Here is a 144179-nt window from a genome sequence, read left to right on the forward strand (position 1 = left end):
TAAATGAAATGAATCAATTCTCAAAGAGCATGTGCAGTCCAGCCAAAAGCAGGGGCAAGAATCCGCATTGTGCTCCTGCATTGAAGGTGAATAATGTTAAAAAATGGCGAATGTGCTTTAGTAAGCATCCCTGCAATATGAATTTGTAATGTAGAAAGAATTGTCAATGAAGCTTACCACGAGCACAGATGCACTTGCAAATTATGTCACAATTGAAAATAATGAGCACAGTGTAAACCTATGTGCCCTTTCCACTCTTAGTATGCTTTAGTGCACGATGCTTATTTACACCCCTGTATACCGGTGTAGCAAGCTACAAAAGAAACGTTGCATAATTAGGCTTTTTACGATTATATTTCTCGCAATACAGTAATATTTCGCGGTGAAGCATTCTAAAAGTGAAGAGGGGCCACTGTCACTGGACATAATAAGAGTTCTTTAAGTATACACTCGCGCACCCGCCGCCTCTCAGGTTGCCTAGGTGGACATACTATGCTGGCTGATAGCGGCCCCCTCCCACTTTAGTATGCTTCGCCGCGTAACTAAAATGTACTGCGGCGAAGAAGCCGTACATTTGTATTGAGTGAATGAACAAATGGTTTTTCAACAGTACAGAAATAAACGCGCACCATGCATCAGTCTACCACACGGAAGAGCGTCGCAACATACGGTAGCTGATTCACACAGGCCGTGTAGCCCGCTTATCAGTCGTAAAGGGTATTATGGGTAATTCAAAATTTCAGACAGACATGTGTTTCTGTTTACGTTCGCACTCCTTGCGTAACAAGACTCCCAGAACTTCCACAATAGCAAGTAACTTACAAAACACAAACGCAAAGAACACAGACATACGTCTCGTTTTCAACTCGGCCGTCATGCAAATGACATATAGCGCGGACTAGGCAAGGAGCTAGCACACCACAATCCCGCGACAGCCGCTAATGAGACCAAAAGACGGGAGCACATGTCCGTGAACGCGCAAACGGAGCCCCTAAGCCACTCTGCGCCTCCGCCACCCCCGCTGCACGGCTGCACCATTCGTTTCAAGCACAGCACACCAAACACACATTCAGCGCTGAATAGTGGGCGGTCGACGCAGTTGCATTTCATGACTTGCAGCGAGCAGCACATCCCTCGATGTCCGTTAAGCAAAGTCAGACACGGCGACGCCACATCGCGGTTCGCAGAACTTCGCTGCCGAGGCGCTAGGCCACTTCGATATATCAATTATCACCACTGCCGGGGTCTCAAGAAAGCACGGGTCACACAACGCAGATTCTGTACTGCCAGAGCTCACCGAGGCCAAAGCCGTACTGCCGCACCGCCTCTACTCACGGCTTTCCGCTAAGTAACACAGAACCTACAACCAACACACAAGCAACGCACGTACAATCACATGAGCAATTTTGAACAACGCGCGGTCGAGAGAACGATCACGCCGAGGTCGAACACGCCAAGGCGTCGCTCGGCGCCAGCATCGCGCCTTCTCAAAAATTCCTAAACGATGCTGTCCCTAGGCACCTAGGATCAGGTCACGTGAGGGATTTTTGTACGACAAATAGACGCACGCGATCACAGACGTGCGCCATTCCGAAGCGGAGTAGGCGGTGTTTGGAAGCACGTAGTTTCCGTGTCATTGCACGCATAGAGTTTCCTTATGAATTGCACGCACTAGGGTTGTTGTATAATCCGGGGGCAATACAAGAAAGAAACCTCCCCAATCACGTGACACACTAGGTATTCGGTGGCCCAACAGGGACAGTTGGAAATTAACTTAGGGAACCAACATCCGGGAACGCAGGGTCACGTGGATGCTGCGTTCTATTGTTCACCGGCCTCAGCCGGCCTGCGGAGAGTCGCATGTGGTTTCTGTAGTGCCGCGTTTCTCGTGTTGACGACGTGCAAGTTGCCGCATTTGGCTGGTGCGTAAAATTGTTCTTTTAAGTCACAGTCACCGTGAAATACTGTTGGCCTTCTATTACTTAACCATTGTCGCTGTTTCGCGTTAAGTGCTCCAAATAAGCCCGCGTGTAGCTGGTACGTTATCGCTCGTTCAGCCTGGTGGCGTAGTGTTGTGATGCCGTTTGTTTCTAGTGCAGTTTTGTACGGCGCCGCCAGCCTATCTCTACCGCGCACTGACGCGTTTAGCCTGGAGAATGTTGACTAAACTCAGTACAGCTTAATTCGGTGGTGGAATTTATCTGCGAGTTTGAAGACGCAGCAACGTCTGCTTGCAACTGTTATAGCCACGCACCTGTCATGATGAGCGTAGCAGTAGCCATGCTGTTTTTGACAAGACCGTGATATCATTTATTAAGGTGTCATCACACTTCAACTATTCCCTTTCAGAGCTTGTTGCCGAGAATGTCAGGTACGCGGGCGTATGCCATCGGTCAGGACGAGCTACAGAGGCGCCTGAAGAAGCTTCACCATGAAAAAGAGTTGATCGTGAACGTGCTAGATCACATGCTAAAAAGGGTAAGTGCAATTTTATCCATACTGTGTCGCACTGCAATATGCGTTTATGCAACGTGTAATGTCTTTCATTGAGCTTACTTGGGGAAGTCGGCCCACATCATGGCCCATTTTATGAGGACAACTGAAATAATCGGTGTAAACGATTGTTAGTGACATCTTCAGTTGCAGTGTTGGTGGTATACCGGCAAAGTTGTGTGTCAGTATCACGTTGTAGTTGTGTTGACATATTTCTACACTGTTGACACTTAAGCTATGGGTTAATTATGCAAAAAAAAGAGGTGAGGCGTGCAGACAGGACACGAGAGTAGAAAAGTGGAGAACACGAACGCTGGTTCGTGTTGTCCACTTCTCTACTCTCGTGTCCTGTCTGCACGCCACACCTCTTTTTTTGCATAATGAATCCTTACCAACTAGCTCAGCTTTCTGTCGTTTTAAGCTATGGGGTCATTTGTTTTGCAGATGGATCTGATGGTGGCTCACGTGAGCAGCCTGACAAACATGAACCAGTTCCTTTGCTATTTTATGGATGCCAGTAGCACAATGGAGCACATGTATATGAAACTCTTCAAGATTCATGTCCTGCTCACCGAGGATACTTATGTTGATGCTGAACAACAGAGAGTTCCTCATATGGCTATAACATACTCATTCCATGCAAGCAGTGATCAAAGCAGCAACTCCCAGCTTGCTGTACTTGAAGCAAAGGATAGGCTGAACTGCCTGTCATCTAGTGTAAGTATGTTCCAGAACATATGTTTTCTTTTACAGCTTAATTACTATCACGGGCAATTGAAACACGAACAGTGCAGCGCATGCTTGAAGCATAACTAAAGGTACAGAGCATGTCATTGGCCAGTTATCTTTGCCAGCATGTATGTGCATATGGTTTTCACGCAGAGTGCCAGGCTGCTCGACCTACTGTAATAAGTGCCTTACCGAAGTAAGTCAAGTGAGCAAACAAGCATCAGAGTCTAGTCAGTATAGGAGAGTGTGTTGGGAGGCTAGTTGGTAAGACATACTTTTTGTGAACTTAAACTGCGCTAGGGATGACACACCGAGATAGAAGACTATTCAGAAACTACGAAAAAAGCCAAGGCTAAACTTGCGTTCGTTCTGTCTTCTTCTACCTCTGTATCTCGTCCCTAACGCAGTTTAAGTTTGCAAAAAATAGTTAGTATGCATGGCATTGTCGCAATAGGATGAGCAGCCCCACACACTGTGCGAAAAGAATATATACATGCATGTGGACATCGATGACTGGCTGATGGCGCACACTGTACCTTCAGTTATGCTTCAGGCAAGCTGTGCTCCACTGTTTGCGTTTCAGTTGTCCATGGTATTATATGAGTTATACTTAAGGAAGTGTGGTACTTTATCAGTTGTGTGATGTCTTATCTTTCCACCATACTGCCTGGAAGATAAAGCTGTTTGATCTGCCTCATGGCAGCTATTGTCATGTGTACAAAAAAAGACGAAAATGTGTGCTCTTGTGGAGTCTTCATCGTGGCTAGATTTATAGATGCTACAAAAAAAATAACTGATTTGAATTACTTCAATAAAAATGTTTAATTGATTACAGAGAGTAATTATGCCATACAAAAGTAACTGAGCATTTACTAAAAAGTAATGGACTACTCTTACTTCACTTTGCTCCAAGCATTCATTAACATTGCACACACTAAATAAAAAGAGCCGCCTGGCTCTTTCAGTGTGTCCTCTGCAGCCCTTCATAGGTTATTTCCACTGACAATCTCTTTCCAAAATTTACGTATGTATTTGCCCTCATTTTCTTTTAATGACATCAACAGCAACACTGAAAATTTGCTAGAAGTGAATGCTGGGGGAAGGGTGATGTAACTTACAGATATCAGAAAGGGAAACAAAGGTCAGGAACTATTCAGTGTCTATAAAAAAGCCAAGGCTAAACTTGCAGAACATGCGGGCACTCATGCTGCATAGAAAAGTGTAACTATACTGTTACAAGAGTCATTATTCTTTTACATTGTATGTGAAACCGTTGCAAGATGCAGAATGCAGGACCGACCACAATAAAGACCATACGACCTGCCATTAAGATGAGAACAAATACAGAGCACCCAGGTTTGGCTGTCCGAAGATGTGCATCCAGGTGGCAGCAGCATGGCACCAAATGTAGACATTCTACTGCACTTCCTAAAATATTCAAATGCTGAAAGCAGCAACACCTGTTACAGCTTGTCTCGTCATTATAAAGTTACTGGTTACATGTAATTAAGAAGAAAGTAATTCAGCTGCAGTGAGTGTTACCAAGTGACTAAAGTAGTTTGTTCAATTACAAAACTACCAAAGAATGTATTTGAATACAAATACTTAATTACATGTTATTCATTATCGGCAAGTCTGTTTGCGTCCCGCAGGGATGTCTGCGTCAGCAGACATTTGGTGTGTTGAAACACCACAGGCCCGAACACATGGGGGTTGGACCTGCCCATGTTAAATCATGTGTGGCTTAGCCATGTCTGGGGAAATGGAGATCCTGGGGGTTGAGCTGATGCTGAGTGTTTGGATCTTTAAGGCCACTCAACGGAGGCAACACACACCTTTGGCCTCAGCTTCACGTAGGGAGCACCCCCCAGACTGACCTATCCGGGGGAAATGAGTAGTTGCCTTTTCCTATGCTGTTCTTCAATCTTTCTTTATCACTTTCTACCTTTTCTCTATTATACTCACTTTGTATTGCATCTGATCATCCTGGCAATGAGGGTTAACTTTGTGTGAAATAGGCAAGCTAGGTTATATCATGTTAGGTTACAGTGACTGTGTACTGCTGGCTCTGGCGTGCTTTATACATACAAAATCATGTCGTGTTCTCTTATTGGGCTTCGTGGTGGGTGGCTGGCAGAGCTGTCGAAATTACATTCATTTTATGACTTCAAGTGCATTCTGCAAGCTGCCTGACCGCCTTCTTTTGTAAAGGGGGCTCACTTATGAATCTTTCACATTTTTTGTCAAAAACATTCATTCTTTATTCAAGATAATTTATACAAATTGTCTTGAGAGGCATAGCAAAAGGCTCGGAAAGTGCCTGACTAGGCTGTCACCCTGACAACAGCCACAGCAGTGCGATCCTTTTCATATTGTTGCACATCATACAATCATAATGAGGTACATACATCAATGCAGATACAACTATTCTTTTCTGCTCTTGAGAAGAATAAATGGAGGACAAACAGACTGTTACATATGTACCATAATTTTGACAATAAACACATATCTTACACCAAAATGAACTCTGTAATACAACCCATGGCACAAACCTTGCCCTCAGAAAGTAATATTGCGTTAACTTGCTTTTTAAGTTGTATTGGGGAGATTCTCTTCTGCAAAAACTTAAATATATGGGATATTCGTTCAAGAGTTCAGATATTACTGATGTTAATTTCTGTAAGCCATAATTTGTACATGATTTCAACTTAACTATTACACTTTTTTGTAGTTTGTATGGTGTCTGCATAACCAGATTTTTTCCTTCAAACAGTGTTCTACTAGTTCTGTGTTGGCGCATGATTTCCAGAAACAAAAATCTTTCCATGTGACCCATACTGAAACCCTCGAAAAGACTGTATGAACACTACCACCTTCTGTTGTCGCAAGGTGCTTCACCGACACTATAGGCCCTGGATACAAAGTTACGAAAGTGGGCAGTGGTGTCGTTCTCCTAGAAATTTGTGACAAAGTCTAACATGGCAAACTGACATATCTCATTTCATTGGGTGACACCCCTAATTCAGTAAAGTGCTTTAGTTTGGTGTTATTACGCTCCGCTCTGCAGCTGTGTGGAAGCGCGAATTCGCATGCGCCCTCCGCTTAGCCACAAGCGGGTTAGCAGAGCAAGAAACGCTGTCCATTTGCAAGCTGCCTAAGTGGAACATTGGTGCCGACTTTCGCTAGCGAAGATAATCAAGGCGCACACCCTCTCTCGTGCTTGCATCGAGGCACCTAGCTCTATTTAAGGTGGTTGCCTCCAGTGAGATGTTCTCAACCATGCTGTCCACTTCAACCACACCTATGTCTGTCTGCACAGCGCAAGCCACATAAGCGATTTTGCATTGACAAAGATTTATGTTTCTTTGTTTGCTGAAAGAAGTTGCAAGTGCTGACCCGTTTGTAAACCACACAGCAAGGGAGGATGAGCTATGAAATGTAGTGGGCACTGTGCAGCGCATTGGTGTAAGAAAGAATTGGATTGGTTGTGGAATGCAAGCTCGCCGGCTATTAATTCCAACAAAACACCTCATTCTCACGGTTTGTACAAGCATACTCTCCAAACGCATCAAAACAGGCTACATCAAAATTTATGTTGCACCATACATTCCAAATCTACGATGCAGCTTTAAGTGCCAAATATTCGGTCATGGCTCTCCAAGCTGCCGAGGCCATGCCACCTGTACAAAGTGCGCGTCGCATGACCACCTCATGGACAACTGCAACCACCCACCCCACTGTGAAAACTGCATGTTTTCCCTCCTGTCCTCGGAAGAAGAAAAAAAATCATCACCCTCAAAGTCAGAGAAAACATTTACTTCAAAGAAGCGTGCAAGCACTTCTCATTTGTACAGGGACCTTAATTCTCTGAAGTGGCACGGGAGGGGGCAGTGCTGCACTGGTTCTTGGCAGCCGTTCAGACCACACATAGTGGACCAGCAGTAGAACCGCCTGCCTCCTCAACAGAAGCAGCAAGCGCTCTTTCGCCGCCCAGCAAGATGAGCCAGCAGTCCTCTGTGCCTGCATGCTCTAGAATGTCTAGGGTTTTTGCTTGGCCAGAGAAGCTCAAAACACCCGTGAGCCTGCACTGCGAGTGGGCAACCAGCACCTCAGGGGAGGCAAAAATTGTCAAGTACATCAGCGTCCCAGACGCTGAAGGATCGGCGGAGCTCCTTGAAGGGTGCCAAAAAGACAAACCCTGTATCACGTGGCTTGGAAGGGGCGCTGTTGGCTAACGTGATCTTCTCCTAAACGCACAGCACAAAACTGTTTTACTATGGATCCACAAATATTACATAGGAATTTCAAGGGTCTTTACAATCTCTATGACACTAAAAAAACTCCTACATAAACATTATCCAAAGTTGCCGTGCGTTCAAGAAACATCTGAATATCACACACACATTCTTCAGAAGTACACCATCTTTTAAAAAGACCATCATGAGGCGTTACTCGTCACAGTCTTAAACATCAGCCTTAAACAGTCTGACAGCCGCTCACATGCATGCCTAGCCAGCTTTGTAGCTTGCAGTGCTAGGTAAAAGCACATAGTATGGTGCACATCATCAATTTTCATTAACCAAAGCATTCTTTTTCATATTGCATCTGGCAACATGCAGTGTTGCTAACCAGTTCTTTTATATGTCCTTGCACAGTGGTTGAAAGAAAACCTCCCTGACTTCACATGCTCCTTGATCCTACACACCATATCTAAAAGGACTGAAGATCTACAAAAAGTCAGATTAAACAGAAAAATATGTGCAAGATGTTTGGCTTGCAATCCCGGCTCTGAGAAAGTGGATGTCCAGCGAAGCTGTTGAAAACCATCACTACAACTGCTGAGTGGGATACGCAATGCTTTATCACTCAATTCCTCCTCTGGTGCATTATTCAGCCACAGAAGAATGTGGACATATAGACTTCCCCTGTGCTTGAATTCCACAGCAATACGACCAGTGGCAGCACGCTGCTGCTGGTCGTATTGCCATTTCTTTGCCGCTCCTCATATTCACGCTGCTCCTTGGGAGTCCTAACTGAGTTGCCTACCCATAGCAGTGCTGCAACAATGAACTCAGTTGTTAGGCTTGTTATTTTATATATGGAAGGTTAGTCGGGTCACTCCCAGCATCACAAGCTGCCGTCACTGTGGCAGCTTATGGTTAGTGCTATGTGCTTCACATGGTTTGCAGGAGTGCCTTATCAATTAAGTGGTTTCGATGCTTGTTTTGTGCTTGTTCTTTGTTGAAAGGAATGCTGTGCTGTATGTTGTACGCATGATACCAAAGAACATATGCACTTTTCGCTTCAATCACTGAAGTTTCTTTTTTTTTTTTCTTTGAGGGCATCGCCGTGAAAAATCTCAACCAACTGGAGGCTAACAGCTTCACTGTAATACGTAAAATTTGGTGCTTGGTTTATTAGAATTGGGACAGTGTAGTACTTTTTGTACCGATAAACGGTTAACTAAGCCCAAGCAGACAATATAAAAATTTGTGCCACAGTAAGCTTGTGCAGGGAACTTAGGGTGATGTTGCCACCCATATTTCATTCTTGCATCCTTTTTTTTTTTTAACTTGCCAGTACTCTCTCACTGTATGTAATAGGGGCCATTTTGCTATTTGAGAAGTCTAATTTATTTATACAGCTTTGCTTAATTTATTCATTTTGTGTTTCTTCAAGTCTATACATGTAATACATGAGCTATTCTGGCATAAAAAGTGGGTAAAATTATATTGAGAAGACTAGAAATTGTCTGAGTGCGTAGAAATAAAACGGGCAGTTTCGTCAATTGCAGTGCATTCAGTTGTATATTATGCTGCAGGAATTCTAAATGACGTTGCCAAACATGCTTTAATAATGTAAATTTGTACTTTTGAAACCAGTCAGTCTACAATCACTACTGTAATTTAAAAATATGAGTGATTCTGTTGTGGCATAATGTTAGCAAAATGTGTCAAAGCATCATTTTAGAATAAATATTTGCAATTAAAATTTATGGAATAGCAGTTCTGACTCATGATTCGGTCATTAACTTGCATGACATTTGTGCAAAAATGGCCAGAGTACAAAAACATCCTTGACTTTGTATACTCGCATAGATTTTCCTGTCCATTTTATTGATGTGGTGGTCTTGACGTGCTCATTTCATGATATAATACTAGTAGCACAAAACCAAACACAGGCAAAGCATGCAAAAACAGCTCTTCTTTTTTGTTCATATTCAAGTCTGTACTTGACTGTGCATAATAATAGCATTTGGTCTTTTTATTGTCAAACTATTCAACTTCCCTTGTATTGCCATTGTACCTGCTCATGTATATAATGCGTGAAAAGAATAAGTGGAACTGATTTTTTTTGTTAGTCACAGTCGTACAATGTGACAATTAAGTCAGAGAAAGAATAAGGGAAGTTTATTATGTTTAATTAAAATGTAGAAGTAAATTAAAGAGAAATTAAAGGGAATAGAAAGATCATTTGCCGCAAGTGATAACCGAACCCACATCCTCTGCATTACTTGTGCGGTGCTTTACAAATTAAGCTACAACAACCCTATCCATCTGGCCACTTTCTTGGGCATTTGTGTACGAGACTAGCCTTGGGAGTATTAGCCAGCGCCACACATGGCCAAGGCTGGGCTTGCACATGTGTGTGTGTTGTGGTTGTCATTTGAGTCGCTAATATTTGCTTGGAAAAGGTTTGTCTTATGGCGTTTTTTTTTATCTCTTGCAAGTTGTTCTGGGAGGATGATTATTCAGTAAGCTCTTCCTGCTTGCCACTCACTAACCAGTCACTGTTGCTCAGTTCATGATAGCAAGGTAATACACAAACCAGTCATCATCTATCATTCCTTTTGTCTTTTGGCTGTATTGTCTCCCTTCTGCACAAAATGTACACTGTTGCATTTTCTTGCTCATGCATTACATGCCTGCTAGCCTAGATTTTACTCCCACATATCTTTGCTGATAAATTCAAGGAAGTTCCACATTCACATCATTGTCAAACAAGTGAGGCCCAACCGTTAGAAGGGTACTTAGCCTAAGACAGTTGGGTGGTCTCTTCCTGGCATGCAGACCATGCCAGCGATGAACATTCAGGTTAACTTGAGCCGCTGTGTACCTCTAGTCTGTGCAAAGACCTATAATAAGTTTAACCCAACTTTTGCAGTCGCAGCATGCTTCCTCTGCATTGCCACATCTGTCCATCTGTGATGAGGTGCTGGGACGTCAAACATCGGCTGCAAGTTTTGCACTTCCACAGGAAACTGCTGCTGCGATTTCATCACTCACTGCAGCATATGCAAGACTCGCAAGCGGGTCATCGCTAACAGCACCAACTTGTGACAGCTCCGGAAGGCCCCCTGCCATGGCAGCAAACTGTAATGCAACTCCGGGCAGTGAAATGTATGTTACTGCTATGCCTGCTGCTACTGTGCCTACTGCTACTGTGCCTACTGCTACTGTGCCTGTTGCTACTGTGCCTGTTGCTACTGTGCCTGTTGCTACTGTTCCTGTTGCTACTGTTCCTGTTGCTACTGTGCATGCTCCGGCTGTACCTGCTCCAGTTGTACTTGCTCCGGCTGTACCTGCTCCGGCTGTACCTGCTCCAGTTGTACCTGCTCCAGTTGTACCTGCTCCAGCTGTATCTGCACCTGTTGTACTTCCGATTGGCTTGACACCAAACTGTAGCACAACTCTTTGCAGCGAAGCTTATGCTACTGTGCATACTGCTGTTGCACCTGCTGCTGTTGCACATAGTTCTGCTATGCCTCCACCTAGCTTGGCACCTTATTTTGGCACAACTCTATACAGCAACGCATACACTGCTGCTATGCCTGCCCATACTGTGCTTGTGCCAGGTGCTGCTATGTCTGGCTCTGTTATACCCAGCCCTGCTACACCCGGCCCTGCTGTACCCGGCCCAGCTACACCTGGTCATGTTGCGCCTGACCCTACTATCCCTGTGACATTTACAACGCCACTGGCATCTACACAGGCACCTACAGTTGCGCCACCTGTACACCAGCCTTCTGCTGAAGCTGCTGGTGCTGTTTGTGGGGAAAGTGTTGGTCCTGTAAGCTTTGATCAAGGTGATGCATACTCCTATGAGGAAGAAGGTGACCAGAACAAATGGTCCAAGCTTGGACCATGTGTGTCAGTGCGAAACATTCCCCCGACCCCTGTGCTTCCTGCACAAAGCCAAGGTAGCCCAAATTGGGTGGCCAGTGATAATGCAGCTGCAATGCGCAACTTCACGCAACAGAAACCACCAGAGAGTGCTTCAAGGCCGTGCACAAGTGCTGCTGCACAACTGCCCAGTAAACCGAAGCCTCCTGGAATTCCTTCACCTAATGCAGGTGTTGTTGGGACCACACAAGACATAGTTCTTTCATTCTACAAGACACCTTCTGAGTTTTGGATTCAGCTGACTACTTCTGCAAACATATTGGAAACCCTTCTAAAGAGGTTGCAGTAAGTTTATTAGTTTTTGCACTTCTCTGCTATGTTTACTGTTGTCCTGTTGAGAAACAGATGCCTGTGCCTATAGTGACTCCACGACCAAAGTGTGCCATACTTGGTGATCTTGAGGCTTTAAGGCTGATGCCTTGTGAATGAAGCTTTGTTTAGGGTCGTGGTGGAGTTAAGAGCTTAGCACATAGTAAAGAACAACAAGTTGCCAGGATCCATCATAATCGTGCCACCTTAAAGCTCATGACGTTACTTTTGAATGCAAGATGGAGCATTTTGGTGGCATCTTCATTAGAAAGAGACTTGCATAATTGCGCAGGTGATAAGCCTGTTGGTAAGGAGTGCTGAAGAGGTGTTTTCAAGGGATTGTAGGTGTGGCTTGCACAGGAGTGACGTGAGGTGATATCACAGTATGAGCCTTTTGGGTTTCTCAAATGCTAGAGGAAGAGGGTGGCTCAAACATGAAGAAGGTTGACTTGGGACAGCCAGCAGTTGCATACAAGCCCAGGGTACCTGGTGTGCAATGTTAAAAAGTTGGGCAATAGTGGCAGAAATGATTAACTCATCATCATATTTAGTACTACCACTCTTTAGGCTTAATTTTTGCAGCAGTTGCTTCTGTATGCCATGGAAGGTGAGTGAGCAAAACGAGAACAAGGTGAAAGCAGGAACCAATTTTTCAACAAGTGGACTTCTCTTTCAAGGCCTTGAAAGAGACAAGTCTCCTTATCGAAACATTGGTTCCTGCTTTCACCTTGTTCTCGGTTTGTTCATAGTCTTGAATTTCCATCTCCCGCATTCCTCATGTTTTCTAATGAGAGGTGAGTGTCGCTTCTGGAGGCCACAGAAGCTGTTGTATAAGGCCAGCTGTTTCAGCATCATCTTACGGTATTGCAAGCTACCTAGCATTTCATTTTTTACTTGTAAAAAAGTTACAGCAATGTTCTAAAGATCTGCAGCGTATGTATGGACATTTGGCAATTTCTTTCTCTCAATTTTTTTTAAATTTTGACCTCAAGTCTGGATTTTCAATCACTTCATGATATTTGACGTAATAGTTCTGCGGAAGCCCACAAGGTGGAGGGAAGTAAGGAGGGTAGTAAAGCCTACCAGTTACTTAAACGCAGCTGCACTCTTACATAGACATAGAGTTGATGCACTGTGCCTGAAAAGCAATTTGGATAGCTGCCTTATTTTATTCTTAAACAAACTTTGTGGCTTCACGCTGTAGGATTGGTTGCAGATTCTTGCAACACCAAAAGGCTAATTCTGAAAATAGATAAATTTCGTAAAATTTTGTGAAATAATGAGTGAACAGGACACTGGCTGACACAGGTTTTGATAAAATTGTATTGTGTGTTATACCCATAGTGAGCACTACAGCAGCAGCGCTCGACGGCGAGAGTTTACTCTCAGAGCAGGCATGTACTGTGCAGCATACTATGCAGAAGATGGTCACTGGTATCGCGCTAGGATCCTGCAAGTTACGCCAGGTGAGTACTTATTTCAGCCTTCACTGTTATCTTATTGTTGTACAGTGTGCTTGTTCATGAATAACTTCGCCTTATGTTTACGATATAATTTGCTTATTTTTTTTGTCATTCCACAATCCAGGCATTTGTGTGCCAAAGGGTGCTTGTGTGCCAGGTTAAGCAAATCCACACCCTCAGCACAGTTTTGTATTCAAAGCATATTAAGTTAGGCAGAGGTAGAATTTGAGTAATCTTCGTGAGATGCAGGTTAACGTGAATATAGTTGAACCACGGTATAACATGCATGTATAAATGAATTACTGCAGACAGAGAAGAAATTCTGAAATTGGGTTGCTCATTCTTTATTTCATTGAACATTCTACTGCTATAAGTAAACTGAAAATACAAGATCGGAGACAGTATCAGTTACAGCAAAGCATGTTTGTTTGCTCACAGCTTAAGGTGTGTATTGTAGTAAAAAAAATATTGTGCAGAAACCATCGATGATGATTGTCAGAATAAACGAATAGGCCGAACGAACAAGCAAGCGGGTGGACACATGAATGAACAAACAAGCTCACGTGTGACAGTCCCCCCCCCCCCCCCCCATCCTTCCCGCAACTTGGTTGTGTGAGAGCACATGCCCTATCTCTTGTCACCTTTCTGTCGCAAGTTCGATCACAGACCATAAACCGCCACCAACCGCTGACTGCTGCCAACAACGAAAACGAGTGAAAGTGTCAAGAAAGCTGTTCACTTTAAAATGTCACATAGTCAGCAAAAGCATCATGAGCACATGTGCCATTAGGCCTTCAGCTTAGCTTGGCTGGCCCGCAGACTACAAGCCAGTGCATTGATCCTGTGTGGTCACACCATTCACATGGTTGCATGTTAAAGGGGCCCTGAAGCACTTTTTAAACATAATAAAGAACTGTTGCCAATGTGTTAACGAGGCTCCTGTGACCATAAGCGAAAAATTATTGCCCTTCATGCAGCAGGGAATTAACAATCTCGTGTCAAAAGCAGTGAACAGTCGCTTGCTCTAGCATCCACAATATCGTCATCGAAAGCACTTGACTGATCAGCACTATTGGCTGATTTTGTGATTGCGAGAACATTCTCAGTAATAATTGCTAATTTTGAGTTAAATAAATGAAAAATTAGGTGTCCACAGTCTCAAAAAGACAGAAAAATTATTTCATCTTCGCACTGCGCGTAGCTGCGTCTGCTGCTTATGGCCTCCGAGACGTCAGCGGCATACTGCATAGCATAGTCTACCGCGGCCGCGATGGAGTACTGCAACACGCCCTTTCACCGCCGCAACGCTGAACTTTTGGCTGGGTCTTTGCCCCTCTTGGCTTCTCTGCTGTGTAGCTTCCAGCATGCTAGCAGAGATGCAAAGAGAGAGAAAGCCAGGTATAGATGTGATAACTCCACTTATAGTTGAAGGATTCAAAAAAATTTTGTGGCATGAGATTCGTGAAACTTTTATGTACTTTAATAGTGAGGCCATTCCTTATCGATCACATGTCATGTACTGGCATGACAGGCCACTGAGGGGTGATCAAAATCAATTGGAGACCCTTTGCTGGCCCCTAGGAGGTATCGCACATGCGTTTTTCGTATAGACCCAATTGTAGTTTTCGTTTGCTGATATTGACATGGGACCATGCTTATAATAAAAAAACAAAGGTATAACAATACTTTATTGTTGAATACATGGATGAACTAGTGAAATAATTTTTTTTTCAAATGTAATAAAATTTACACAACTTAATTTTATGTTTTAAATAGTTTTGACACAAATAGGGCCCACATTTTGTATCATTTAACTTCATTTTCCATTTTTGTCATGTGTTGTGCCGGCGGTGCTATCCCAGCAAAGGCAACTGTGTGGCAACCTCTGAGCCACATTCAAGCCACTGACAAAAGGCCATAAAAATGGAAAATAGATTGTAGGGTTAAAGAATCCAGTCTCAGTGATGTGCACCAGTCAGAGCAATGAAGCGAGAAATTTTCAGTAGTTAATTATTTGATCGCTAGACAAGGTTGTACAAGTTTTTGCACATTTTGCAAAAGGAGATGGTGTCGCTCGTTCGCAAGTGCCCACCTTTAGAGAAAGTAATCGCACACCTGCAGCACAGTCATGCAGGTAAGCATCTCGCAGTAATTCGTCAACTGATAAAGGAGACGGCAATCCGTTTTCCCCAACACCCATAGCTTGAAATGAATGGAAATATGCATGAAAATGCCAAATATAAAGTGTGCAAGCATGCAGCAGTAAAGTAGGTAAAGTGCAAGTACTCCTACACTACCATGGTGGCAGCCACCATAGAGGGAAGCAAAAGATCAGTTGTGGTGGCAGCCATGGAATGGTAGCACAATAAGAATTTTTTTAGAAGTCTCAGAAGATTGCTGCACCTTTGGAGCAATGCTAGTCTACACTTCATTCTGAAAAAGTGAATTTTTTTCTAAACATTCGGTCGCCATCGTACGTGTGCATTCATGATCACTTGGGACTTGTTTGGTGACCCTCAAAGGGTTAAACATAGAGATGAAGATGTAACATCACAGGTAGGTTGGCACATTGATGCTGCATCCTGAATTTTCATGTCAACTCACTGAACTTGAATGGCACATCATGGGTGCTTTTTGTTGTTTGTGGTGACACAATTTACACCAAATTGGTAGAATTTACAAAAAAGCTGCCGGCATTTATCTGCCTAAACCAAAGCCATACCATTCCACATTCGTCTGATTTTCGGATTAATAGTTTTGATTCAAAGCAATGTACCCATTTGGGTACTATTGGACGAAGGAGAAACCTCCTCAGTAATCTAATCTTGGTCGGCAGTGCTTCACAGAGCTTAGAAAGCACACCACAAGCTCATGTTAGATTGGCACATACACATCGCATATGAGCACCCTAGTATAAATGCTTAGTAAAAATTATTGCTAGTGTTTCAACCTCACTTACAAGAAAGAGCTAATTTTCCAGCTACAAGATACAAATGATAAAATGCATGGCTAATAGAGTTTTTAAAAAGCCTGACTAGAACCGATATTGTTTTTGTAATGTGTATTTATTCCTAGTGAATCTGCTATACTCCACACAGGCTTATTTTGAAGTGTTGTGTTTGTTACGTCAGAGGGCTCATAACATTGTATGCTTTAACAAATATGCTTGAATCATTGATGTAAACAATAAACTGCTGCAGCTGGATAGGCTGCAGAATTATTGTCTGCAGTGCTGTCCATGTTGTGGATGCACCGTTACAGACCGTCATTTAGGCACAGATGCTTCATGTGGATGCAGTCAAGAAAAGGCATCGGAGTATGGAACTGTAGTTGGTTTTTATTTATTGAAACTCTTTTTTTCTTTTGATGCATTTTTGACAGCTGCAGTACTGTTTTGCTCTTCCAGATCATGCCAAGGTTTTTTATGTGGACTTTGGCAACATTGACAGGGTGGACATTGACTGTGTATCCTTCCTTGAAGAGGAGTTTGCATCACTTCCAGCACAGGGTTTTTGCTGCAGCATTAAGGGTGTATGTATGGTACATTATTTAATATCTAAAGCTATAAAGTCTTGTTATGTCGATATTCATTAGTACTCTTACCTGTCATGATACCCTAATTGGCACAAACTTGTCTCGGGCGAAGTATTCAGGGAAATAGAATATGGCTGCTAATTACCGTATTTGCATGATTCTAATGTGGACTTGTTTTTTAATAAAAGGTTCATATTGGCATGCACATTACAATCGTAACTAATTCTACTCAAACTAAAAAATGAAACCGATTCTTACTGGGGGAAAAAAAAGCTGCGTGTAAGGTAGCTAGCCATACTCCCATCCAACGGGTGGTCTTAAGAAAGCGACGCTCAGAGACATCGCAAGGTGGGTCAGTGGTTCGGGGAATTCTCTCCCCCAGACGATGATTGTGCGAGCCTCCCGAAATGTGACCTTTCTAGTGCATTGAACTGAAGAGGACTTTCTGTGGTTGGTAGACGGTGAAAAGGAGGTGTCGTCGGATTCCGATAGCCACCAGCTGCTAAGATTCTGCTGTGTGCATGTCTCTGTGCCTTTGTATGTTCCATAATATTGTTTCAACATGGTACGCATCAACTTGGGTTTCATTACTTGATGTGCATGGTAGAATCGGCACCAAGTTATTTCTGGGGGTATTTGGGTGGTAATATAACTGCGAGTTACAATTGGTGGTGCGGTAGAATCATGCAAATACGGTAACTCCATGCAAGAATGACCCTCATGTGCCCATTAAGTAACTGCAGCTTGTTTAATACATAAAGCTATGCACATGGAGGAAGTACATTCTCCATGTAGTTGTTCCCTTGCTGCATGAAACAGCATGTCAGAATGGTATTGTTAGACCCAGTTGGTTTTGCATTATTCAACATGATTAAAGCTTATATACATACCTGGGATGAAAGAAGGAACTTGTATGAGCAGTACAATGCACTGCTTGCAACTTTGCAGTATTATGCCCACAACAGCAAGTAAGCCTTAGTTTCTGTAATCATTGGTTACAAGTTTTTATTTGGGCATCATGTTGTTTGATGTACGCATTGGTATGTGTGAGAGTATGTTGTGATTTAAGAAACTGCACTGTTTTGTAGGTGAGGTCTCCATGTGGCCCCGGCATGTGGACTATCGCTGCTGTGCGTACATTTCGAAACATGATCTCTCGACAAGGCACAAAGCTGCAAGCCTACTTTCACTCGCAAGATATTGTCACTGGCCGCTTCATTGTGGACATTCTTTCTGATAACGAAGACCATATTCCGAAAAACTTGTCTCAAGAATTTCTCAGTCTCTGTTCAGCAGAAAGAGCCCCACTACCCAAAGTAAGGCTTTAATCTTAGTTGTGTGACTTGTTGCTTTTTTTTTGCTGTACCTAATATTTACTTAGTAAGTACTATAAGAAACTCTGAGATGAAGGATCATTGGTTCCTTAACTCTCTCCTTACCTGGCCTATAGAAATTTATCAATTTGATCGACAGTATTTCTACATGTTGTTTAAATTGTTGTTTAAATTGCTTAAAGTTGTTCTACTAGCAATGCTATGCACCATCTGAAATGATGATTGAACTTCAACTACAGCTCCGATTTGACAATTCTTGGCAAATTAGGGAGTCTGGAAAAAAATAAAAACTTCGACTCGAGATATTGCCGAACTGGCCTCTTGTACTCTTAGGACTTCCTCAATAAAAAGACCCAAAATTTGCTCTTTGGTCGACTCGGCAACCTCATTTTTAAATGACAGAAGGAGTGAAGTCATAGAAGCTTCTGTCGGGTTGTTTAATTCTTCGATACGACATCTAGGCTGTTTTAATGATTTCTCAAACAACAGTAGATGCTGATGAGTGCGTGTTAGTTTGATAACCGTATTCGACTAATATCAAAGGTAGGTTTATTTTTCCCACCGTAGGGTGCTTTTATCCATCAGCATTTTGACAGTGTATGTACAAATAATTACAAGCAATCGTTCCTGTTGTGTAGGGTTTTGACTTACATAAGAGCACATAGTGTATTTCGGACCAACGTTCGACCGAACCTTGATCTAATCTCTTATAGTTTGAACACCACCTATGCAAGTGCCCTTATTTGTCACTATACAATATTGTGCAACACTCCACATTGCTGTACAGTACTGTACTTGAACTGAACAAAGAATGTGTAGACCCTAACGCCAGTTTGAATGCACACTAAGTCATCTTGCTTGATCTTGAAAGTAATCTGTGATGTGAACAAAGTGCGTGCCTGCTCGGGCCTCATCTTCAAAGGGACCTGCGATGCGGACAAAGTGCGCCCAGTGCCGGTAGCTTCATATGAGCTGTGCTTTCGACGTTCGCGTTGAAGCGAGAGACAGCACAAAGGTCAATTCGCTCACTATTGCTGCTGCCATGTTTATCTTAATTTGCTATCGCAATCGATGCTTCGCCTTTCGGGTGAAACTGTGACTTTTTTTGTTTGTTTTTTACTTTGTACATTCGTCATTTACTATTTGCAATAAAGCTGTTAGACGAAAGCTCCGGAAGTGAGGCGTCTCGGATATTACAGACGTCTGATAAAATGGACGTTTCTTGTCTGATTATCAGGGTCCGTTTTAACGAGAGTCGACTGTATTGCTATCTGCGAATGCTAGCTCTAGCTTGGCTTAAACAAATTATCTAGATGGGCAGATGAAAACGGGTTTAAACTGAATGTGCAGGAAAGTACTTGCATGCTTTTCTCCAAGAAAAGAGGCACAACACCAATCCCCATTATTTTTATCAATGGACATGAACTCGCTGTCAGCGGTGAACATAAATTCTTCGGTATTATCTTGGATTGGAAACTAACGTTTATACCCCATATGAAGTATCTCGGGACAAAAGGCACGATAACAATGAACCTCCTTAAACTTCTGTCGCACACTACATGGGGTAGTGACAGGAAGTGCCTGTTGGATCTATACAAAAGCCTTATGCGTACATGTTAAGACTATGGTGCCATGGTGTACCAATCTGCCACACTGTGCACGTTGAGGATGCTGGATCCAATTCACCATTTGTGTATCCGCCTGGTCACAGGTGTTACGACTTTGCACCGGTGCCACCACTGTTACGACCTTGAGGTGGTCCCGTAGTGCTCGTCACCCGTTTCGTGACAGAGCGTTGGTAGCGAAGACTCCGAGTCAGGCGTTGGTGAGAATAACAAAAGGGACTTTATACACTATATACAGGTCATTATACAGGACATGAAGGGATCGGCACTGGGGCCGAGAGCTCACAGCAAACGCGACTGTTCCCGCACGGCGACGTCCGGCGAAAACGCGTGACACATTTCACTCCAGTCGAGAGCGGCACTGGCTCCCGGTGGGTCGGCGGATCCGGTTTTCGAGGCGGCCGGCTCGCGGCTTTATAGTCCCCGAGAACCATTGTCACTCAAACGGCCCAATACAAAGCCAGCACTCGACGGTCGTCCGAGAGGTCCAACCAGCGACCGCGCTGGCCACCCGGTTCAAAGTTCGCGCGCGCGGTGACCTCCAGGAAAAGGGAGGTGCGGCGCCGGGCTGTCTGGCACTTGGTGACATGCTCGAACATGTTGCTCGCCGATGCTTCTTCCGCAGGACACCGCTGCCTGACGGCTCAGCATCTTGACTTTTCAAGGGAGAATTTGGGCGCTCGCAGGATAAATTCTGCATCTTGCAGATTCGGAATTCGGGCTGGTGGTAATCGCACAACACAGGTACATTCTGGACAAGTCCAGTGCAAAACCTCTACACAGAATCGAACAAGTGGTCACTTAACTTGCAAAGGTCATACTCTAGCTTTACCTATTTTCTGAAGGTACACACAAACCCTGAACATCCGTATTACGCTACTATAAATGATATGCACCACACTGTTTCGCAACCGACCCACTGCAAAGGAGTCTTTCTCACTGCGTGTGAGGAAGTTCAGTGATGGAATGTGTGTACCACATTTAGAACCTCGTCTAAAGGCCCTGGCAAAGCTCTTTGTGCCGTGGTAATGGCAGTTTATTAAGTGTGACATGTCGTTTTTTTTTTTTTTTTTTTTTTTTTTTTTTTTTTTTTTTTCATGTTACAAAGCACGCGCTAGAGGAACACATCCAAATGCACTTTCTAGAACTCCAGTTAAAGTACTCATGCCTCGAATTTTATACTGACACACCAATGTCCCACGCTGGCGTGTCTTTTGCAGTGGCTGGTCCATCATTCTCAGAATCTGATGTTTTGCACCCGGAAACAAAGTGTCTTTTCTGCTGAGGCATACGCAGTAATGTTGGCTGTTAAATGTATCAGGAAAACCAACCTGCCCAGCTCCATCATATTCACTGACCCTGAGTGTAGTAAGATCCTTAATGTCATTCCGCAAAAACAAAAATCCTGTACTCAACTAGTTTTATTCACTTTTGTGCACTGCGTACATGTCAAACCAGCTTGTTGTGATCTGCTGGGTGCCCGACCACAGAGGCATTAAGGGGAATGTGCTGGCAGACCAGATGGCTACATCTGTTACAGTGAAAGTGAGCAACACTTTCATACCTGTCCCTGTAGCAGACTTGAAGTCTTTTCTCTACAGAAAAATCAGGACATAAGGGCAGCAAATTTGGGACACTGACACGTCGATTAAGCTTAATTTAATTATGCCTCAGTTGGCTAATTGGGGGCCAACAACAAAAACATTGCGAACTGAAGCAATTCTTTGTCAACTTAGGATAGGCCATACCTACAGGACCCACTCTTACTAGGCTGTCTGGTGGTGACCTTCCCGTGTGCGCTAATTGTGGAGAGACACTGACTGTGCTACATATCCTGGTGGAGTGCCAGGAATCAGAAGCTGAAAGAAAAAAAAAAACTTTCCTCTAGCTTACAAGCAGAATATTCCTCTTCATCCAGCAATGTTCCTTCATGTGAACGCATTTTTGAGCAGCAAATCACTTTTAAAATATTTAAATGATGTTCATTGATTACAAATTCTATGACCGATGAATTCGTAGCATGACTGCTTAACAGAGGCTGCTGCTGCAATTGTAGCATCTGTATGGCACATGCCTCCAAAGCCTTGCATCCAAGGTTTCTGATGAGGCTGCAGTGCCATTGGCACGCACATGTCTTAAAAGACCATTCTTTCAAAACATCTTTTACATTCACTGAACACTTTAAAACCGTTGTCATAATTTTAATATATTTATGTTTTATGCACTGCACAGCGACTCTATTTTTAGGCCCATATACAGCCGTGTTCCATCAGTACTTTCCACTTCATTGTGCCATCAAATACTCATATGCACTTGTATAGTGCTCTTTGGCCAGACCTGGCCCTTTTGCCATTAAACATCACATATCATCATCATCTGCCTTTGTTAGCTTCATTTCTAGTACAATGGACCCTTTTACTTTGTCCTTTCATCTCTCAGTCCTTGTCCTACATGCTGTATTTCGTTTCTTCCCGTATTCTGTTGGAAAACACCTCCAGTCATTTCACCAGCACTTAGTAAAAACATAGTATTAAAGATGCCTTTAGGCTTCTTTTCAACACTGCTTTATTGCTGTAGAATGCAAGATTTACTGACTGGTTAGCCCTCTTAATTATATTATTGCTCTAAATATGCATGCTCCAGACTGCTCCAATAAGATATACGGGGTGATCATCGTTAAACTTTCTGGAACTTAATAAAGTTTCCTTTGGCATATCACATAATTCTTCTCCTTGAGGTGGATTATTCTAAAAGGTGGACATTACTAAATACTAGAAATAGAAACACATATTCAACTAATTAACAAGAATTCAATAATTAAATTAATTACTTTATGGCACATATCTAAATTCAGGAATTGTAGCCTGTGAGTTTGCAAGCTATAACCGCTTGAATCTTCAAGATGACCCCGGTTTCAAGATATTCACGAAAATATGGGATGAAATACATTGGCATTCCAGTTACTTTTGTGCTTCAATGCATAAAAGAGCATTTTGTTAAAAGCTCCAACATTGCATTTTTATGGCGAGTCTGATGGTGTATATCTACAAACCGGTGTCATTCTGTAAATTCATTCCAAGTGGACATGCTTTGCAAACTCACCAGCTACAATTCATAAATTGGATTTGACTCTTGACCAACATGATGTGAATTGGAATCCAACTTCGATATATGTTCCTCGGGGTGGGCAGCACAACCCTGACAAAAGGAAGTGGACAGTATGAGCGCAGTCCACTTACTTTTGTCCTTCGTCCGTGTTGCGCTGCCCACCCCTTAGTAATATGTTCAATCACCAACTCGCCCAGCTAGGTGCATTAAAGGGACACTAAAGGCAAATCCAAGTCAAGCTAAAGTGATAGATTAGTGCCCGAGAATCTCTAAAGCGTCAATATTATCGCGAACAGAGCCTTAATAATTGAGAAATTCAGGTAAATACAGGACGTGACTAGATTCCCCCGGGACATTCAATCACTTGACTGATGACGAAAGCACTCTTCAGTTATATTCTGTCACTAGTACTCAACTACTCGTTGCAAAAAACATCCTTGTATTATAAGATTAAATCAAATGCTACTTGTTCGGTTCTATTTCATTTTTAGAAAAAAGAACTCATTGAAATTACTCTCCACAGCGATGTGGCCGGTCCAAAGTTTTTGTTTACACTCGAATCTGCTCCCCCCCACCCTCTTGCTTTTTAGTAGTTTTGTTATTGCGTAGTGCTGCGCTGGTTCTGCTGGCTAGTGAAACTCGCACCAACTGCAAGTAGCAGAGAATTCAACTTCCAAGTGAGGTCGTGGGATACCCACATGGTCTACGCCACTTGACCGAAAAGCAGTTGCAGCGGCGAGCCCATCGTTCTGTCTTGGCTCGGTACTGCCGTCTGTCAGGCGCCATTTTACTCACCGACGGCAGCAAAGGGTGGTGATGACATGTGCAGTCACCACTCCCCAGTTGGGTGGCAGGACATTCAAATTTCGAAACAGGTATTCGGAGCCTTCAGATGCCATTTTCTCTTAAACTAATACTTTTCTTGGCACGAAACAAGCATTGCGAGGTTTCTGGAATGGTATTCAAACAGTTCACGTCAACTTAGTATTTCCCTTTAGTGTACCTTTAATTTGGATATATAGCTGGTTTGCCTATGTCTCCAAGTTGGTTCGCTTGAACTTTGGTGCCATTACGCCGGACAGTGGATTTTTCGACCCATGAGCCATCTAAGGCTTTCGCCTTAATAGAGAGATGTAAAGAAGACTGACATAGTGTTAATCACCGGGCGGTGGGTGTAGGTGGGGGAGTAGTCGTGGCTGGTGGAGAACCCCTCTGGAAATAAATCCCCGCCTGTGCCTCTGTTTTCTACGTTACTGCTGCAGGATTATGCACTTGTACAGTAAACTGTTTGTTTTCTATATTCACGCTGTGGGATTGGTCGCACTGGACAGTAACCTTTCCATTGCACTGAAGTACAGTATATAGCCAACGGATTTTGCTGACTCCAAAAATTCAGGCTTGATGGATATTCTGTAGTTCATAAATGCAACTTCAGGGTTCCCATAGAGCTAATACATTTTCATGACTGATGTATTGGACGAATTTAGGCCCCAAATTTTTATTTTCCAGACTAAATCGCTCATTCTGAGCCACGCTACCCAATGTTGAAGGCCGTCATACCGGATTTTTAGCTGGCTTGGCTAGGATGGCTTCCAGTGGCCCGCTATATTGCCTCCAAGATTCGGAGGCTCACGCGATATATAGTTTCTCTATGGCTCACTCTATCAATAGAAAGCACGCGCCATCTTCTGTTCTCAGAGGCCATGCCCGCTCTTTCTTAGCTAACAAAGTGCTCCGGAGGATGGCACTTTTTCTTTCTTTCTTTCTCTGGTCAGCACTATCATCGTAATCAGTTAATGCACGATGAGCTTTCTCTCTCTGTCTTTTTAAGGTTATGTTGCTATTTTGTGCATCGTGTGTCGACAGAACGCCTATAATGTCCACAGAGCAGGTATGTCTCGGAGACATTGTCGCATTTTTATGCATATTTGTGCAGCTTCACATTTGTGTGATCACTGCCACCTCTAGTGCTTTCACAAGAGCCAAGTGATGCAATGTAACGTGGCTCATTTCTTTGATCTTCATGGCGATCTCCGCCAACAGAGGTCACAAACGCGGTGACGCTCTTGTCTTCTGTATGCGGAGACAACGTCACTCTTGTGCAAATCTAAGCCAATCTGATTGCCTCCAAGCTTACTATTAGAAATCTTTTATAGCCGCTCTAAGTCTAATAAATTTTATTGTTTTGGGATGAACAAGTTTTTCTGACTATTCAATTTTTCTGATTCTTTTTCGGTCCCCATGAGATCTCGAAAATCTGACGGCAGCATGGGCACCATATGAATAGTTTCTAAGTCTCTCTACACGTTGTGCATGGTTATGTTTCTTCTAGATATTGTTGCCTATTGGGCTTTGTTGGTGAAAGTTGCATTTCTGGATTTCAGAACCAGCAAGGCATGAACTTTACCACCAAGCGGCACGAGACTCGTCCTGTAGTCACTATGTCACAAGCCACTTCATCTCCAGTCACAACCGCTGCAGCTGTGACATCTTCAACTGCCATGCCTTTGGTTGGCACCCCCGCTGCTACCACAACTTCGGTTTACATGCCTCTGCCGGGCATGCATACTGGGCCTGCACTTTCAACATCTGTGCCCCCTCCTGGCATGTTCCCGGCTGGCATGCCTGCTGTTAACATAGCTTCAGCCAGCACATTGCCATGTCATACACCTCCTACCAGCAAAGCTCAAGTTTCCGTGCCACATCGCGGAATGCCACTGGCTGGTACACCTTCCGATGGCATGGCTCCACCATCTGCGGGCATGTCTCCACCTCCCGCTGACATGGCTCCCCAACCTTCTGCTGGCATGGCTCCACCACCCGCGGGCATGTCTCCACCTCCCGCTGACATGGCTTCCCCACTTTCTGCGGACATGGCTACCCCTCCCACCAGCAAGGCTACCCCACCTACTGGCATGACTCCACCTCCTGCTGGCATGGTTCCCCTACCCACTGGCATGGCTCCACCTTCTGATGTGGCTCCACGTCCCACTGGTATGGGTCCCGCACCTTCTGGCACAGCTCCATCTCCTGCTGGCACGGCTCCCCCACCTGCTGGCCTGGCTCAATATTCCACCGGCACTGCTCCCGCCCCCACTGTGAAAGCTCTACGCCCCACTAGTGCAGCGCCAGCTCCCGCTGGTATGGTTCCACCTCGCAAGCCTGTTGCCACTGTGCCTCCTGCCACAATAACACCCAATGCCATGACACCTGCAGCCACTTCGATGGCCCCCACAGCAATGGCTCCTGCTGCCATGGCTCCTGCAGCTGCACTTCCTGGTGGCATGGAATCACATGGCATGCATCCAGCTACATTGCCTCCAGACAATCTGAGACAAGCTGGGACGGCTCCACCAGCTCTGCCACCAGCTCTGCCACCAGTTACTGTACCTCCAGCTGTCCTTCCTGAAGGCGACACTTTTTGCGTATGCATCTCAGTGGTGTTCAACCCATCGGACTTCTATGGCCAGATAGTGGAAAAAGCAAACACTACAGCCAAGGTCAGAAGCTTACTGGCTTTATGTTCTCACTTTCTTTTACTGCATAACACTATGCATGACATTATGGACATGTGATGCTGTAGCAATAAAAGGGCATGTTCAGCTTTATTATAAAGATATTTTTCTGGTTCCAAATTTGTAGTGTAGGGCTTCGCTAGTCTTGGTTGCACTTCTTAAGGCCAAGGTATTCAATATTGACAGCAAAACAATGCCATTGACTGTGGACCTACTGCACATTATGGCTTAGTTGGGATGCGGTGGTGCCACCGAATAAGGATGCCTGACGTCTGTTATGTAGGCTTCCTCCAGGCCATTACTAGTGCATCTGCTAAGCAAGAACTTGATTTGCAAATAAATTTTATAATTATACAGTGCAGCTGATTATGATGTGCACACTTGATTAACAACCTCCTAGTCACTTTAGTGTGCATAAGAAATTCGGATTGGTAGAAAACATGTATGTTGAAGCGAACTAAAAAGAGCCCAAAAGCTTCTTCTGAAAGATGAGAAATGGGTGGTGTCTTTCAAAAAATGGAATAGTGATGGACTTTTTTTAAATAGGCATAATACGAACATAGAAATTAGGAGTTAAATAAATTCTTCCACCCCTTTCAACTCATCTCTTCTCAGCGGTGAGGTGCCATTCACAATGCCCAGCCTATCACACTCCACCGTTTCTTTTTTATTTTTGCGGCAAGCTGATGGCAACTTTTTGAGGTATGCCTCTGACAGAGTTCCCCAAGGGCAACAAGGGACTAGTGACAAGAAACTTGACATAGGCTAACAACTATCCTTTTCTCGTTTCTCAAGTATCTTTGGCAGATCTAGAAGGGTATGTATGTGCGTGAGCTTCTGCTTGCAAGTAATTTGTGGTCAAAAATGATTGCTCGATTACTAATGCTTATGGGCTGCCACCACCTGACTTGAGCTGGCAACCAGCCAGCAGTTTAAAAAATGGTGAGGAGGAGCCCTCTGTTCCCAAAGAAAGGAAGGTGTTGTTACCTGCCACTTGTTTGCAGCTTCATCCTTTCCCCATGGACTGTGTCGCTCTCCAAGCTGAAGAGGTGGTTTAAGGCACCTAAGTATGAAGCCAAGTTCAAAAAAATATCATTTTTAGCAGAAAAGGAAGAATACAGATTATAGTCTACCTTATAGAACACATAATTCTACTTCACAAGGGTTTTGGGGTGTGAAAAATAATTTTTTTATTTATAGAATTGTTAACAAATTCATCTCTCATGCCAGCACTTGTAACTTTAATGGTCACAGGTGAGGCTTTGATCTGTGTACTAAACCAAAATGGAAGAGGCCAGAAGGTTCTTGAGAGCTTAATGATGAAATAATTTTAGGAAATGCGCTCTTACTGTAGGATTGCTTTGCTATAATGGGGAACTACATGTGAAGTAGTTGTACAAGTTTATTTGTAGTGGTCCATGGCACACCCAAATATGTGTGAAATAAGTGTGGAACGTTTCCCTAAAAATCCTAATTGGAAAATGAGTTATGCTTGTTGGTGTACAAAATTTTAGGTTTACTGTTTGATTTCTGAACCAAACTAGGTTACTGCTGAATTGACGGCCGCTGAGTGCCATAGGAACAAAGTAGTCACTAATAGGTTCGTAATTATATGGAATTGAAATTTATACTGTCCATGGAAGAAGAGTACACATTGGCACATTTCGACAAAAGACGCACAGCGGATTTCAGCAACAAACGCAGCCGGGAACCATCAGCCTAGGCAGTGGAGAAACATGACACAGCACAACCACCGACCGCAGCAACTCGCCCTTCAGATGCCATAAAGGTCTTACACGACGGCAGGTGCATCTCAGAAAGGTAATTGGCATTCAGTTACAAACTGGACCCATAACTCGGTTGCGTGAGATCAAGTGCCCTTAGCAGAGAAGGTCCAAGTACAAAAACTGGGAAAAGGCCAATGTGAGTTGCTTGAAAACAGGAGAAATAGTAAAGAAAATCAATTTGTTTATCAAAGGAATGATGCATTTGATGGCATATATTTGTTGCAGGGGGGATATTTAGGCACCATTCATTCAGTACATCTGATGGATGAGAAATTTACATTCCTCGCCCTTGGCTGAAGTTTCTATGCCCCCTCCTCTGGCCCCCTCCCCTTAAAGGTGTTTTTTTCGGACGATTTCTGTCAGACCACTTCCACATGCTGCTGTTGCTAGCACCTACACTAACTGTTATTGTTGTAATGATGCATGCCCCTTTATTAAGCGATATATATATATATATATATATATATATATATATATATATATATATATATATATATATTAAACTTTTTTCACAATTCTCGATGGTAGCCCATGCACAATAACATTCCTGGAGTTTTGGCTCTGGAAATATACTTAGTTACAAGTGAGTATCTTTCCTGTCTATGTCTCCTTCTTCCAATAAATTTTTTGCGCTCCCCTTTGCAAAAATTGTAGCAGACCAACTAGCCGAACAGCTTACTATTTCTAGAAATAACTTTGTCAAGAATGTAAGACAAGGTATGAGCAACATTAGTGATAAAATGATGTGACAATATAACCTGCATGTACCGCATGTCATATAGTAAGACGTGGCATACATGTGTACCTAAATATATGTGGAAATTTTTGCTTACACGCAACTCCACCGACACGGAATTTTCTACAACACGGAGCCGTTAATGGTTAAAACTGTTTCTGCAATAAAAATGATTCGGTAAGTTCGAGTGTTGATGCATAAGTTAGGGGAGCATGTATGCTGGCATCTGCGGCCTGAAGCAAACCAATTCAAGGCAAATGCAAGTGTGTGTCGTTAGCAGTGATACGGCTCAAAAGATGCCAATTTCTTAGCAACGAAACGGTGGTGCCATTGATTAACATGCAGTGTGTTTCATCGTGTTTTGCCATGGCAGTGATAGATGGCACCAGATCGCATCACTGTTTTGTTGCAGTGACATCGCAAGCTGCCTGTGTGGGATCATAAGCTAAGCCTTCATTCCTTGATATTGAAAAAAGTCTCAAGAACACCGCTGAGATAGTGCCCGAAGTTTGCTACCAAGTCGAGATAAAACACAGTGAATGTCTACAGCACCATTCACTTCCCGCACTTTTGTGACGAGGGCAAACAGCTTAGAAACGTCTGCGTGCTCGACCTAAATTGGGCCGACTTGAGAAGGTCAGGTTCCGCATATCAGGCGATGACGTAAATTCCTTGTCTTCTGTGCAAAGTAAGTCTGTGAGAGATCTCAAGAAAAAGCTGTTTTGCAGTAAAATGATTTGAAACTCCTGCAGTGCAAACAAAAACATTCATCAAAGCTAAAATCCATACATAGCTCATCTTCTCATGACTCATGGCTTTGTCTATGTGGCACCTTGTCTTTCTTCTGCTAGCTTTAGTTGCAGCATCTGTGCTTTCACAGGAGGCCTTCACAATGAGCGATCTGTAATTTGTGAGACAAGTTTTGACTGCATAAGGGCTAGGTTCTATCCTAACTTGTTTCAGCACAGCAAGTGTGCCTCGTAGAGACACCGCGCCATATTGAGCAAACTTGAGTCGGAAGGCTCATGTAGGTTTCTTTGGTTGCTGTTTGCCAAATCGTACCATTAAAGCATTTATTTAGGGGAAGGCAACATTTGGCAGAATCCCAAGATCTGTTATTGTTTCCACCCATTGCAGACAGGGTTCTCCACATGGTAGGCACATTAGTAATGGTTGCATCATCATTATTAAGTACAATGTGGTAAATAGGATTGCATATTTGCACCACTTGCGCTTTATTTGAGCTTTTGGCTAATGGTCAGTGTGCAGCTTGTGACCATGGCACTGGACTGATTGATGTGTGCATCAAGGGTTTGTGATACCATGTGACCACTGCCTCAGATTTTCTTGATACGTAGAGGAGTTCTTGTCAACACAACCTACGTCGGAAAGCCGTGCTGCATTCGGCATGCATTTTGAATTCATCATATTAAAAGATGGCGCATGATTCGTGGTTTGTTGTGCATCCAAGCACTTGAGGCCTCCTAGCATGGTTGCAGATTTGGCAGCCATCTAAGAATCATTCACCATACAGGTCACTTCACTGTAAAAATTGCATGCCAGACTGCTCCTAAAGTCTATGCATGTTCAGTAAAAAAACACTTATGTAGCATAAATTCAAGAGATACTTGGTGTAAGATAAGCCACTCATTTTCTTGTGCACATTTTGTCCGACAAAATGTGCGTCTGCGGGCAACTGCGTAGAATCAAGGTACATGGCATGCTATTGCTGTCAAAGTGCAGTTGATCAAAGTGTTTGGGTATTAAGCCCACCCGAATTCCTTTGTGGGTGTAAAAGTCATGAATGCCAAATTCCTTCATTGGAAAATTCATTGTAGAAGCATCGTAACACATACGAAAGACAGAAATTCAACCAGGGTATATTAAATGCTTCATTATGCAAGTTATTTCTTTCTGCACGGATTTGTTGTAGAAGTGTTCAACTAATACTGCTTGCTGTCACCACATATATTCCCATTATAGTCTGTGATACTATTGCGTAATATCACATCATGTGGCATTCTCTGTGCCACCACTTGAGCTCCTTCAAGTTAGTATGCAATGCTGCAGTTTTTAAAAGATACCTATTTCATGAGATCAACTTAAATGTGGATGACTACAATACAAAGGATAACTTCAAATATTGAGGGAGGCACTATGCCATCTTGAGTAAAGCTACATGCTAAAATTCAGATCATGACTAAATTCAAGAAAATATGGCAGTCTGCACAAAAGTCAATAGATATGCGTATTCAAGTGAAGTTTGTATACAAGAGCATAGATTGTTCAGTGCGATTGGAAATAAGTTGTTTTAAAATTTGCGGTTAATGTTATTACGATATCATCGAGCGATGCTCAAGAGACGAGCCGCCGCGAGAACGACGAAGTTGGTCGGTGCCCTTGGCGCAAGCGAGTGTCAGCCTGGCTGCATGGCTCCAGTGTAAATAGCCTGTAAATAGCTTCTTTCGTCTGTGTCTTTCCACACGTAACAGTATTAACCTGGGAATAGTGCATAACCTTACGTGTGAACTACAACCACAGTAACATGCTTGCTAAGGGGAATATAGTAAGGGTCATAGTATTTATTCATTGTGTTCAGTACATGCCATTCACGTTTGACTTTATTCAGCCCTTACACGATTTTAATCATGGCTTGCAGTTGCAAAAATGTTTCTACCCTGCCTAGCCTAATTCTCTGAATATTTGCACAATTGTTATTTATTTTAAACATATGCACCATGCTATATTTGAAATGCAAAGTAATCTTGTTTTCCTCCTGCTTCATTATAACTTATTGTGCTATTGCGAAGTTTGTTTGTTATAGTGAAATAGTTTGCTCCAATAAAACTTTATCAGCGTATACTTGTCACTGGTAAGCTAGTCTTGGTGGGATCTATTCACACTTTGTTTGAGCCAAGTATGCATAAAAAAATCAGGTAGCCTCTCTGGGGATAAAAAACTTTTATTTTCGCCCTTGAAATGCAGGTGCTAGAAGAGCTTCAGCAAGAGCTGAACAAATGCGGTGCCCAGAGTGAGGCACCAACGGAAGAAATGGTGAACAAGGGCTCCTTCTGGATATGCCGCTTTCAGGGTGACAAAAACTGGTATCGAGCTCGGGTGCTCGATGTTCTTCCAGGACTCACTTGCGTGAGTATGGCTAATGTGCATGGCTTGATGTACAATAAAACCTCGTTAAACCGTACCCACTTAAACTGTAGTTTCGTTTTAAAAGTAGTAAAGTCAAATCCCTGACTAAGCTGCCATTGAACATAATGCGTTTTGTATCCGCACAAACCATACCAGATTATTGGGTATGTATCGGTTAACACATAGTGTTTGCACTTTTCGTAGTGCAATCATGGCAGTAGGTCGGCCAGGCAGAAGAACAAGCCTCAGATCAGAACCGCCTCCAAGCACAAATGCAGAGGGCGCTTGGAAGGGTGAAGCCACTTAACGTCAACATCATTTCAGTGTGGAGCCAGAGAGTGTTGTGGCTGGCTAGTGATGGCCTGTGCTGTGGCTAGAGAGTACTAGACAATGGTCGAGTGGGCCAAACGGCGCTCTCCCGCTGAGGCGCAACGTGTGGAGAAATTGTGCGAGGGCGCTGCGAGTGAACTGGAATGTAGCGAAGACGTGGTTTGCGGCAGAGTCAATGTAATTTCGCTGCGGGCACTAAGACCGATTGTGTGCATATACTCTTGTAAAGGTGCTTTGATTTCATCTGCAAATTTATATAGCCATCTTTTTGGTACGTATACATATTTGAGGCATGGGTTATACAACATAACATCTTCAATTTTGTTGTCATCGACAAATGCGTCGTCTGCCAGCAAGTGCACATTCGTTCCACGGACGCTAGCAGACGCCTAGTTTTTCTTGCAGAAAGTTTGTGCAGTAAAATTTTTTATGGTTTTACTTGCTTTGGTGTACCCACAACTCTTGTCAGCTGGTACCAGCTGTAGCTTTAGCCTGGTGAACTGCCATTTTTAAGATTTTCTAAAGGTAAGACGTAATTTTGCCACAGAAGCCACCTATCTGCATTATGAAGCTATGCAAGAAAATTTTATTGCCAATGTGTCATTTTACAAGGGCTTATTGTTGGTAATATTGATCAGGGACAATGATCAGAGAAAAGAATATTATAGTTAAATAAACCAGGTTTACTAACTTCGCGGCTACATAGAGATATATATAACCACAACATATACCATTTTTACTCGATTCTAATGCACCCTTGATTGTAACGCAGACCCGTTTTCCATGTCCAAAAAAAAGACGAGTACAATACTGCGGACCTCGTGCTTTCATATAGAAATATTTTTCTCTCATTTGTAAAAAACAGATTTATTCCCAATACACTAAAGTTGCGATGAATAAAAACACAAAAATGGAAGCGGCGTACCTTGCCGCCAAGATTTTCACTGCTTCGGTACGAGTCGCATGGGGCAACAGATATCACTCGTCGTCGTTATCCGACAACTCCTTATCGCTATCATCAGACCAAAGCATTTCATCCTTGGTGCCGTCCAGGGCATACGAAATCCCACACTTATTAAAAGAAAAGGCCTTGTTAGCCATGGCAGACAGGATTGTGCACCATGCATCTTTCACCCATCCAGAAAAGTCCTGCAGCGAGGCGCGCTTCATTTTATTGGCGGGCATGAATTCGTGGCAGCCACTGACAAGCTATTCGGTGTAGAGCGCCTGAATTCTATCTGTCGCTAGCTTGTTCAAACAAACATCGAGCAGCTAGAGCTGCAATGTCATGCCGCCGGGTATCACGACAAGGTCGGTGTTGCATGCAGCCAGCTTGTCCTTGATGCGCTGGTCAAGGTGGCACCTGAAGGCGTCGAGCACAAGCATTCCACACAGACCCAAACTGCCACCGGGTGTCTTCCGCCAAACGTTATCAATCCAGTCAGCGACCAAGTCCATGGTCATCCAACCTTTTTCATTTGTGCACACAATCACGCCACTCGGAAACAAGATTCCTTTCAGGAGCGTCTTCCGTCTGAAGATAAAATACGGGGGCAGCTTGTGCCCATCTGCAGTGCAACAAAGCCTTGCGATTACTAGTTTTTTCAGGGTCAAAAGACAAAATGTGCGCTTGCTTCGCCCCCTTCTTTTCAACGGTTGCGGCACGCATGTCAAAGTAAAGCGGCGTCTGATTGGCATTTCCAATCTGTCTGAAGTGGTAGCCGTTTCAATGGCGCAACTTCAAAACGCACCATTGAAAACTGTACAATTTCTCTTCATATCCTTCGGGCAATTTTTGTCAAAAGAAAAGCCTTTTCTTTTCATAAAATTTGATAGTCAGCAACTGCTCACTTTAAAGTCACTCCGCATTAGCCCTGTCTGTAGGGATAACTGCATCGCCTGTACTTTAAGCAGATCAGTCGTCACAGGCCGCTGTGCCACTCACTAATCTTGCACTTATTCCACGAGCACCTCTTCTATTTCAGCGAAGCAGCCCTGCATCAGTCCACTGAAACCCTTCCTTTCTGCTTTGCTGGCGAAAATATTCTTCTTCTGTTTGCGCTAGTCCCGCACACAAGTTTCGGAAACTCCGAACGCCCGTGATGCGGCCCAATTTCTGCCCGTCTCCGCGCGCATGATAACTTTCCTTTGAAATGCGGCATCATGGTGGACTCTGCGTGTCTTCGCAGTCGGCGCTTCCATGCTGATTGAATAAACGCAGAAGACGGGAAGGCAGGCGGTAGACTAGGTTACACCAGTGCCTGGTTACACGTACAACATGGAGGCATGCTAGAAACGCGTACGAGGCGGCCATTTTTCGAATGCCAATGGTGATATGGTAACGCAGATTTAGGGTCGTACTCGATTCTAACATGCATGCAATTCTTTGGACCCGTTTTATCGGAACAAAGGTGTGCGTGAGATTCAAGTAAATGTGGTATGTAAGAGAAAAGGATATCAAATATTTTAAGTGCACTGATCAAAAAATTGAAAACTCCTGACTTGAATAAGTTTGTCTTAGAAATTGCGTGAATCTTTTATAACCTGCACCAGCCCCTGGTGAACCAGTTGACTTTCCATGAAAAGTTATCGCGGCAATTGTTGAACGTTAATATGAACAACACCGTTAATGAAAAGATATTTCTTATGTACTCAGACTGAATTGGGGATACCGGGAATTCTTTACCAATGTAATCTCCATGGCTTGTCTGGCGATCTCCTTCAATGTGCCAGCAGGCAAAATGAAGTAAAACTTATAGTCTAATTCAATGGTGTTCGCTATTCAAATCGTATTCAACTTCAGAATTCACTGTTCAAAATTATCGAATAGCCGTTTTCATTTGAATTTAACGCATAACAGGACTTTTCAGAGGTGAGGGAAGTACCGGAAGTCTCGGAGGTGAGGGGCCGATGCAAGTGAGGACTCTTATTCCAAATGTTTCGGCTGCTGGAGAGTTGTGGCTGTTGGGCAGAGGTGCACCAGTTCCTGAGAGTATTAAAGCGCAGGTGCTAACCGGTTTTACTGAACAAGCTCCTAGCTGTCATTCAATATAAACGCCCCGTTTTGGTGCGGCCTGTAAATCTGCTAACTTGATTCGGGCAAGAAAAACATTTATTTCTTATTTTTTACAGTTTTACCACCTCTGCAACCGATTAGAACTGGATACCCAGTGTGGTACCACACTTCTTCAATGAACACAACACATATACCAATATCTCTACGAATATGTGAGGCATGTCATTTGTTTAATTGCTTCATTATTGTCCTTATGATAGTGCACCGGATAATTGAAAGCAGCTGTTCATATGAAGGAAGGTGCTTAGTTGAGGGGACATAGAGTTGGGAATGGCATATACATTTAGGTATGAAATATGAGATAAGCGTAACATGTTTTTCTCAGAAATCACTCAGGATTGATTTCTTTCGTTTACGCCCCTAGGAAAAAAAGCAAAGGACTGAACTACCTCCTTTCTTTTCTGGCATGTTACATCTGGTGATGTGATTATGAGGCACCCTATTCAGTTCTCACCACCTGGGGTTCTTTAACATGCACCTACACAGAAGTACACTAGTGTTTTTCAATTTCATTCTCATCGAATTCCGCGACCTGGTGTGAACAAGTGAGCTCGAGTTTAGCAGCATAACGCCATATCCACTATGTAGCCACTAATTCTTTTTTTTTTCTTTCCTTTTTTAATCATGGACTGGACGAAAAATTCCACACTACCTACGGGTCAAACATTCGCATATATAATGGCTACCTAAAACTGTTTTCGGCGCCCGAGGTCCGACTGCATTCAAAGAACCCGTACCAATTACACCACATTCCATTACACGAGGAAGATGGAAACATGAATGGAGTGTTGCACTGTTTTTGTTTTTCCGTAAGAATACTTCCCGTAACTCTAAGCGCAGGGTACCGGATGGGGCAGACATGTATAATTTGTTTGAAGCGGCGAACAGGAAATTTACATGTTTTTTCGTGTGCGTTTCTGATGGAAAACTACATGCACAAAAATACACTTGAGAAATGCATGCTGCTTGAAGAACAAAAAGAAAAATATTTGTTTCTCCAAAGGGAGCCATACAATAACATGATGGAATAACATGATGGCCTCAATTTAAAAAATAAAATGGAATAACGAAGACAAAGAAAGGCACCCATTCCTGAGGCATAAGTACATGTCATATGTAATTATGAACACCGTTTGAGCGGTCTGAACGCATATACCAGTGCGCAAAGTTGTATGAATGACCCTTCGAAGAAGTATCGCCAGCAGTTTCCAACGGCGTGACATTGATGTGGCCCAATCCATTGATCGCAGCCCCGCCACACTATTTTTCATTGTTGCTCGCCTCGCTGCAAAGCATGCACCGCCCCAGCCACTCGTCCCACTGAACCGTATTTTAGTACACTCTAGTTGTGGCATCGTGCAAGCTAGGACTCGCGTCATGCCGAAGCTCGAACAAAACCCGGGTGCTCAGCATAACAGAAAAATTGGACCTCATTCGTGCTATCGAACGTGTCATGAAGTCGGCACTGGCACGTGAGAAGGATCTACCATTGACTACGCTGTGTGGCATTAGGAATGCGAAGGAGAAAATGCTCGGCAGTACTGCTGGGATGGCGAAAAGATGTTGGCTACGATGTTCAACTTTTCGAGGTTCGACTTTTGGCCATCATTGCCTCAGTTATTACCGAAGTGTCACTGACGACAGTGATGAGGACAACACGCAAAGTGATAGCATGGGCGAACAGTGGGAGAAGCTGTGCGTTACGCCAGCCTCATACGGGTGTTTGCTGAGAATGGGGCTGGCGGAAAAGCTGGCTTGCGGCTTAAGGGAGTTTGAGGCTGCTGTCGTCACTGCTAGGCTGCCATGGTATCAAACGAAAATAACAGATTATTGTCACGCGAAATGAATAAATACTGCATGTTTTTTGCCCTTTCTTCGCACTATCTCCAAGTTTCATTTTTGGCAGTTAAACGAGTAATCCCATGCTAGTTCGGTTAAGCAATACTACCGTTTAGTACATCTTTTTCCAATCTCCGGCCAGCTACGGTTTAACGAGGTTTCACTGATATAAAATGGACACTAAAGAAAATATAAGTTGAGCACTATTGTCAAGGTATACTTCCACAGTATCGGATAGAGGTCAGACTTGCTCTGAACTAAGGATTTGTAAACTAGTGAAGGTATGAAAAGGGGTTGGTGGTGACACTGTCTGGAAGTTCGTGCACCGTCTCCTTGCGACGTCATCAATTCAAACGTTCAAGTGTTCTCTGTCACTCAGACATGCAGATCCGATTCAATGGTGAAATCTAAATGGCGCGAAGCTTATTTGACATTTAAGGCTTCTGTACCCGTTGTGTCACAGTGGCACAGACCAATTCTGGGTGGTTGGCCAAAAATGGGCACATATCCAGTTACCCAAGTTGTCGTTTTGCCAATGTAGCAGTCAGCGGCAAGTTGTTGTCAACTCGGCAACACAACAGCAAGCAGTAGCCAGCACCCACAAAGTAGGGGAAAGAGCCAAACAGAGCTTTACTGTGAATACGCAAATACGACCCTGCATTACCATCGGTGAAATTGCCCGATTCATTCACCACAGTGGCTGCAGTGGAAGACTGAAAGGACGTGGGCAAGTTTTTCCCCTCACTTCTCGCTGTGCATCATTTTTGCTGCAGCAACAGGCAGAATGGTTGAAAATTAAATGAAAAAAAAGAAATAAGATTGCTTGGGGGTTGCAGGCTGCCGCATATCCTTGACCTCGCCAGGCTCCTTGCATCGGAGCTTGTGTAGGCTAGCAGCTGTGCTCCACTGACTGTCCTGTAAATTCACTTTCACTGACTCTTTTTGGTTAAAACAGACTCTCTGAAGAAAAGAAAAGTAGTGATGCATATCTTTTTCTCCAGTTCAAATTGAAAACACCTGTAGCCTATTTATACGGTACCATTCTGAGGCTGCAGCAATTGCAATAGTGAATTGGGCAACTTGAAGCAGTCTCTAAAACAGTACCAAAATGATATGACCAAGAAGCACGTGGCGTTTTGCTGCCTGGATGAAAATGAAACTACCACAGACCATATCAACTGTCAGGCAGTGCTTATCAATACCATAGATAATTTCTTGTTATCTCGCCTGATACTACAGTATCTTCATACATTCCATACAGTCGATGCTACTCATACAGTATGTGCTGCTGCGTTGGACATGGGGTGATTCGCCCAAGCTTTAGTAGACTAGGTCATTGCACCAACATAATGCACATAAGGCACAAACCTTGTTATTTTGCTTTATTGTGAAAAATGGGTTATAATAGGGGTCTTGAAATGTCAGTATATTTTTGTTCTTTTGGTGAGTGTTTGTTATTGATAACTGACTGTGTTTGCTCCTCACTTGATAAAATTTTGTCATACCTTGATCTAAAAGGCTTATCTTGTTTAGTAGGTTTAGTATATTTAGCTGATAATGTTCCGACAGCATCTGTACCCTGTTGAACTGTTCCACAAAACCAGTCTTTTGGACAAGAACGTGCAATTCCAAGGCAGAGATCCGACTACAGTGTAATTACTGACATATTTATATGCGAAATTGATCGAAACCACTTGTTTAGTCATATATGTACAGTGTAGATCATTATGCTGTGTTTGAATGATTAAAGCCATACATCAATGGGTTTAATTGGAATCGGAAATACTAATACTATATCATTTATCTCTGCTGCTGGTGAGGAGTTACTGCTATGTTGTTTCTGTCAACAAACACCCTCCTTCCCTGAGCCTTTGGAGATGGGTTTGCACAAGGCTCACCTTGTGAGTGATGGTCAGGAAAGGGCACGATGCTCCTCCACTCCGCAACACACAAAGGTGCTATGGCAGGGTTTGTCGACTCTCTGACACAGCACAAAGAGGGCTTCACAGTCGGATCACCAACAAGTACGTGTTTATTCACCCAAGATGCAGCACAGTGCGACTGTCACGGCGCTTACGGGCAAAGGCTCACCGCAAGACCGCTCGAGTATGCGCACCCGCTGCACCTGGGCTAACCGGGTAGAAGTCAACCAAGCGTGAGAACGAGAATTCGCGGAAGCAAAGGTCCCATCTAACCACCTCATTGCAGGCCTGTGAGAATTTGCCGCATCGATGAAGAGCTCAGCGGAAGAGAGCTCAGGTGGAGAGGGTGCCCGGGTGCCGCCACTCCCTGGTTGGCAGGCCAACCAGGGTGCGTGCCGGTGGCACTTGATTGCGTGCTGACTTGAGCTCGGGAGGGAGAAGCACAGCTTCCTTGGGAAATTACCTCGATCGCCACAAGCCTGAGTCCCGTTTGAAACTTATGAAGATAGTTTTTTGCTGTGTTTAAACAGATGCTTCTCAGTTGGTTCCAGCCATGTTCAAGAATGTATTTCTCAATCATCAAGAGGACAAAGGTTAGAGTTGCTTTGAAGTTTAGTGTCACAAGACACATGCTGTCAATGATGTAAAGGAGTACTGACGGAAAACTTTTGTCTCATTCTTATTTCTTTATTGGATAACTGTCGACCCAGTATTAATTACACTATGGAGCCTTAACTCCTTGAAAGTACAACAAATACAGTAGAAACCCTTTAATATGTTTTCCACGAAGCTGCTAGAAAAATACGTATTACCCAGGAAACATATTACGTAAGCATCCTGTTAAAATCATGAGAACGAGCTGTTAAATAAGATATATTAAAGCAAAGACACTATGCATACCAGCTGCCAATTTGTACTTGACGGGGACTGAAAAGGTGTGTCATATTCTCAGATTATCACTTTCGGAGATACATTTACTTTCTCCAGATTTTGCATGACTAGCGTCAGACGCATTGGAAGCTTGCGAATGCATGCAAAGTACCTCAGCAGTGAGTTGCGTGGCAGTTTTGCATGTATCCGTGGGCTTTCATGCTTAGAGAAGCTTTTATGTAGCATATATTGAGCAAGAGAAAGCTGTATTGGGAGTTTCTCATGCTGCTCTACAATTTTCTCATTGACAGTTTTCTTTTAGTTATAATATTTGAGAAGTTGATTAATTAAAACTAATTATGTAATTAGACTGAATGAAAAAAATAATCTGAGTGGTATCTCCAAGTGACGGCAAACATTACCTTGGTTCTGTCCAGCTACGTGGCATTTGTATATTTTTAAGGTTTGGCTCAAGTTACGGGAGACACCCTATATAATTGGGCATATATTGTTTTAGACACAGTTTGAAGTCCCAAGGATTCTTAATTAACAAGTTGACTGTGTTGGGATAATACACGGAAAGCAGAAAATTAGTGGCATAAATTATGTGAGAATTATTAAGTGTACAAGGTGTGCAACTTCAGCCATATTTAATTTCTTGGTAACGTGGGCTGATAGGTCTGCATTAGTCACTTTGTCTGAGTCATTCAAAAGCATTGTGCATCTGGCTTGTGCTCATGCATTTCACTTCATACAGCGGCGTTTCAGGGTCCTCTATTTAGACTATGGCAACCGAAGCACTGTGCTTTGCTCCTCTCTGCGACCACTGCCTCCCGAGCTCACAAGCCTTCCAGCCTGTGCCCATCGCATGTCTCTGGCATTCGTGTGCCCCAAGAAGGGCAGCAAGTGGGATCATTCTGCTACTGGAGTCTTTGTCAAGGAGACTGGCTTCGATGTTTCTCTCATTGCTGAGAAGAAAGGTCACAGGCGCTCTGGGTAGGACACTATCACTCCTTTTTTGATTGCCTACTATTATGAAACTTCCTTGTGCTTAACTAGTGTTACATGGTGTTTCATGCTCATGGTGCTTACAGTTTTTATATGCATCATGATCACAATGCACAGCTTAAAGTTGGTTCGTCATAGAACTGGTTTGACTACAGTGTAAACTCGTTACATTGAAGCAGGCTATAGACCGTGTTGTCTGCACTGTGACTGCACTGTGTTGGTGACCCTCAAAATCTTCTGGTCATAAGTTATTGCCACCAAGGTTTGCTAAGGAAGAAAAAAAGTATTTTTTCCCCTAGCTGACTACATATAGTCACATGTGCAGATGTATTCATATACAGTAGTCCACTTATAACGATACCACATATATTGGTTATAACCATATATATTGGTTATAACGATGAGTTGATTTCAGAGTATCAACTAACGCTTAGGGTTATGAGAAAAAAAAACCATATATAACGATATGTTATTCACTGCATACCGTATTTACTCGCATAATGATCGCACTTTTTTGTCAGAAAAATTGACGCAAATTCAGGGGTGCGATCATTACGCGGGTTAAATTTCCCGCGAGAAAAACAAAAATTTTTCGTCCCGCCTTTGCTGCAGGATGCGGGTGCGGGACACCAAAACAAAAATGGCGGCCGGCGGAGCAAGCCGAACGCGCCGAACGCAATCTTTTTTTTTTCTTCTCGTGAGTACATTACGTGCATTGAAACAATTTCTTCCGTATCAGTGATGAATAATATCGTTAATATCGGCAAGTTTGCGGCAATAACGTAGCCATGTCCGCTTTGAGGGGACAGAAACAGAGATGGGCCGGCGTGCTGCGGAAACTGCGGCATCTGTCTTCACTACTATCCTAACACGGCACGTTTCCGCTAAGGGTAGGCGAATATCTTAGCTGTATTACAAACGTCGGCGTATGAATAGGGTACACTTTTAACGTATCAGTGTAAACGTGGCTACTATCATTGCCGCGCGCGATTTGTTGCGTGCTCACGAGTGCAGATGAAAAGAATCGAAAGGCACCTTTTTTGTTTTTGTTGACCACAACCATTATAAAGCCTACCCATGATAAAGGCAAGTTTGGTTGTACGTCTTTTAGCCATGGAAGTGCGTAAAGTGATGAAAGTAATGAAATGAGGCATCTACTTAAGAATGTTTGGTTCGTGCAGACGAGTCGTTCGCGTAGCATTCGACAGATGGTAAGCGCGATCATTATTAGCTAGACTTGGCACACGACATATCGCTGCGGCAAGTTCAGGGTGCGATCATTACACGGGAAATAAAAAAAATCGAATTTTGACGACAAAATTCAGGGGTGCGATCATTACGCGAGTGCGATCATTATGCTAGTAAATACGGTATCGGATATAACAATCAAAATGCTGTCTTTTGGGCAGTGTTTTCCATGCAGAATAATCGGGAAATTTCCTTTGCTAAGTTTCTTTTAACTGAGATGGGGGTGAATAAATTTGCCTACACGAGTTCGTATCTTCCGTCATTACCGCGCAGCGCGTCCCGCCAGCGTGCCAATTGCGAAAGTCACGGAGAGCATTGCAAGTTGGCACAGTGTGCCACAAGATGGCGCCAGCTGCTTCGCGACCACGTCACCGGCAAGTGGCCAGAGGGATAAAAAAAGAAAGCAAAAAGTGAACCGCTCCTGCGCTCGGAAATGGGCCTTGGAAGCAGCGGTAGGTGCCCCGACAATGCACGAAGCTGTGTCGCTTGAGACGAAGCTGCATATTTTACAAGATTCAAAGTGCCAGCTCGCACAGTCGATGATATCAACAATTCTGAAAATTGTGAGCACCACGATCATGATGGCTAGACTAACCAGTGGCCATGCCGATGAACAGAAACGGCGGGCTTTGTGCGCTTGGGCAAAACCCCCATGTGTGAAACCAACACGTGCCAACAGGGTGGCAGCTGCTGACATGACCAAACTCTGGGAGCATGTCGCTACAGGCGATAGGATAGATGGGGCTTTAATGGAGAAGTTTCTGAGTGCAGATAGCAGGTCTCCTCGATTTGGCTGCACTTTCTGCACTAGTTCAGGGGGTGCAGCACTCTAGCACTCGATTTGCCAGTGCAGCTAGCGCCACCTGCACTTCGGCACTCGATTTGACGTCGTTCTGCACGAGTTCGTGTACACTTTGGCACTAGACTCTCCGCAAGTTCTTTTCTCGTGCACGTAGTGCAAGGCTTTTGATAGCAGACGACACATGCGGCTCCGTGGCCATGCGGGTGTTGGTAGACGGCATCGACGGCGCCTGCTATTAGTAACGCAGCACGGACGCCAGTTTTCTTCAGGATGTGTACGCAGCATCTTGTTAAGGGCGCTTTCCGGGTTCAACTGCTGCTAAGTGCACTGAAGGCCGGGATTTTCCCTCAGGTCACAGTCGTTTGTATTAATTTTCACGAGCTTACCGCTACCTCGACGTTAAGTTTGCGCGAAACCACATCGGTCAGTCGTTTGAAACGTTGTGCCATATATGATTCAGAAAGGTGTGGAAACCACACTTGGTCATGCTTTCTGAATAATGACACACCAACAAAATAACACACCAACAAAAGAAAAGCCACAGCCACCCAGTCGCAGCAGACGAAGGCCTGTACGTTTCTGCACTTTTGTCCTCGATTTGACCGCTGCACCGAAAGCGCTAGCGTCGCGCTACACTCTCACTTCAAGAACTAGTGCTGCACTGGCACGACACTTTTCTGAACTAGTGCAAAAGGTGCAGCCAAATCGAGGAGACCTAGCGCTGCCTCGTTCTGCGACGATTCTCCGACAGGGCGATCGTTGTCGCGACAGACGGCGGCTGCGTGCGACAGAGGCTACGAGATTGACATTGAAACCAACGCTAATTTTCATACAAAGTGCACTGTTGTCGATAGAGTCACTCACTGATTTCATGTACGCTAAATTATAGCCACCAGTGTTCACGCAGCCGCTGGACACGATACGCACCGCAGTTGTAAGCCTGAAACTTCCACAAAAGCAAGTGCAGATTTCTGACTACTTCAGCTGGCCTAACACTTACACGGTGTTTAGGGCATAAATAAACGGTTCATTTTTCACAGCTGTCTTTCTACTATGTCAATTCTTTATTGTAAGTCTCAAATTTGGTTTCAAAGCTACAAAGGCATTTTCGGCAGTTTCTTTCTTTTCTTTCTTTCTTTTTTTTGTGTTTTTTTTTTTTTTTTTAATCATCGACAGTCCAGATATAGCGATAATCAGTTATAACGATCGGATTTTCCATTCTTCTGGATATCGTTATAAGTGGACTGCACTGTATAAGAAACAGATCTGCCTCGAGCTCGTATGTAGTTCATCACTTCCACATTTTGGAGTAAATTCATTCATCAATTTACCATATTTACTCGCATAATGATCGCACTCGCGTAATGATCGCACCCCGGACTTTCTGCAGCGATATGTCGTGTGCCAAGTCTAGCTAATAATGATCACGCTTACCATCTGTCGAATGCTACGCGAACGACTCTTCAAGACAAACCAAGCGGCCTGCACGCACCAAACATTCTTAAGTAGATGCCTCATTTCATTACTTTCATCACTTTCCGCACTTCCATGACTAAAATAAGCTGCAACCAAACTTGCCTTTATTATGTGTAGGCTTTGTAATGATTGTAGTCAACAACAACAAAAAAGGCGCCTTTCGGTTCTTCTCATCTGCACTCGTGGGCACGCAACAAATCGCGAGCGGCAACAATAGTAGCCACGTTTACACTGATACGTTAAAAGTGTACCCTATTCATACGCCGACGCTTGTAACACAGCTAAGATATTCACCCAGCCTTAGCGAAAACGTGCCATATTAGGATAGTAGTGAAGACAGATGCCGCAGTTTCCGCAGCATGCTGGCCATGTGTTTCTATGTCACTGGCAGCTAAGTGCGCCCATCTGTTTCTGTCCCCTCAAAGTGGACATGGCTACGTTATTGCCGCAAACTTGCCGATATTAACGATATTATTCATTACTGATACGGAAGAAACTGTTGCAATGCACGTAATATACTAACGAGTAGAAAAAAAATATTGCGTTCGGCCCGTTTCGCTTGCTCCGCCGGCCGCCATTTTTGTTTTGGTGTTCCGCAGCAAACGCGGGACGAAAAAAATTTTTTTTTTCCTTTCGCAGGAAATTCAACTCGCGTAATGATCGCACCCCTGATTTTGCGTCAATTTTTCTGACAATATAGTGTGATCATTATGTGAGGAAATACGGTATGTTTTAACTACCTACTGTAGTGACACTGTTGCCAGCTTGATGGTCCTGTGTATTTGCAGGTTTACTGGCTATTTCAACTTGTATTCTCTTCATTGACTACTAAATTTAGCAGGCTGTACCAGAGGGCGAAACCGGAAGTCTTTTAGAACAATGGGCTTCTTTGATTATACAGTCCCGGTCTATCTGCAAACAGGCTGCAACTTCCACTGTGACAGAAGGGCATGTTGTAGTCACATGACGTAGCTGCTGGGGACTGTCCAAAGTTTCAAAGGAAGTCTCTTTTCGGGCTGCTATCATCTGCTTGTAGCCACTCGCAGCCCAGTGCCACTCCTCAGTGTGGCTTCTGAGATGATGCAGTCTTGGAGTCCACGGCATTAGTCGCTGACACAACCACAAAGCTCACATCCTGGTATCCATGCTGTAGCTGAGTGCATATTACCAAAAGGGGAAGTTAATATTGCACTCTTCGTGCCACGCAAGAGGTGATGGACACAACCACCAGCCAGACGGCGCCACCAGTGCCTAAGTAGCGGCGAGATTCTCACAATCGCTCCATAAAAGACAAAGCTCCCGTCACGGTGCCTGGAAGAGACCCGCAAGCTAATCTTCGTCTCTTACTCAGCACAAAACACTTATCATAATAGAGACACAAATACTACAATGGAATGTTAGAGGAATCATTCATAACTTTGATGATATTAGAGAACTCCTACACAAACATAATCCAAAGTTTCTTTGTGTTCAAGAGACATATTTCAAACCTACGAACACAAGTTTTCTTGGAAATTACGCCATCTTCTGAAAAGACCGTGACAAGGCTAAAGCCTCCAGTGGTGTAGCAATAGTAGCCGACAAGTCTGTAGCTTGCCTACACGTCGCCCTTCAGACGCCCCTTGAGGCAGTGTCAATTTGGGCCATTCTTTTTAATAAGTTGGTCACTGTATGTACCCTATATATACCCCCGAACCATCATCTGAAAAAAATAAGTCTTTTATAACCTCATCGTTCAGCTTCCCGAGCCTTACATGCTCATGGGAGATCTTAACGTTCATAACGTGATGTGGGGAGACTCGCGATGCGATGCGAGAGGTCGACTCATGGAAAACTTCCTTTTAAACTCTGGTGTGTGCCTCTTCAATAAGAAGGAACCAGCGTATTAGAATCCTCATACTCATCAATAGACCTGTCTATCAGCTCCCCTTCTATCTTCCCTGGTCTAGAATGGGATGTAATTAAAAATTCATTTGGAAGTGATCACTTCCCAGTAACACTGAACTTAGTAACCCAACATGGTTCCTCTCCACATGTCCCACGCTGGAAACTGGCCTCAGCCGACTGGGAAGCTTTTAAGGAATCCACCTACTTGTCACGAGATTTTATAATTAATTTTAGTATAAATCATGCTGTTTCATACCTTAACGCTTTTATCATTGACGCCGCTGAAAGTTCATTCCTCATACAAGTGGCACCCCATTCAGAAGTTGGGTTCCCTGGTAGAATGATGATTGTAGAGAGGCACGGAAGAGACAAAATTAAGCTTGGGGCAAACTACGTGAATGTCCTACAGCCAAAAATCTAATAGAATTTAAACAGGTTAAATCCCAGGGAATAAGGATGCGACGACAGGCAAAGAGGGCAAGCTGGCTGAGGTTTCTCTCGGGTACAAGTTCGTATACTCATGAAGCTAAAGTATGGGACGGGCTGAAAAGGCTAAAGAGACAAGAAATTCATCAGTTGCCCCTTGTGAACGATGAAGCAAACAGCTTGGAAGGTCAAGCTGACACTCTTGGTGAACACTTTCAGCGCATTTCCAGTTCTAAGCATTATTCCGAGGCACTCCTAAAACACAAACAAGTAGCAGAGCGTAAGGCCATCGACCACAAATGCAGATAGAACGAAGCCTATAACCTGCCTTAAACAAGGCTGAGTTGAGAGCCCCCCTTGACTGCATGTCAGAGCTCTCCATCTGGACCTGACAGGATCATGTACGATATGATTAAACACCTGACCATTGATACCCAAATAACTCCGCTCGCCCTTTTTAACACTATATGGGCTACGAAGCTACCTCCCTACCGCATGGAAAGAAGCCCTTGTCCCAATTCTGAAATGAGGCAAAGACCCCACATTAGTAACAAGTTAACGCCCCATAATATAGTAGACGCCTTCGCAAGTTGTATTTGCAAACTTTTTAAAAAAATGATAAACCATTGACTTTTACGCTTACTTGAATCATACAAAATTCTTGACCTATATCAGTGTGGTTTGTGGTTTTAGAGTAGGACGATCTACAACCGACCACCTCATGCGCAACGAACCAAACATTTGCGATGCCTTCGTACATAAACAATCCTTATCCATGTTTCTTGATATGGAAAAGGCGTATAATACAACGTGGCATTACGGAATCCTGCGCAACCTGTTGACACTGGGCATCCGCGGCACTATGTTAAACATTATAGAAAGCTACCTACACAACCGTACATTCCGGGTGAAAATAGGTAATGCACTGTCGTGTGCATTCATAAGGAAACTGGGGTACCACGGGGAGGCGTACTGAGTTTCACGCTCTTTGTTCTTAAAATGAACACGCTTCCTACATCATTACCACCATATATTTTTTATTCAGCCTACGTAGACTACATACAAGTAGGTTTCAAATCCTGCAATAACAGTCTGTGAGAGACAAGTACAACAGTGCTTAAACAAAGTTTCTAAGTGGGCATACGAAAACGGGTTCAAAGTGAACCCCAACAAAAGTTCTCACGCTGCCGCCTGAGCGCGCTAAAGATGCTAGATCCTGTCCACCGTCTGGGTATTCGTCTGGCCACTGGCGCATCTAGAAGAAGCCTTGTCGAAAGCCTATACATAGAGTCAGATGAGTGTTGACTCCATTTTCAGAGAACATACATCACCGTCGCCTATTTTCTCAAAGTGCACTCTAATCAGGAATGTCCGTGTTTCACGACTGCTAATGATTTGACGTGTGAAACACTTTTTTGTAATAGACCCACTATGACACTACCTTTCTTATGGTGTGTGAGAGAACATAGCGAAGAAATGGATGTCCCAATTCTCAAACATTGCCTAATGCCTCCAGCTAAGCTATTACCGCCCTCGAAGTGGCAGGTGATAGAATGTGATGTATCCTTTGTAGAGGTCACAAAGCACGTTCCTGACCTCAAAATCGCAATGCATTTCCGTGAACTTCAATCGCAGTACCCTTGCTCCAAATTCTACGCAGACACTTCAAAATCACATGCTGGCGTATCTTACGCTGCTGTTGGTCCGTCTTTTTCTAAATCTGATGTATTGAACCCGCTAACACAAGTGTATTCACTGCAGAAGCCTATGCAGTACTGTCTGCGTTAAAACATGTAAAGAAATTAAAACTTGACAGAGCAGTCATATTCACAGGTTCGTCAAGTCTTGTAAAAGCGTTAGTGTCTTTACAAAAGAATACAAATGCAAATACTGTTTTTATTGAACTTGACTCAATCTTGTGCAACATTTATTTATCTCGTTGACATGTAGTGATATCCTGGGTTCCTGGCCATAGAGGAATCAAAGGAAATGTTCGTATCAACGAAATCGCCAAATCAATAGCATCGCAACGCTTGTGGTATGCTGAAACTAGCAATAAGCTTCACGTGATTAAACCGATGTTAGGTTTCTTGCCCGCAACTGTGAAAGCACGAACAACAGATGTCCTATGTGCTAGACTCAGAATAGGACACGCACTTTCTCATGGTCGGCAACTTTCTTTTGACCAGTAACGAGCCTCCAACCTGTGGTAGATGTGGTGACAGGCTGACCAGCCTCCACGTCTTCCTGGATAGTTGGGAAGGCGAAAGACAGGAAGAAACATTTTCCGCTTGCATACTGCTATTGTGTCCCTCTTCATCCGGCTATGTTTCTTGGTGAAGAACCTCTTTTTAAGACCAAAGCAGTCCTCGCTTTCTTGAATGATGTTGTCCTACATGTTGTAAACCCATTAAATTCATAGTGCATCCTCTCACCAGAAGATGCCGCTGTGATAGTTGTTTTGTATAGCACATGCCTCCAGGCCCTTGCGTTTCAAGGGCTCTGGTGAGGCAGTAGTGCGGCTCTAGCCAATGCTAGCATCTCGCGTATCTTGTATATCGCATTGTTCTTTCGCAATGCATCTTAATGCTCATAGTACATATCATTAGTCATGGCCATAGTCTTATTACACATAGATTTTCTACAATTTACAGCAACTATTTTAGGCCCCTTTACAGCCACTTCACATCAACTTCACAGAACTCATATATCCACTGCTAAATCATAAACACTGGCATGGTGCTCTAGGGCAATACCTGGCCCTTGTGCCACTAAACATCACACATTCATTCAAGTTTATGCCCACTGTGAAGTTAGTGGTACCACGAAAGACCATCCTTGATTTTCTTTACAGTTTCCGAAATTATGTCTATTCACTTGAAGTACCGTACTTACTCAATTCTAACGCGCCCTTGATTGTAACGTGCACCCATTTTCCGTGACCAAAAAAAATATAAAAAATAAAAACCTCGATTGTAACGCACACCTGTTTTCCATGTTCAACAACAAAAGAAAAGAGTGCAATACCGTGCACCTCTTGCTTTCATATAGAAATACTATTTTCTCTCATATGGAAAAAACAGATTTATTCCCAATACACTAAAGTTGCAATCAATAAAAACAAATGGAAACGGCGTACCTTGCCGGCAAGATTTTCACTGCGCCAGTACGGGTCGCGTGGGACAATAGATATCACTCGTCGTCGCTATCGGACAACTCCTTATTGCTATCAACAGACCAAAGCATTTCATCCTCGGTGCCGTCCAGGGCATACGAAATCCCACACTTATTAAAAGAAAAGGTCTTGTTAGCCATGGCAGACAGGATTGTGCACCATGCATCTTTCACCCATTCAGAAAAGTCCTGCAGCGAGGCGCGCTTCATTTTATTGGCGGGCATGAATTCGTGGCAGCCACTGACAAGCTATTCGGTGTAGAGCACCTGAATTCTATCTGTCGCTAGCATGTTCAAACAAACATCGAGCAGCTAGAGCTGCAATGTCATGCCGCCAGGTATCACGACAAGGTCGGTGTTGCATGCAGCCAGCTTGTCCTTGATGCGCTGGTCAAGGTGGCACCTGAAGGCGTCGAGCACAAGCATTCCACACAGACCCAAACTGCCACTGGGTGTCTTCCGCCAAACGTTATCAATCCAGTCAGCGACCAAGTCCATGGTCATCCAACCTTTTTCATTTGTGCACACAATCACGCCACTCGGAAACAAGATTCCTTTCAGGAGCGTCTTCCGTCTGAAGATAAAATACGGGGGCAGCTTGTGCCCATCTGCAGTGCAACAAAGCCTTGCGATTACTAGTTTTTTCGGGGTCAAAAGACAAAATGTGCGCTTGCTTCGCCCCCTTCTTTTCAACGGTTGCGGCACGCATGTCAAAGTAAAGCGGCGTCTGATTGGCATTTCCAATCTGTCTGAAGTGGTAGCCGTTTCAATGGCGCAACTTCAAAACGCACCATTGAAAACTGTACAATTTCTCTTCATATCCTTCGGGCAATTTTTGTCAAAAGAAAAGCCTTTTCTTTTCATAAAATTTGATAGTCAGCAACTGCTCACTTTGAAGTCACTCCGCATTAGCCCTGTCTGTAGGGATAACTGCATCGCCTGTACTTTAAGCAGATCAGTCGTCACAGGCCGCTGTGCCGCTCACTAATCTTGCACTTATTCCACGAGCACCTCTTCTATTTCAGCGAAGCAGCCCTGCATCAGTCCACTGAAACCCTTCCTTTCTGCTTTGCTGGCGAAAATATTCTTCTTCTGTTTGCGCTAGTCCCGCACACAAGTTTCGGAAACTCCGAACGCCCGTGATGCGGCCCAATTTCTGCCCGTCTGCGCGCGCATGATAACTTTCCTTTGAAATGCGGCATCATGGTGGACTCTGCGTGTCTTCGCAGTCGGCGCTTCCATGCTGATTGAATAAACGCAGAAAACAGGAAGACAGGCGGTAGACTAGGTTACACCAGCATCTAGTTGCACATACAACATGAAGGTATGCACATGAAGGAAGCTACGGCAGCTAGGCTAGAAGCGCGTACGAGGCGGTCATTTTTCGAATGCTGATGCTGATGTGGTAACACGGATTTAGGGTCATACTCGATTCTAACACACATGCAATTTTTGTACTCGTTTTATCAGCAAAATGGTGCGCGTAAGATTCGATTAAATACAGTAATGTAATCTGGGAAAGCATGTCATTTCTTTTGTTTTGCTGTTACAAAGCAAGAAATGTGACCGAATAAACAGTAGCACTGCTGCGACATACGGGTTCCGGCTATGCTCATGATTGCTGGTTCCTTCTTTTTAATGCGTATGTTTACAGTAACCTGATCAATAAGGGAACGTGCAGTAGTAGCACGAAGAAGACGATGAAGGCGAATGTGCGAGTGGTGGCACGAGCCATTGCTGATGATGATAGTTTTTGCTCCACACATGAAAATTTCAGAGAACCCTGCCATAAACAGCTTTGCTGTAAAAATATGGAAGTGCCCAGCCAATCAGATGCGCTTTTTGCAAACTTTGCCAAATGCACACTTTGGTTAGCTCCCAAAGAACAACTGTTGTGGTGACAGCTCTGAAAATAGTTTGTAGTAGACTGTGAACCAATAGCATTGATTCTAACTAATTATTACAGAGTATCAAAGCTGTGATAGTATTGACAATGGAACATTGCACAATCTTGGCCAAAGTCCAGATTTTTTTCTCCAGATCTTTAAGCACTGTTTTCAAATTTTGTCAGCTTGTTGCCATGAAAGTCATTAAAACTTCAGACCAGTATCTTTGCCCTAGTCACATTAAAGAAATCATGAGAAACACTGAAGTTTATGCCCACTGTTAAGTTAGTGGTACAAAAGACCATCCTTGATTTTCTTTCAAATTTCCCAAATTAAGTCTATGGAGTTGAAGTAATGTAATCTGGGAAACATGTTGGGTCGTTTCTTTTGTTTTGCTATTACGTAGCAAGAAATGTAGCCGAATAAACAGTAGCACTGCTGTGACATATGGGCTCCGTGCATGCTTGTGGTTGCAGGTTCCTTTTTTTTTTTCTTTTTTTTTTCTTTACCAGGCCAAAATGCCCCAGGATGATAATTCGGAAAGTGAGGATTGACAAAAGACAAAACTTGGCAGTGCAAACACTTGACGTGTTCTAGGACAGGTATCGCAATATCTGTGTACGGGCACAGTGACAGAACAGTGGGACATTGTCCCATAGTTTGAAGTTCGTAATTTGATATCAGGTCTTAAGCACATGTCCTACTTGCAGTTCATTAGGAACAGAGTGAAGAGGATGCGAGAACAAATTGCTTAGTGGATCGCAGAATAGTTCCGTAAAAACGTGCACATAATATGAGAACTTTTTCCAATTTTTAGCATCCCCAATTTCGGCCTCTGATATTTTGGTTTCGTTATTGCTGCCTGGCTAGTGTCGTTCTCTTCCTTCTCTAGCATACAGGCTCATAATCTAGAAGTGCCGTGGGTTTGGTCGCCATAACGTGCTGAAATAGCCAACTTGCGTTCACTATGGCATCACACAAGCTAATGTGCTAACCATGTCAAGTGCACGCTCTCGGGAAATTGAATTTTTTTCTCTGCGAGGGAAACACAATATGCCAGGAATGTGAAAGCAGTACTCGGCTGCCTTAAATAGGAAGGTGATTTTAGCTGCAAACAAGATTGGCAGTGGTGCCGTTGGGAGGCAGTTCAGTGAGTTCAGTGTGACTCGCTCAGGACACAATCGTTCTGTTTGCCTCCCTCATATACTATACGTTGATGAAACTTATATTATTGTTTTTATTTTTTCCCCATTTCTGTCGCTATTTGCTATACCAAAATCTAGCTTCTATTATATAAAGGTTCGTGTTATATGCGGGTTTTTACAGTAACTTGATCAATAAGGGAATGTGCAGTGGAACTTGCATTGAGCCAACAGCACAATGGGGCAGCCATCCTGAACGACAATTACGAAGGAATAATTTATGCCCTGTTGTCGATGCAATCAAATTTTTACCTCTCAGTGTCATCTCATTGGGAGATTGTTTGCCACATAAGCAGTTCACACGATTATGTTAGGTGAGCTCAGGCAAAAGAGAAAATAGAGGTGAAGCAATCCCTACAGAAAGGTAGCATCGTGCTTTTGTCCTGCTTGCAGAAGTATCACTGGCAAAAAAAGTTGAATGGTGATTCTACCTCTTGTTGAGGTCGATCAAAGACGATTTCTTCCTGAGCAAGTTAGGGGTGGAAATGAGGCGGAGTCAATGTGCACGACACTCTATTGTGTCACCTCTCGCATGAAGGGAGTAGGAGGAGTGTCAGACTGCTTAAATTTTTCTACTGCAATATCATCGGGTTCAGCCCTCATCAGTACACATTATTAGGCAGCACATATTCATAGGAATGGCTCCCTCCTTAGGTTGTACTAACTCTGGGATCAGCCCACAATGTAGGCTAGAAAGCCAGACACCCGATATGGAAAAGTGGGGCTAACCTGCTAAGAAGTACTTGTCTTGAAAAGGCAAATGGTCGATACATGTGTGCAGTAACAACTTAAATAGAAATGTGTATTTGCACCCTCCCCATCAGTGATTACACTAACCACAATTGGCCCATGTGTTACGTGGCATAGGCAAAATTCACGAGTGGCTGGAGGCGTTGCTCCTATGTATGCACATGTCCCGTCCTTCAATAACGGCACAGGAAACCATTTTATCAGCATATATGTGCTCCATGATGTCAGTAAAACAAGAATATACATATATGAAATGGTTGATTTCTGCCACTGGAACGCCAATGCATTTCTCCGCAAAGTTTGGGAATTTATATTTTGAAACTGGTGTTATCCTGAGAATTCGTTCCGCTGCATCCACGTTGCGAAGTCCACTGCTGGAATTTGTAAATTGCAATATGGGTCATGAGATAATTAGCTACAAAGTGCATTAGTGAATTCTTGTTAATTAGTTGATTTTGCATTTCAGTTTTTTGTGCAAGTAGTGTCCGCCGCTTCGAGTAGACCGGCTCATAAACTATATTTGAGCTATCTGCTACAGGCAACCTTTAAAAAATTTTGAGTGTTCGATGAAACACCTCGTACAGAATGCTGCATTGCATTGCATGCCTGCAAGTGTGCTTCCTTTAATGGCAATGTGATCACTTCTCACATCATCGGAAATGTTCAATCCGACAAAATGGCATTGTTTTGGCAGATGCTGTCAAACAAGACATTTCACCTGAAAGGCAGGAGTAAAAATTAGCAAAGTGAGTCTCTTTAAATATGTACGACTTGTGGAGCAAGGGTCTATTTGCACTCCATAATGGCAGATTTGCTTCAGTAAGCTTCACTGCAGCACTGCCGGGTAATACGGTGAAGCATACTGATAGCGGAGAAAACTGCCGTGTAGAGCATACTACTTGCGACCATTAATTATTCGAAAGAGCATCCCCACTCTGCTTCAAGAATGCAAAAGGCCTCGTGGTCCAATACACATGTTCCACAACAAAGTGTGGATGGCACTCAATTGTTTCACTAAGTGGCTCCGGGCACGGGATGCATAACTTGAGATTTCTCATAGAGTTGTCGCAAACAGCAATTTAGGGTCCCGCAAGCAGCCAGAACAAATCTGACCCCAACCCCCACTTGGACAAATTTTACATTACAATTTGCATTTAACAAAACTACCACTCGCCACATCTGCCCTTCGTGGAAAGACTATCATGGTAGCTGCATGCAAGACTCATCGCAGTGCCATTTATGGGCCCACAGTCAGTGCTGCATGCATTTCCTTCGTGCTCACAGGGATACATCAGTGGGAATAGACTAGGGTGTTCTGGAGGCTGAAACATACTTTCAAATTTAACAGCGCCTGCCTGGTTGTCTCAGTCCCTGTGTATGATAATCCACTGTTTGAATGGCGCATTGTAATGGCCATGCAACCAGGTGCATTTACGCACAATTCTCACTACAAGCACGCTGATGGTGACGTGAAGCTTATAGGCTGGTTTCACCGACGATTACGATACTCCCTAATGCGAAATTTGAGCGCAGCTTTATACTTATTTTCATTTCGGAATATATTGAGGCAAAGAATTTTAGATAGACGTGTAGCAGAGTCGGCATTGTCGAAAATCTGATCTGCGGGTCAAGCGCTTTGGCTTTTATGCATGACTCGTCGGACGTTTCAGTGTAATTGCTGGTGCCACTTGGCTTCCAGAAAATACTACACAATTTGCATCGCGCATACAATCAGATTACAAAATGATAGCAAACCATGACAAACGAAACAAGCACAAGCGAGAGTTAATGGGAGCAGACAGTAGTACAAAACTAGCCGTCTGGCTGAGACCAGATACGAGCGCATCGGTGTCGGGTGGGTTTGCATGAAACCGGTTTCCTGCGCACTCGTCACTGAAGGGGCTGCTCTCATTTGTGCTCACCATTCGCGGCTCGTGTCTTTCATCTGCTGCTCTACATTTGCACTTTCATCTTTCACTGTTGTGCTAATTCGCTCGTTTACGCCGCCGCTCGCCACAGGAACAGACCATTAAGAGCTGCACTGTAAAACACGCAAGCACTTCGTGTGCAAGGCGCACTGCAATGTCAGTGCAAACAATTTATCAATTTAAAGAGTTAGTCTTGTAATCAGTTTATCAAAGAACGTTCCGCAGTGCAAGTTACGACACTCATTTGCAAAAAAAGAAAGAAGTAAAGTTTTCGATTCTATGCGGTCTTGAAGTAGCAAATCAGTAAATTCCTGTTCTTCGCTATCTTGGGAACCTGTCCGAGACGTGGAGTTTCAGATAAGCATATTTTATATTTTATATTATCGATTTAAGACTATTTTGCTATACCCTTCGAGTTCGGTATATCCGGGATCAACTGTATTAAAAGTCAGTTCGACTGTATATCTCGAGAGAAAGAGCCACTTTGCACCAAGTCAGCTGAAAGGCGAAACCCACCTGTTTACTATACACAGTGATGAGCATGTCGGATTTCACAAAACACATCAAAGAAAATGCCTGATGAATGTGCTTGTTTCTTAAACACCTACTAAAGCGGCAGCAACTACAGTGAACCCTTGTTATAATGAAATCACTTTAGTTGAAATATTGGTTTATTTGAAGCTTTTAGTGTTTCCATACTATAAGATAATTCTATAGCTCCTTTGCTTTTGATTAGATCCTACTTAAAAATTTCTTGTCGTTGCTTATTGCCATCGATAGCTCGCTGTCGATGGTTGCAAATTTGTATTTTGCCACTTTCCGAGCATTCTCAGCTAGCATCATTTATTGGATTATTTAGCAACTATCCAGTCAGTTTCAGTTTTCGGTTTTCATTTTCTGCCACACATGGATTTTTAAAGCGTCTCCGGAGAAGGGGCGTGGTCGGCCCGATGAGTGCTCATAGCTTCCGAGAGGGCGTCGTGCACTGCTCATGTACAGACACGTCGCATTTCTACCAATTTTAATGCATCTGTGTGTGAGCTTTTGGACTTGGGAAGCAGCACCTGTACGGGAGACAACTTTGGTTTGTCAGATTTCCGAACAGCGTTTCACTTCCCTTGCTACACCACTTCAAAGCTGCCTTGAGGCGATATAAAGATATCCTGTATTTTCTAAAGGTCCCATTTCTTATCTTCAGGGTGTTAAAAGCCTTCAGTCCGGATCATTTGCCGGTGGCTGCGCAGCAAATCAAGTGCTGTGCGAAAAGACGGCGGGGAGTTGATCTTGGTATCCCGCTAAGGCTAGTCGCTAGTGTTAATGTTTTCTTTTACATCTCAAGAAGTTATATTTGCTGGAATACTGCAGAGATCTTTCATGCTGAAAATGCATATTCAGAAAAATTTTTAAAGGCTTCTTTTTATAAAGCAGCAATGACGTTTTTGTATAAGTTTTTCTTCTACGAAATTTTTGTGTTGGGGATATCTTTTTATTCGGATTCTTTCCAATAAATATGTTGTTCGGGAATGGTACCTTCGGAAAGCAAATTTCCTCTTTTTTTTTTTTTTTTTCAATTTGAAAGAGTCGACTCTTCTTACAATGAACCCTGATAATCCGACAATAAATGTCTGATTTATCTGAAGTCTGTAATATCTGAAACGCCTCACTTCCGAAACTTTGGTTGTGATGTGCAACAAAGTTATTGCAAAGAGTGAGTGACGAACGTCTAAAGTAAAAAAAAAAAGTCTCACTTTTACTTGAGAGGCAAGGCATCGATTGCGATAGCAAATCGTCCCCTCTCCCTCTCCCCACACCCCACCCGTGCCTCGCTCACGCGATAGTGAGCCGCGATGGTCGGCTTACCCTCGCAAGTCATTTGTCTGCCCGTGTAGACACGGCAAAAGTCCGTTTTAAGCGCCCCATTGTGACAAAAATTGCCACTAATTTCGTCCGCTGTAGCCGATAGTTCGTTGTAGCGAGGTCTGTTAAAAGCGAACTTCGTTGCATTAATAAAATATGTAGAGCAAACTAAGGTTGAAATATGGTCCGTTATATCCGAAAGTGCGTTGTGCGCGGGTCCGTTATAATGAGCGTAGACTGTACTATGCATTTTAGTATCAAGTGTGCTCATTGAAAGGAAAAAAAGAAAGTATTTACTAGACTACCGAAAAACTGCTGCTTTTCCCATGGGCAGGAAAGTGCTAAAACAGTCATCGTCCTGCCCCAATAAATTTGTTACGAGGTTTTACTGTACATGGTTCAAGAAAAGCTCGTACATTGGCTCAGTACCAATGTAAAAGTCGTGATAGCTAAGCGCATAATAATTGCCTTCTAGAATGTGAGAATTTCCAGGGTTCAACGAAACATCTTTCGAGGGCCGTACATTTTCCTGGAGATAAACACTCACCGCAGGCGACAAAAAGAAGGAACCAAGTTGGACATTTTGAGACGCTTACGGGTCCCTTGATCACAAATGCAAAGAAGGCTTGACCGTGCCTTATATACGCAGTAGATGGCACAATAAACTTCTGTATAATTTGTATAAATTCCCACGTGTCCGATTAAGCATATGAAGTGTGTATTGAATTAATAAAGATTTCAGAAGACGGTGGAATGACAGTGATTTCTATGTGGCGATGATAGTCGTAGAATGCCAATCAATGTTGTGACCTGTGTTTAGACGATTTTCAGCTAGTGTGTTGGTGACTGCGTGTCCCTTGTGAACGACCCTTTCAGTCATAAACTTTGTTCTTCTTTTCTTTTTCCTGTGGCCAGTTTTTATCTCCCAACAAAAATACATAGGAGTACATAGCATATTTAACACGATGGCGGCAGACGCTGCACAAGCCTTTTTCGGGCAGCCGTCATGTGATAGCTGTTAGAGCTGGTTCACTGACAGCGCAGAGAGTCCGCAGACTGTTCAGGACTTCTGGTTCTAAAAAATGAATGCGATTCCAGCGGCTCTTCGGCTGGTGAAGCTGCCCGAGAAAATCGAATGTGGGACAGCAGTCGCAAGCGGTCCAGAACTGTCAGGGCTGGCTAATCAAAGATGCCCAATGCTAATCCATCTTTACAACAATTTCAGGCCATTTGCAGCTGTTACATGTGTTCTGCTGCATGTCACATGTGGTATAGGCCAAGTTCTGCCATTTGTGCCTTTTTTTCTTCTGGCCAGTTTGACATAGGTCAGCAGTATAAACAAACTTTCACTCGTATTCCCTCACCATGATTTATTTGAGGCTTTGCACTTACAAAACGTTCACACACATGTCCCCTCGCACTCACCAGCACTCAGTGACGCTCACACTTGCGCTATTGAAACGAGGGTGAGTGAGTGTACTCACGAGCGTGCCGACCTATGCTGTTAGCCTATGGTGAGGTGACATTTGGTTCCTTGCTGTTAGTCAGCTGACCAGCTGCATGTTTAACACTTTTAAGGTCGCATTTTTTCGAAAAATGTATCCCCCCAGGATCAAATTTTTTTATTGTAAATTTAAGTTCTTTGAAGTAGCTTACTTTGAGAAAAAAAAAGTGACTAATTTTTGAGGTGACAGTAACATTACAATCTTTTCTGTGTGCAGTATATATATACATAACTTATTGTTCAATACATGGATATATGGATGGTCTAAACTACCGTAATGAATTTTTATTTTCAAATGTAACGTTCATGCAACTTATTTTTGTTTTAAGTAGGTCTGTCACAACTAGGGCACATACGTCGTAACGTTCTGTTTCATTTTCCATTCTTGTGTGCTATGCCGACATGCTGATCGCACCAAAGATGGCGATGGCGTCTAAACAATGTCCGAGCCAAAAACAAAGGTTGAGAAGAATGGAAAATGAAGTGCATCATTTGAGTGTACTGCCTCAGGAATTTGCTCCCATATTAAAGTGAGGCATGCCATGTGACTGGTCACATGCAGACTCCCTTGTGCTCACCTGTTTGAATATGAGGGAGTAACTATTGCAGTAATCACTTCTTTGATCACTATATGCGATTCTGCCAGTTTACTCGCTTTGTGTAAAGAGACACGTGAGCGGCAACATTCTCGGTTCGCAAGTGACTGCCTATAAACAAAATAATCACGTGCCTAGGAAAGAGCTATATGGGCGAGTATCGCAGGGTAATTTTTTGTGAGATATAAAAGGTTATGCAGCTCGTTTTTCGGGAGGCTGATAACTCAATATGTCTTGTATGACAATACATAATTTAACATGCTAAAGCAGGGTTGTGAGCACACACCAGTAAACTAGGCAGAGCGGGAAAATTCCTAAACCGCCACGGTGTCAGTCACATTAAAGAGGCCCTGAACCACTTTTTATCGAAGGGGAGAAATGCATTTGAAGTTAAAGCAGGCTATTTCAGTAATACATTGCCGCCAATGTACTTCAATGTATTTAGCAGAAGCGGAGTTATTGGCAGTCAAACACCCCCTTCGCAGTGCTTCCACTCCTTCAGTACCTTGGATTGCAACGGCTACGGTGGAGCGTGGCATACTTACAATGCTCCGCCTACTAAATATCACCATGGTGCACAGTTCAAGAATGAGCTCCTGCAATCGCCAGAGCTCATTTTACTGAAACATGAGTAGTGTCGACACCGTAGCTTGTGCAGTGCAGCATAATTGAAGTATTTCAAACAGCCTCTATCATAAAAATAATTTATGCATGACTTCTAGAACGTTTCTATTACATTTTGGATATTAATATCTCGAAAATTGTGCAGTCCAGAGAAGTTCTAGGTGGATACATCTTGCGAATTCGCTTGCTACAATTAGTAGATTAATATATGCACTGTTAAATAATTTAAGCGTTTTTGATTTCTCGTAGGAATAATAGCCATCTCATTGAATAATTTAGATGATGGGTTAGAATTGTGCTATCTGCCACAGGGAAGTTTTAAAATTTTGGTGCAGCTAAAGAAAAAAACACCTTGTATATGGTAGCAATGTAATGAAGTAAGGGTTGTAACAAAGGAATCGATTCCCACTTTGCAAATTGTCACCCCACATTGCAACAAAAACTAAAGAGCTTGATGGCTGACATGGGCTTTCATCCATAGGCCAATGCACCACTGCATAAAGCAGTAGAGAGAAGCGAAACTGGGTTGCTGGTAGTTCGATGCACTCTATCCAGGCTTACCAAAGCTGTGTGTTTTTGGGTAACTGAGGCAGTGCATTAGTATTGCTATTGCCACCTTTGTAGCCAATGCATGGCCCATTCTAGTTAATTTTTAGCAATGCGGCTTTTAAAGTGCATTCCACAGAATTGCAAACATGACAACACATCTTGTAACTACAAAAGTAATAGAAAGAAGTATGACAGTTCTGTTTGTATTCACGGGAGTCTAGATGTGGGCAAATTCCGTACACAAAGACAGACACATTTCAGCACGTGGATGCACACTGCAGTAGATGTCAGCAAAATTTCAGCAACAGCGCATCCTTGCGCTCCAGAGGAACTGATAAAACTTGAGCAGAGTACAGCCACGAATTATGTCGGAGTACAGAAGAAAATTTTTGTTGAGATGTTGGACACAGTGAAATTTTCTTATTCATAAATATTTCAAGTAATATGGATGGTGTTAGCATTGCAGACGCTATGACAATTTCACAAATCCAGTCAGTACTCGTATGAGGATGCCACTGCGTCGTCGGGTGCAGTTTAGATGGTAGAGCTGTGACAATGCACAAGAAAGCATGAGAGAAAATGAGTAATACTTGACTTAGGGGTTCAAGGCAACATTGTTTCACGTCTTATAGAATATATTAAAAATGTTGAAAAAGTGCTGCAGGGGCCCCCTCTACATGTTGAGCTTGAGTGTCATTACCTCTATCAACGTGTGTGTGTTCCACAAATCCATATTATGTACCCGGATGTTTGTGTGTGCCAGCGTTAATTTACACTACTGTATTTACTCGAAAACAGGTCCAACACGAAAATAAGTAGGCACCTATATATTGAACCCGGCGAAAAATAGAAAAATATGATTCGAATACAGTAATACCTCGTTAATGCAACTCATGTTAATCCGGAAAATCGGATAATTCGGACTTGTCCTTTGGTCTCGGCAGGCGTATGCATTATTTAATGCTATGAAACTCTAGTTAATTTGGACGTATTTGTTCGCACATCAATTAATTCAAACAACTCTGGGAGCTAGGCAAGCACGGAGCGCCACAAATGAGTGACGCGGGAGAGCAAGAATGGCATTAGCGTCCACCAAAATGAAGCAAAGGAGTTCGTATCGCCATATTCATCAGTGTGTGGATGACAGCAACGCTAGAATGCTTCATGCCTATTTGTGTCTTTAAAGCCTTTATTGTTGCGCTTAGCGCCGGGCATAGCAAGGCGTTGTCTACGTGCCTTTAGAACTGGAAAGTCGCCATCCATGACTGCAATGACAGCGGCCGCAGTTTCATCACAGTGGTTGCGACAAACAGTAGTTTCGTTTTCACGCAGTGCAAAGCTGTCGAGGATGAAGAGCACCGTCTAAATTACGATTGGCGGCGACCTTGCGACACTGGCGAAAAAAGTAATCAGGATGTGCATGCAGTAGTGAAAAGTGGGTCTCGGATAAAGACGTGCCATGGCCGCGCTGTGAAGGAAGTTGCGAGGCCTTCGCTGCAGGAAGCGCTAATCGGCTGCGAGATCAGAATTGCAGCTTCCGCACTGCTTCTGTGCAAAATAGAACAAGATTTGCTGATTCATCAGTAAATAAAAGCATGTTGGTGCAGTAAGCATTTGTTTATATTTTTTTTTGATATCCTCAATAATTTGACATTCCTAATTCGGACACGGTTTTTGGTCCCGTGAAATCCAAATTAACGAGGTTTTACAGTATTGGTTGACCCATATCTTCTTATAAAGACGAAAATCATTGAACATGACACCTTTATTTAGCATGAGCTCGGTTACTAAATTGTACTAGTCGATGCCACAATTGACTTCCACAACAAATGCTCTGGAGGTGTCCGCAGCACATCAAACAACATCGTCCTCGGTCCTGTTGAGTGTGTTGAATATGCAGCATTTCTTAAACCCAGTCTGAAGGTAATCGAGACTGGCCTTATATTCATGATGCTAGAGCTCCATTAGCTCAGGACCTTTACCAGCTTTGTTCATGAATATAGGTTGATTGCTCATTTTGGGTAACATTCTCAAAGACAAGGTTGACCAATATTCGAGTAAATGTGGCAAGTTGGTAAAAAGGAGCATTGTATAAAATACAATCCAATTAGGCTCTAAATGGTATTAGCAAGTGAAGTGTGAAAAAGCAATGGGGATAATATAAGAAACTGGGAGAGGATGCCATTAGAGGTACGAGTCTGGCAAACATGACCCAATGACAACTATATGAGCAATGCACTGATGACAGTGAAAGGTGCGTGCTCATGCTGCAAACCAAAGAAAGGATATGGTAATTTGACTGTTAATCAAAAATTTAGTTAGTATAAGATTGTTTAAAAATGAGGCAAGTAATACCAAAGAAGGCATATGGCAATTTAACTGTGTTGGCAGTTCAAACAAAGATTAGCATCCGTGAACTAAATTAAATACAGCTAAAATACAGTATGTGTCGTGAACGAGAAGAAAGAGGGTTAACTGAGAGGTCTGATTTTTATTAATCATATCATAAAAAGCCAACAAACAGACATTAAGGACAACACAGGACAAATAATTGCACTTACTAATTCAATTAAAGAAATGATAAATTAATGAAATTGAAAGTGTAGGAAAAACAACTTGCCGTACTGAACATTGGGGCTAAAAAATCGTGTTTTGCGGGAAAGTATGAACCGGTAAAAAATGAGCATAACTTTATGAGGTGATCTTTTTGTTATCGATTGCGAATGTTGGCACCGGGAAAGCTTACATAACGAGAATGTATCGCCAAGGTTCTACTGTATTTGAACCACCAGTAAGGAGTGCTTTTTGTTCTCTAAAACACTTAGTGGCCATACGGTAGGGAAGATAGGAGGTCTCTGCTGTTGTGACACTGGTTGAAAATTCCATTATACTCACAGGCGCAGTAAACACACTGGCTGGGATAGCTAGGACTCATTGGCAATAATTGACCTTGTTCAGGTCAGGCTCTGCATATTAACTATTCGAGGGTCACCATCGTTTATGTATAGTAGCCGAGACAACTCCCAAGTGGTCACGGCCCCACAAGTACGGCTGTGACTGAGCATTTGACAATGAACGTGCCTTTTTGGAACAACACAGCGCCTAGCATTGCTCTGGAGGTGCTGCAGCCTTGCCCCACTCTCACCATTTGCTCCCACCACAGTATTTTGGGAGTATTCCCACGTCACCGAATTTAATGCTGCATGCTCACATTCGTGCTTGTGCATTTTATTAGCAGCATTCTCGCGCATGTCATTTTGAGTTACTGCAGACAGTAAAAATATTTCTGTTCGTTTCTTATCACACACACTACCATGAGGTTTTCACCCACATGGGTCTCCTGTAGGCATGTTATTACTTTGCTTACAGGCAGGCGCTTGCAAATCACTGATACTGCCACTGGTGCATCTCTGTTTGAGAGACGTACACGAACTGATAAAATCTCATCTAGCGATCTAACAATTGATACGGCAAATTCCTCACTCACTTCATTTTTATGACGGGACATGCTACCACTGAGATTGCCTACGGGCACTCAAATGGCATGCCTCGCTTTTGCTATGGTCACATGTCCTAGGGCTGTATTCTCTAACGATGCACTTCATTTTGCATTCTTCTGAGCCTTCATCATTGGTTTGAAGGGGGGCTCGGAGGCCACTGTGTTGCCGTTCTTGCTGGGATCAAACCCTCGGCGTGCAACACGTGATAAAAGTGGAAAGTTAGATGGAATTAGATTTGCCATAATATGGCCCTAATTGTGTAAAAGCTATTTAAACATAAAAATAAGTTTTGTAAATTGTATTACATTCATACGAAATTAATTATGCAAGTTTATTGTATACTATAATAAATCATCCATAAAACTGGGCTCTCTAAAAAAATGTTTTGTTTATACTTTTTTTAAATAACTTGCTCTGTAACACTTATATATGCAATAAATAATGGGACACCCATAAGGTTAAGGATAATACGTATAAATGCCTAAAGGAAATGCTTATTATTGATCTAAATGTGCAAAACATTCGGTGAGAATAATCATATTTATTGAAAAGAGAGCATTTTGCAGAAACGTTTTCAATAATAGAGTGCAACTCCAATTTAAGAACACTGGAAGTGAGCTGCGCCCCAAGCCACCTGTGGCTTCATTTGGAACTCGTACAGACAGTTCTCGTGGGATGGGAAACGTAGGTGTACATTGCATTCGCTTTACATTACCTGTATGATATGCCACTGCAGCCGGGGATCTTGCATCTGTCTCTTTCCTCTGACTGTGCTTTCAAAAGAAAGCGAGTCTCATGCCAAACTTCCTCTTCCTGTGTCTCCGCTTTAATTCAACAAATGATGTTTGCTGCCTGTCATTCAGTGTTGGCTGGAAACACTTAGCCAGAAACACCCTACTCAATACTGAAACTCACCAATAAAACTTTTTTTTTTCTGCTGTACTGCCTGTAGGCAGCTCTTCTCTATAAAGGTTAATGTTGTAGCAGCAGTAAGAGCTGTTAGTGTATTAGCTCTTCGTAAACAAATGCTATTTGACGTTTTTTGTACACTGAACTGCTTTATTTACTGATTTGATGTTTTTTTCTTCTAGTTATGAAGACATCATGGAAGTTGTGCTGTGGAACAGAAATGGTCCAACAGCAGTGAACATCAATGTTGTGCTTGTTGAGCAAGATGTTGCACTGCTAAAGGCCATGGAATGAATGGGGAAAGTTTGTGCACTAGTCATGTTTATGTTGCCCCCCCACCTCTGTCTTGGAAAGTGTGTCAGAAGTCTGTCATAAATAAGAGCCTGTGCCCAAGTTTTATCTTGATGTTACTCAGTTCTGTGTTCAAGGCACAAGCATGTATTCTGTGTGCATTTTGATTGTGCCCTCCTCCCCCCTCTCCTTTTTATTAATACGAAATACTCGAGTTACCGCATGTAGCCTGACAAAACTTCTACTGGTTGCCTACAGAAGAAAAGAAAGTGTTCATATCTATAATTTGAAGTTCACTGTTATTCATCCTCTTGGTAACTAATTATGTGAAATTATTTGAACGTGATAGCAGTGTCAGCATTGGGAGTGAACACTGTCAAAAGTGTTATTATGGATGTGCATGCCCTTTGAGGTATGTAGTGCAGTTCAGAATAAGAAGGACCTTACATATACTTACCATTCATAAATAGTTTTCAAATTATGATTGTGGATTTCAAGTAATCTTTATTTTTCATAATTACTTGAGATTACTATTGGCTTGACCACTTTTCCTTTCTTTTTTTTTTCTGTCTCTGTTGTGTACAACCATGAAAATAAGTTTATTGCAGAAAAGCAATGTTTCAGCATCTTCTGAAGGCTTCAGTGAGGGAGTGAAGTTTCATTAAAAGTGTTGAAGACCATGTATCTTTCCAATAGCAGCCAGCTGACAGTGTCGACGTGCTAGTTACGAAATAGCGAGTCTTTAATTTGGTTGTATTTTTCAAGCAGTCTGTTGGCACATGCTCTATTAACTCTGTAAACAAAACTGTCATATATAGCCTTGTTAGGGAATAAGATGTACAAGCTGCATACATCTTCAAATCACACATACTGTGCATAAGGTTCAGGATGTCGTATCGTTAAAAGCATGTTCACTGCTGGTCTTATAATGTGGCCAATTTGTGATTTGCCAAACATGGCAAAATTGCATATGTCATGAATGTCTGTGATACACCTCACGGTGCCTTAATCTGTTGGATTATGAAAGCCTCCCTACCCCCTCCTCCTCTTCTCCTTCCCTTTACCTTTGTTTTTTTTTTTCATGTCGGTTTGTTATATGTGAAGTATTAAGTCACATTCCATACTAACTGATTATAATATCAGTTTAAACATAGGTTGCTCTCTACTTACCCACTCTTTTGGTCAGCTTCGCCCTGAAGAGGCATCCTTTTAACATATCCGTATGGTGGGCTGAACTTTACCTCTTAGTGTTTTGGCTTTCTGCCAAAGAAAAATCACGTGTTGTGTGCTGCATCTATGAGGGCTACAACTGCCAATGCTTAGCCTCCTTGTTGTTCTAGTGTCTGTAGGGCATGCCATGCCATCTCATGCCATGAATAATGAACATTTTCATTTTCAATCAAGCAACTGCAGATTGCAAATCTGAGAACAAAGGCACCTCTTACCCCCGTATTCAGAAATGCATCTTAATTTGAAGCCCATGCTTGACTTGATTTAAACGACGCCTGTTGTCAATGCACCAGAAGAAACGCAATGAGCGTCTTCGGCACGTTCGCGCCAGGTGTCATTTATATCAAGTCAAGCATGAGCTTCTAGTTAAGTTGCATTTCTGATTACGGCGGTTAGCTTTGTTGGGGTCAAATAAATAGACCTACACTTGTGAAGTATCTCCATCAAGACTTCATTGTCAGCATTGGAACCCTGTGAAGCAAAGATTGGGTTATGTGCTCAAGTGGGGCTGTTATGAAATACATTTATGTCAATCAAATTTATTTATATCCATTTCATTTGTTGTTCTCAGCAGTTTTTGTTTGTAATGAAAAATAAATTGGGAAATTTTTATGAAAAAAAATGTAGTTCTCTCATTTTTGAAGGTATAACAGCGCAGTTGGAGCAGCAAGCTTATACCACTTGCACAAACTGTGATGTTAGCCAAATTGCCATGTGTCCGACATAGTTACTAAGTACAGTTTGGGCAGAATTCAGGTATGTAAATGAGTAAAAGAAAAAGGACTCTACAGCAGATGGGAAAACGCAAGAGCATCTCAACTTTAATACTGCCTACACATTTGGAGCCAACAGCCAAAATTGTGCAGAGGCGATAATATATACACAAGAAAAAACTTGGCACAAACAAACCAATATAACGGATGAAGTAAACAATCAAGAACAACAGTGTTGTTTTAAATTTGTTAGTACTGTGTCGGGAGGCACATCAATAAGCTGAGAAAGTGTCAGGGTTTCTGGCATAACATTAGCAATGTGTATTTGGCTGTAACAGAGCTGCAACAGAAGTGCATTGAAGGTTGTGCACAGAATTTAGAGCTGCCGTAGTTTACAGCCTTATGCTGCAGTAGCTGCTGTGACACTATGTGCTAAAATATGGGCTGCAGCAAGAGAATTGTTCTCATTAGGATGGTGTGCACCTGCAATCTTTTGCAGTCGTTGCACTTATCACAAGTTGCAAAGTCGTATTTGCAATGCAAGGTGTAAAGCATAGGTAGTGCAAGGTTTGTAAAAACTGGATGCACATGCTGCAATGTACTACTGTTTAGAGCACATTCTCGGGTGTATTTCTATTTCCCTACTCTTAGTATCATGGGGTCATAGTTATATGCCACAGCTTCCATCAGATCTATTCAGCATGCAGAAGCGTGTCTCCTTGAAGGAGTGACTTCAATAAGTTCTTTTATAGTTTCTGCTTCAGTGTGGGTTTTGTGGGTGCCCCCCCCCCAAAAAAAAAGGCTTTCATACAATGTGCGAAGGTTTGTCTGCAAATGTTGCTTACTTACAATTTCATCATCATCATCAGCCTGGTTAAGCCCACTGCAGGGCAAAGGCCTCTCCCATACTTCTCCAACTACCCTGGTCATGTACTAATTGTGGCCATGTTGTCCCTGCAAACTTCTTAATCTCATCCGCCCACCTAACTTTCTGCCGCCCTCTGCTACGCTTTCCTTCCCTTGGAATCCATTCCGTAACTCTTAATGGCCATCGGTTATCTTCCCTCCTCATTACGTGTCCTGCCCATGCCCATTTCTTTATCTTGATTTCAACTAGATATCATTAACTCGCGTTTGTTCCCTCACCCAATCTGCTCTTTTCTTGTCCCTTAACGTTATATCAATCATTCTTCTTTCCATAGCTGGGGAGGATCAGATAACAGCAGATTTGTTGAAGGATGGTGGGCAGATTGTTCTAGAGAAACTGGCCACCATATATACGCAATGCCTCATGACATCGAGCGTACCGGAATCTTGGAAAAATGCTAACATAATCCTAATCCATAAAAAAGGGGACGCCAAAGACTTGAAAAATTATAGACCGATCAGTTTACTGTCCCGTTGTCTACAAAGTATTTACTTGCAAATAGAATCAGGAACACCTTAGACTTCTGTCAACCAAAGGACCAGGCAGGATTCCGTAAAGGCTACTCGACAATAGACCATATTCACACTATCAATCAGGTGATAGAAAAATGTGCGGAATATAATCAACCTTTATATATAGCTTTCATTGATTACGAGAAAGCGTTTGATTCAGTCGAAACCTCAGCAGTCATGGAGGCATTGCGTAATCAGGGTGTAGACGAGCCGTATGTAAAAATACTGAAATATATCTATAGCGACTCCACGGCCACCGTAGTCCTCCATAAAGCAACAAAATCCCAATAAAGAAAGGCGTCAGGCAGGGAGATACGATCTCTCCGATGCTATTCATAGCATGTTTACAGGAGGTATTCAGAGACCTGGATTGGGAAGAATTGGGGATAAGAGTTAATCGAGAATACCTTAGTAACTTGCGATTCGCTGATGATATTGCCTTGCTTAGTAACTCAGGGGACCAACTGCAATGCATGCTCACTAACCTGGAGAGGCAAAGCCGAAGGGTGGGTCTAAAAATTAATCTGCAGAAAACTAAAGTAATGTTTAACAGTCTCGGAAGGGAACAGCAGTTTACAATAGGTAGTGAGGCACTGGAAGTGGTAAGGGAATACATCTACTTAGGTAGTGACTGCGGATCCGGATCATGAGACTGAAATAATCAGAAGAATAAGAATGGGCTGGGGTGCGTTTGGCAGGCATTCTCAGATCATGAACAGCAGGTTGCCATTATCCCTCAAGAGAAAAGTTTATAACAGCTGTGTCTTACCAGTACTCATGTACGGGGCAGAAACCTGGAGGCTTACGAAAAGGGTTCTACTTACAATTTATAACAGATAAACTCAGTGTTACAGATCTTGCTGTGTATGGTATCGATATGCAATATGTAAACCTTTTAGATGTAGCTCAGACTTGTTTATTGAAACAGCACGACGATACAAAAACCAGTGGCGCTAAAGCCCAGCTCTCTTGAATTTGCAAATCATTTTCAGCTCCCATTAACCTCCCTGCCTTTCCTTTTTTTTTTCGTTTTTCGTGTTTAATTGGTTCTAGTTGTGGGTCCAGCTTGTTTTAAGACGGCTTCATATTTCATTCTACTGATCCTATCCGATTCAGTTGGGCCTGTTGGAGCCAACTAGTCTAATGAATTCCAGTTGTGATCGAAAAATGGTAAGCGACCCTAATCTTTGACTTGAGTGTTTCTTAGTGGCACATCGCACCTCGGCATTGGTGTTCTTTAGGTTAAGCGAGCGAACATCTCTACCCCTGGCACGATATGCGGGCGAGGGACGAGGGAGACCAAGGAGGAAGTGCATCACATGCCACCTGGCAAGGCGCAGCTCCCTAGGGAGTGGAGCCAGTGGAGCGCGAAGCACACCGTATGCTCCCTTTCAGGTGCTGATGTCCAAGCATGTAACAAGTGCGTGTGCACAGCTATGGGGCTCTTGCATTGCCCAGGGGGCGCTGCGAAAAAGGTGCTAAAAAGCGCCCTCTGTCCGAAAAGCTCGGTCGTCTGCTTCGGAAACACGGAGGAAGGAAACTAAGGAGAGGCCACGGAGGAAGGAAACTAAGGAGAGGCCCTACCCCCTCCGCGCGCTAGGAGAAAAGTGTGGCGGAAATGACGTAGTAGGTTCTCATTTTTTTGCTGCTTTTTTATTTCTTTTGTTGTATGGCCACGCCTTTTGGGCCACAATGGCGCCGTTGTTATGGTTTTGAGCGCTCACACGTGTTGCTCTGGTAGGTTTCGGGCCGTGGCAAAGGCGCTGAGTGGGCGGGTTTGCGTTAGTCACCGTGTCTTGTTGCGCTGTGTTACCTGCACCGTGCTCTGCCAGATGTTGCGCGAGCGCGCGACACCACGCGCAGCGCGGCGTGGTTTCGCGAAAGATGTAAACAAGAGAGGAGGGTGGCCCAAAAGGCGGAGCATCGCCATGAGCAACGCCGAATTCCGGCTTCACTTTTGCTTCACAAAGAGTGACGTCAGGGCCTCTCCTTAGTTTCCTTCCTCCGTGGGAGAGGCCCTACCCCCTCCGCGCGCTAGGAGAAAAGTGTGGCGGAAATGACGTAGTAGGTTCTCATTTTTTGCTGCTTTTTTATTTTTTCTGTTGTATGGCCACGCCTTTTGGGCCACAATGGCGGCGTTGTTATGGTTTTGAGCGCTCACACGTGTTGCTCTGGTAGGTTTCGGGCCGCGGCAAAGGCGTTGAGTGGGCGGGTTTGCGTTAGTCACCGTGTCTTGTTGCGCTGTGTTACCTGCACCGTGCTCTGCCAGATGTTGCGCGAGCGCGCGCGCTCCGCGCGCGACACCACGCGCAGCGCGGCGTGGTTTCGCGAAAGATGTAAACAAGCGAGGAGGGTGGCCCAAAAGGCGGAGCATCGCCATGAGCAACGCCAAATTCCGGCTTCACTTTTGCTTCACAAAGAGTGACGTCAGGGCCTCTCCTTAGTTTCCTTCCTCCGTGTTCGGAAAGCACGTTTACAATATGGACCCGCCACTTTCGGTTGTGTTGTATCACGGCCTGCAGCGAATATCGGGCGCCGAAGATTTTTTTCAGGAGTGGCACGCTGCGTAAAGGCAAGAAATTATGCAGTGCTGAATACGTGTATGCCGTTCAAGAATTAAGCGGCGAAGTTTTAGCGCGGTGTCAATCGCAAGTGAAGCGAGTCGCGTACGAAGTGGAACTTCAGGTAAGGTTTGCACGCTGCTAGATTCAGGCGCACAAACGCGAGGAAATGCTTGCTATAAATGAATCCACAGCAGCGATAAGCAGACATCATGTGTACGGAACTGCTCGAGCACACGAGGGTACGCGACGCGACGGCAGCGGTCTTTCAGCATGCCGCGATGTACGAACTGCTCGAGCGCACGATCGTACGCGCCGCGACGGCAGCGGTCTTTCGACATGCCGCGAAACGCTCCTGCAATCTTTGTTGACTGCATGCCGATAAACAAGTAGTTATGCCTGCGTTGTAGTAGCGGCCATCTGTTCCTTTTAGTAACTGGTAATAACTGATGCAATGCATATGAGCTCGCACGTACGTGCGATTCGCGCTGCAGCGCGAGCTCGTGCGCTGCTCGCTTGATGCAGCTTTTAATGACAACGCTCGAAAATCGATCTGCTGTAATCAATACTATCTTGCTGCGCTGCCTCAACATGCTGGCTTGAGGTCAAGTATGAGCGCATTTAACTCTCTAACCTGTGCTGCTCGTAGTGGGGTAGTGAATTGTCACCGAATCAGCCCAGCCATTTGTGATCATTTGCACACACCTGGGCACTTCACCACTTCGCACCGGTCGAATTGTTAATTTTCGCTGTGGCCGGGTTTCGAATCGTGAATCACCAGCCATGCCTGCTGCTATGTCGGTCTGCCGTCGGGACTGTAGGTGCGAAAGACCGAATTTTAGAACGCAGATCTATAATCAAGCAAGCTTCAAGACAGGTGAAGCAGTCAGCATGGCGCGACGAACTGCAGTTATACAGCGCGCCCGACGCTAATTGCTTCGTGAGGCCTTGAAGGGAAACGATAGAATCGAATGTTGGGATTCAGGCCTTCTTGTTCATGGCAGCCCACGACGCAGCAGTGTCTACGGTGACGCTTTTTCGATGCTGAGCTAGGCCCCTCATGATCGGCGTCGCCGATTCCTTCTGTTTCCAGCATTACGTCGCACGGCACACGGAGAGTCCGTATTTCGTTAAACTATATAGGCTGCGACCAGCTCGCAGCGTGATCGACGTGGTCTGTGAGAAGTGACGAGCCTTTTCGCACTCGCAACAGGGCAGAAGAAAGTGCGAATCGACGCAAAACTCGGCCTAGAAACGTGCTTCGCCACAGCCAGGGCTCAATACGACCCAAGCTGGTACGACCCAGATGTCGTTTCCCGCGCCGCCACCAGGCGCCGCTACTATACCTCAAACTCCAGCGCAAGACGCCCATTGCGATCGAGCGAGCAGGTGAGCACCGGGAGAGGAGAGAGTGATGTCGCATCTCTACTAGGCAGATGTTCAGTCTATGCCAGGCCACCTTGTTGTGTTGGACTTAATTTCCGCTTTCTACTTCCCGGTTTCCAGGAATTTCGCCACTATTGTGTTCATGTGGCAGATCTCAAAGTCTACTATTCTGTGCTTTGGGGCTCTATTCTGGAGATTCCGCCATTTTCGTCGATGTGTGACATAGACGAGACGCGTATAAAATGGTGCTGTTCGTAACATGACGCGAACTTGACGTTTTGCCTAGGAAACTGAAATGAAGGCACTGAACCTAAGGTTCTCGGCAAAGCAAAACAGTTTTTCTCGCAGTAAAGATAGAGCAGCTAGCTCAAAGCGCATGATTATTCAGTCTTCTTCAAACGACGGGGAAAATGTGGCGATACGCATTCCTCTCGGCCGCCATTGCATATGGCTGTTCATTAGCATAATTTGTGTGGCTCGTCGCACCACAAATTATGGCGGAAAATATCTGCAATGGAGGCCCAGGGCAATGTCATGCAACGTCAAATTGATGTTTACTAAACGGCCCTTCCTGTGACGTTCCCCACGGCATATTCCTTCAGCCAATCAGCAAGCTGACACGGCACCCATCTTGGATCGCCACTACCAGTGCCACATATTCGCGAAATTGCAGATGCATTGCACTGGCTCCTGTACGCTACCGCTCACTTTCTTTTTGAAGCGTGAAAGTCGCAATATAGCTGACAAGGGTCGAAAAAGTTTATTAGTCTATAAAATTTGCAGCCCCACGTCATGTTTTGTCATCTTGATGAAAACGCAAAATTGCATTTTGCAAAACTTCCGTTTCCCGGCACAAATTTTAAGACACATAAGCTCTTGACAGCCAATCAGAGTCTATATTGCTAATAATGGCGGCCGTGCAGCCGCCATGCGTGTCAAGAATAGAGCCTTTGGTGTGCGGTAATGAGTGTGTTCTAATTCTAATTATTCCAGACACTTCACTAACTCAATTTCTAACTCAACGTATGCTCTTGATATATCTATGTAGAAACGCATGAATTTTGTATACTATTTTTTTTCTGATTTATCTTGAATTTCATCCCTGGCCGTCTCGAGAGGTGAACCGGAAGGGCTGCTCAAGAAACGAGAGTGTCACTCGATGCTCATACCACTAAAAAAATTCGTCCTCTTGGAAATGTCAATGGGTTTTACTTTTTGTAATTGGGTTCGTTGTTGCATCGCATCCATCTTATGCAGGGCGTGAGTATATGACTGCTATTTCATGGGATGGCTTGGTGTCGAGGCATGCGAAATAACTTGTGTAGCTAAGAATGTGGGCACAGCTCACGACTTCTTACATCACCCTCCCATGAGTGCCCGAATGTTCAGTCATATGGATAGACATCTAGCCATATACTCATGTTCATTGTGCATGAAGTCAAAACTTCAATTTCTGTAGCATACCTTATACCTGAAGCATACTAAGGCCATTGTGACTGGAACCACAACTTGAGAGTGCTCATGCTTGTTCACCAGCTTCTCGGATACTCTGGCGAGGTCACTTTGCTGCAATGAACAAAAGTGCAGAAAAATATCAAGCATTAGTGATTATCTTCAGCCTTCGTCTGTTGTAGGCTTTCTTCAATTTCTTTTCATTTTGCTTCTGCCACATGCTCAAATGTAAGGCTTGATCGAGGGCTACTGTAAATATTGAAGGTGTTGGGAACCAGGGGCCGTATTGTGAAACAATCTACTTCGCCGATACTATATAACCTCGGCGATAGTTCGCCGTCAGGCGCGCGCTTATTGATTGTTTTAACCAAATCGGATGAGCTACGTCATCCGATTCTGCTCAATCAGCGCGCACTATGTCGGCGAGCTATCGCCGAAGTTTATTTCAGAATACCGCCCCAGTGCAGCCTTTTACTAAAATACACTGATCACTGCGTACATGAAACAGAACCGTGCGGTGGCACGTCCACGTGTATGTCAAACACCCAGAGATAAAGCCTCGGTGCTCCACCGTAAATATAAACAGTCATTGAATCAACTTTAAAACAATCTTTTTCTAAAGACCACTGCTAATCTGAAATCACAGACTTCTCAGAGTGTAGGCTTTTAAAGGTGGAGGGTGATGGCAGGTAGGTTTGTTGTCCAAAACTTTGGAGCGCTGGAGTGGCTCAAATCTTCAGCTGCATGTGAGCTCACCTGCCTGTGCTTTTGGGATGTGTACTATACATACTGTTAAGTAATTAGATAATAAGGTAACAACATAACTACGATGACAACTGCGTCCTTGCGTGATGTCATGAAGTTACTGGAAGAAGGCTACTGGTGCTCGGCATAAACGTGTTCGGCCTTCACTCACGGCTTTTTGTCTAAGTTCAACAATCAACCTTTGTCTGAAGAGGTTCTCTTGGAACCTGGGCAGGACCCTCGGCGGCATGATTTTCTAAAGACGGTCCTCAAATTCCTGCACAATTAAGAGTAGTCTGGATTTGAGATTTTGAGTCTTCACTGTTCATGTCGATTCCAAACACCATTTTTGTCCTCAGTTTGCCCCCATTGTCTTTTTCGAGCGCAGCACTTATGCGCCCATTCCTGCGACAAGCGTCGGCGTCGTACTTCGTAACAGAGCGAACAAGCACAGCGAACGATGAAAGCAAACGTGGAGCGCAGCGGGAGATGAAAGACGGCGATAGCGGAGAGAGCGCGAGGAGGAAAGCGGGAGAGGAGGGTATAGCGAAAGTGTGAGAAAAAAAACGTATAGTTCGCAAGACGGGCTGTGCGCAGACAATGGCTACGAGACGGCACTTTTGAAATAAAGCGCTGCATGAGCGGAGTTCTGTCTGCAGTGACTGCTGTGAAGCGCACCTACCTGTCACCCACGTGCTGCCCCTCGTGATCTCCCGAGAGGCAGTCGAGCCCCACTTTGCTCAATTTCCAACGTGCCGCACGAGACAGATTGTCCTCGCTAGTCAATATATCGCGAAATGAAAAGGAGTATATAGCTGCGCTCAGATTTTGCATTAGGGAGTATCATAGCCATCGGTGATTCTTACTCCAATTCCACTTCTCCAGTGCTGAGTAGCTGGTCAGAACTTGCCCGATGACGAAAGCATTCCTCACCTAAATTCTGTCACTAGTACTCAACTACTCGTCGCAAAAAAAAAAAAAGAACATACTTGTATTACAAGATTAAATAGCATGCTACTTGTCCAGTTCCATTTCATTTTTAGAAAAAGAGGAACGCATTGAAATTACCCTTTACAACGACGCGGGTGGTCGAAAGGTTTCGTTTTCGCTCGACTCTGCGCCGCCCACGCTTTTGCGTTTCATTAGTTTCGTTATTGCGTAGTGCTGCGCTGGTTTTGCTGGCTCGCGAAAGTCGCACAGACTGCAAGTAGCGGAGAATTCAACTTCCACGTGATGTCACGGGATGGCCGAACAGTCTATGCCACTTGACCAAAAAGGAGCTGCAGCGTCGAATCCATCGCTCAGTCTTGAAAACCCCATCAATAAAAAACAAAAGTAGCGCCATCCTTTGAATATTGCCGCCGTCGTCCTCCCCTACGCGTTCCCTAGACGCTCGGCGCTCTTATTGGCCGAATGCTGTCACGCGCTTTTTTCTTGCTTGTTTTTTCTTCGGCCGGCATCGCGGTGCCAAACATTGCGAGCGGCATACGCAGACGCCACGTTTCGCGCCTCCTTTGTGCTTTTGTAGCGTAGTTCCGTGTTCGCGAAGCCGTGTGCCTAGGATGCACCAAACGTGAAACTGACGGCAAGCCACTCTTCTGGATTCGAACACGTAACTACGCTACAAAAGCACAAAGGAGGCGCCAAGCGTTGGCGTCGTTCCACCGCGCCGCGTCTGCGAAGCGAGACGCGGCGGAAGGTCTGGCTTCAAAGAATCGGCTGGGTTGATTTCAACCCAACGCAATGGTCCCGGCTATGTGAGGTAAGTGAGCGATTCTTCGCTCATTACTAATCTCATATGCTGCTACTTGTATGCGGCTTCATTAGTATTTCGCTCTCCTAGTGCGGCATGTTCGCGATACGTTTACTTGCGACTCAAACGCACGTGCTTTTTGTCGACTGGGTCATGCATTCCATGGCGTTGTCTTTGTATGCCCTCAATGTATGCGAACAGCACATTTTTGAGTGTATCGCCGTACGTTACGAAGCGGTGACGGTGCGGCGACCGTACCTTGAAAGCGATCTGCGATGCCGAGCATTCAGAAGTCTTCAGAAATGCAACTTGAGTTGAAGCCGATGCTTGACTTGATTTAAATGACGCCTAGAGTTGACGTGCCCAAAGACGCTCACTGTGTTTTCTTTGGCGCGTTCACGATAGGCGTCATTTAGATCAAGTCAAGCGTGGGCTTCAACTTAAGTTGCATTTCTGAATACGAAGGTTAGTGCCGACTGCAGAAATAACTTCGCGCTTTGTGCTCCCAACGCTATTGAAGAGCGATCTGCGAAAGTGGCTGAATGCGGCGTTGCTGAGACGCTGCTGAAACGCTGTGTTCTCGCCGCTTCGTTGGCGCTGAAATGAGAGGCAGTACGAATAAGCAGAGCCAAGCAAACGCAACGATCTTGATGTTTCGGCAGCCAGTTACGATACAACGTAAAAAAAATTGCTATCCAAATAGCCCTCAAAAGTGTGAGCGACACGTAGCGACAGCGTTTGATTCGGAGAGCGTCTGCTAGTTCGGCTCCTCGTAGGGTGAGCTAACGCCGGCACAGGCGGAGTGAGGAGATGGCGCTACCTTTATTTTATTTAGGGGCATTTCTCTCTTTAAAACCCCTTGATAATTTTAACCTCCCCACGGTACTTTCCTCCTCAACTCTCCTCGCGCGCCAGCTGCGCACGGCACGCTCTTTCTCCTTGGCTGCCGCGGACGGGCCGCAGTATTCGATGGAGGCGCATGATTTTGGACCAGTTGTGCGCCCCAGGGGTGTAGAAAATTTTGAAAAATGGTGATAACTGCATCGAGAATGCTGAAGGTAACTTTTTGAGGAGGTTGGATTGTTGTTAAAGCTGTATGAATGGGCGTATACTGATGTAAAATGAGCTTTGAGGCGAATTTCATACTCCAAACACTTTTTTCTGCCACACGAAAAGATGCTTTACTTTGTGCATCTGATATAGTATTGCTTATGGCACATCCCTCTGTGTTTGGCTTTTTTTTTTGCCTGTGCGTGCATGTGCACCGCAGGTATTATATTCAGCGTGCCTTCGTACAATGAATTAGTCGCGAGTGCATCATCCGTCCATGTGTTTGTCTTATCAATGTGAAAGTAACTATGTAGCCCAATGTGAAACTAGCTGGTAGGATATGGTTGTTCAATTTCAGTGCGAGCAAGCGTGCGCGATCATGAGAACACCACCCTGCACATTGCCTGTACCCGTGAGAAAAACAAATAATAATCGCCCCACTGATGCGTTCGTAGCAACCCAATTCAAAGCAAATTCAAAAACTGAAAAATAACGTAGAAACTACACTGGAGTTGTCTAAGTATTTGTAAGCATACACCCAAATTTCAGCTTGGCTTATCCCCAAATTTAAGTTGGCCCACCCCGAAATTTCAAGTTGGCTCGTCCCCAGATTTCAACTTGGCTTATCCCCAAGTTTATGTTGGCCAACCCACAAATATAAGTTGGCCGACCTCCAAATTTCAAATTGACCACACCACAAATTTCAAATTACCCCACCCCTACTATAGCTTCCTCATGCGTTCTCTAAAGAACCCTGTACCTCTACGGGTGTTCTCTCTTTATCTATCTTTTGGGGGTTAAATTTGTTCCTTATGGCTTATAAAGCTCGAAGTAGAAGTAGAAGGAGAAATCGAAGTAGACTGGAAAGAAAGCTGCTCTACAAGCCGCTATTTGGATTTTCAGTAAAACAGGCAACGGATCTTAACAATCACGAAAAGTGCGATCAAGAGGCCGTAACGTCGCACATAATTGTTCACAGTGGAAAGCAAAACCTATAGTGATGCATTTTCGACTAAATAACAGGTGACAACGTGCGAGGTGATGAGTACCAGTAGAATATTCAGCATACTGAGGATACCCCCATTTTTATGCATCATACAAATTGTCGCCGTAAAACGCTGATGAGCAGGCTGGAAGAATAAAATAAAAAGAAAATGAAGGATTGGGGGATGCTCAGTTGATGCGAGCAATAAGAAAAGCGTACCGCGACGAGAGACAGTTTTTCGAGCAACAAATGGACATGATTTGCCACACCGTTAACGTTACCGAGCATCTTAGGTCCAATGCCCGGCCCTTCAAAACAGCGACGGGTTTTGGATTTATTGCTCAAATACCTATCAGAAATTGGTCTAATAGGAAAGCTTTAAAAATTGCACCCTTCATATACAAAAGCCTAAATTTACCCGCCATGTCACCTGTAAATATTAGTATCAGGTCCACTCGGACATTCCATATTTATTTTTATCCTCTTTTTCTCCCACTCTCTTCTGGAATCTTCTAATACCATTCCCCATCCCTATGCAGAGTAGCATGCCAGCGGTTATATACGCGCCGGCAAAATTCTTTGTTTTTCTAATAAAGAGCTCTCTCTCTCGCTCTCTCGCAAGTAACTCTGTTCTTTGCAGGAACAAAGTTCTTTCGGTCAATCTGCAGCCACTGCATCTTGTGCAAGCCGTCACGCTTTCCTTATGGTATCATAAAAACTGCATAGCCATCTTCAGGCACTTTGCTGCAGTTATGTGTGCTACAGCACGGCATGGCGCTAGCGTAACACCGCAGGAAACACTGTGCAACGTTCGCTGCACGGAGCCAGCCGCGAGCTAAGGAGAAAAATGGCGCCGACGGAAAACACAAGCAAAACGCAAGATCCGCGTGTTTCTAAGGGCAACGGCAAGGAGACCAATCGCCGTGCAGAAAAACGGAGGCAAAACTAGTTCCTGCGGGGGGACGCGCAAGTGGCGAGGAGGAGGCGAGGAGGTCGCGCGGCGGCGGCAGAGTTCAAAAAGTGACGGTACTTTCAAATTATCAAGGGATATAGCGCCAACCCATAGTTTCACATTACTATAAGTAGAGAGAAATCTGGCGCTGCGATCGTTCAACTATCATGGGAATGATGGGACGTACAGGCTATAGATTGGCATTTTGTTGACTGGCAGACTATATTGTCTGGCTGTGCCTCTGTTTTCTACATTACTGCTGCAGGATTATGCATTTGTACAGTAAACTGTTTTGTACATTGCTGCTGTGGGATTGGCCACACTGGGCAGTAACCTTTCCATTGCACTGAAGTACAGTATATAGCCAACGGATTTTTCCGACTCCAAAAATTCGGGCTTGATGGATATCCCGTAGTTCATACATGCAACTGCAGTGTTCCCGTAGAGCTAATGCATTTTCACGACCGATGTTTCGGCCGAATAAGGCCCCAACCCAAGCAACCTTGGCCAACTGCCGCTGCTTGGCCGATCGTCGGGAAATGATCGTCAAACGACTATATTGGCCAGCGAAGGTTGGCGAGAGGTCGGTATGACAACGGCCGCCGCCTTTACCGGCGGGCAGTCGGCAGAGGGCGTCTTGCCAACCTCTCTGTCAGACTGACTCCCGACCCGCCAGTTGGTCGCCGGCTCGGTACGATGGCAACGCGTCGGACCAACGCCCGAGGCCGATGAGTAGCATAATTTAATTTTTATATCAATTCCTGTCTGTCGGTCTATACTTATAAAATTCTCACTAGGGAAATTTATTATAGGTGAAGGTAATACATTGTTATGCTTACAGAATTTATACTTTTCGTGACTATTACATATACACAGCTGCATTATAGCGCAATGCGTTCAGAAACAGCGATATATGTGTGTGGGACGGTTTTCTGGAGCAATATGAAACTCGTCGTACGCGTAAATATGTGAATTAACCTGCCATGCTTCTTTAAGGGAAATTCTCGGGATGCTTGCAAGGATTAATTCTGTAAACATGCGGAATTTCACGTGGGCTGTGGTATATATTATGAATTTTCGCTAATTCTTTTTTACTGTAATTTAAACACTAAACTTCTAGAAATATTTGCGGTTTAACAAAGCAAACGTCACTAAATTAAACTTGTACCTACCGCCCTAAACATGGCCTCCGAGATGCCATCATAGAGCGCCTACGAATCTCTGGGGCGGAGCGCTGAAGCGGTTAGTGCGACCAGACATCGCATCGCTCTGTTAGCGCTGCCCTCGGCGCGCTGCCACGTTCGCTGCACTGCTAGTTTTCCTCCTACTCCCTCCCACAAGCGTCTCCTTTCCACAAACGTCACCCCCCTCTTCCACCCGGACTCTCCGCCTCCGCGCCAAGAGCTGCAACACAGAGGCGCCTTCCCCACCCACTGCATTCAGCCACCACTAAAAAGAGACGCGTTTTACGATGCTTGGCATCTTTCTTTGCCTCCCTCAAGCTCCGTTATGCATCAACTAATAGCGCTTTCACTCGTGTGAACGACAAGTGCACCAGAACATACGTATGCTCAGCCTGAAGTTAACTTATGCGAATTATTACAGACTGTGGAGCTAGGAGTCCTTGAATTCCGCTCAGCAGGCAGTACCGAGCGGTGATGCTTTCATTCCCAAACAGAAAAACTAATGCAGGCCTTGCTCCACAGTGATTTTTTTATATTTCATTTATCACGGCAAGACTATTCGTATCTTCCTCTTTTGGATATTTGACGTAAGGAAAGTGTCAGAAAACTAGTTAAACATCTATTTACTACAGCTGGCGCAGATATATTGTTTACTCAAAATGAATTGGTCAGATATGAATTCACAATTTAAAATTTCGGAAGAACATGCGCGACGAGGTGATAACACTGAACGCACGCTGAGCATTTGCCAAAAGGCGAACGCGAATTGTATTGAACCAAGAATAGAACTACGGTTAGGAAAATGCATATTATGTGGAAACCGCTGGAAACAAAAAAAAACAGTGGCGTAAGAAAAAAAGAGGACTAGAAACAGAATGAGCCCTGTGTCCTCGTCTTTCACACCATGATGTTTCCCATGAGCCAAATAGCCCAAGCAAACGTTATGCGACATACTAAGAATTAACTTCCCCTAATAAAAGTGCTGATGTCTTCATTTTGCAGGAGATGACTGGGGAGCGCCAGGGGTTTTCTGTTCTTGCTTTGCTACGGGACTGTGAAACGTAAATGCATCAATAGTATAACTTCGGTGTTGCACCTACAGCAACACAATCTCGAAATCTTCTCAGCCAATCTTTTCTTTCTTTTAGTAGAAATGATTTGGCTGCTACGACGGCGCAATTCATCTGCTACGGCACCGAGTCCCACTACCCATTCTCTAAATTTTTGTTTCTTCTTTCAAGAAATGGTTTGCCAAAGGCTCGAGGATCCCTTTTTACGAGTGCGTCCCAGCAAGACTTTCTCTGTTGCACGCTTCTGCAGCAGCACTTCGCGCTCGCCCAGGTTTTCTCGCCACCACCACCATCGCATAGTTTCCGCGTGGGCGATTTTCAAATAGCAATGCAAGGTTTTCCCTCATGGTGCGGGCTGCCGATTTGACACTCGGCACGCCGCTTTCCGGTTTTCCAGTTGGGCTGGCAAGCGCTCTGTTAGGCACTCATACATAACAGACAACTGTATCCTCGCAGTAAGCGCGTTTCTCTTCGGTGCAACAAAAAATACGTTCCTTCATAAAAAATCTAACACGTATGATTTCGGCTCATATGTATATCTACGGCACACCGACCTCTTAATGGAATAGTGTTTTATGTTCAGATTCATGATTTATCATTCGCTGTGTGCCACGGACGGCGCGGCGCTGCTCGAGACTGTGAAGTCTCCTTTCTTTTCGAACTCGCGCTGCTGCTTGCGGACGGAATGCTTTTCTCCGGAGCCTGAGGGGACGAAACTTGTTCTGGCCTTTTTTTTTCTTTCTTTTTCAGCTTCTTCTTGGATCACTGGTAAAGAAAGTTGTGAGTTCGGCGGCAAGCGAACCGCCTGGTTTCCGCGACCCCGAATGTAAAGACGAACACAGCCCCCTCACTCCCCCCACCAACACGTCGCGCGAGAGCAGGCGGGGACCATTCATGCCGTGCAGGCGGCGATCATGTTACAGCGGGGCTGGGGAGAGGAGCGGGCTTCCTGCCGCCGAAACGCGCCGGCGCGCGTATACTACTCCTTGCCCCGCAAAACACACAGTGGAAAGTGCGTGATATATCCTAAGAATTTGAAAAGGCGGTAGCGCAAGAAGACAAGGATGAGACGAGAGGACAAGGATGGGTGCTGAACTTCGAAAAACATTTATTGTGAATGAATCACGAATATATACATGCTGTCCGAGCCCGGTGTAATCATCTGCGCATTCGTAAATATGCCAACTATTTGTCTGACAGCGTGATGGATGCCATGTTGACACATCCCCATGCTTACACAGCTTTTTTTTCCTCTCCTCCATCGATGATGGAAATAAAGTTCAAGTTCACTTCTAGAAATCGGTTCAGATTCTGCGATTTCCCGTATAACACGAGTTTTACTCTTCTTAATAACGAAAGTGTTTACAAGGTCGGGCGAACAGTCCCTGCAAGTCAGACAATGACTTGCCAGAAAACCTTCGAAATCTTTTCCTTCACGCGGATTTTTTTACATTGTTTGCGGGCTTCCTTAACCTATCATTAACACATCTCCCAGTATGGCCAATGTACACTATTCCGCACCTTAAAAGAATTTCATATACTACCCCTTATGCGTATTCAATAAAAGGCGGCCTGTGCTTTATGCCGCAGTCACGTTACTGGCTTGCTTCCGGGTCGGTCATTCTACAAAGCTTTTACAGCTTATGGGGAGCAGCGAACACTCGTAACGCTGAGCCACCTTTTCCAAATTGTGGGATAGTGTGTGAACGTAAGGTATCACAGCTACATTCTGCCTACGCTGTGCGCGGGTTTCGCACGTTTGTGGCTTTGTGCGCATATTTCTCAGCAGGTTCCCTGCAGTATCCTTAGCAAAAAAAAAAAAAAAAAGCCCTCCTCCATTGCACCCCGTGAAAGTGGATGTACAACGAAACGATTGCCGACGTTAGACGACGTTACTCAGAAACCAACCACCACTAACCACAAGCGACGTACGTAACGCGGGCACGCATGTATACGGAAGTGCAGCATACATGGCCCCCGCCAAGCGCAAGAGCCTTATGGAACTAAATGAATCTTTGAGGGTAAATTGTCAGAAAATGCGTAATATACAACTTAAGCACAAGCTTCAGACATGATAACTTCGGATTGCAAATCGAGTATGCGGGAAAACATAATTCTGTTACGCGGAAACTGAAAGACAAAGCCCTTTTCTAGCTGCCATTTGAAGTCTGTCTGAGTGGCCACGGCCGGTAGGTGGCGGTACCTCAGATTAGTACCACAGAGAAAGGCGGAAAAAAAAAGCGAGCTCGCCATGCAATAGGCTGCATAAACATGCAGGGCGCCAGAAGAAAGGAAAAGCGCTTTTAAATTGAGGAGCAGTTAAATAGAGAACAAATCGGGGTGTATGCGGTTATAAAAAACGCACCTTAGAGACTTAAAAGATGCACCAGTCATTGAGAATTATGTTTGGGAAGGTTGCAACAGAACTAAATCGAAAGGAAAGGGAGGGGGGCCGGAATGTTCAAATGGGAAAAAGCATATTCAAATTTAAGTGTCAAGGGCATCTTTGGTTTTCAGGCACAATGAGTGGAAATAAAAGTTGGCTGGGCTTAACGTATTTATGAACGAGAAAACATTGCAGAGAGAAGAACCAAGGCTTAGCGGAATGGCTAAGTGCTGATATTAGGCGTTTTCGGAAATAATGCCGAAATTACCCTGTTAGGTGACATGAATGCCCACATACAGGATCTAGACGTTTATACCGACAACAACAGGAAGTTATTGCTGGACCTTTGTGAGCAACGTAACCTCGTTATCGTAATTATGGGCCGTAAATCTGATGGTCAGATCAGATGGGAAGTTGGAAATAGGCAATCGACTATTGGTTACTGTCTGATGACGGAAGATATTTATGATAAGTTCAGATCAGTTGAGATAAGTTGAGCCATTGGCGAGTAAGACTGTAGTAACACAAGGACTGGCCATAAACGCACCATTTTGAAAATGGGATATGTAGTTGTGAAGGAGAGCACGGAGCGAAGAATGGCCAGTCCAAATTTGAACGCTTAACAAATAACAAATATAGCCGCGGGAGTCGAGAAAGAACACGGCAAATGGCCAAGCAAAAAGTGGGAATACAGTGAGCTTCTAAATGTAATGACGAGAGAAATTAGGAAGGAGAAGCAACACGTTTGTTGGAAAACAAAAAGGAAGTCAAAAAAGCTGGTGGAACAGCGTGATACCCGAAGCGATCGATGAACGACAGAAAGCATTACGAGAACATAAGCAGGCATAGAAAGTGCAGTTGCCACAGGTTGAAGTAGACAGAAAATTAGAAGTATACCGGAAGAAAAAAAAATCTATTGTTATAATACTGGTTCAAGCAAAGTTCAAAGGTGAAAGTGAACGTTGGTTGTCGGAAATACGTGAGAAAAAGAAGGCCGCGCCTAGAATATTTTGAAAACACACAAACTTATTAAGCAGAAAGTCTGGAACACAACAGCATGTCCTAGACTAAGATAAAAAAAATGGAAGGGGATGCAACATTAAATTACATCCGAAAAATAACGACCGAGTCATTCCAAGGCAATGATGAAGTAGTTTTAAAGAAGAAGAGCGTTAACGAGAACCAGAGAAAATTCTAAAGCGCACAGCCATAGGGTTAGGCGAGGTTCCCGTTAGGCTGATTAGCGAACTAGGATCAAAAAGTAAGGAAGCTCTGTGGGAAGCAGTAGAAAAAGGCTTACAAGATAGGCGAATACCAGACAGCCGGAGACAAAGTAGAATGAATTTAATGTATAAAGATAACGGAGAAAAGAATTGAATTCACCCATATAGACCGTTGACCATTATATCGGCAATATACATGTTAGCAATACAGGTAATTAAATTACAAGTGCAAACATGGGCAGAGAATGGTATGGGAGAACTTCAGAACGGGTTCAGAATAGGCGTCTGGATGATAACTTATTTGTTCTTATTCAGTGTATTGAAATATCCAAAGAGAGGAGACTGTTTTATGTGGCTTTTTTAGATATTACCGGAGCGTATGACAACGTAGACCACAAAATTTTGTGGGATATTCTGGAAGGCATAGGCAACGACTTTATATAGCTTTTGACAGAGACCTACCTAGAAAATACAGTTTGCGTTGAATGGGGAGGGATGAGGAGCGAGAAGCAAGTTGATATCAACTAGGGACTGCTGTTTGTGATGTACATGGTAAGTATGAAAAGGGCGCTAGAGGGAAGCAATTTTGGGTTTTATCTCTCATACAAACAGGCGGTTAAAATAGTAGAGCAGTAGCTTCCAGGTTCGTTTTATGCGGACGACATTGTGTTGCTAGCTAACAAGCGGAGTGTTATGCAACGCCTGGAGAATATATGTGCACATGAAGGTGACAATTTAACATTTGAAATTTAGTGTTAGGAAATCAGCTTTTATGGTAAACAGTACTCAATGAAAACAGTGAACAGACAGTATCAATACAGGGCCAGGAAATACCTCGAGTAAAAGAACACAAATACCTCAGTATACACTAAAAAAAAAATCCACGCTTAATCTCACGCTAAACTGTGAGTTTTAGCGTGACGCGCATGTAAGTGAGGCGCGGATGACGTTTCAGGCACCCGTGACCGAAAATAAGCGTGACATTCCTTTGTGTAAGCATGAGGACAAGACTGCCTGCCATGGTTCTGTCTTGTGCGAGCGTGAGCGAGCCGCGTACGCGTGAGAAACGCAAATTACACGCTCAACATCCCGCAGAGCGCTCGCGTGGGAACTTTCCATCACCCATATAAAAAATCCGAATAGCGGATCCGTTTTATATCACGGGATCTGCGCGGAGCGTGGGCGAGGGAAAACAACGCTGTGTGTCTTCTCACTGCCCTGCGGTGAATGCGAAACTTTTCTTGGGGGGGGGGGGGGGGGGGGGGAGGGCTGAAGGAGACCGTGGTGTTTTGAAGACTGCACCCGGCCATTTTTCGTGTGGATTTTCCGGCGGACTGCCACGAGCGACGTTCGTTCATTGCAGCGCAGAGCTTCCGGTCTAAATGTCAGAGTTGGTGTGTATCGCCATAGTATCGCCACGCTCACTTCTACAGACCTTCATGGCGTACAACGCCGGTGGTGTCTGCAGACATTGTGCACTGTGCCGAGTTTACGAGAGAGAATCCACCGCGGTCTGACGGCTCCAGCGCCATATGGATAATGGATATATGTAGCGGTCCCTCACCTGCTATTCATGGACGATTTAAATATACAGGTAAGAACAATACTCATGGTTCACTTTTGTTAAATAGCGGCTGACTGCCAATTGGTCATGATTTCCGGTATGTGCTTGTACGATGTGTGGTGCAAAATTTGACGTAATGGTTAATTTATTGAAAAGCGAGCAGTAGCGTTGATCGAAATAGATAGCAGTCATCATCGTGCTTGTTTAACAAGTTTTAACACCGGGCTGTTGGATTTTTCTGCATTGTTCAGCTAATTGCGCTGAAGTACCAAATTCACACCATTTCTATTGTTTTTAATTTATCTTCGCCAACTCACCGTTCTCTCTGTGCCCGCTGCCATTTCGCCTCGGGCAAGGGTGGCGAGCTTGGAGTTGTCACTGCATTTTGCACTGTGCTTCTTCTCATGGTTTAGAACTCTGTTAGTGACGCATCGATGTGGTGTGCCGTGTATGCCGTGTAGTTGCCGCGTATGCCGCTCATAGTATACTGCGGCCTATAATGTGAAAATTCATAATTTTGTGAGCTATTTGTCGACTGACAGTAACCTGCATCTCCGAAGCGCTGCATGCGAGGTTGCAACCACACGCGCTACTTAATTTGTAACCTCAATTGCACTCTGCATTAGGATATCTATCTTGTGTAGCTCTGCATATTTTACATTTTTAGCTTTAAAAAGAGGAAGTGTGACTGTGTTCGATGAACACGAATGTACTCTGCCTGTTGCAGCTCTTGATTTCCAGCTGCAAACATGTCTATGTCCACAGTGAAAGTTCACGTGTGATAAGTTCACGTAGAATGCCATTCTTGTCAGAATTTCCATCTCCATTGGGTTTAGAATTAAGCGTAACTGCGTTTTTATAGCTCATTTTTGCTTCTATAATGAAAGCTTCTATCAAAAGCGTTGCCACTTGTGTTCGAACTTTTAAACTTTATTTTTATCAAGAGTATAATGGAATAATATCAGTTGCAGCTATGTGACTCACCTAATTGTGACTCACCTAATCGAGAAAATAACTATTTAACGGGGAACAAAATTTAATCAAGTGAATATTGCATTAGACAGTTCTCGTAATAGTCATCTGAACTGCAGAAAGAATCAAGCAAAATTGTTCGCGAACGGCGCGTTAATTGTAAACGGCCCTGTCGCAGCACAGAAAAAATCGTCAAACGAACTAAGCGCAGGCGACTCGTGGACTGTACAGTTCTAGGAAACATTTCAGTTGAATGTTTTCACTGGGGAGGGTGAAAGAAGCGATTATACGAAGACGAATTGTGAAGAGATGTCAAAATCTGCAATTTTTCTAGCTATTGTCGATTCGTCTAAGAATAATTAAGGCTGCATGCCAATCAATGTAAATCATAAAATAGAGCATTTCTGCTGTCGACGTGGATTTGATTGGGAAGAACTAGAGTTAGATCAAATTCTTCCAATTTTCGCTCAATTAACTAATGACGTTCAACAATCAAGCAGTTAAGAATTAATAAATTCATGGCATATCATGAGTGTTTTTTCAAGCGCCGTCTCCTGTGAAGCATATCTACCATTTTCGTGCAAAGCTCTCTGGAAAGCGTATTGACTGTGTATGCATGCATGCACCTGTCGAACTTCGTGCACATATAGACGTGATGCTTTGACGATAAATACTTATTAAAATTCAAATTATTTATTTCTGCCTTGTAAAGGTACAGACAGCAGAGGCGCAGAAAAAGCTGTCAGATACAGATTGACAAAGCCGCAGCCCCCTTTCGCGTGGCAGAGCCTTTACAGCGACACTTTTAAAACAAAGACAATTGCACCCGGTAATAACAGGTATACAATACTGAGCAAGTACAAAAGGAAACCAATCAAGATTATACGATATTTGTACAATACTCCCAAACAAGAAAACAGAACCTACATGCTAACGTACATAGCACCCAAAGTACTGTTCGACGCGTTGAAGAGGTCAAAATTATTGTTCACATAAGGTATATACATATTCGTATAGCGCTACCAATCCCTGCAAAATATAGAACGCAGATTTTCATTACACACACGCACGCACGCACGCACGTGCACAGCACACACACCAGAAGGAAACGGAACGCGCTCACAGGAAGCGCCTGAAAAACGAAAAAAAAGGAAAAGTGTGGGGAACCGAGGTCGTCTTGGGCTGTCGCCTCTCCCTCTCCGAGAAGGAATGAAGAGGTTCTTGGAAAGCAGGGACGGGCGATTCTCTCTGTCAGCATCAGCTCCCACCAGCGAGGACGGGGCGAGAAAGCGAAACGGGGCTTTCCTTGCTGTCTATTTTTTCTTCGTCAGGCCAACGCCGCCTGCTCACAGGGGCGCAGGCGAGTTCCCGCCAAATGGCGCGGGGGCGCAAGCAGTTGCGTGAGTTGCCGCCAAATAGCTCTGGATGCCAGCTCGTTCCGTGTCTCTTGGTAGACTAGTTGGTGCATTTCTGCTATCATGGACTGCGCATATAAACGCAAACTACACAAAAGTGACATGGACAAGAACAGCGCAAGCCCTTTCCATGCAGTGGAGCCGCCGTATCTCGCCGTTCAAGATATGCGTACTCGTAAGTGGCATTTTAATTTCACGTTGTGTAATGCATGACTGTCTTTTTCAAGTGAACAAAGGTCGTTTTGTATTGTGTAAATGGTTTTGCAACGTATGATAAACTCCTTGTCTTTCGGGCTTATTTTTTCTGACAGGAAGAAAAAAAAAAGAGGCTTTACATGAGAACGGATCAAGCGTTCGAGAGTTGGGACAGGGAAATGTGAGACGTACTTTCATGTATATATTTCTAATATTATTTTTTCGTCTTGTATTCTCGTTAATTTTTCTCTAGGAAACACTGGAACGACACTGCTTAAATTGAAGCACAGTGTGCGAATGACCTGCTACGCTCGGAACTGTTATCACCATTCGGGAAGAAATTGGGTAAGACGCTTGTCTGGTTATTATTGCGGAAAAGTCATAATTAATTAGAAGTTGCTTTCGTTCCTTCCCACAGATGAAAAAACATAACTGTAAATACCTGTATGATATACGTCTGGTGCATTGCAGGTAAGAATGGATTGTGTGTGGCGCGCTTCACCGCATGTGGACTAGAGTAGATCTAGGAACATCAGACAAGAAGACACGTATGTGAAACCCTGCGGATAGCCCATATGTAAGTTCTTCCTCAATTTTTCTTTTGTTGCATTTTCGTAGTTTACGTGTAATACTTTGTCACCGCGGTCTCGACGTTATGTATACCTATACATTTGTCTCGTGGCAGTCTGCGTGCTATTTTTTTTGTGCAACTATGTGTTGTATTCATTTATCGCGCTGCCTGGATGGTTTTTTTTTTCACTGATATTCCGACCAAAGTCGGTAAACCTATCCTTCCTGTCCTCATGTTTCCTTGGGCGGCTCTAAAGCGTATCTTAGAGGAATATTTAGCTTCAGATTCCCGCATGGAACAGATGGTGAATGACATGCTGTGTTTTCTTTTTAGAGAAACTATGTATTCATGTTTAATATTTGGTTGATTTTCACTTTGTCATTCATACAATACCGCAGCCACATATGCCATTCTGTCATAGAACGTTGTTTCTAGATATATTTGTTTTATGTGGTTAAAACATTTAAAACGAGAGCGTTTCTTATCCTGGCCATTATTTTTTACAGACCACGATAACCACGTATTTGGATGTCTGGTTTAACTCTACGTGCGCTGGTTCGTGCAGGTGAACTTTTTTTCCAGATACGGAGGAACGGACACCGGTCGTGCCGTGAGCACTATTCTGCAGGGCATACTTACAAATGAAGCTGCACTGCAGTTCAGCTGGAAAGGGTCGCAGGGGAGGAAGCACGCCTTCGTGAAGCTCATGGCCATCACGAATATAAGTAAGAAATATGGCATAACAATCAGCTTTCTAGTGCACGTTGCGAACATCGGTACCAACAGCATGCTTAGTTTTTTTTTCTTCATTCAAACAAGCTGCTGCTTATTGCATCTTGCTGCGTCCAGTATTAGCATTTTCTTTAATAAAATAATGCCGTAATAAGTGAGTTCTACTTGCGGCGTCCATATTTTGCCACTGCTTTTGAGGAGTTTGTTTTGCTTCACCATATAATATATGCTGTATATGCTGTTTCTGCTTTAACCCATGTATGCTAACTGTTTTCTGCAAAACATAGACCTATCATCGTTGCCATCATGTCAGCAAGTATATGTATCATGCCATAAGCTTCCCCCCTTGCCTCTCCAGACATTTACCTATTCACCTCCTTGTGCCGCTTGGCGCGCTCCGGGCTCCGGCGCGTTCTTTGTCTCAGCGTTTCAACTCGGCTGTTTCATACAGTGCTCACGGGAAGCAACAAGACCTATCGTGGTGTAAATAGCCGCGCTACCTATAGACACAGTCGCCACTGTGTATGCGTGTTTTGCTATGGTTCCGTGTTCAGTTCCCCCTATTGCTAACGACATATAAATTACCAACTATCCGGTACTTACACGATTTGTGTCGTCCAGCCACTCTTCCTGACAGCTTCGATACTGATTTGCACGTCCCTAATATTGCTTTGTTGTCGTTTCTTTAATGTTTCGTGAATATCTGACTTATGATCTTTTTGATTGTTTCACTTCTTCAAATGGAATGCGACTCACCAACTGAACTATAAAGCGGGGGCAGCTTTCTTATATGTGCCGCTTTTTTGCAGCATCTGTGAGGAGCACGTTCCCTGACGCTTCACTAGCATCAATGGCTGGAGTCGCAAAGCGCTGGTTGGTTGGAGCAGCTGACAGGGATGGAGGCCGGAATGAAAGAAGGCGCCGTGACCCTGCTTCAAGCCCACCAAATATGAACTAGTGTTTAAAACTTGTGAATGTGTCGGTGTACATATACAATTACAAGAAATAAAGACCTGTATCAGAATCTTTTGCCTGGCATTTATGTGGCATGAAAAGTACAAAAAAGCGTTCACTTTCGTGTGGTACTTCTATGCCGGCCACCACACAAGCATGATGCATGATGCGCACGCTGTTGTAAATGCATGATGCAAAAGCTACGATTATTCGGGGCGTCAAAAGCAACGTCGGCTTTCAGCACCGGGCCGGTGCAATGCCGACCATTATTGTCGTCAGGGCCATGGCTGGCCCGCGTGTGGCATGCGCTCGGCTGCGTTGGCCAAATAGAATGGCCCTACGGCTGGCCGACTGACTACGTACCTAAAGCCTTGGTAGGCCCTCGTATGGGACGCCGTCGGCCAAGTCGGCCACAGTGGTCGGGCCTACATCGATTGCCGACGATCGGCCGACGTTAGGCCAATGTCAATCCCCAAAGCTGGGCCGCCCTCGGTTGCCGAGGTCGGGCCAACCGTTTTGCAGTCGGCCGGAGACGTCGGGCCGACTTTTTGCCACGGTCTTTTTGTTGCTTGGGAAGGTTCGATTTTCCGGACTAAATCGCTCATTCTGAGCCAAGTTGACATTACCCAATTGTTGAAAGCCGCATATTGGATTTTTCTCTGGCTTGGCCAGGATGGGCTTTCAGTGGCCCGCTCTATAACCTCGAAGATTCGGAGGCTCACGCCATATATAGTTTCTCTATGGCTCAGGCTATGAATAGAGAGCACGCGCCATCTTCTGGTCTTAGAGGCCATACCCACTCTTTCTTAGCTCACAAAACGCTCCAGGGGATGGCACTTTTTCTTTCTTACTTTCATTCTTCGGTCAGCACTATCGTCATGATCACTTAATGCGCGTACAGTTTTCTCTCTCTTTTTTTTTAGGTTCTGTTGCCGTTTTGCGCGTGGTGAGGCCACAGAACGCCTACGATGTCTTCAGAGCAGGTATGTTTCGGAGACGTTTTCGCATCTTTATGCGTGTTTGTGCGGGTTCATATTTGTGAGACCGGCGCCACCTCCTGTGCTTTCACGAAAGCCAAGTGGTGCGAAGTAACGTCGCTCGATTCTTCAATCTCCATGGAGATCTCCACCAACGGAGGCCGCGAACGCGGTGACGTTCTTGTCTACTGCATACGGAGACGTCACTCTTGCGCGAATCCAAGCAAATCTGATCGTCTCGAAGCTTAGTATGAGGCAAGGCATTATTAGAGATTTTTTAAAGCCATTCTAAGTCTAATAATTTTTGGGGGGAGGGGGGGGGGGGGATGAACGAATTTTCTGGACTGTTCAATTTTTCAGATTCTTTTTCGGTCCCCGTGAGGTCCGGAAAATCGGACGGCAGCATGGGCACCATATGAATAGATTTAAGTCTCTCTACATGCTGTTCATGGTTATGTTTAGTCAGGATATTGTTGCCTATTGGGCTTTGTTGGTGAAAGCATTTCTGGATTTCAGAACCAGCAAGGCATGAACTTTACCACCAAGCTACCCGAGACTCATCCTGTAGTCACTGTGTCACAAGCCACTATACCTCCAGTCACAACTGCCGCAGCTGTGGCATCTTCAACCGCCATGCCTTTGGTTGTCACCACAGCTGCTACCATAACTTCGGTTTACATGCCTCTGCCGGACATGCCTACTGGGCCTGCACTTTCAACATGTGTGCTGCCTCCTGGCATCTTCTCGGCTGGCATGCCTACTGTCAGTATAGCTTCAGCCAGCACACCACCTACCAGCATATCTCCAGTTTCCATGCCACATCTCGGAGTGCCACTGGCTGGTACACCTTCCGATGGCATGGCTTTACCACCCACGGGCATGGCTCCACCATCTGCGGGCATGTCTCAACCTCCCGCTGACATGGCTCCCCCACTTTCTGCTGGCATGGCTCCACCACCCGCGGGCATGTCTCCACCTCCCGCTGACATGGCTTCCCCACTTTCTGCGGACATGGCTCCACAATCTGCGAGCATGTCTCCACCTTCCGCTGGCATGGCCACCCTTCCCACCATCAAGGCTTCTCCACCCACTGGCATGGCTCCACTGCTTTCTGGTATGGCTCCACCTTCTGATGTGGCTCCACGTCCCACTGGTATGGGCCCTGAACCTTCTGGCACGGCTCCACCTCCTGCTGACACGGCTCCCCCACCAGCTGGCATGGCTCCACTGCTTTCTTGTATGGCTCGACCTTCTGATGTGGCTCCACGTCCCACTGGTATGGGTCCTGAACCTTCTGACACGGCTCCACCTCCTGCTGACACGGCTCCCCCACCTGCTGGCATGGCTCCACCGCTTTCTGGTATGGCTCCACCTTCTGATGTGGCTCCACGTCCCACTGGTATGGGTCCTGAACCTTCTGGCACGGCTCCACCTCCTGCTGACACGGCTCCCCCACCTGCTGGCATGGCTACACCGCTTTCTGGTATGGCTCCACCTTCTGATGTGGCTCCACGTCCCTCTGGTATGGGTCCTGAACCTTCTGGCACGGCTCCACCTCCTGCTGACACGGCTCCCCCACCTGCTGGCATGGCTCTACCTCCTGCCGGCACTCCTCCCGCCCTTACGGTGAAAGCTCTACACCCCACTAGTGCGGCTACAGCTCCCGCAGGTATGGTTCCATCTTGCAAGCCTGTTGCCACTGTGCCTCTTGCCACAATAACACCCAATGCCATGATACCTGCAGCCACTTCAATGGCCCTCACGGCAATGTCTCCTGCTGCCATGGCTCCTGCAGCTGCACCTCCTGGTGGCATGGAATCACATGGCATGCACCCAACTACGTTGCCTCCAGACAATCTGAGTCAAGCCGGCACGACTCCACCAGCTCTGCCACCAGTTACTGTACCTCCAGCTGTCCTTCCTGAAGGCGACACTTTTTGCATATACCTTTCAGTGGTGTTCAATCCATCGGAATTCTATGGCCACATAGTGGAGAAAGCATACCCTACAGTCAAGGTGAGAAGCTTACTTTCTTTATGTTCTGACTTTCTGTTACTGCACGACACTATGGGCATGTCATGCTGTAGTAAAGAAAGGGCATGTTCAGCCTTACTATTACCATATTTTTCTGTTTCCAAGTTTGTAGTGTAGGGTTCTGCTAGTCTCTGTTGCACTTAAGGCCAAGGTATCTATCACGGACCATTGACTGCGTACCTACTGCACATCATGGCTTAGTTGGGATGCGGTGGTGCCACCGAATAAGGATGCCTGACGTCTGTTATGTAGGCTTCCTCCAGGCCATTACTAGTGCATCTGCTAAGCAAGAACTTGATTTGCAAATAAATTTTATAATTATACAGTGCAGCTGATTATGATGTGCACACTTGATTAACAACCTCCTAGTCACTTTAGTGTGCATAAGAAATTCGGATTGGTAGAAAACATGTATGTTGAAGCGAACTAAAAAGAGCCCAAAAGCTTCTTCTGAAAGATGAGAAATGGGTGGTGTCTTTCAAAAAATGGAATAGTGATGGACTTTTTTTAAATAGGCATAATACGAACATAGAAATTAGGAGTTAAATAAATTCTTCCACCCCTTTCAACTCATCTCTTCTCAGCGGTGAGGTGCCATTCACAATGCCCAGCCTATCACACTCCACCGTTTCTTTTTTATTTTTGCGGCAAGCTGATGGCAACTTTTTGAGGTATGCCTCTGACAGAGTTCCCCAAGGGCGACAAGGGACTAGTGACAAGAAACTTGACATAGGCTAACAACTATCCTTTTCTCGTTTCTCAAGTATCTTTGGCAGATCTAGAAGGGTATGTATGTGCGTGAGCTTCTGCTTGCAAGTAATTTGTGGTCAAAAATGATTGCTCGATTACTAATGCTTATGGGCTGCCACCACCTGACTTGAGCTGGCAACCAGCCAGCAGTTTAAAAAATGGTGAGGAGGAGCCCTCTGTTCCCAAAGAAAGGAAGGTGTTGTTACCTGCCACTTGTTTGCAGCTTCATCCTTTCCCCATGGACTGTGTCGCTCTCCAAGCTGAAGAGGTGGTTTAAGGCACCTAAGTATGAAGCCAAGTTAAAAAAAATATCATTTTTAGCAGAAAAAGAAGAATACAGATTATAGTCTACCTTATAGAACACATATTTCTACTTCACAAGGGTTTTGGGGTGTGAAAAATAATTTTTTTATTTATAGAATTGTTAACAAATTCTTCTCTCATGCCAGCACTTGTAACATTAATGGTCACAGGTGAGGCTTTGATCTGTGTATTAAACCAAAATGAAAGAGGCCAGAAGGTTCTTGAGAGCTTAATGATGAAATAATTTTAGGAAATGCGCTCTTACTGTAGGATTGCTTTGCTATAATGGGGAACTACATCTGAAGTAGTTGTACAAGTTTATTTGTAGTGGTCCATGGCACACCCAAATATGTGTGAAATAAGTGTGGAACGTTTCCCTAAAAATCCTAATTGGAAAATGAGTTATGCTTGTTGGTGTACAAAATTTTAGGTTTACTGTTTGATTTCTGAACCAAACTAGGTTACTGCTGAATTGAGGGTCGCCGAGTGCCATAGGAACAAAGTAGTCACAAATAGGTTCGTAATTATATGGAATTGAAATTTGTACTGTCCATGGAAGAAGAGTACACATTGGCACATTTCGACAAGAGACGCACAGCGGATATCAGCAACAAACGCAGCCGGGAACCATCAGCCCAGGCAGTGGAGAAACATGACACAGCACAACCACCGACCGCAGCAACTCGCCCTTCAGATGCCATAAAGGTCTTGCACGGCAACACGTGCATCTCAGAAAGGTAGTTGGCATTCAGTCACAAACTAGACCCATAACTCGGTTGCGTGAGATCAAGTGCCCTTAGCAGAGAAGGTCCAAGTACGAAAACAGGAAAAAGGTCAATGTGAGTTAGTTGCTTGAAAACAGGAGAAATAGTAAAAAAAAATCAATTTGTTTATTAAAGGAATGATGCACTTGATGGCATATATTTGTTGCAGGGGGGATATTTAGGCAGCCTTCATTGTTGCATAATTTCATAGAGAGCGCAGCTGGTGACGGATGCATCTGTAGCATTAGTACAGATGGCCATACATACACACTGACTCTATGCATGTTTGCTGTCCTGTGTTAAGCCGTGTCGAACAATGACATAGTTTCCATGAAACAGAAGCCTGCAGGAGACCTCAAGAAAAAATGGAGCACATTAGAGGCAAATATTAAGTTAAGGTGATATATTAGTGTGAGAGAATCTCTAAGGCATCAGTATTATTGGGAACAAAGCCTTAGTAGTCGAGAAATTGAGGTAAATGCAGGTCACGATTTCAGACACCTCCAGGACATTCAAATACTTGCCCGATGATGAAGGCATTCCTCATTTAATTTCTCGCACTGGTACTCAACCACTGATTACAAAAACATGATTGCATTGCTTTATAAGACGAACGAAAATGCTTCTTGTCTAGTTCGATTTCATTTTCGAAAAAAAAAGAACTCATTGACATTAGCTTTGACAACGATGCGGGCAGTTGAAAGGTTTCATTTTCGCTCGACTCTGCATTGCCTGCGCTTTTGCATTTCAGTAGTTTCTTTATCGCATAGTACTGGGCTGGTTTTGCTGGCTCGTGAAACTCGCACAAACTACACGTAGCAGAAAATTCCACTTCCATGTGATGTCGCAGAATGTCCGAATGGTTCATGCCACTTGACGAAAAGCAGCTGCAGCGGCTAATCCATTGATCTGTCTTAGCTCGGTCTCCCTGTGGCCACGCGTTTGCAATTTGTGAAAAAAAAAAAAAAAAAAAACAGACTACGATTTCTCGGGCGTTGTTTTACACACCGACGGCAGCAAAATGCAGTGATGATGTATGCAACATCACCACTCCCTGGTTGGGTGGAGGGAGATTTGAATTGCGATAACGGTATTAGGACCCTTCAGATGATATTTTCTCATAAACAAAGCCTTTTCTTGGTACGAAACAGGTGTTGCGAGGTTTCTGGGATGGTATGTCAACAGTCCACGTTGACATATTATTTGCCTTTAGTGTGCCTTTAAAAGTGGAACGCGATAGCATTCAGAGATCTCCGACTGCGAATTCTGACTGCTTCTCACGCTTACTAGCAACTGCAGCTTATCTAACCGCAATGTTTGCTGGGAAACGCTGGCAGCAAATGGTATGCATGAAGGTGAGCTTTCTGGTGGAAACGCGGCTGAAGGTTGCGCACAGCCGTGGCAAAAAATTACATCTTTTTCAGGTTTATATTATTCTTTTGCACTTCTAATATTTAAGTCTGAGAAGATTTAACATAAAAGGCATGCATTGTCGGTGTTTGTTTCATGACATTTGTTTGTGGGCTGTCATGCTCAAAATTCCAAGGAATAACTTTGTCAAGAATGTAAGATAAGGTATGAGCAACTTTAGTGATAAAATGGTGTGACAATACAACCTGCATTTACCGCATGTCATATAGCAAGATGTGGCATATGCGTATACCTAAATATATATGGAAATTTTTGCTCACTCACAACTCTACCGACACCGGATTTTTTACAACACGCCCCGGGGCCTTTTAATGGTTAAAACTTTTCTGCGATAAAAATGATTCAGTAAGTTCGAGTGTTGATGCATAATAACATTCAAATAAAACCTGTAAAGTATGTACTGCGTTTTCTCCTTCCCGTACTGGTTCACATTTCTAACTTAGTCTTGGAAAGTGGAACATTCCCTAGCGAAATGAAAAAGAGCAAGGTAGCTGTACCGTACAAAGGCAAAGATAGAAATAAAGTCGGTAAATACAGACCAATAAGTGTTATTTCCATTTTTTCAGAAGGACTAGAAAAAATTATATTAACAAGAACAAAAAATTTTCTTGAAAGACAAAAAATATTATCAGATGCTTTATATGGATTTAGAAAAGGCAGATCGACTGAGACCGCATTATTAACCATAAAAGATCATTATACTATGCAATATAGATAAAAACCACTATACTCTAGGTCTTTTAATTGATTTCACAAAAGCTTTCAATTGTGTAAGCCATAACATTTTATTACAAAAGCTTTCGCTATACGGGATATGCGGTAACGCTCTTGAACTTTTTAAAACCTATTTGACGAACAGAAGTCGGACAGTATCAATAGGTGAAAACTAGTCTTCATATCTCGCAATTAAGACCAGTGTACCGCAAGGCAGCGTTGTAGGCCCATTCTTATTTAACACATTCGTAAATGACATTCCCGACATAGACACTTCACTTAATCTCGTTATTTATGCTGACGATAGCACTGTTTTGTTTTCTGGTCCAGGTGCACACGTTTTGGCAGGAAAATGCAACATTTTTCTTGAGAAGTTGTTTTACTGGTCCCAAAAAGATAGACTTGAAGTGAATCCAACTAAAACCAAAATCATTATGTTCTCTGCAAGAAACAAACCATTGACAATCAATCGCGCCATTTATTATGCAGGGCATGAAATCGAATTCGTCCACCAACACAAAATACTGGGCGTCACTTTCGAGGCCTGTTTATCTTGGGATACACAGGGGAACGTAATCTGCAAAAAACTATCTTATGCAGCTGGACTGATGGCACGTTGTCACACAATTTTTCCGACATCGTTCAAAATTCAAATATATCACGCACTTTTCCAGGCACATATCAACTACTGCAGTGACGCACTGTGACAAATAGGATGAAAATCCACATGTTACAAACAAAGATAGTTCGGTATATTGCAAACATTCCGTACTTATCACACACTGACGATGCATTTCAGACCTATAAGATTATGGCCTCTCATCACATGTACAACTTTCGTATTTTGCGCTCGTTCTATTTTTCAGCTAGCTCCATTCACGATTTCCTTACACACACTGCATCATTACATCCCTCACCAAGTAACATATGCATGCGAAACACGGACTTGTGGTTTACACCACCTTTCCGCACAAACTACAAGTTACAAACCCTTGAACATAACTTACTTAGTATCTTAAACAGGTACAAGAATACCATAGGCTTTACTTTGAAACAGGTTAAAGAATATTTCGGAAACATGTAGCCTTATCATAATGTTAATAACCATGACTGCACAAGTGGATTTATTTTCAATCACGACTAAACTTCGAACCTATATTGCTACGGAACAGTATTTGCGATCACGAAGAGGCGAGCAGTGTGAAGACGGTGACGACGATTAGAGGCTGGCGCGGGCTGTTGCCTCTTGGCCAAGTGCAGCGTATTTCCCTGTAAATATACTTGTATATAGCTTTTCGTCTGCGTCTTCCTACGTAACATATCTGGTGGAGGTGGACGTTCCGTGTACCTCGTCACGGACCTGCGCAGTGGACGGCACGTCGAGCCTTCCTTCATGGCTCCCGGCGACGACAACTCGACTCCGCCGGCTCCGACACCTGCTGCCACTTCGACGACCTACATCACTCTCCCCGCACCCCGTGATCCTGGCGTATTCTCAGGCAAAGATGGGGAAGACATTGAGGACTGGATCAGCCTGTACGAACACGTCAACCGCAATAATCGGTGAGACCCTACTATCATGCTCGCCAATGTAGTCTTTTACCTCGGTGGCACACATCGAGTTTGGTTTCATCAGCACGAAGATGAGCTCACCAGTTGGAATTCGCTTAAGCAAAAACTTAAGAGACTTCTTCAGCAACCCCTACGGTCACAAACTTGCCGCTCAGAAGGCACTTTCCAGCCGTGTGCAGATGTCAACACAGCCCTATATCACGTACATTCAGGAGTACATTCACGTACATTCAGGTGGACTGTGCCGCAAAGTTGACGCACACATGACTGAGTCAGACAAGTTTTCCAACATCCTCAAGGGCATTGCCGATGACGCCTTCAACTTGCTCGTTTTCAACAACGTGGCGGCGATGGATGCAGTTATAAAAGAGTGACGCCACCTGGAACTCGCTAAAAGCCGACGTATTGACCAGCAGTTTACCCGTCTGCCCAACACCCCAGCGACATCTTCCTGTGCCGACGCTCCTTGTCCCAACAACACTAGCGATGTCACCAGGATCGTCCGGCGTGAGATCGAGGCCGCCTATCCGGCTGCCTTCGACTCCAGCCCCACCAACGCACCTACAGTCACGGTTTCCCTGATCCAGGCAGTTGTCTGCCAGGAGTTCGAAAACATGAGTCTTCACACCATCTGCTCGGCCCATCGCCCTGATACCCACCCGGCTTCTTCAATTCCGCCCCGTCCCGCATCTTCTTACCCACCACGTTTCCGCAACCCATCTGAATGGCGCACCGCTGACGACAAGCCCATTTGTTATGACTGCCATCGAATTGGGCACATTTCTTGGCACTGTCGCAGTCGCTGGAATTCACTGACCCGGTCTACTTATGCTGCCTACTCTTGCCCCCCACGTGGCCCTTCTCTTCCCTATGCCGCACACTCCGATAATGCCGCCACTGATTCTCCTGCGCCGAACCGCCCCTATTCTCGTTCGCCTTCGCCCCAACGACGACAGTCTCGCTCTCCCCAGCCCCATCGCTCCTATTCGCCGACTCCCTTCGGACGCCGCTCCCAGCCGGAAAACTAGACGATGCAGCGCCTCGAGGTGATGCTGCATTGCTCCCTACGCCGCCAAATCCTCTACTGACGTTTCCCACTCATCTGAACCTTCTTGACGAGCAAGTCGATGGTGTTTCTATGTCTGCTCTTATCGACACTGGGGCGCATTTGTCGATAATGAGCGCTGACCTTCGTAACCGGCTGAAGAAAATAATCATTCCCGCCACGATGCCTATTGTCCGTGTCGCCGATGGCGGAACAGCCCCCGTAATTGGTGTGTGTGCCACCTGCATCTCCTTCGCCGATCGCTTCACTATCGTGCTTATTCACAGTCATCGCCCATTGTCCCCACGACATCATCCTCGGCTTAGACTTCCTCTCCGCACATTCTGCTCTCATCGAATGTTCCGCCAGTACTCTCCGCCTTGATCTGCCTGTTCTGGATCCCGCTGAACCACACCCCAGTCGCCTTAGTTTTGTCGACTTCGTTCGCTTGCCATCTTTGGCATTGACTTACGTTGACTTAATGTCATCCCCACCCATCCCCGACGATCACTACATCGCGGTTCCTATGCAAGACATCCTCCTTACACACGGGATCACAGTACCTCATACAGTTTTATCTATTACGGTGAATTGCGTCTGCCTGCCAGTGGTCAATTTTGGCTTGACGACACAAGTACTGTCACGCGGGATGTCTCTGGCCCAGCTTTGCTCATTCGAGGATCACTCAGTAGCATCTATTGCAGTAGACAACAATTCAGCCGATCCTCCTCTACCATCGCAGTCGACAACTTGTACCATCGCCGACTTACAGAAAATGATTGCGCCCGACATGCCGTCCGAGCACGCTCGCGAGCTCTACCACGTTCTGTTTTCCTACCACGATATTTTTTGCTTTAGCGATCGTCCTTTGGCCCAAACTGCAGCTGATCTTCTTCTTGTCGTGCCAAAACATCTACGACAGACTGTGCTCTTTGAGATGCATGACGTACCCATTGCAGGACATTTTGGGGTAACCCGCACGTACGACCACGTCCGCCGCCGCTTCTATTGGCCTGGTCTTGCTCGTGCCATCCGACGCTGTGTTGCTGCCTGTGATCCCTGCCAGCCTCGGAAAACACCTCAGGTACTACCTGCCGGTCATCTCCAGCCAATCACCGTCCCTGTGGAACCGTTCTTTCGTGTTGGATTAGACTTCCTCAGTCCCTTTCCCACATCATCCTTCGGGAACAAATGGGTAGCCGTCGCAACTGATTGTGCCACCCGATACGCTGTCACGCCGGCTCTCCCTACCAGTTGCACCACTGACATCACGGACTTTCTCTTGCGTGACATTATCTTGCTTCATGGCGCCCCGCAACAGCTGCTTACTGACCGTGGTTGTAACTTCCTCTCAAAAGTTATCACCGGCATTGTGCATTCCTGCTCCATTCAACACAAGCTGACTACCTGATACTATCCTCAAACCAATGGTCTGACAGAGCGGTTAAACCGTACTCTTACCGATATGCTGTCCAAGTATGTTTCCAAGGACCACCACAACTGGGACATTGCCCTTTCTTACGTCACATTTGCATACAATTCTTCCCGGCACGACACCGCTGGATTTTCTCCACTTTATCTGCTGGACGGTTGCGAACCGACCTTGCCCCTAGACACGGCACTTCCTCCTTCTGCGATCTCAAGAAGCGAGTATGGGCGCGACGCCATCGCTCCGCTGACCATGCACGCCAGCTTGCTTGTACTCGACTGACGGCTTCGCAAACCACTCAGCAGTGTCAGTACAACGCCCACCACCGTGACATACAGTTTTCGCCTGGTGCGCTCGTGCTCCTGTGGTTGCCCTCTCGTCTCGTCGGACTTTCAGAGAAGCTCCTTTCGTGATACACAGGGCCCTACCACATGCTGCGCCAGGTGACGTACGAAAAATCTCCCGTCAATTTAACCTCGTCCTCTACTCTGGCATCTAGTGATGTTGTGCACGTCGGTAGGCTCAAGGCCTACTACACTGCTTCCGAGTCTGGCCTTTCGTCGCTCCGGGAGGGCGCTTTTGCCGCCGGAGGTAGTGGTACGGAACAGTATTTGTGATCACGAAGGGGCAAGCAGTGTGAAGACGACGACGACGACGATTAGAGGCTAGCGCAGGCTGTTGCCTCTGGGCCAAGTGCGGCGTATTTCCCTGTAAATATACTTGTATAGAGGTTTTCGTCTGTGTCTTCTTACGTAACAATATTATTGCTGGAAATAGATGTGTTATAAATTTTTTACTGATATCTGTGAGCTGTTGTACTCCAATTTTGGGTTATTTTGTGTATTTACAATATATGCGTGTGTTAGTATATATGTGGAAGAAAATGTGCATGTCACCTGTATGTGTTATTAATGCTTTTATCATTAATCTGTTTCATCTCCAGAATGTCACCACTGCTAAATGTTTCCAGGTTGCCCGGGCCCAGTCAAGCTGTCAAAATACAGCTTTTGCCCAGATACCCCTACGAGAAAAGTCTTTTTTTTTCTGGAAAATAAAAACTGAAATGAAATGAAGATAGCGGAGCATGTATGCTGGCATCTGCTACCTGAAATAAGCCAATGCGAGGCAAATGCAAGTGTGTGTCGTCTGCAGTGATACGGCTCAAAAGATGCCAATTTCTCAGCAACGAAATGGTAGTGCCATTGATTACCATGCAGTGTGTTTCGCCGTGTTTTGCCATGGCAGTGATAGATGGCACCAGCTAGCTAGATGACACCACTGTTTTGTTGCAATGACATCGCAAGCTGCCTGTGTGGCATCATAAGTTAGGCCTTCATCCCTTGATATTGACATTAGTCTCAAGAACACCGCTGAGATAATGCCCGAAGTTTGCTGCCGAGGTGAGATAAAGCATAGTGAATGTTTACAACACCATTCACTTCCCGCACTTTCCGTGAAGAGGGTAAACAACTTATAAACGTCTGCCTGCTCAACCCTAAATTGGGCATGCCTGAGCAGGTCAGGTTCCGCATGTCAAGCGATGTCGTAAATTCCTTTTCTTCTGTGCAAAGAAAGTCTGTGAGAGGTCTCAAGAAAAAACCCGCTTTTGCAGCAAAATGATTTGAAACTCCTGCAGTGCAAACAAAAGGATTCATCAAAGCTAAACTCCTTTATATGCATAGCTCATCTTCTCATGACTCATGGCACATTGCGGCACCTTGCCTTTCTCCTCCTAGCTTTAGTTGCAGCATCTCTGCTTTGACAGGAGGCCTTCGCAATGAGTGACCTGTAATTTGTGACATGTTTTGACTGTGTAAGGGCCAGGTTCTATTCTAACTTGGCCTCCTAGCATGGTTGCAGATTTGGCAGCCATATAATAATAAAAAAAAAGCGGGATACCAAATTTTTGTGTGTGCAGTCCTTTGATGAAAGTGCAGTCAATGCCTTTATAATGAAGCACTTGGGACCTCCAGAATCACTCACCATACAGGTCACTTCATTGTAATAACTGCACACCAGACTGCTCCTAAAGTCTATGCATGTTCTGTAAAAAAACACTTATGTAGCATAAGTTCAAGAGATACTTGGTGCAAGATAAGCCACTCAGAGGTAACTGCGTAGAATCAAGCTACATGGCATGCTATTGCTGTCAAAGTGCAGCTCATCAAAGTGTTTAGGTATTAAGCCCACCCGAATTCCTTTGTGGGTGGTAAAGTGCTACCATAGCTATTGTGGAGTTTGGACCCACCTGCACAGTCTTTGTTGTGGTATCAACTAGTACTCCCTATACGAACCACAGCTTGCAACGGCAGCTATTGAGAACATTTGCAGTGCCAGTATAGTGTGTGTGTTGCAAAGCAACAGATCACCCGTCATGAATGCCAAATTCCTTCATTGTACAGGAAAATTCATTGTAGAAGCATCATAACACATACAAAAGACAGAAATTCAGCCAGGGTATAATAAATGTTTCATTATGCAAGTTATTTGTTTGTACAGGGATTTGTTTTAGAAGTGTTCAACTGATACTGCTTGCTGTCACCACATACATTCCCATTGTAATCGGTGATAATATAGCATCATGTGGCATTCTCTGTGCCACGGCTTGAGCTCCTTGAAACTAGTATGCAACGCTGCAGTTTTTAAAAGATACCTATTTCATAAGATCAACTTAAATGTATGACTAGAATATAAAGGATAGCTTCAAATATTGGGGGAAGCACTGTGCCATATTGAGTAAAGCTCCATGCTTAGATTGAGAGGATGACTGAATTCAAGAAAATATGGCAATCTGCACAAAAGTCTATAGATATGATTATTTGAGTGAAGTTTGTATACAGGAGCATAGATTGCTCAGTGTGCTTGGAAATAAGTTGTTTTAATATTTGCAGTTTATATTAACCTGGGAACAGTGTACCTTACGTGTGAACTACAACCACAGTAGCATGCTTGCTAAGGTGAATATACTAAGTGTCATAAAATTCATTCATTGTGTTCATTACATGTCATTCACGTGTGATTTTATTCAGCCCTGACATCATTTTAATTGTGGCTTGCAGTTTCAAAAATGTTTCTACCACTGCCTAGCCTAATTCTCTGAATATTTGCAGAATTTTTATTTATTGTAAACATATGCACCATGCTATATTTGAAATGCATCCTGCTTCATTATAACATTGTGCTATTGTGAAATTTGTTTGTTAAAGTGAAATAGTTTGCTCCAGTAAAACTTTATCAGCATATACTTGTCACTGGTAAGCTAGCCTTGGTGGGATCTATTCATGCTTTGTTTGAGCCAAGTGTGCATAAAAAATCAGGTAGTCTCTCTGTGGTTAAAAAGCTTTTGTTTTCGCCCTTGAAATGCAGGTCCTAGAAGAGCTTAATAAAAAGCTGAACACATGCGGCACCGAGAGTGAGGCGCCAACGGACGAAACGGTGAACAAGGGTTCCTTCTGGATCTGCCTCTTTGAGGGCGACAAAAACTGGTATCGAGCTCAGGTGCTTAAAGTTCTTCCAGGACGCACTTGTGTGAGTATGGCCAATGTGTGTGGCGTAATGTACAGTAAAACCTCGTTAAACCGTACCCACTCCGCAGGGGCGTCTGCGTCAGCAGGCATTTGGTGTGTTGCGACACCACGTGCCCGAGCACATGAGGGTTGAGCTCTCCTGTATTTAGCCATATGTCGCTTAGCTGTGTCCATGGAAAAGGGGATCCTGGGGTTGAGCTGAGGCTGAGTGTTTGGACCTTTAAGGCCCCTCGGCGGAGGCAACACACACTTTTGGCCACGGCTTCAAGTACATGGTACCCCAGGACTGCCCCATCAAGGGTAAATCAGTAGTTGCCTTTTCCTATCCTCCTCTCCAATCTTTGTCTTTCTCTCTCACTTTTAATCTTTCCTGTGTTCTCCTCTTTGCTGCATTACTTCTGATTTTCTAGACAGCAAGGGTTAACCGTGTGTGAGTAGCCTACCTAGGTTGTGTCATATTCAGCTAGCGTTTGCAGGACCTGTTTTTAAAGGCCCTGTAGCGTCCTCTTGTAGGGCTTTATGGTGGGTGGCTGGCATTACTGCTGAAAACTATATATTCATCTATGCTTACTTCCTTCGCTCACTTCCTGATCGCCCTCAGAAAGGAGGGCGCACCGATGAAGTCTTTTAGTTTTTGGTCGTCAAGAAAGATTCTCTCCCCCATTTCCATGTCATTCATTCTGAAAAACCAGACAAACCAATGCGAACAATTTCACCATTCCTTGTTTTGAAGTCTGTTATCGAAGTTTTTGGCACAGTTTATAAAGCATCCAGGATGGCAAGCAGTGATCTCCTCTTGGAGCTCCGTGACCAGAAACACTATGAAAAACTGCCATATTTAGTGTCATTTGGGGATGCCCAAGTAACAGTAACTTCACACCATACTATGAATACCTCCCATGGTGTTGTCTCGGATGATGATCTGTTAGAGCTAACTGAAGCTGAGGGCTTGGAGGGCTTCTGTGGGCAGAATGTCATCAGCGTTAAAGGAATTGAGGTGTGACAGCAAGGAAATCCACACCAAGCACACGATACTTACATTCGGTTCAAGTATTCTGCCCGAGTCCATCGAGGCCGGGTACATCAATCTCCGTGTTAGGCTATACGTGCCAAATCCCCTCAGATGTTTCAAATGCCAGCATTTTGGCCGCAGTTCACAGAACTGCCAAGGCTGTCAAACTTGAGTGAAATGCAGTGCCCATGAAAACACCTCAGAATCTTGCGAGAACTCTCTCCACTGTGTAAACTGTGATGGGGAGCACACTGCATACTCATGGTAATGCCCATCATGGAAAAACGAAAAGGAAATAGTAACAGTTAAAGTAAAGGAAAACATAACTTTCAAGGAGGCACGCAGTTGAGTATCCTACCTGTTCAAGAACACCTTTGCTGATGTGACGTGTGAGGGGGCGGCGACGCAACAACGTCCGGTGGCTCTCTGGCCCACAAGCAGTGAGCCGGCAGTGACGCCGTGTCACGGTGACAAAGCTCGCGTCACGGTGCCTGGAAGAGACCCGCAAGCTAATCTTCGTCTCTTACACAGCACAAAACACTTTTATCATAATAGAGACACAAATACTACAATGGAATGTTAGAGGAATCATTCATAACTTTGATGATATTAGAGAACTCCTACACAAACATAATCCAAAGTTGCTTTGTGTTCAAGAGACATATTTCAAACCTACGAACACAAATTTTCTTGGAAATTACGCCATCTTCTGAAAAGACCGTGACAAGGCTAAAGCCTCCGGTGGTGTAGCAATAGTAGCCGACAAGTCTGTAGCTTGCCTACACGTCGCCCTTCAGACGCCCCTTGAGGCAGTGTCAATTTGGGCCATTCTTTTTAATAAGTTGGTCACTGTATGTACCCTATATATACCCCTGAACCATCATCTGAAAAAAATAAGTCTTTTATAACCTCATTGTTCAGCTTCCCGAGCCTTACATGCTCATGGGAGATCTTAACGTTCATAACGTGATGTGGGGAGACTCGCGATGCGATGCGAGAGATCGACTCATGGAAAACTTCCTTTTAAACTCTGGTGTGTGCCTCTTCAATAAGAAGGAACCAGCATATTAGAATCCTCATACTCATCAATAGACCTGTCTATCGGCTCCCCTTCTATCTTCCCTGATCTAGAATGGGATGTAATTAAAGATTCATTTGGAAGTGATCACTTCCCAGTAACGCTGAACTTAGTAATCCAACATGGTTCCTCTCCACATGTCCCACGCTGGAAACTGGCCTCAGCCGACTGGGAAGCTTTTAAGGAATCCACCTACTTGTCACGAGACTTTCTAATTAATTTTAGTATAAATCATGCTGTTTCATACCTTAATGCTTTTATCATTGACGCCGCTGAAAGTTCATTCCTCATACAAGTGGCACCCCATTCAAAAGTTGGGTTCCCTGGTAGAATGACGATTGTAGAGAAGCACGGAAGAGACAAAATAAAGCTTGGGGCAAACTACGTGAATGTCCTACAGCCAAAAATCTAATAGAATTTAAACAGGTTAAATCCCAGGGAAGAAGGATGCGACGACAGGCAAAGAGGGCAAGCTGGCAGAAGTTTCTCTCGGGTACAATTTCGTATACTCAAGAAGCTAAAGTATGGGACGGGCTGAAAAGGCTAAAGGGACACGAAATTCATCAGTTGCCCCTTGTGAACGATGAAGCAAACAGCTCGGAAGGTCAAGCTGACACTCTTGGTGAACACTTTCAGCGCGTTTCCATTATTCCGAGGCATTCCTAAAGCACAAACAAATAGCAAAACGCAAGGCCATCGACCGCAAATGCCAACAGAATGAATCCTGTAACTTGCCTTTTAATATTGCCGAGTTGAGAACCTCCCTGACTGCTGTCAGAGCTCTGCACTTGGACCTGACAGGATCATGTACGACATGATTAAACACCTCCATAAAAATACTCAAATGACGCTACTCGCACTTTTCAATGCTATATGGACTGCAGGGTACCTTCCTACTGCATGGAAAGAAGCCCTTGTTGTCCCAATTCTGAAACAAGGCAAAGACCCCACATTAGTAACAAGTTACCACCCAATCGCCGTCAAAAGTTGTATGTGCTAACTTTTTGAAAAAATGATAAAGCGTCACCTTTTACACTTCCTTGAGTAAAAAAAAATTCTTGATCCATATGCGTGCGGTTTTAGAGAAGGACGATCTACAACCGTCCATCTCATGCGCTTCGAAGCAAACATTCATGATGCCTTTGTACATAAACAATCCTTGTCCGTGTTTCTTGATATGGAAAAGGCCTACAATATAACTTGGCATTATGGAATCCTGCGCGACCTGTTGGTGCTGGGCATCCGTGGCAATAAGCTAAACACTATAGGAAGCTACCTTCACAACCGTATATTCCATGTAAAAATAGGTAATGCACTGTCGCGTACATTCATACCAGAAACTGGGGTATCGCAGGGAAGCATACTCAGTTGCACGCTCTTTGTCGTTAAGATGAACACGCTCCGTACATCATTACCACCAGCTATTTTTTATTCCGTTTACATAGACGACACACAAATAGGTTTCAAATCCTGCAGCCTAACGGTGTGCGAGAGACTAATACACCAGGGTTTAAACAAGGTGTCTAATAATACCTGTGTCACACGGGCACATTTGGAAGGCCTTCCAGTCAGCGGCCTTTGAAACGCCACAACTCTATCGACTCAGAGTTGTCGCGTTGCTACACGGCACTTTTGAAAGGCCGTTGAGTGGTTCAGGCGTTTCTCGCAAAATTGTGTGGCGCTGCGGATCTTTATTCTCGTTTTCATGTCTGGAAAAGTTAAACAACGTTAAAACCATTTAAAAGCACTATAATTTATTTTATGTTTGGTTATACATTAAAAAAAAGTTGTTAATACATTGCCATACATATAGGTTTAGTTTTTAAGTTGTTGAGTAGCGAAATTGCGGCAACGTTTGCGCCACTCGATGCGGCTGCCGTTTTGGTGTGCGTTCGCACATGTCAAGTGGCAAAAACACTTTATTGAATAATGAATAACACTCATATATAGTATTTTTAAGGTCTCCTCGATTTGGCTGCACTTTCTGCACTAGTTCAGGGGGTGCAGCACTCTAGCACTCGATTTGCCAGTGCAGCTAGCGCCACCTGCACTTCGGCACTTGATTTGACGTCGTGCTGCACGAGTTCATGTACACTTCAGCACTAGACTCTCCACAAATTCTTTTCTCGTGCACGTAGTGCAAGGCTTTTGATAGCAGACGACACATGCGGCTCCGTGGCTGTGCGGGTGTTGGTAGACGGCATCGACGGCGCCTGCTATTAGTAACGGAGCATGGGCACCAGTTTTCTTCAGGGTGTGTATGCAGCATCTTGTTAAGGGCGCTTTCCGGGTTCAACTGCTGCTAAGTGCACTGAAGGCCGGGATTTTCCCTCAGGTCACGGTTGTTTGTATTAATTTTCACGAGCTTACCGCTACCTCGACGTTAAGCTTGCGCAAAACCACATCGGTCAGTCGTTTGAAACGTGCCATATATGATTCAGAAAGGTGTGGAAACCACGCTTGGTCATGCTTTCTGAATAATGACACACCAACAAAATAACACACCAACAAAAGAAAAGCCACAGCCGCCCAGTTGCAGCAGACGAAGGCCTGTACGTTTCTGCACTTTTGTCCTCGATTTGACCGCTCCACCGAAAGCGCTAGTGTCACGCTACACTCACACTTCAAGAACTGGCGCTGCACTGGCATAACACTTTTCTGAACTAGTGCAAAAGGTGCAGCCAAATCGAGGAGACCTATAGAGCATTTGGTTTAATTTGTTCTTTCTAACCGTGAGTAAGAGCACACTGTGAAAGAGAGGGCATGTTCGCGCTGTTTCCGCTTCCGTTGCTCAAAGGCCATCGAGATTTCGATAGAGTTGTAGGGTGCTCCGTTGACTCGATAGACTATTGACTCGGCTGCCTTCGAAACCGCCCGTGTAGCAGCTCGAACTTGACCTTTGGGTCAACTGACTATCGGTTAGAAGGCCTTCCGAACGCCCGTGTGACACGGGTATAAGTGTGCAGACAAAAAGGATTTATTGTCAACCCGCCCAAAAGTTCTTATGTTCTCTTTACAAGAAAGAGAGGCCTAGTTCCAGATCCTTTTGAAGAACTGTGTCGACAACAAATACCTGTCAAGAGAGAGCGCAAATTTCTAGGTGTTATACTTCACTCCAGGCTTACTTTCATACCACACATAAACTATCTTGAAACAAAATGTCTAAAAACAATGAACTTACTTAAAATGCTATCCCACACAACATGGGGTAGCGACAGGAAGCGTTTATTAAACCTTTACAGGAGCCTAATTCAATCACGATTGGACTATGGTGCTGTTTTATATCACTCTGCCGCCCCAAGTGCGCTGAAGATGCTAGATCCCGCCCACCATCTGGGTATCCGCCTGGCCACTGGCGCATTTAAACAAGCCCTGTCATAAACCTATACGTAGAGCCAGATGAGTGGTCACTCCATCTTCAGAGAACATACATCAGCTTCACTTATTCTCTTAAAGTGCACTCTAATCCGGAACATCCATGCTCCACAACCGTTAACAAATTGACGTGTGCAACACTTTTTCGTAATAGACCCTCTATGTGACACTACCTTTCTCACGGCGTGCGAGAGAACTTAGCAAAGAAATGGATGTCCCAATTCTCGAACATTGCCTAATGCCTCCAGCTAAGCATTACCGCCCTGGAAGTGGCAGGTGATAGAATGTGATATATCCTTTGTAGAGGCCACAAAGCACGTTCCTGAGCTCGCAGTACCTTTGCACTGAATTCTACACAGACGCTTCAGTCACATGCTGGCGTATCTAGCGCTGCTGTTGGTCCCTCTATTTCTAAATCTGACGTATTGAATCACCTAACAAAACGCGAGTTACCGTCATGTTGTCGTGCGCGGCAGAAGGACGCAAGCTCCCGCCCTATGTCGTCTTCAAGCGCAAGACAGTGCCTAAAGGTGAGGAGCTGCCAAAAAATGTGGTCGGGAGATGCCATGAGAAAGGCTGGATGAACGAGAATCTTGTGCTCCACTGGATAAAGTCCGTCTGGTGTAGGCGGCCCGGCGCACTGTTTTCGTTGCCGTCCATCCTCGTGCTGGACGCATTTCGTTGTCATTTGGCTCTACGTCTTCCTGGAGTTGGGAAGCTGAAAGAGGGAGGAAGAAATATCTTCCTCTTGCATACCGCTATTGTGTCCCTCTTCATCCGGCTATGTTTCTTGGTGAAGAACCTCTTTTTAAGACCAAAGCAGTCCTCGCTTTCTTGAATGATGTTGTCCTACATGTTGTAAACCCATTAAATTCATAGTGCATCCTCTCCCCAGAAGGTGCCGCTGTGATAGTTGTTTTGTATAGCACATGCCTCCAGGCCCTTGCGTTTCAAGGGCTCCGGTGAGACAGTAGTGCTGCTCTAGCCAATGCTAGCATCTGATGTATTTTGTATATCACATTGTTCTTTCGCAATGCATCTTAATGCTCATAGTACATATCATTAATCATTGCCATAATCTTATTACACGTAGATTTTACGCAATTTACAGCGACCATCTTTAAGGCCCTTTACAGCCACATCACTTCAACTTCATACAACTCATCACTCTACTGTGAACTCATTAAAATGGCATGGCACTCTTTGACCATATTTGGCCCTTGCGCCACTAAACACCACACATTCATTCATACAATCCATACCCGTTTAAACAGTATTCTCATTTTAAAAGTAGTAAAGTCAAATCCCTGACTAAGCGGCCATTGAACATAATATGTTTTGTTTCCACATAAACCATACCAGCTTATTGTGTACATATTAGTTAACATGTAGTGTTTGCACTTTGCGTAGTGCAGTCAAGGCAGTAGGTCGGCCAGGCAGAAGAATGAGCCTCAGAGATTGGAACGGCCTCCAAGCGCAAACGCAGAGGGTGCGCGGAAGGGTGAAGCCACATTAACATCAAGGTTGTTTCGGCGTCAAGCCAGAGAGATTGTGGCTTGCTAGGGGTGGCCTGTGTTGTCGCTAGAGCGTACTAGACTATGGTTGAGTGGGCCGAACGGCACTCTCCCACTGAGGTGCCGCGTGCGAGTGAGTGAAACAACTTTATTTGGTCCACAATAGACGCAAGCAAACTCGACGTCACCTGGCTAGGCCCACTCGGGGACCATCAGGTGAAACCTGACAGCCCTGTCGTGAGCCCTCTGGACTGCCAGGATTTGAGAGGTCTGGTCCTGGGCCCTAATGAGCTTCATAATTTCCTCTTGGGTGAAAGGGGGACCAGCAGAGGCGCAGCCCCACAGAACATGCTCGAAGTCCGCATAATCACCACACAGAGGGCAGTCCGGGCTTGGGAACCGTTCGGGGTACATTGTGTGCAGCACAGCGGGGCTCGGGTAAGTGCTTGTTTGCAGAAGTCTGAGAGTGACTGCCTGGGCCCTGCACAGCGAGGAGTGCGGTAAAGGCAGGAGTCATCTTGACAGATCATTATATGTTTGCAAATCTCGTTGTACGAGCAGAGAGGCTGGGGTCGCCCAGGAGGTGACGCGTTACCCAGCGCACAGTCAGTCAAACCTCGTGCAGCCGAGTGCGCCTCCTCGTTGGGGTTGATCGAGGCAACCTCAATGGTTCCAAGGTGCGCAGGGAACCAGGCCAAAGAGTCTTGATGTCTTTAGCACTTTGGATGACACGTAGGGCCTGGAGAGCCACCATTCCCATCTGAAAGGCCCGGACAGCGGCCTTGGAATCTGAATAAATCGTGTCATGTACACTGTCCATCAGTGCAAGAGCAATAGCGACCTACTCTGCAACGCTGGAACTGGAAGTGCGGATGGTAGCGCGGCTAAGGACTTTAAAATCACAGTCGATGACCACTGAGGAGAAGCCTTCTTGAACGTACGAAGCATGTTCGGTCCTTGTTCAAGCGGGCACTGGCGAGCAGAGCTTTACCCCTGGCTCGTCTTCGTCCTTCGTTGTAGGTGGGATGCATATTGCGTAGCATCCGGTGTGTGTAAATCTTGGATCTTACGTCGTTGGGCATCTTCACAGCGTCGGGACTGACGACCATGGGGTTACGTCTCGGCTTGCCAAGTCTGGCTCGGCTTGCTGGGGTACCAGAGAGTCTGACAAACTGGGAAAACTCTTGGGCTTCAATGATTTCTTCGAACGTGCTGTGAATTAATTCCCAAATTGAGGAGGTCTTTTGTGTGCGTTCGGACGGGAAGGCCGATGGCAAGCTTGAAGACTCTTCTGATTAGGGCATTGATCTTGTTGCGCTCCTACACGAGCCAGTTGTGCATAGCCCCTGCATAGGCGAAGTGGCATAGCACAAAGGCGTGGATAATCCGGATCAGATTGTCCTCCCTGATTCCGCGGTACCTGTTGGCGATTCTTCGGATCAGGCCGAGGGCGCTTTCGGTCTTGGAACAAATGCATTTGAGGGCGGCTCCATTGGCCCTGTTCGACTCGATTTATCAACATTCCTAGGACCCTGATAGTGTCTACTCGCGGTACTAGGGAGCCCTTACCGGTGAATAACGTAATGTGGCTCTCCGTTGCTGGCTTCCAGGACCGGTGAGAACCGCCTCTGGGCCTCTTCTTGTAGAGCAAGAGCTCGGATTTAGCGGGCGAGCACCTTAGCCCGGTGGGGATAAGATGCCGCTCCGTCACATCGATGGCCTCTTGCAAAGCACCCTCGACCTGACCCTCACATCCGCAGGGGCACCAGATGGTCGTCCGCGTAGATCGTGTGGTCAATGTTCGGGATCTTGTTCAAGGCTGTCGACAGGGTGATCAGGGTGATGTTGAATAGCGAGGTCCACTAGACTCAAGATTGAGTTTTTGACCGACGAAATTCAGCTTGGGCCGAAGGTGCCGCGCGTGGAAAAATTCTGCAAGGGCTCTGCAAGTGAACTGGCTTGGTGCGAAGACTCACTTCGCGGCACATTCAGCGTAATTTCGCTGCCAGCACTGAGACCAATTATGCGCATACGCTCTTATAATCGTGCTTTATTTCATCTGCAAATTTATATAGCCACCTTTTTGCTACATGGTTTATACAACATGACGTTTGTTGCACGGACGCTGGCGGACTCCCAGTTTTTCTCGCAGAAAGTCCTTGCAGTAAAATTGTTTATGGTTTTACTTGCTTTGGTGTGCCCGCGACTCTTGTCCACTGGTACCAACCTTAGCTTTAGCCAGGTGAACTGCCATTTTTGACATTGTTTTCTAAAAGTAATACATAATTTTTGCCACAGAAGTCACCTATCTGCAACATGAAGCTACGTAAGAAACCTTTGTTGTTATCGTGTCATTTTATGAGCGCTTCTTGTTGGTAATATCAATCAGGGACATTAATCAAAGAAAACAATATTGTCACGTGGTAGTGATGGTTGAGAACACAGCAAGAAAACTGTGAATGGCGAAAATTAACTTTTATTGGGCGAACCTGTGCCCAGAAAAACAGGCTACACTCAATGCTCAACGAAAGCGGCGAATGGCAGCTGTCTTCTGCGGGTCGGGGTGTACTCCAGATTTGCTGATGATGTGGCCTAGAAACAGAAGCTCATCGTAAGCGAAGCGGCACTTTTCCGGCTTCAGAGTGAGCCCTGAGGACTTGATGGCCTCTAATACTGTCGCAAGCCGCGCCTAAGGTGATCGTCGAAATTTCCGGCGAAGACAATGATGTCATCCAAGTAAACAAGACATGTCTGCCATTTCAATCCTGCTAACACCGTGTCCATGACGCGCTAAAACGTTGGAGGCGCCGAGCATAGTCCGAATGGCATGACCTTGAACTCTTAGTGGCCGTCTGGCATGATGAAGGCGGTCTTTTCGTGATCTCTCTCGTCGACTTCTATTTGCCAGTAGCCAGACTTGAGGTCCATCGATGAGAAGTATTTAGCATTGCAGAGCCGATCCAATGCATCGTCTATCCGTGGAAGGGGGTATACGTCCTTCTTTGCGATCTTGTTCAGTCGACGATAATCGACGCAGAAACGTAGGGTTCCGTCCTTTTTCTTCATCAGGACTACAGGAGATGCCCACGGACTTTTCGACGGCTGGATGATGTCGCGCAGCATTTCGTCGACTTGATGCCTAATATCTTCACATTCTCGCGCCGAAAGTCGGTAAGGGCTCTGGTGGAGTGGTTGAGCGCACTCTTCGGTTATTATGCGATGCTTTGCAACTGGTGTTTGTCGAATCCTCGATGACGTCGAAAAGCAGTCTTTGTATCGTCGGAGAAGACTTCTGAGCTGTTGCTGCTTACTCATGGTGAGACCTGGAATTACGTCGAAGTCTGGTTCGGGAACTATGGTCGTCGGGGTAGATGTGGCAGAATCCGAGAGGACAAACGCATTGCTGGTTTCCAGAAGTTCCTCGATGTACGCAATCGTCGTGACCTTGTTGATGTGTTTTAACTCCTGGCTGAAGTTTGTAAACAACACTTTTGTTTTCCCCCATGCAGTCGAGTGATCCCTCTTGCGTTGCAAATTTCATGGTCTAGCAGTAGGCATTGGTCACCCTTGATGATGCCTTCTACGTCGGCAGGTGTTTTGGTGCGAACAGAAATAACAATGCTGGAGCGGGGCGGGATGCTGACTTGACTGTCGAGCACGCTCAAGGCATAGTGGCTACGAGAGCTTGGCGGTGTCGCTTGATCTTCCGACAGGGTTATCGACTTCGACTTCAGGTCGATGACTGCGTCGTGTTGGTTTGAAGTCCATGCCGAGAATGGTGTCGCGTGAACATTGTTGGAGGATAACGAAGGTGGCAGGGTAAGTCCGGTCATGAACAGTAATTCTTGCCGTTCAGATTCCAGTCGGCGTGATGAGGTGTCCTCCAGCGGTCCGAATTTGAGGGCCTTCCCATGCAGTCTTAACTTTCTTCAACTGGGCGGCGATGGGTCCACTCATGACGGAGTAATCGGCTCCCGTGTCTACTAAGGCAGTGACTGCGTGGCCGTCGAGAAGCACGTTGGGGTCGGTGGTTCTTTGTCTTGCGTTGCAGCTAGGTCTTGGCGTCGGATCACGGCTGCGTCGCGTTGACCTGTGGCTGGTACGTGGCGTCATGTTGCCTTTCGTTGGCGTATTCTTCGCTTCCGGACTTCGTCGGGACGGCGGCGTGTCTTTATGTCATAGAGGCAGTCTCTTCGGCGTCTTCGGCGGCGGCGGAGGATCTTTGTCAATTCAACGAACAGCATCTGCACCTCCATCGGTTGCTGCTTTTAGTTTTCAGGATATGGGCCCGCAGAGTGGCCCTGGGCTGGGCCATTGTATGGTCGGCGCTGTGGTGACAGGTAGCGGCCTGGTGATGGTGAATGGGACGGTCGTCGAGGGCTCCACTGAGTGGCGGCGAGGTAGTCGGCGATATCGCGAGGTCGTTCGCCAAGCTGTGGTCTCGGCGCGTTAATGGCGAACCCTCGGAGTCCCATCTCCTGGGATGGGTATCGACGGTAGATGTGCCCGGCTTCTCCGCAGTGATTGCAAAGCGGACAGGGGTCGGGGGCGCACCAAACGTCAGTCTTCCTTGGAATGCTGCGTGGGGTGACGGGTTGGCGTGCTGGTGGCGGGGGTGGTGGCGGATGACGGAACTGTGTCGTCCCTGGGCCCTGCCGTGGGCGCGGAGGGGGAACGTGACGGCGGCCTACAGCGGCGTATGTCATCGCTTGCGGCTGAGGCTGCAGCGATTCAGGGGCTACTCCGAGCTGTTGTTGGAGCTCCTCACGGACGGCGTCGGCAATTGAAGCCACTTGAGGCTGTGATGAAGGGAACAGCTTCTGTATCTCCTACCGCACGATCGCTCGGATAGTCTTACGCAGATCGTCGGTGGCAAGTTACTGAACTCAGGCGTAGTTTGTCGAGTTCAAGCGGCGGTTCAATTGCCAGTTACACTATTCCAGTGTCTTCTCTATGCTGGTGGCCTCGCGAAGAAACTTGTCGATGGTCTTCGGTGGGCTCCGTACCATTTCGGCGAAAAGTTCCTCTTTTATACCACGCATCAGTAGGCGGACTTTCTTCTCATCGGACATTCCCGGGTCAGCGTGGCGGAATAAGCGGCTCATTTCTTCTGTAAAAATCGCGGTGGTCTCATTAGGCAGCTGCACTCGGGTTTCTAGTAGTGCTTGGGCTCGTTCTCGGCGTAAGACGCTTGTGAATGTCTCTAGGGAGCCGCTTCGGAACAGGTCCCACGTCGTTAAGGCGGCTTCTCGATTCTCGAACCACGTCCTGGCGGCATCTTCCAATGCGAAAAAGACATGTCTAAGTTTGTCGTCGCTGTTCCAGCTGTTAAATGCAGTGACTCTCTCATACGTCTTAAGCCAGGTTTCCGGCCGGGTCCTCGAAAGTTGAACCGCGGAATGTCAGATCTCCCTGGGCTGCTGCAGCACGATGGGAGACACTGGGGCTGCCATTGGGGTTGACTGGGCGACGATCTTCCTGGTCGTCTCAGGCAAAAGTCGGTGCTCCCAAGGCAGCCCTTGCAGCCTGCGGCTACCTCGCTGGTTCTTGGCGACGTTGGTGTTGTCTTCCGCGTTTGGGCTTGGGTCATGGCTTTGTGGGGCATCCGGTACATGAACGCAAAGCACCTCCACCAGATGTCACGTGGTAGTCACGGTAGTCACAGCAAGAAAACTGTGAATGGCGAAACTAACTTTTATTGGGTGAACCTGTGCCCAGAAAAACAGGCTACACTCAGTGCTCAACGAAAGCGGCGAACACAGTCAGCGATAGTCGAAAATCTGATCAGCGGGTCAAGCGTGTCGGCTTTTATACATAAGTCGTCGAATGTTCCAGAGTAATCGCTGGGACCCGCGTGCCTTCCACAAAGTTCTACATTATTCGCGTTGCGCACACACGTAACCAGATTACACAACGTTCGGTCACAGACAGCGGATGGAACCATCGATAACATTCCAGAAACTTCCAATACATGCAGGCGCGTCCTGCGCTGTGCGATAACATTTGTTAGGCGGTGAAACGTGGCCGCCTGATAAAGATAGGCAAGTACACGTGTCAATATTATAGTTAAATAAACCAGGTTTATTAACTGCATGGTGGGGAGAAACGCAGATGACCAATGCACTTCCGCATAAATCTAAGAGTACATAGACAAATATATCTACAACATATATGTAAGAGAATAAAATATCAAGTATTCTAAATGCAGTGATTAAAAAAGTGAGGACTCCTTACTGGAATAAGCTTGTCTTGGAAATCACGGGAGTCTTTTAAAAGCTGCACCAGCCCCATGTGAACCAGTTGACTTTCCGAGAAAAGTAATCAAAATAATTGTTGAGTGTTAATATGAACAGCAGTGTAAGGGAAAAGCTATTTCCTATGTACTTTGACTGAATGGAGGATACCGGAAGTCTTTACCAGTGTAATCTCCGTGGCTTATCTGGCGATCTCCTTCAATGTGCCAGCAAGCAAAATGAAGTAAAACATATAGTCTAATTGAATGGCGTTTGCTATTTAGAGCGTGTTCGACTTCAGAATTCTCTATTCAAAATTATCGAATAGCTGTTTTCGTTAAAATGTAACGTATAACACCACTTTTCGGAGGTGTGGGAAGTCTCGGAATTCTTGGAGGTGAGGGGCCGATGCAAGTGAGGACTCTTATTCCGAATGATTCGGCTGCTGGAGAGTTGTGGCTGTTGAGAACATTAAGGCGCGGGTGCTGTTCGGTTCTGCTGAACAAGCTCCTAGCTGTCATTCAATATAAACGCCCCGTTTTGGTGCAGCCTGTAAATCTGCTAACTTGATTCAGGCAAGAAAAACATTTCTATTTTATTTTTTACAGTCTTACCACCTCTGCAACCCATTAGAACAGGATACCCAATGTGGTACCACACTTCTTCAATGAATACAGCAGATCTACAAATATATACGTGTATGTGAGACATTTTGTTTGTTTAATTGCTTCATTATTGTCCTTATGATAGTGCACCAGATAACTGAATGCAGCCGTTTATAATAAAGAAGCTGCTTAGTTGAGGGGACGTGCAGTTGGGATGGCATATACATTTAGGTATGAAATATCAGGTAAGCACAACATGTTTTTCTCAGAAATCAGACTCGAGAATAATTTCTTTCGTTTACACCCCTAGAAAAAAAGGAAGGACGTAGCTACATCCTTATTTTTTTAATTAAACAAATTCTGCCGTTTTATGTCTGGCGATGTGATTATGAGGCACCCTGTTCAGTTCTCACCACTTGGGATTCTTTGACTTTCACCTGCACAGAAGTACAGGAGTGTTTTTTCCATTTAGTTCCCATTGCACTGGAGTTTTTTTTTCTATAAGATTACTTCCCGTAAATCTGAGTACAGGGCACCAGATGGGGCAGATATGTATTATTTGTTTGAAGCAGCAAGTAGGAAGTTTACACGTGTTTTTCCATCTGCATTTCACAGGACCTACGGCTGGAAAACTATATGCGCAAAAATACACACTAGAGATGCATGCTGCTTGAAGAACAAGAAAAAAAATATTTTTTCTCCTAAGGGCACCATACAATAACATAGTAGAATGAAAGCCGACACTGCAGCTGCGTTGCACACGCAATCACCGAGTGTCATTAACAAAATAAAATGAAATAAAGAAGAGAAAAAAAGGCATCTATTCCTAAGGCATAAATACATGTCATATGCAATTATGAACACCGTTTGAGCTGTATGAACTCATATACCAGCACGCAAAGTTGTACAAATGACCCTTCCGAGAAGTATCACGAGCAGTTTCCAACGGTGCGGCCTTGATGCGGCCCAATCCACTTTGATCGCAGCGCCGCCACAGTATTTTTAGTCGTCGCGTGCCTCATTGCAAAGCATGCTCCGACCCAGCAGCTCGTCCCGCTCTACCGTATTTTAGTGCACTCTAGTTGTGGTGTCATACAAGCTGGGACTCGCGTTGTGCCGAAGCTTGGACAAAACCGGGTGCTCAGCATAAAAGAAAAATTGGACATCATTTGTGCTATCGAATGTGTCACGAAGTCGGTGCTGGCATGCGAGAGGGCTCTACTGCTGACTATGGTGTGTGGCATTTGGAATACGAAGGAGAAGATGCTTAGCAGTGCTGCTGGGACAGCGAAAAGATGTCGGCTACTAGGTTCAACTTGTCGAGGTTCAACTTTTTGCCATAATTGCCTGTGTTATTGCCGAAGTGTCGCCTAACGACAGTGATGAGGACGACGCGGAAAGTGACAGCACGCGCGATTCAGGCCCGACAGTAGCAGAAGCTGTGCGTTATGTCAGCCTTTTTTTTTGTGTGTGTGTCGCGCAATATCATTTAAGTAATGGATTACCAACTTGCCCGGAATGCTACCCTCATGGGGTGTTTGCTACGAAAGGGGGCTGGTGGAAAAGCAGGCTTGCAGCATAAGGGAGTTTGAGGCCGCTGTCGTCACTGCTAGGCCACCGCAGCATCAAACGAAAATAACAGACTATTCTCGTAGAAAATGAATAAATACTGCATGTATTTTGCCCTTTCGTTGCACTCTTTCTGAGTTTTGTTTTTGACATATAAGTGGACGGTCTCACACTATTTCGGTTAAGTAGTACTACCGTTTAGTACATACTTTTTCGAAGCTCCGGCCCACTACAGTTTAACGAGGTTTCACTGTAATAAAATGGACATTAAAGTGAAGTATTAAGTTGAGCACTATTTGCAGGGTATACTTCCACAGTATGAGATAGGTCAGACTTGCTCTGAACTAGGATTTGTAATCTAGGGAAGGTATGAAAAGGGGTTGGTGGCGACACTTTCAGGAAATTTCTGCACCATCTCCTTGCAACGTCATCAGTTCGAGCATTCAAGTGTCCACTATCACTCGAATGTACAGATACAGTGCAATGGTGAACTCTAAATGGTGCGAAGCTTATTTGACATTTAAGGCTTCTGTACCCATTTGTCAGTGGCACAGACCAATTCTGGGTGATTAGCCAAAAATGGGCACATATCCAGTTACCGAAGTTGTTGCTTTGCGAAGGTAGCAGTCAGCGGCAAGTTGTCAACTGGGTAACACAACAGCAAGCAGCAGCCAGAACCCACAAAGTAGGGGAAAGAGGCAAATAAAGCTTTGCTGTAACTACATAAATACGACCCTGCATTACCATCGGTGAAATTTCCCGATTTGTCCACCACAGTGGCTGGAGTGGGAAGACTGGAAGGATGCAGGCCAGGTCTCCCCCTCACTTCTTGCTGTGCCTCATTTTTGCTGCAGCAACAGGCAGAATGTTTGAAAATTAAATGAAAAAAAAGAGAGATGAGATTGCAAGGGGGTTGCAGGCTGCGGGCATATCCTTGATCTCACCAGGCTGCTTGTATCGGAGCACATTTACGCTCACAGTGGTGCTCCACTGACTGTCCTGTAAATTCACTTTCACTGAAGCTTTTGGTTAAAACCGACTTCCTGAAAAAAAAAGTAGGGATGCATACTTTTTTCTCCGGTTCTAATTGAAAACGCTGCAGCCTATTTATACGGTACCATTCTGAGGCTGCTGTACTAATTGCAGTGGTGAATTGGGCAACTTGAAGCGGTACTCTAAAATAGTACCAAAATGATATGACCAAGAAACACATGGCATTTAGCCACCTGGCTGAAAATGAAACTACCACAGGCCACTTCAACTGGCAGGCAGTACTTATCAATACCATGGAAAATCTCTTGTCATCTCGACTGATACTACAGTATCTTCATACATTCCATACAGTCTATGCCACACGTGCAGTGTCTGCCGTTGCTTTGTACATGTAGTGATTCGCCGAAGGTATAGTACACTGGGCCATTGCACCAACATTATGTGCATAACGCATGAACCTTATTATTTTGCTTTATAGGGGAAAACAAATTATAATAGGGGCCTTGAACGTCGGTATTTTTTTTTCTTCTGGTTAGTGTTTGTTAGTTATAACTGACTGTGTTTGCCCTTCACTTGATAAAATTTTATCAAACCTTGATCTAAAAGGCTTATCTTGTTTAGTAGGTTTAGTTTAGTTAGCTGATAATGTTCCGACAGCATCTTTACCCTGTCGAACTGTTCCACAAATCCAGTCTTTTGGACGAGAATGTGCCATTCCATGGCAGAAATGCTACTACAGTGTAATTACTTATTTTAATTGATACGCAAAATTGATCGAAACCACTAGTTTGTTCATATACATATAATGTAGATCATTATACTGTGTTTGAATGATTAAAGCTCTACATCAGCGGGTGTAATTGGAATCTGAAATACTAATACTACATCATCTATCTCTACTGCTGGTGAGCAGTTACTGCTATTTTGTTTCTGTCAACAAACATCCTCCTTCCCTGAGCCTGTGGAGATGGGTTTGCACACGGCTCACCCGATGAGTGACGGTCAGGAAAGGGCACGACGCACCTCCGCTCCGCAACACACAAAGGCGTTACGGCAAGGTTTATCGACTCTCTGATACCATGCAGAGAAGGCTTTAGAGTCATATCACCAACAAGTACGGGTTTATTCAACCAAGATACAGCACAGTGCAACAGTCACGGCACTTATGGGCAAAAGCTCACTGCAAGACCGCTTGAGTACGTGCACCCGCTGCACCAGGGCTAACCGGGTAGTGGTCCACCAAGTGTGAGAACGAGAATTCGCAGAAGCAAAGGTCCCATATAACCACCTCATTGCAGGCCTGTGAGAATTTGCCGCATCGATGAAGAGCTTGGGGAAGAAAGCTCGGGTGAAGAGGGTGCCCGGGGGCCGCCACTCGGGAGGCCAACCAGGGCGCATGCAGGTGACACTTGGTCACGCGGTGACTTGACCCCAGAAGAAAGAAGCACAGTTTGCGCGTGAAATTACCTCCAGCGCATTAGCAGTGTCCACCATGTTGCCGTTACTGTAGCGGTTCCCGGAGATCGAGCTAAGCACAAAGCACGATATGGGGGGCAAGGTGCAGGAAGGCACCTGATCCCCACAAGCCTTAGTCCTGTATGAAATTTATGAACATAGTTTTTTGCTGTGTTTAAACAGTAGCTTCTCAGTTGGTTCCAGTTATGTTCAAAAGTGTATTTCTCAATCATCAAGAGGAGGGCTTTAAAGTTTGGTGTCACAAGACACATGCTGTCAATGAAGTAAAGGAGGGCTGGCAGAAAACTTTTGTCTTATTCTTATTTGTTTACTTGATAGCTGTCGACCCAGTAGTGTTTACAAAAGTATGGAGCCTCAATTCCTTGAAAGGGCAACAAATACAGTAGAAACCCTGAAATACATTTTCCACGAAACTGCTAGAAAAATATGTAATAGCCAGGAAATGTATTACGCAAGCATGCTGTTAAAATGATGAGAACGAGCTCTTAAATAAGCTATATATTAAAGGAAAGACAGTATGAATGCCAGAAGCCAATTTGAACTTGACGGGGGCTGTCTAAAAGTAATAATAATCGGGAGACCGAACTATCAGATTCAACTGAAAAGGTGTGTCATATTCTCAGATTATCACTTTCGGGTATACATTTACTTTCGCCAGATTTTGCATGACTAGCGTCAGATGCATTGGAAGCTTGCGAATGCACGCAAAGTACCTTGATCGGCCAGCTGCGCTGCGATTTTGCATGTACTGTTCGCGGGATTTCATGCTTGAAAAAACACTTTTATGTAGCAGGTATTGAGCAACAGAAAAGTGTATTGGGAGTTTTTCATGTTGCTCTGCAATTTTCTCATTGACACTTTCTTCTAGTTATAATATTTGAGAAGTTGAATAATTAATCATGCCTAGTGCCTTAAGAATACCTAGTGCCTATGCCATATTCCCCCAAGGCAGTGGGGTAATATGGCATAGGCAGTAGGAATAGATTAGAGACTTTGCAGAACGGAATAATATGCGGATAATGAATACCTTCTTCCGCAAGCGGGATAGCCGAAAGTGGACGTGGAGGAGCCCGAATGATGAGACTAGAAATGAAATAGACTTTATACTCTGCACTAACCCTGACATCATAAAAGATGTGGACGTGCTCGGCAAGGTGCACTGCAGTGACCATGGGATGGTAAGAACTCGAATTAGCCTAGACTTGAGGAGGGAACGGAAGAAACTGGTACACAAGAAGCTGATCAATGAGTTAGCGGTAAGAGGGAAAATAGAGGAATTCCGGATCAAGCTACAGAACAGGTATTCGGCTTTAACTCAGGAAGAGGACCTTAGTGTTGAAACAATGAACAACAATCTTATGGGCATCATTAAGGAGTGTGCAATAGAAGTCGGTGGTAACTTCGTTAGACAGGATACCAGTAAGCTATTGCAGGAGACGAAAAATCTGATCAAGAAACGCCAATGTATGAGAGCCTCTAACCCTAAAGCTAGAATCGAACTGGCAAAACTTTCGAAGTTAATCAACAAGCGTTAGACAGCTGACATAAGGAACTATAATATGGATAGAATTGAACATGCTCTCTGGAACGAAGGAATCCTAAAAGCACTGAAGAAACTAGGAATAGGCAAGAATCAGATGTATGTGTTTAGAGACAAAGGCGGCAATAGCATTACTAATATGGATGAGATAGTTCAAGTGACTGAGGAGTTCTATAGAGATTTATACAGTACCAGTGGCACCCACGACTATAATAGAAGAGAGAATAGTGTAGAGGAATTTGAAATCCCGCAAGTAACGCCTGAAGAAGTAACGAAAGCTTTGGGAGCTATGCAAAGGGGGAAAGCAGTTGGGGAGTATCAGGTAACAGCAGATTTGTTGAAGGATGGTGGGCAGATTGTTCTAGAAAAACTGGCCATTCTGTACATGCAATATGCCTCATGACCTCGAGCATACCGGAATCTTGGAGGAACGCTAACATAATCCTAATCCATAAGAAAGGGGACGCCAAAGACTTGAAAAATTATAGACCGATCAGCTTACTGTCCGTTGCCTACAAAGTATTTACTAAGGTAATTGCAAATAGAATCAGGAGCACCTTAGACTTCCGTCAACCAAAGGACCAGGCAGGATTCCGTTTAGGCTGCTCAACAATAGACCATATTCACACTATCAATCAGGTGATAGAGAAATGTGCGGAATATGACCAACCCTTATATATAGCTTTCATTTATTACGGGAAAGTGTTTGATTCAGTCGAAACCTCAGTAGTCATGGAGGCATTACGGAATCAGGGTGTAGACGAGCCGTATGTAAAAATACTGAAAGATATCTACAGCGGCTCCACAGCCACCGTAGTCCTCCATAAAGAAAGCAACAAAATCCCTATAAAGAAAGGCGTCAGGCAGAGAGATACAATCTCTCCAATGCTATTCACAGCGTGTTTACAGGAGGTATTCAGAGACCTGGATTTGGAAGAATTGGGGATAAGAGTTAATGGAGAATACCTTAGTAACTTGAGATTCGTTGATGATTTTGCCTTGCTTAGTAACTCAGTGGACCAATTCCAAGGTATGCTCACCGACCTGGAGAGGCAAAGCAGAAGGGTGGGTCCAAAATTAATCTTCAGAAAACTAAAGTAATGTTTAACAGTCTCAGAATATAACAGCAGTTTACGATAGGTAGCGAGGCACTGGAAGTGGTAAGGGAATACATCTACTTAGGGCAGGTAGTGACTGCGGATCCGGATCATGAGACTGAAATAATCAGAAGAATAAGAATGGGCTGGGTTGTGTTTGTCAGGCATTCTGTGATCATGAACAGCAGGTTGCCATTATCCCTCAAGAGAAAAGTGTATAACAGCTGTGTCTTACCAGTACTCACGTATGGGGCAGAAACCGGGAGGCTTACGAAAAGGGTTCTACTTAAATTGAGCACGACGCAATGAGCTATCGAAGGAAGAATGATGGGTGTAACGTTAAGGGATAAGAAAAGAGCAGATTGGGTGAGGGAACAAACGCGGGTAAATGACATCTTAGTTGAAATCAAGAAAAAGAAATGGGCATGGGCAGGACACGTAATGAGGAGGGAAGATAACCGATGGTCATTAAGGGTTACGGACTGGATTCCAAGGGAAGGGAAGCGTAGCAGGGGGCGGCAGAAAGTTAGGTGGGCGGTTGAGATTAAAAAGTTTGCAGCGACGACATGGCCACAAATTCTACATGACCGGGGTAGATGGAGAAGTATGGGAGAGGCCTTTGCGCTGCAGTGGGCATAACCACGCTGATGACGATTATGATGAATAATTAAGACTAATTATGTGATTAGACGGAATGAAAAAAATAATCTGAGTAGTATCTCCAAGTGACGGCAAACATTACCTTGGTTCTGTCCAGCTATGTGGCATTTGTATATTTTTAAGGTTTGGCTCAAGTTACGGGAAACACCCTATATAATTGGGCATATATTGTTTTAGACACAGTTTGAAGTCCCGAGGATTCTCAATTAACATAAGTTTACTGTGTTGGGATAATACACGGAAAGCAGGAAATGAGTGGCATAAATTATGTGAGAATTACTAAGTGTACAAGGTGTGCAACTTGCAACTTCAGCCATATGTAAGTGTTCATTTTTCTTGGTAACGTGGGCTGATAGTTCTGCATTAGTCACTTTGTTTCAGTCATTCAAAAGCATTGTGCATCTGGCTTGTGTTCACATGTTTCACTTCATGCAGCGGCGTTTCAGGGTCCTCTATATAGACTATGGTAACCGAAGCACTGTGCTTTGCTCCTCTCTGCGACCACTGCCTCCCGAGCTTGCAAGCCTTCCAGCCTGTGCCCATCGCATGTCTCTGGCATTCGTGTGCCCCAGGGAGGGCTGCAGGTGGGATCATTCTGCTACTAGAGTTTTTGTCAAGGAGACTGGCTTCGATGTTTCTCTTGTTGCTGAGAAGAAAGGTCACAGGCACTCTGGGTAGGACACTATCACTGCTTTTATGATTGCCTACTATTATGAAACTTCCTTGTGCTTAGCTAGTGTTACATTGTGTTTCGTGCTCATGGTGCTTGCAGTTTTTATATGCATCATTATCACAATGCACAGCTTTAAGATGGTTCTTCATAGAACTGGTTTGACTACAGTGTAAACTCGTTACATTGAAGCAGGCTGTGTTATCTGCACTGTGACTGCACTGTGCTTGTGGCCTCAAAATCTTCTGGTCATTAATTATTGCCACCAAGGTTTACTAAGGGAAAAAAAGTTTTTTCCCCCTAGCTGACTACTTATAGTCACATGTGCATGATGTGTTCATATACAGGTTGTCCCACATAACTTGAGCCAAAATTTTAAATATGAAAGGCACTCCAGACGCAAGTTGAACCGAATGCATAATGTTGGCACTGGTCTAGTACTCTGGCTATTTTTTTAATTTTCCCATTAACTAATGGATTAGTTATGTTTAATTAATAAACTTTTTAGGTATTGGCTTCAGACCCCAAGTGTGAAGTGCAAAGTTTGCATTGGTCTAGAATTAAGATTGTTTGCTGTTAATTGTGTTTCGTGTAAAGAAATTAGTTCCACTAACGATTACAATAACCTCAACACTAGTCTGGTCAATACACGTTAATGGTGTGAATGACCCTTAACACGAGCAAATGTGTCTGCGTTCCAATAACTTGCAAAAAAAATTTACTGTCATGTACCTACATATTAGGGTCTTCACCATTACAAGGAGTAAGTTGCTATAAATATCTCGGTGTGACACTCACTTCAGACCTGTCTTGGAATCTTCATCTTGATAATGTTTGTTCATGTGCCTTCCACAAGCTTTGTGTCCTTAAACATAAATTTAAAATTGCTCCCACTAATGTTAAGCTCCTCTGCTATACTGCTCTTGTGCGGCCAGGACTGGAATATGCGTGCATTATATGGTATCCTCATACTAACCGCAATATTGATAGTCTTGAACGTATTCATAGAAATCATAGAATTACTTTTAATAAATTTTCCACATTAGGCTCACCTTCTGATTTAATGCAAGCAAATGGCATTCCCCTATTACAGGCACGAAGACAAAAATTTAGCTTAGAATTTCTTTCCCAACTCTTGGAAAACAAGCTAGTGCTAGATGCATCAACATATTTGTCACCCTTAACTAGCAGGCCCACCCGACACCACAGTGAAAATGCACTAACCCCACATTTTGCACGCACAGACCTATTTAAGTTTTCTTATTTCCCGAGAACCATTAATGAATGGAACTGCCTTACTAAAGCATGTGATCAAACTGTGAAGTAACCTTTCTGAGCCTGTATTATTGTTGCTTTTTTTTTTTCGATGCTGTTTCTTTCGTATTTCTTTTGTATTTGTATCAATCACCCTGCTTGAACCATGAGTCCGCAGCTACTACTTACCCGTGATGTCAGCATGCACTACCAAGACGCGCTGTCGAACGCTTCACACCACATGAGAGAGCGCACCGTGCGAGTGCAGAGCGGCTCGGGTGTGTTGTTTGCGAGTGTAGTGGTCGCAGTAAGGGTTCTGTGCACTGGCTATGGTTGGTTATGGCCGCTTTAGGTAAAATAAGTTGAATAAATGTTTTATTTTAAATGAATCAACAAATATCCCCGCGAAACAACGCATGTAAGATGCCACCAAAAAGACTACTATAAACTACCACCTATCTTATCTCTAGTACACTCCACCACCAACCGAACACCAAAAGGCGCCAAAGGACGTGTTTGTTTATTCAATTTATGGTGAGAGCACCCATCGACACCATGACGCTAAAATGATGTGGGCCGGAACTGCTAGATGGCGCTGTTTATTTTCCGGTTTTACTAAAACAGCCAACCAAGGCGTGCCGTTGGCGGAGATGTGGCCAAGGCGATAGGTTCGCGGAAGGCGAACGTTTCAGAATATGGGCCCTGCTCATAGCCACTCGCAGCTCAGTGCCACTCCTCAGTGTGGCCTCCGAGATGGTGCAGTCTCAGGGTCCACATCATTAGTCGCTGACACAACCACAAAGCTCACATTCTGGAATCCATGCTGTAGCACGAGTACATATTACCTGTTCAAAAACGGCAGTTAATGTTGCACTCTTAGTGCCACTTTACAGCTCTAAGCTGATATCGTGTGTGAAATTTTTTTGAGTAAACGGAACTTGCACAAATACAAGCAAGATCATGATTGTACCGTGTCACTGTTCCCTCAAAAAGCAAATGTGGATATCACATTCATATTACAAAAGCAACTCATTAGGTTAGGAAAGTGAACAATAATGCTGCATGCAGCCCTATAAAATTCGTGAGGCCCATTTGCATAAAGCCTGATCACGTCGCTAACATTGCGCTGCTGGGAGCGGCTCTGTGACACACATCTTGGACAGACAGCCTGTGTTCTATTGGAATATGTCACCTTCTACAAATCATTCACATCAAAAAATGAATGCTCAAACTTGTCAACAGAAGGTATCAACATATATGTCATCAGCAATCGGCAAAGCTCCATAGGTACAGTTGAACCCACCTATAGCAATGTACTGGTTTTCACGATATACCAGTATTACAACAAGCAGCCATGGCATTATGAACTTCTCTGTGTGTTCTATGGTAAAACGAACTGCTTACTATAATGCTCCCATGCTATGTTATTGCTTGCAAGTTATTTAAATGTGGATTGGGTGTCAGAGCCGAAAGAAATAATAAAGCGACATCCTGGAAAATTAAAAAAAGCACGCCATTACATGCCTTTGTTGCACCCGCCTGTGTGCTTTGCTTCTCCCCCATCCCCCTTCCACCCTTTCGAAGCACGAGTCAACGCTGTCGACTCGTGTTTCAGGGGTAGTAGGGTGATGGGAAAGAGGCATGCGAGGCCGGCGATACAATGGGTGAAACGAAGGTGCGCCATGCATGGCAGCTGGCATTTTCTTTCTTTATTTACTTTGGGCATAGACACCCAGTAGCCAGGTTTAATTCTTATAACCAATAGAAAGTCTTACATTACAGTACCTAAGTGCTGGAGGATGCACACTTCATTTTAGCCCCTTTGAATTCTTTTGTACGCCCGGTGGTTTGCATCTCTCAATGCTCGGGCACCCTAATCTAAACTAATAATATGCCCTAGGAATAGTGTATAGTGAGCAGTTTATTTTACCATAGAATATGCACAAAGGCTCATAGTGCCAGCGGCAGCTCATTGTTGCATCCGAGTATTGTTAAAAGTGGTAATGCTATAAATGAGTTCAACTGAACTTCTTTCTGTCTAAAATGTTTTGATGTTCGTCCTCTATGTTTCTTTTTCATGCAACCCAGTTATAACAATGGACTTTTTTTGACACTTGAATACAGTCAATCCCATATGTATGATGCTCGTATACAAGGATAAGTAAAAAATTATCCGCAGTGTAGCTATAAATTTTATTGCAATGCAGATAGGAAACTCACGTTAACATCATTTTTCAATGTAGTCCTCTTGCTTTTCAACGCACTTGTTCCATCGTTGCATGAGCTTCCTGATGCTCTCAGAAAAGAAAGTTATTGGCTGAGCAGCGAGCCATGCATGCACCACCGGGTCCTTCACTTCTTGCTCCGAGGTGAATTGACGGCCTTTTAATAACTCTTTGAGTGGACCAAACAAGTGGTAGTCAGAATTAAGGGGCAAGATCAGGAGTATACAGAGGAGGAGCCATTACTTCAAACTGGAGTTTCCCAAGCATTGCTGTAGTGTGGGTAGCAATATGTGGACGGGCATTGTCGTGCAATAACACAGCACCTTTCGGCGTTTGCTTTGAATTGCAGGCTTTAGCCTGTCAATAAGCATTTCATTGCAACGTGCACTGTTTATTGTTGTGCCACTCTCGTAATAATGTTCCAGTACTCGGCCTAATGTGTCCCAAAAAACGGTAAGCATCAGTTTTCCTGTGGGTGGTTGGGTTTTGAACTTTTTCTTACTGGGCGGTTGTGGATGTTTCCATTCCGTACTCTCCGGCTCATAATGATGGATCCATATTTCGTCATCAGTGACTATTGTGTCTTCAAAAGCCGTCACCTTCCTTACCATAGCGATCCAAATGTTTTGGCAGATGTCCAGGCACATTTGTTTATGCATCTTTGTCAGTTGTTTTGGGACCCATCTTGCAGAGACTTTATGAAATCCACTTATGTTGTGGGTGATTTTGTAGGCTGAACCATGACTAATTTGCAGACGATGTACAACTTCATCAACGGTCACTCGTCTAACAGAACCATGTTATGTGCACGCTCAATGTTGTCATTATTTGTGGCTGTAGATGGTCGTTCGGCTCCTTTGTCATGTGTAACACTTGTGCAACCATTTTTTAATTTTGCCATCCATTCACAGACACTCCATTGCTGCAAGACACTGTCCCTATGTGATGCCTAAAGTCTTTGATGGGTTGTGGCCCCTGATACACCTTCTGACCACAAAAACTGGATCACTTGTTGTTCCTCTTTGGTGCAAACTTCTAATGGAGTGGCCATGATCTATGTGCAACAAAAGCAAACCTAATGGAGAAATTAGGCTCAAACTTTCATAGCATGACCACGACGGCATAACAGTAGAGGTTAGTATGAACAATGTAAGAAGAGTTATGTCAACATTGTGTATATTTTTTTAATTACCCTCGTATATCGAATTATTGGGTGTGTTCAGAAATGTTTGGCCGGCCATGTCCGGTGGCTATATTTAATTTAGGTTAAAAAAATAATATTTCGCTGCCTGAGAGCCAAGAAAAATGAAATCAATCTTAGTTTTGCGAGCAAGAAGTGTCCTAAAAAAAACTCAAGGACGAAAGTTATGCACACACATTTATTTTTATATATTTTCATTCATTCCTGTTACAGACGTTTGTTATATACATTCGTGTTTTCATTTCGCGATATATTAAGGCAATGAATTTGAGACCAAAATCACTGCACCGACTGGCAGTGGGCCAGTGTCGTCAGCGCCTTCAGAAAGGGATGGTCAGTATGGGGAGCGCTGGCATGATGAGCAGCAACAGAGCCAGCTGTGGAAGAAGACAGTGACGGCGAATGCGCGAGTGGTGGCATGAGCCATTGCTGATGATGATAGTTTTGCACCGCACATGAAAATTTCAGAGAACCCTGCCATAAACAGCTTTTCTGTAAAAATATGGAAGTGCCCAGCCAATCAGATGCGCTTTTTGCAAATTTTGCCAAATGCGCACTTTGGTTAGCTCCCAACGAAAAACTGTTGTGGTGACAGCTCTGAAAATAGTTTGTAGTAGACTGTGAACCAATAGCATTGATTCTAACTAATTATTACAGAATATCAAAGCTGTGATAGTGAGAAAAAAAGTATTGACAATGGAACATTGCACAATCTTGGCCAAAGTCCAGATTTTTTTCTCCAGATCTTTAAGCACTGTTTTCAAGTTTTGTCAGCTTGTTGCCATGAAAGTCACTGTAACTTTGCAATAAGTATCTTTGCCCTAGTCAGTATCTTTGCCCTAGTCACATTAAAGAAATCATGAGAAACACTCAAGTTTATGCCCACTGTTAAGACCATCCTTTATTTTCTTTCAAGTTTCCCAAATTAAGTCTATGGACTTGAAGTAATGTAATCTGGGAAACATGTTGGGTCGTTTCTTTTGTTTTGCTATTACGTAGCAAGAAATGTAGCCGAATAAACAGTAGCACTGCTGTGACATATGGGCTCCGTGCATGCTTGTGGTTGCAGGTTCCTTTTTTTTTCTTTTTTTTTTTCTTTACGAGGCCAAAATGCCCCAGGATGATAATTCGGAAAGTGAGGATTGACAAAAGACAAAACTTGGCAGTGCAAACACTTGATGTGTTCTAGGACAGGTATCGCAAAATCTGTGCACGGGTGCAGTGACAGAACAGTGGGACATTGACCCATAGTTTGAAGTTCGTAATTTGATATCAGGTCTTAAGCACATGTCCTACTTGCAGTTCATTAGGAACAGAGTGGAGAGGATGCGAGAACAAATTACTTAGTGGATCGCAGAATATTACCGTAAAAACGTACACATAATATGATAACTTTTTCCAATTTTTAGCATCCCAAATTTCGGCCTCCGATATTTTGGTTTCGTTATTGCTGCCTGGCTAGCGTCATTCTCTTCCTTCTTTAGCATACAGGCTCATAATCTAGAAGCGGCGTGGGTTTGGTCGCCATAACGTGCTGAAATAGCCAGCTTGCGTTCACTATGGCATCACACAAGCTAATGTGCTAACCATGTGAAGTGCACGCTATTGGGAAATTTAATTTTTTTCTTTGCGAGTGAAACAGCAAAATGTCAGGAATGTGAAAGCAGTACTCGGCTGCCTTAAATAGGAAGATGATTTTAGCTGCAAAGAAGATCGGCAGTGGTGCCGATGGGAGGCAGTTCAGTGTGACTCGCTCAGGACTCAATCGTTCTGTTTGCCTCCCTCATATACTATAGTTGATATACAAATACAAATACCTTTATTTCAACATCAGGGATGTTAGGGGTGCACCCAAAAAGCCTATGACTGGCTTGACAGAGGGGTGCACCCCCGTACATAAAAACCGGCAGCAACAGAACACGGACAGAACAATAAAAAAAGACTACAGTGCATAGGTAAACATCACATTCAATAAAAATTAGTGAACATCCTCTTGTAATAACAAATAAATGAAGGCGGCAGAATTAACACAATAAGCTCAGGAACACTAAAGAATGCAAAACGAAGAATAACAATAAGAAAAGAAAAAAGGGAGAAAGGAGGCGCAAACTTGCAGTAAAAAACAAAATAGCAAAAAGAAAACTGTATCGTTAGGTCCTCAGTGCTCATTGCGCCGATTAAGAAGAGTTGGAATTATATGTCTGAGCATTTGACGACCGTAATTAGTACGAAAGGATGGCACATACCAGCAAAACTTCTATTATGAAACTTCTATTATTTATTTTTTTTCCCTTCTTTTCTGTCGCTATTTGCTATACCAAAATCTAGCTTCTATTATATGTAGGTTCGTGTTATATGCGGGTTTTTACAGGAACTTGATCAATAAGGGAATGTGCAGTGGAACTTGCAATGAGCCAACAGCACAATGGGGCAGGCATCCTGAACGACAACTACGAAGAAATAACCTATGCACTGTTTCGATGCAATAAAATGTTTACCTCTCCGTGTCATCTCATTGGGAGATGTTGTTTGCCGCATGAGCAGTTCACATGATTATGTTAGGTAAGCTGAGGCAAAAAGAGAAAATAGAGGTGAATCAATCCCTACAGAAAGGTAGCATCGTGCTTTTGTCCTGCTCGGAGAAGTATCACTGGCAAAAAAAAGTTGAATGGTGATTCTACCTCTTGTTGAGGTCAATCAAAGACGATGTCTTCCTGAGCAAGTTAGGGGTGAAAGTGAGGTGGAGTCAATGCGCACCACACTCTATTGTGTCACCTCTCGCATGAAGGGAGTAGGAGGAGTGTCAGACTGCTTAAATTTTTCTACTGCAATATCATCAGGTTCAGCCCTCATCAGCGCACATTTTTAGGCAGCACATATTCATAGGAATGGCTCCCTCCTTAGGTTGTACTAACTCTGGGATCAGCCCACAATATAGGGCAGAAAGCCAGACACCCGGCCGATATGGAAAAGTGGGGGTAACCTGCTAAGAAGTACTTGCCTTGAAAAGGCAAATGGTCGATACATGTGTGCAGTAACAACTTGTGTAACAGAAATGTGTATTTGCACCCTCCCCATCAGTCATGACACTAACCACAATTGGCCCATGTGTAACATGGCATAGGAAAAAATTCACGAGTGGCTGGAGGCGTTGCCCCTATGTATGCACATGTCTCGTCCTTCAGTAACGGCACAGGAAACCATTTTTATCAGCACACATGTGCAACATGAGGTCAGTAAAACAAGAATATACATAGTATATGAAATGGTTGATTTCTGCCACTGGGTATTCGAAAAAATGCATGCTCTAGAATCGCAGGTGTTGTTAAAACCATGCAAGCTTGAGTCAACCTCCAATGTGGTGCCACCTTAGCTAGAGCGCATAAATATAAACCCTCAACACAAAACTGCCGGATGTGACCTTGATTCACCTCCCATGAGATGACCTGTAGAGTTCAATGAAATCAAAATAAAACACTTGTGCAGTCAGTTGGCCTTGTGTTTGGAATACAATCTTGGCATTTCTGGCAATGTACAATGGCAGAGTATATATATATATATATATATGCTCACCTTGAGGTTAAAAATTATATTACATTGGCAACAGTGTATAGACTATTTCGTCCTAGTTGTCACCCCAGTGTGGTATTGACTCACTGCAAGTTTCACTGTGCGCTCCTTTATTGGTCAAGTTCATACTCTGTGATCCACCAAATAATTTGTTCTTGCATCCTCTCCATTCTGTTTCTAATGGATTGCATGCAGGATATGCGCTTAAAGGCCTCATATCAAAAGCAAGCGTCGCAAACCATGTGACCATGTCCCACCATTCTGTCGATGCTCCCGTGCACAGATTTTGCTATACCTATCCTAGAACCCACTGAGTGTTTTCACCCTCAAATTTTCTTTTTTTGTCAATCCTCGCTTTCCGAACCATTGTGTAGCATTTTTCGTGTCATAAAAATTTTAAAAAACCTGCAACCATGAGCACACATGGCTGTATGTTGAGCACATATGTTGCAGCAGCGCTACCATTTATTCAGTCCCATTTCTCACTTAGTAATTCCAAAAGAAAAGAAATTATGTAATAACATGTTTTTCCAGATAAGTTCAAGTCAAAAGACTTCATTTGAGAAAATTTTTTTTAAATCAAGTATGGCCTTCTTTTAAAAAAGATTTCTAATTTACTGCTTATTTAACAATAGGCCTAAACTTGGACGCTTCTCAAGATTTTTAGTGCTGACTAGGGCAAGGATATTTGCCTAAAAGTTAAATGACTTCAATAGCAACAAGCTGACAAAATTTGAAAACCGAGCTTCTCATAGATGTGGAGGAAAAAAATGTGGACTTTGGCCAATATTGTGCAATGTTCTATTTTTGCAATATTTGTCCTCCTCATTGTAGTGGTGATACTCTGTAATAATTAGTTAGAATCGATGCTATTGACCTGCATTTTATCACTAAATATTGTTAGCCAGAGCCACAACCCTTCTTTAAAAACTAACCGAAATGCAGATTTTGCTAAATTTGCAAAATGCACTTCTGACTTACTGGACGCTTCCATCTTTCTTTATTTTGAAAATATTTTTCGCTTGCAAAACTAATATTGATTTCATATTTTTTAGCTCTCGGTCAGCAAAATATATTTTTTGATCAAAATTAAAATTGTCATTGGACATGCCCGGCCAAACTTAGCCACCTATTGTCTACTTACATCGAATAGTTTAAAATCATCTTGAAGATCTCATGCAAAAGTGCAGTGATGTACTATGCATACAGTCAAATTCTTGTTCACTGCCACATTCGATATATATAGAACGCTGCATTGCATTGCGCCCCTGCAAGTGTGCTTCCCCTAATGGCAATGTGATCACTTATCACATCATCGGAAATGCTCAATCCGACGAAATGGCATTGTTTTGGCAAATGCTGTCAAACAAGACATTTCACCTGAAAGGCAGGAGTAAAAATTAGCAAAGTGAGTCTCTTTAAATATGTATGACTTGTGGAGCAAGGGTCTATTTGCACTCCATAATGGCGGATTTGCTTCAGTAAGCTTCACCGCAGCACTGCCGGGTAATACGGTGAAGCATACTGATAGCGAAGAAAACTGCCGTGTAGAGCATACTACTTGCGACCATTAGTTATTCGAAAGAGTATCGCCACTCTGCTTCAAGAATGCAAAAGGCCTCGGGGTCCAATACGCGTGTTCCACAAGAAAGCGTGGATGGCACTCAATCGTTTCACTAAGTGGCTCCGGGCACGGGATGCATAACTTGAGATTTCTCATAGAGTTGTCGCAAACAGCAATTTAGGGTCCCGCAAGCAGCCAGATTGTTGTGTTCATATAGGAGGTTGTGGCCAAGTACTGCACCAGGGTGGCCAATCCTGCTCTGATGAGGGAGTGCGTTACCGGTTCTGGTCACCGGGATCAGGCCACACTCCAGGCCTGTTTATGCAATTTTATCAACACGCGGATTTTTTTTTTCTTTAATCTGGTGGAAAATTGCGCGGCACCGGGATTCGAACCACGGACCTCTTGCACGTGAGGCGGGTGTTCTACCTCTACGCCACCGCTGCATTGGGTGAGAGAACAAACACGAGTTAATGATATCTTAGTTGAAATCAAGAAAAAGAAATGGGCATGGGCAGGACACGTAATGAAGAGGGAAGATAACCAATGGTCGTTAAGAGTGACGGAATGGATTCCAAGGGAAGGAAAGCGTAGCAGAGGGCGGCAGAAAGTTAGGTGGGCGGATGAGATTAAGAAGTTTGCAGGGACAACATGGCCACAATTAGTACATGACCGGGGTAGTTGGAGAAGTATGGGAGAGGCCTTTGCCCTGCAGTGGGCATAACCAGGCTGATGATGATGATGATGATGAAGCAGCCAGAACAAATCTGACCCCAACCCCCCATTTGGACGAATTCTTACATTACAATTTGCATTTAACAAAACCACCACTCGCCGCATCTGCCCTTCATGGAAAGACTATCACGGTAGCGGCTTGCAAGACTCATCGCTGTGCCATTTGCGGGCCCACAGTCAGTGCTGCATGCTTTTCATTCGTGCTCACAGGGATACATCAGTGGGAATAGGCTAGGGTATTCTGGAGGCTGAAAGATACTTTCGAATTTAACAGCGCCTGCCTGGTTGTCTCAGTCCCGATGTATGGTAATCGACGGTTTGAACGGTGCATTGTAATGGCCATGCAACCAGGCCCGTTTATGCACAATTCTCAGTACAAGCATGCTGATGGTGGTGTGAAGCTTATAGGCTGGTTTCACCGACGATTACGATACTCCCTAATGCGAAATTTGAGCGCAGCTTTATACTTATTTTCATTTCGCAATATATTGAGGCAAAGAATTTTAGAGAGACGTGTAGCAGAGTCGGCATTGTCGAAAATCTGATCTGCGGGTCAAGCGCTCTGGCTTTTATGCATGACTCGTCGCAGGTTCCAGTGTAATTGCTGGTGCCACTTGGCTTCCAGAAAGTACTACACAATTTGCAACGTGCATACAATCAGATTACAAAATGATAGCAAACCATGACAAACGAAACAAGCGCAAGCGAGAGTTAATGGGAGCAGACGGTAGTGCAAAACTAGTAGTATGGCTGAGACCAGATACGAGCGCATCGGTGTCGGGTGGGTTTGCATGAAACCGGTTTCCTGCGCGCTCGTCACTGAAGGGGCTGCTCTCATTCGTGCCCGCCATTCGCGGCTCGCGTCTTTCATCTGCTGCCCCACATTTGCTCTTTCATCTTTCACTGTTGTGCTAATTCACTCGTTTACGCCGCCACTCACCACAGGAACGGACCATTAAGATATGCGCTCTAAAACACGCAAGCACTTCGTGTGCAAGGCGCACTGCAATGTCAGTGCAAACAATTTATCAATTGAAAGGGTTAGTCTTGCAATCAGTTTATCAAAGAACGTTCCGCAGTGCAAGTTACGACACTCATTTGCAAAAAAAGACAAAAAGAAAGAAGTAATGTTTTGCATTCGACGCAGTCTTGGAGTAGCAAATCAGTAAATTCCAGTTTTTCACTATCTTGGGCAGCTGTCCGAGACATGGAGTTTCAGATAAGCATGTTTTATATTTTATATTATCGATATAAGCCTATTTCGCTATACCCTTCGAGTTCGGTATATCCGGGATCAACTGTATTATAAGTCAGTTCGACTGTATATCTCGTTAGAAAGAGCCACTTTTGACACACTAGCTTCACTCACCTGAAAGGCGAAATCCACCTGTTTACTATACACAGTGATGAGCATATCGGATTTCACAAAACACATCAAAGAAAATGCCTGATGAATGTGCTTGTTTCTTAAGCACCTACTAAAGTGGCAGCAACTACAGTGAACCCTCGTTATAACGAAATCGCTTTAGTTGAAATATTGGTTTATTTGAAGCTTTTAGTGCTTCCATACTACACGATAATTCTATAGATCCTTTGCTTTTGATTAGATTTGATTGGATTATCTAGCAACTATCCAGTCAGTTTCAGTTTTCGGTTTTCTTTTTCTGCCACACATGGATTTTTAAAGCGTCTCCGGAGAAGGGGTGTGGTCGGCCCGATGAGTGCTTGTAGCTTCCGAGAGGGCGTCGCGCACTGCTCATGTACGGACGCATCGCATTTCTACCAATTTTAATGCATCTGTGTGTGAGCTTTTGGACTTGGGAAGCAGCACTTGTACGGGAGACAACTTTGGTTTGTCAGATTTCCGAACAGGGTTTCACTTCCTGTGCTACACCGCTTCAAGCTGCCTTGAGCCGATATAAAGATATCCTGTGTTTTGTAAAGATCACATTTCTTATCTACAGGGTGTTAAAAGCCTTCGGTGAGGATCATTTGTTGGTGGCCACGCAGCAAATAGAGTGCTGTGTGATAAGACGGCGGGGAGTTGATCTTGGTATCCCGCTAAGGCTAGTCGCTAGTGTTAATGCTTTCTTTTACATCTCAAGAAATTTTTTACATTGCAAATTTATATTTGCTGGAATACTGCTGAGATCTTTCGCACTGAAAATGCATATTAAGAAAATTTTTTAAAGGCTTTTTTGCGTAAAGCAGCACTGCCGTTTTTTTGCTTTTCTTCAACAAAACTTTTGTGTAGATATTTTTTTTATTCAGATTCTTTTCAATAAACATGTTGTTCGGGAATGGTACCTTCGGAAAGCAAATTTCCTCTTTTCTTTTCAATTTGAAAGAGTCGACTCTTCTTACAATGAAGCCTGATAATCCGACAATAAATGTCTGATTTATCTGAAGTCTGTAATATCTTAAGCGCCTCACTTCCGAAACTTTGGTTGTGATGTGCAACAAAGTTATTGCAAAGAGTGAGTGACAAACGTCTAAAGTAAAAAAAAAAAGTATCACTTTTACTTGAGAGGCAAGGCATCGATTGCGATAGCAAATTAGTCGACAACTATGTGAAGTAAGGATAGTAGTTTTATCGCCCGTATAAATTTGTAAACATTAGCTAATTTTAACTACGTTAATAAGCACGGTGTCACGTGCGCACAAGTAAAAATGAACACATCCCGCTCGATGACCGCAGAAAGTTGCTGTCGAAACATTCCAGTGAGGAAGCGCGGTAGCAGCAGCGAGCAAATTGACCGTGGTGCTGTCTCTTGCTTCAGCGGGAATTGAACGTCGAAAGTACAGCGCATATACGAAGCTACGGGCACTGGGTGCACTTTGTCCACATCGCAGATCGTTTTCAAGACATTGCGCCCGCACAGCCATGTCATAAGCAGCAGCCGCCGGAGTAGAATCGTCCCCTCTCCCCACACCCCACCCGTGCCTCGCTCACGCGATAGTGAGCCGCGATCGTCGGCTTACCCTCGCAAGTCAGTTGTCTGCCCGTGTAGACACTGCAAAAGTCTGTTTTATGCGCCCCATTGTGACAAAAATTGCCACTAATTTCGTCCGCTGTAGCCGATAGTCTGTTGTAGCGAGGTCCGTTAAAAGCGAACTTTGTTGCATTGATAAAATATGTAGAGCAAACTAAGGTTGAAATATGGTCCGTTATATCCGAAAGTGGGTTGTACGCGGGTCCGTTATAATGAGCGTAGACTGTACTATGCACTTTAGTATCACGTGTGCTCATTGAAAGGAAAAAAAGAAAGTATTTACTAGACTACTGAAAAACTGCTGCTTTTCCCATGGGCAGGAAAGTGCTAAAACAGTCATTGTCCTGTCCAAGTGACTTTGTTACAACGAGGTTTTACTGTACTTGGTTCAAGAAAAGCTCGTACATTTGCTCAGAAAGTACCAATGTAAAAGTCGTGATAGCTAAGCGCATAATAATTGTCTTCTAGAATGTGAGAATTTCCAGGGTTCAACGAAACATCTTTCGAGGGCCGTACATTTTCCTGGAGATAAACACTCACCGCAGGCAACAAAAAGAAGGAACCAAGTTAGACGTTTTGAGACGCTTACGGGTCCCTTGATCACAAATGCAAAGAAGGCTTGACCGTGCCTTATATACGCAGTAGATGGCACAATAAACTTCTGTATAATTTGTATAGATTCCCACGTGTCCGATTAAGCATATGAAGTGTGTATTGAATTAATAAAGATTCCAGAAGACGGTGGAATGACAGTGATTTCTATGTGGCGATGATAGTCGTAGAATGCCAATCAATGTTGTGACCTGTGTTTAGACGATTTTCAGCTAGTGTGTTGGTGACTGCGTGTCCCTTGTGAACGACCCTTTCAGTCATAAACTTTGTTCTTCTTTCTTTGTTCTTCTTTTCTTTTTCCTGTGGCCAGTTTTTATCTCCCAACAAAAATACATAGGAGTACATAGCATATTTAACACGATGGCGGCAGACGCTGCACAAGCCTTTTTCGGGCAGCCGTCATGTGATAGCTGTTAGAGCTGGTTCACTGACAGCGCAGAGAGTCCACAGACTGTTCAGGACTTCTGGTTCTAAAAAATGAATGTTATTCCGGCGGCTCTTCGGCTGGTGAAGCTGGCCGAGAAAATCGAATGTGGGACAGCAGTCGCAAGCAATCCAGAACTGTCAGGGCTGGCTAGTCAAAGATGCCCAATGCTAATCCATCTTTACAACAATTTCAGGCCATTTGCAGCTGTTACATGTGTTCTGCTGCATGTCACATGTGGCATAGGCCGAGTTCTGCCATTTGTGCCTTTTTTTCTTCTGGCCAGTTAGCTATAGTTCAGCAGTATAAACAAACTATCACTCGTATTCACTCACCATGATTTATTTGAGGCTTTGCACTTACTAATGTTCACACACATGTCTCCTCGCACTCACCAGCACTCATTGATGTTCACACTTGCGCTTTTGAAACAAGGGTGAGTGAGTGTACTCACGAGCGTGCCGACCTATGCTGTTAGCCTATGGTGAGGCAACATTTGGCACTTGCGGTTAGTCAGCTGACCAGCTGCATGTTTAACACTTTTAAGGTTGCATTTTTTCAAAAAGTGTGTCCCCCCAGGATCAAATTTTTTTATTGGGAATTTAAGTTCTTTGAAGTGGCCTACTTTGAGAAAAAAAAAAGTGACTAATTTTTGAGATGACAGTAATACTACAATCTTTTCTGTGTGTGCAATATTATACATAGCTTATTGTACGACTTATAGAAGTCGTTCTAAGTGGTTACAGCTTGTGAACTCGCTTGCTACAATTAGTAGATTAATATATGCGCTGTAAAATAATTCAAGCGTTTTTGATTTCTCATAGGAATAATAGCCATCTCATTGAATAATTTAGATGAAGGGTTAGAATTGTGCTATCTGCCATAGGGAAGTTTTGAAATTTTGGTGCAGCTAAAGAAAAAAACACCTTGTATATGGTAGCAATGTAATGAAGTAATGTTTGTAACAAAGGAATCGATTCTCACTTTGCAAATGGTCACCCCACATTGCAACAAAAACTAACGAGCTTGATGGCTGACATGGGCTTTCACCCATAGGCCAATGCACCACTGCATAAAGCAGTAC

The 144179-nt window shown here is 44.3% G+C and overlaps 2 protein-coding genes and 1 long non-coding RNA gene across 13 annotated transcripts in view; all 3 read left to right on the plus strand.

Moving 5' to 3' along the window:
- The first annotated feature begins 1824 nt into the window (after positions 1-1824).
- On the plus strand, positions 1825-67469 carry LOC126548176 (uncharacterized). Of its 4 annotated transcripts, none has more exons than XM_055063167.1 (12): positions 1825-1922; positions 2350-2478; positions 2938-3210; positions 10387-11690; positions 13059-13180; positions 16584-16708; positions 17800-18027; positions 25163-25919; positions 25995-26278; positions 31802-31963; positions 40758-40996; positions 65509-67469. In XM_055063167.1, the coding sequence occupies exons 2-12, from the start codon at positions 2365-2367 to the stop codon at positions 65618-65620; spliced, it is 3720 nt and encodes a 1239-aa protein (XP_054919142.1). In that variant the 5' UTR covers positions 1825-1922; positions 2350-2364; the 3' UTR covers positions 65621-67469. The 4 variants fall into 4 exon arrangements, with proteins under 4 accessions (XP_054919142.1, XP_054919144.1, XP_054919141.1 ...); XM_055063169.1 differs by having other exon boundaries at positions 10387-10622; positions 11109-11690; positions 25163-26278; XM_055063166.1 differs by having other exon boundaries at positions 25163-26278.
- Positions 67470-76601: 9132 nt separating this feature from the next.
- Positions 76602-144179, plus strand: part of LOC126548188 (uncharacterized) — an 85891-nt gene continuing 18313 nt past the window's right edge. For 2 of the 7 annotated variants that reach the window (XM_055063170.1, XM_055063171.1), the window contains exons 1-6: positions 76602-76905; positions 93073-93132; positions 93643-94795; positions 94871-95142; positions 106535-106696; positions 128283-128521. In XM_055063170.1, coding sequence (XP_054919145.1) covers positions 93118-93132; positions 93643-94795; positions 94871-95142; positions 106535-106696; positions 128283-128521 — 1841 coding nt within the window. In that variant the 5' untranslated portion in view covers positions 76602-76905; positions 93073-93117. Of the gene's footprint in view, positions 76906-93072; positions 93133-93642; positions 94796-94870; positions 95143-106534; positions 106697-128282; positions 128522-132907; positions 133131-144179 lie in introns of all 7 variants that reach the window. The other 5 variants (XR_008609122.1, XR_008609124.1, XR_008609123.1 and 2 more) reach the window with 5 other exon arrangements.
- LOC140213582 (uncharacterized) lies at positions 89721-92219 on the plus strand. Of its 2 annotated transcripts, none has more exons than XR_011890463.1 (5): positions 89721-89872; positions 90009-90237; positions 90364-90469; positions 91029-91188; positions 92005-92219. It is a non-coding gene; the product is annotated as an uncharacterized lncRNA (long non-coding RNA). The 2 variants fall into 2 exon arrangements; XR_011890462.1 differs by having other exon boundaries at positions 89722-89872; positions 90311-90469.

Source organism: Dermacentor andersoni, chromosome 1, assembly GCF_023375885.2.
Source record: "Dermacentor andersoni chromosome 1, qqDerAnde1_hic_scaffold, whole genome shotgun sequence".
Taxonomy (NCBI): domain Eukaryota; kingdom Metazoa; phylum Arthropoda; class Arachnida; order Ixodida; family Ixodidae; genus Dermacentor; species Dermacentor andersoni.

Excerpts from the sequence above, each read along its gene's own strand:
- LOC126548176 (XM_055063166.1), top strand. The coding sequence starts at position 2,365 with ATGTCAGGTACGCGGGCGTATGCCATCGGTCAGGACGAGCTACAGAGG. Across the intron at positions 11,691-13,058 it reads ACCCTTCTAAAGAGGTTGCA|TGAGCACTACAGCAGCAGCG; the intron begins GTAAGTTTATTA and ends TTATACCCATAG. Across the intron at positions 18,028-25,162 it reads AAAGAGCCCCACTACCCAAA|AACCAGCAAGGCATGAACTT; the intron begins GTAAGGCTTTAA and ends TCTGGATTTCAG.